Source organism: Erpetoichthys calabaricus, chromosome 4, assembly GCF_900747795.2.
Source record: "Erpetoichthys calabaricus chromosome 4, fErpCal1.3, whole genome shotgun sequence".
Taxonomy (NCBI): domain Eukaryota; kingdom Metazoa; phylum Chordata; class Cladistia; order Polypteriformes; family Polypteridae; genus Erpetoichthys; species Erpetoichthys calabaricus.
In genome coordinates, this window is record NC_041397.2 from 40,633,827 (window position 1) to 40,749,189 (window position 115,363).

The 115,363-nt window shown below is 39.1% G+C and overlaps 3 protein-coding genes across 4 annotated transcripts; 2 read left to right on the top strand and 1 right to left on the bottom strand.

The window, feature by feature from the left end:
* The first annotated feature begins 18,363 nt into the window (after positions 1-18,363).
* Positions 18,364-40,673, top strand: lrrc51 (leucine rich repeat containing 51). 2 transcript variants are annotated; one of them, XM_028799364.2, is made up of 6 exons: positions 18,364-18,472; positions 20,674-20,762; positions 23,010-23,071; positions 23,156-23,215; positions 34,892-35,040; positions 39,159-40,673. In XM_028799364.2, exons 2-6 carry the CDS (start codon positions 20,684-20,686, stop codon positions 39,289-39,291), a joined length of 483 nt encoding a protein of 160 aa, XP_028655197.1. In that variant the 5' UTR covers positions 18,364-18,472; positions 20,674-20,683; the 3' UTR covers positions 39,292-40,673. The 2 variants fall into 2 exon arrangements, with proteins under 2 accessions (XP_028655197.1, XP_028655196.1); XM_028799363.2 differs by having other exon boundaries at positions 23,010-23,215.
* Positions 40,674-55,276: 14,603 nt separating this feature from the next.
* Positions 55,277-78,633, bottom strand: lamtor1 (late endosomal/lysosomal adaptor, MAPK and MTOR activator 1). Its single transcript, XM_028799365.2, has 5 exons — positions 78,376-78,633; positions 68,050-68,198; positions 60,354-60,431; positions 57,047-57,170; positions 55,277-56,906 (listed from the first exon to the last, which is right to left on the bottom strand). Exons 1-5 carry the CDS (start codon positions 78,415-78,417, stop codon positions 56,814-56,816), a joined length of 486 nt encoding a protein of 161 aa, XP_028655198.1. The 5' UTR covers positions 78,418-78,633; the 3' UTR covers positions 55,277-56,813.
* A 23,293-nt stretch (positions 78,634-101,926) lies between these two features.
* LOC114649966 (secreted frizzled-related protein 2-like) lies at positions 101,927-112,367 on the top strand. The gene is made up of 2 exons (XM_051926154.1): positions 101,927-102,302; positions 112,060-112,367. The coding sequence occupies exons 1-2, from the start codon at positions 101,927-101,929 to the stop codon at positions 112,365-112,367; spliced, it is 684 nt and encodes a 227-aa protein (XP_051782114.1).
* Positions 112,368-115,363: the final 2,996 nt, after the last annotated feature.

The window sequence follows — 115,363 nt, forward strand, 5'->3', positions numbered from 1 at the left end:
GGTGTTATGAGTGGATAATTAATTGTGTTCTGAACTAGTGCTTGATGATGCAGAAAAGATGAGCACCTCGGGGAATTCGTATTTATACTTAGGATTCTGAAATTTGTATTACCTTTTTGTCTCGGATGTAAACGCAAATCAGATTTCAGTTGTAACACAGACTATTTTAAGGTTATACGGAGTACGGCAATCTTCAAAACGGGGCAGAATGTTGTTTGACAAGCGGTTTACCCCCCGTTTGGGTTTTTTCCGACGGTCTGTATAACAAACCGTAGTTGGCATTAACAAGCAGGTTTAGGCTATGTCAAATGTTTGGTTTGCGTTAAGGTGGTGTCTCATCTTTACGAAACCTCCAAAGTAAATTCGGTTCTGGTCTCGGAACACTGTACTAAATGAAATGGGTTCTATAACAGGGGTGGGTGAATATAATCCACCACTAACCATAAGAAAGTCGCCTCTTTTACAAAGCGAATCTGTGGAAACAGGTTAGATAATTCAGCAAGTTCGCTACATCTATCCATTCGACTACACAATGGGATTTATAAAGGCAGCAACGATTAAAAGATTACAGGATCCACATCCATAGTCGCATATAATGTCACATATCTAAGGGGAGATGATCTGGGGCCTCATGTATAAGCGGTGCGTCCGGACGTTTCAACGCTCAAATCACGATGTATAAAACCTAAACGTGGCGTAAAGCCACGCACATTTCCACGGTACCTCATACCCTGGCGTATGCAATTTCTCCGCTCGGTTTTGCAGACTGGCGGCACCCAGCTTCAAAGCAGTGCTACTGTTCCTGTGTGCTTACCCTTTCTTTCTTAGATCCACATTCCTGACGTGGCTTTATAAATACACTGAAACTAACTGCATATTGTTTATTAGTCACTAATTAGTGACAATAATTAGTGTAATGCATCCGATTGTAATTAACCTGCAGCAATATAATGGCCCAGGCAATAGCCATAGCATTCCAAATACCATAACTGCTTTAGCGTTGTTACTCACACTGCATCTTCTTCTTCTTCTTCTTCTTCTTCTTCTTCTTCTTCTTTCAACTGCTACCGTTAAGGGTTGCCACAGCAGATCATCCTTTTCCATATTACTCTCACTGCGCCACTCCAAGTATTTATATCACTGTATCTGAGTGGGGAATCACAGCAGCAGCTGATTGGAAAGAGAATTATCGGTATACAGCATGAAGCAGACACTGCCTCAGCCATGGCAAAACGCTTCAAAGCCTTTCCTGTGCGGACTTCACGGTTTAGAAAAATCATCCCAAGAACTGTAAACGCACTCAATCAGTCCATCAAGTGCTCCTTGTAGAACTGTTTGTACTTATAAGTACAATTACCCCACTGTAGACTTGCACTACAGTTATAATATTGCACAACCTGCGCCACTTTATAAAGCGTGTATGATGACGATATCATTTTTAAGATGAAATGCAGCAAAATAGGGTTATTATATTATACAGATAAAACTTTAACTTCATTTAAATAATCTGCATTGTTAATAATTAAACATGTGAGGACACGGTGCCGCAGCGCTAGCTAGTTCACGGATAGCTCCTGCCTTGCGTTGTATTCTTGCTGGTGCTGACGCGACACTGGAAGGATAGACGGATAGAATAATTAAACATGTACTACGAAGATATTTCAATGTTCCTTAAAAGTTTTGAAGAATCGGCGTTCTAAGCTTACAAATGGCTTCACGTCTATTACAGAGCTGATTGTGTGGCGATTGGGTATTTGGAGAATGAAAAGTAAAGACAGGAATTGGAGGTTAGTATGTTTGAAAGAGACAGTACTTCTATAATAAATGATTTCATCGAAGGTCACACATGGCGCAGCAAGCCTCTTGCATGAGACACGACCAATCACTGTGCCACCATGTTCCCATGTTTAATAACTTTCATGCTTTCATTCCTATCATCATGAAAAAGATATCACGTATACATATCAGTATTTTAATTATTCAGAGAGCTGTAATATCACGAATGTAATGGATTATGTGTTCTGTCGGAGAAAGAAAAAGCCCGTTTAAAAAGCAGGTAGTGATTCACACACATACAGCACATAGAAGATCAAATAGAAAACAAAGGATTTAACGTGCTACTTTAGTTCTAATGGGATTTGAGAAACTAGTAAATTAAACGATTTTAAGATGAAGTTTATGATGTTCTACTTTAATGGCAAAATAAACTATGTGATTAAAGTGAAAATTTCGGATTAAAGTTGACATTTTGTGCTTTTTTCCCCACTGCCTATTTTTTTGTTTGTACCCTAATATGCTTTCATATGACACTCAGACGGTGGGCTACGACTCGCCTTTTCACGGCGACTTTGATATGTGATTTCTTTTTTATTTCAGGCACTGTGCGACTTTGTGAACTTGAGCTTTCGAGTTTCTCCAACACTCTGTTACTCGATCAACTTCCTTTTGTTGATTATACCACTGTTTAAACCAACAAATAGTACGTTTTTCCTTTGCCTCCACTTGGTATTCGCTGAAATTCTTATATTTTCCCCTGTGCTTTTCCCATTGTCTTTTCACAGAAGGCTATTTATATTGATTTGCATATTCAAAGAGGCATAATTCTGGGAGGAGTTGGGGCGGGACAGAAGGCGCGTGCACGTGCGTTACTTTTCACGCTGATTGGGATTTATGTAGCGGAAGAACGTGGAAGTTTGCGTACGTACAGATTCCTGCATCTGGATTTTTCTGTGCGTACGCACATTCCTGCTTTTGTGCTTACGCCATGTTATAGTGTGAGTTCTAAGCACGGCATTATACACGAGGACCCTGGAGAAACGGATATGTTGCTAAAAATCGGAGAACGTGGGGTTTTGGAACACACACGCACTGTTTCAAGCCCAGCAACCGGACAGGTGCTCTGCTATTCACCGACGCAGACAAGCCTAATACCTCCAACAGAGTGTAATTGCAGACTGCAGTACCTGTGAGGTCAGTCATGTAATGCCCCGATATCACCAATCGCACTCAACGTCAGTCACGTAGCACCCATCACATTAAACTATGATTAACATTAGGGCCCTATTACACTATGGTTAAGATTAGGATTGTAGGAGGGTTATCTGACTCAAAGGGCGTTTCATGACTGACGTGGTGGGCATTACCTGATCTATATCATAGGTATTGCAAGCTGCAGCTAGACCCTTCTCGTACCTGTGAGGTCAGTCATGTAACACCCCAACATCACGAAACACCCATCACATTAGACTATGATTAACATTAGGGCCCCGTTACACTATGGTTAAGATGGGGGTTATCTGACTCAAAGGGCTTTGCGTGACTGACGTTGTGGCCATTACCTGACCGATGTCATAGGTATTGCAGGCTGTAGTTAGACCCTTCTCAATACTTCCAGGAATCGTGAAATACAAATCAATTAGAAATCAACTATTAGTTTAAATGGGTAAAAGCAAATGACTGAAAATATGACAATTTTAATTAACATATTGAGGCCTGCTTTCTACCAAAACTAAGAGGAGGAGTAATAGAGGTGTTGTATATCTTAGAGTAGTGTTTCTAACCCTTTCTCGTGTCACAACCTACCAGTACTCCCTGAGTTGAGACCCACAGCGCCACCCACCACCATTCTAAACATTAGTGACCCACCGGAGGCAGCCCACAACACATAAGTGGGCTAGGTTCAAGTGTTTGGCAAATAGTGGCGTAGAGTGAACCTCTTTGCCAGTTTCACTGCAATAAAGGACGCAAGGTTTGATCATCTAGTGTGTATTTTAATATTTGTAGAGATGTGTGTGTGTGTATAAAGTGTATTAATAAACTGTTCCCTGTATACAAATGCTTACAGTATCAGTATGTATTACCAAATAGTGTGGTGCAGAGAAGGACCTTCAAATCTGGACTTGAACTTACTTTGGACAATCTCTGTGAATATGACAGGTGAGCTTGTTGGATGTAATGCTGTCACCATCATCACATTTCTAATGTACTGCACAATGCATTGGTCAGTAGATAAATATATTTTGAAATGGCATTTTTGTGAATTTTAATAACAGAACAAGATACAGAGGACAGAAAGATATGGAAGAAGATGATCCACTGTGGCATTCCCTAACAGGAGTGGCCGAAAGAAGAAGAAGATTTTCGTGAATTTAAATCTGAGCAATTCTAACAAGAAATGGCTAAAATTATAGTAGCTTATCTTTGCAGAATCAAGGGCATGGCAGGAACCAACGTCCAGCAAACTAATATACACACCCTCGTTCAGTGATACTTGGATAAGTTATAATACATCAGTGTCATGATCAGTTTAACAGCAATTTTCAATGTGTGCATAGCTGGTTGCCCTCCAGAACTTCTTCCTTCACTTTCCATGGCTCTGCGCTCTTAAAATTAAAGGTGGCAAAGTGGATGCAGTGCTGTAGGAGAACCATTTTTGGTCCCCAAAAGAACTATCCACATGAAGGTTCCAGAAAGGGCCTTTATTTATTTTGAGCCATAACAGGTTCCATAAATAACTGTGAACAAAAAGGTTGCTCATTTTAAAAGGACTCTTGTTGCATATGGTAACACAGGCTTGATTTCTTAGTAACCTGCTTGGTTGGCTACTATAAATTAAATATTTCTGGCTTTTTTCCACATATTGGGAACACTTTTCAAAGTGTTAGAATCTGTTTTGATATGGAAAGAAGCTTTTATGGAATGAAATGTCTCTTTGTCAAGCAATGGTTCTACAAGGAACAATATAACTCACTAAAGTGCTGTTAAAGAACAGCTATTTTTAAGACTGTGGACATTCTTTTGCCCATGCTCTTCATTTATTCTTTCCAGAATGACTTCCAACCAGAGCTTCTCTCGTCCTTCTTCTTGGTCTCATCCTTTCCACCTCCATCTGGGTACACCTCGTCACCCAATCATCCTTTGCCTGTTGCTCCACATGCCCAAACCACCTTCGTCTGTTTCTCTTCAGCACAACACTGTCGCCTTCATACTAAGACTTTCTCATAACTTGACCTCCATCTTCATCACACTCCATGACATTCCACACATTCATCTGATCGTTCGCATCACTGTTCTTTCTAGCTTAGTTTCATGTCTCGCCTGCATTGGCTCCCACAGAGCATGTTACTCCTACTCCTCACACAGCTTTTATAAACTACCCAGGCAGCTAAACAAGGCCACAGTTAAGAAGGGCATCCAGCATTAAAAGATACAAAGTTAGCTAGTCAGTCAGTCATCTTCCAACCCGCTATATCCTAACACAGGGTCATGGGGGTCTGCTGGAGCCAATCCCAGCCAGCACAAGGCAGGAACAAATCCCGGGCAGGGCGACAGCCCACCGCAGGACACACCAAGCACATACTAGGGAAAATTTAGGATCGCCAATGCACTTAACCTGCATGTCTTTGGACTGTGGGAGGAAACCCATGCAGACACGGGGAGAACATGCAAACTGTTGCCACCATACTGCCTGTTAGTCATTCACTTCTCTAAAATTTGAGAAAACGTTCATGGGAACCCTTGGCTGATAAGGTTTAAACAGGTGAGGCATTGATCCCAGTTAGCTCTCCCCATGGGCTGATATAGCGCATCAAATTTGCATAAAGCACATGGAATTGTGGGTATACCATTAAACACATATATTTGGTATGATTTTTTGTTTTTGTCCAGCAAATGTAATTATTTTTGATGTCTGTCCATTTCTCTTATCATATAAATATCCTTTACATTGAAGTAACTGGAGAAGATGCTGGACACCACATTAACCTTGGTACTTGACAAATGTCAGGATGTTGAAAAACAAGTGAATGGGTGTGGGCCTAGTACTAGAAACTTGAAGCAAAATGTCAACAGAAGAACAGAGCTTGGTAAGGTTGTTTAATATTGATAAATCACTAATCCATTTGAATTGTTCATAGTTATTGTAATGAAGCATTCACATTTAAAATACAGTATGGCCAGAAAAGATCATTTACATCACTTTTAAAGGGAGTATACTAAAACAAAAAGAAAAAATGAGTTATCTGTGTTCACACTCGAGTACAAATCCCAAGCATTGATAATAGATGTGTCTCTATAATCATGGTAGCTGTTTGCAGGTATCATTATAAAATACCATGTTGAGCTTCATGCACCCACAGCCCTATTTTACCTACTTGAGTCAATTACTCGTTCCATTTATGCCTAATGTATCTGATTATTTTGATTGATAAAATTTTGATCGTCAGGGGTGTGTTTTTGCTCCTACTCTGTTCAATGCTTGTATGGACTGGGTGTTGGACAAGGTCATGAGGTCCAGCGGGCTTGGGGCATCAGTTGGTGAAGAAAGATTCACTGATCTTGACTTTGCTGACGATGCTGTGACCTGAGCAAAGTCAATGGAGGCTCTGATCGGGGCGCTCGAGAGACTGAGCGAGGAGACTGAGTGTCTGGGCTTGCCAGTGTCCTGGATAAAAACCAAGATCCAGGCCTTTAATGACCTTTTGGGCACAGCCATCAGCAGTGTGTCTGTCTGCGGAGATTGTGTCGACCTCGTCGAGAGGTTTACTTACCATGGCAGTGACATTCATGATTCTGGTGACTCTTCCTATGAAGTCAGTAGACGGATTGGGAGAGCATGGGGGGTCATGAGGTCACTGGAAAGGGGTGTGTGGCTCTCCCGATATCTAAGTAAAAGGACAAAGGTCCAAGTCTTTAGAGTCCTGGTGATTCCTGTCTTGATATATGGTTGCGAGACATGGTGCTATCCAGTGACCTGAGACGAAGACTGGACTCCTTTGGTACTGTGTCTCTCCAGGAAATCCTTGGGTACCATTGGTTTGACTTTGTGTCGAATGAGCGGTTGCTCATGGAGTCCCGAATGAGGCACATTACCTGCATTGTGAGGGGGCGTCAGTTACGGCACTACGGCAATGTGGCAATGTTTCCCAGAGGGTGAACCAGCTTGTAAGATCCTCATTGTTGGGGACCTGAGTGGCTGGACCAGGCCAAGGGGTTGCCCACATAACACCTGGCTGCGGCAGATAGACGGTCATTTCCGGAGGGTGGAACTGGACCGCGTGTCTGCCTGCGGGGATGCGAACCAGGATCCCAAGTTGTTTCATCATGTAGTGGGTGTGGCAACACACAGTACCAGTGCATGCTCCCCAACTTGACTTGACTTGAGATATATATATAATCATACATATACATAAGTACAGTAATCCCATCCTCCACCGCGGGGGTTGCGTTCCAGAGCCACCTGCGAAATAAGAAAATCCGCGAAGTAGAAATCATATGTTTATATGGTTATTTTTATATTGTCATGCTTGGGTCACAGATTTGCGCAGAAACACAGGAGGTTGTAGAGAGACAGGAACGTTATTCAAACACTGCAAACAAACATTTGTCTCTTTTTCAAAAGTTTAAACTGTGCTCCATGACAAGACAGAGATGACAGTTCTGTCTCACAATTAAAAGAATGCAAACATATCTTCCTCTTCAAAGGAGTGCGTGTCAGGAGCACAGAATGTCACATAGATAGAGAAAACAATCTCTAGCAAACAAATCAATGGTGCTGTTTGGCTTTTAAGTATGCGAAGCACCGCGGCACAAAGCTGTTGAAGGCGGCAGCTCACACCCCCTCCGTCAGGAGCAGGGAGACAGAGAGAGAGAGAGAGAGAGAGAGAGACAGAGTTTGTTTTTCAGTCAAAAATCAATACGTGCCCTTCGAGCTTTTAAGTATGCGAAGCACCATGCAGCATGTCGTTTCAGGAAGCAGCTACACAAAAGATAGCAACGTGAAGATAATCTTTCAGCATTTTTAGACGAGCGTCCGTATCGTCTAGGTGTGCGAACAGCCCCCCTGCTCAATCCCCATACGTCAGGATCAGAGAAAGTCAGCGCAAGAGAGAGAGAAAAGTAAGCAATCTAGCTTCTCAGCCATCTGCCAATAGCGTCCCTTGTATGAAATCAACTGGGCAAACCAACTGAGGAAGCATGTACCAGAAAATAAAGACCCATTGTCCGCAGAAATCCGCGAACCAGCAAAAAATCCGCGATATATATTTAAATATGCTTACATATAAAATCCGCGATGGAGTGAAGCCACGAAAGGCGAAGCGCGATATAGCGAGGGATCACTGTATTTGGACAGTGACACAATTTTCATAATATTGGCTCTGTACACCACCACAATGGATTTGAAACAAAACATTCAAGATGTGATTGAAGTCTAAACGTTCAGCTTTAATTCAAGGCGTTTAACAAAAATTTTGTTTGAGCTATTTAGAGAAGACATTTTTATACAATATCCCCCTGTTTTGAGGGGCTCAAAAATATTTGAACAAACTAACATAATCATAAATATAATGATCATTTTCAATAATTGTTTGAAAATCTTTTACAGCCAATGACTGCCTGAAGTCTTGAACCCATAGCCATCTCCAAGTGCTGGGTTTCCACTCTAGTGATATTTTGCTAGGCCTTTACTACAGCTGTCTTCAGTTGCTGCTTGTTTGTTGGACTTTCTGCCATCAGTTATGTCTTCAGCAAGTGAAATGCATGTACAGTTGGGTTGAGGTCAGTTGATTGATTTGGCCTTTGAAGAATATTCTACTACTTTGCCTTGAAAAGCACTTGGTTTGCTTTCCCAGTATGTTTTGTCTTATTGTCCATCTGTACTGTGAAGTGTCATCCTATCAGTTTTGTAGCATTTGGCTGATTCTGATAGTATAGCCCTTTAAACTTCAGAATTCATCGTGCTACTTCTGCCTCTAGTCCTATCATCAGTAAACACCAGAGGCTAACTTCCATTTGCAGCCATGCATGATCATGCATGATCATTGAATCATAAGACATCTCTTCTCCATACTCCTCTCTTTCCAACATTCTAGTATTTATTGATCTTTGTCTCCTTTGTCCAAAGAAAACTGTTACAGAACTGGACAGGCTTTTAAAAAATGTTTTCTGGCAAAGTCTAATCTGTCCTTCCTATGCTTGAGGATTATCAGTGGTTTGTGTCTTCTAGTAAATCATCTGTATTTACTTTCTTCAAGTCTTCTCTTGATTGTAAACCTTTGTAATGACAGTGTTCTTGGTTTAGCAATAAATGTTGTGAGGTGGTTCGTCTTCACCAAGTCCAGAATTCTGCACTCATTCAACACAGTTGTCTTCTGTGGATTTCCAGACCTGCTGGTGTTGCTGAGTTCAACTGGAACAGCTTGTCAGTCAAATGTCTGAGCTATGCAGAAAAGTGTCTGTCATTCCTAAACAGCTCATATGATATTTTTTGTAAACCCTTTCAATTAAACTTGAAGGTCTACAGTTCAATCATATAATGATTGCTTAATTTCAAATCTATATCTAATTTTCAATATATATACAGTCATACGAAAAAGTTTTGGGAACCCCTCTTAATTCTTTGGATTTTTGTTTATCATTGGCTGAGCTTTCAAAGTAGCAACTTCCTTTTAATATACACTGCATCCGGAAAGTATTCACAGTCTGAGATTTCGCAATTTTTTTCATTTTTAATAAATTTGCAAAAATCTCAAGTAAACTTTTTTCAGGTTGTCATTATGGGGTGTTGTGTGTAGAATTCTGAGGAAAAAACTGAATTTAATTCATTTTGGAATAAGGCTGTAACATAACAAAATGTGGAAAAAGTGATGCGCTGTGAATACTTTCCGGATGCACATGCCTTATGGAAACAGTAGTATTTCAGCAGTGACATTAAGTTTATTGGATTAACAGAAAATATGCAATATGCATCATAAGAAAATTAGACAGGTGCATAAATCTGGGCACCCCAACAGAGATATTACATCAATACTTAGCTGAGCCTCCTTTTGCAAATATAACAGCCTCTAGACGCCTCCTATAGCCTTTGATGAGTGTCTGGATTCTGCATGGAGGCATTTTTGACCATTCTTCCGAGCTGCCAAGCATGGACAGCCTTTTTCAAATCATCCCATAGATTTTCGATGATATTCAAGTCAGGAGACTGAGACGACCATTCCAGAACATTGTACTTCTCCCTCTGCATGAATGCCTTTGTAGATTTCGAACTGTGTTCTGGGTCATTGTCTTGTTGGAATATCCAACCCCTGCGTAACTTCAACTTTGTGACTGATGCTTGAACATTATCCTGAAGAATTTGTTGATATTGGGTTGAATTCATCAGACCCACAACTTTAACAAGGGCCCCAGTCCCTGAACTAGCCACACAACCCCACAGCATGATGGAACCTCCACCAAATTTGACAGTAGGTAGCAGGTGTTTTTCTTGGAATGCGGTGTTCTTCTTCCGACATGCAAAGTGCTTTTTGTTATGACCAAATAACTCCATCTTTGTCTCATCAGTCCAAAGCACTTTGTTCCAAAATGAATCTGGCTTGTCTAAATGAGCATTTGCATACAACAAGCGACTCTGTTGGTGGCGTGAGTGCAGAAAGGGCTTCTTTCTCATCACCCTGCCATACAGATGTTCTTTGTGCAAATTGCGCTGAATTGTTGAACGATGTACAGATACATCGTCTGCAGCAAGATGTTCTTGCAGGTCTTTGGAGGTGATCTGTGGGTTGTCTGTCACCATTCTCACAATCCTGCGCATATGTCGCTCCTGTATTTTTCTTGGCCTGCCAGACCTGGGTTTAACAGCAACTGTGCCTGTGGCCTTCCATTTCCTGATTACATTCCTTACAGTTGAAATTGACAGTTTAAATCTCTGAGATAGCTTTTTGTAGCCTTCTCCTAAACCATGATACTGAACAATCTTTGTTTTCAGATCTTTGGAGAGTTGCTTTGAGGATCCCATGCTGTCACTCTTCAGAGGAGAGTCAAAGCAAAGCACAACTTGCAATTGACCACCTTAAATACCTTTTCTCATGATTGGACACACCTGTCTATGAAGTTCAAGGCTTAACGAGCTAATCCAACCAATTTGGTGTTGCAAGTAATCAGTATTGAGCAGTTACATGCATTCAAATCAGCAAAATTACAAGGGGACCCACATTTTTGCACAGCCAGTTTTTCACATTTGATTTAATTTCATACAACTAAATACTGCTTCACTAAAAATCTTTGTTCGGAAAACACCCCAGTACTCAAATATTCCTAGGAAATGAAAGACATACCACTGTTATCTTTTTTGTTGAAGGTAGAGTAAATTATTATGCAGGCTGAGAGGGGTTCTCAAACTTTTGCATATGACTGTATATATTGAAAGCATCCACTCTGTCTCTTCATTGATTTTCTTCATTCATGTTTTGCATATGCATTGCATTAGTTCAAAACATTTCACTTTTTTATTACAGACTTTTATAGTGTACACCATCCTGAAGTGCTTTTCTACTGCAGTACAAAACAAAATGATTTTGCATTTTATAGACTTGAATATTAAATGAGTTATTAAGGATTAAATGTTGACTAAGCAGGACAGTTTGAATTTTATAGTTTACAGCCCAACACTTTGGCCACTTGATCACATTGCCTTGCCATTTATCTACTTATTAATACAATTATAGAGAGTTGGTGAGCTCCTTATACAGTCCTTTGACCATAATGGTGCGTTGCAGTTTGCACATCAGTGCCATCTGCTGACTCAGAGCAAGTAAAACATCCAAACAGACTGAAACCACAAAGGAGAGTCAAAGGGTTGTTGTTTAATTCCAGCTTTCTTGGCTTTTCTTCATAATTTAAGCACTACAAACTGTCCCCATGAACTACAAGGATAAGTCAGACATGACAGCATTCACTGTTATAACCCAGCAATGAGTTACAGCAATTCTGGACTAAATCAAATATGCCCAACAAGAAATGAGCACTCGCACATGTTTTGTCTTGGTAGAGTAATATATTGCTGTACTTTCCCCTTTTGTATTATTAATAAGTAGCCTTTGTCAGAATGCCTCAAATCTCCCAGACTTATCACTGTTTATAAGGTATTGCACCATATAACTTCTCCCCACCTTCCCTCCTACATCTGTAACCTCAGGCAATTAGGTATAGTAAAAGACAAGCAGGAGTAAAGTTACAATTTAAACAATGTATTATTGATAATATTCATAAATAATAACAATATGCAAAGTACATTTGAATATTGGCAACCATACAACCTGATTAAATGCTGATGTGTAGTTTCAGGCGGCACACAGACTTGTTAGTTACTTAAAATGTCTCTAGTTAAGGCATCATTTGTGGTCAGCTTTCTTTAGAACAGGCCGCATGCCTGTCTCAATATGGCTGCCGAGCTGTGCTCTTCATTGTGTTGTCTTTTTCAGTTCATGGTGTGAGATGCTCCTTCATCAGATGTTAGTAAGAGAGAGAGTGAGGTAAGCAAGCAGATTTATAGATTCTCTGTCCAACCCCTAGAGCCAATAGGGCGTCATGGTACTTAAAGGCTTCTGAAACAAACCAGTCCCAAACAGCCATACTTCAGATCAATGGGGGAATAGAACACCTTCACACCTGCCATCCCCCAAAACCATATGTTAAGGTAAAACTTGGCAGTTAGGCAGCCTGGCTTTGTGTGGGAGTTGAGAGACTTCAGAGATACATTAGCCAAACTTGTTTCAGGAACTTCCCCCTGACTCTGTCATAAAATTCAAAGAGACTCAGTCCTGATGGTGGTGTGTGGGGGGGGGGGGGGTCTTAAACCATCAAACCATTGCTGTTATTATCTATAATGTAACACTAATATTGCATCGCTTTGCCTAAGTTACAAATAAAGACATACAAAATATTTATCAAGTTATATGCAAAATCTCACATCACAACAGCGCAGAAATATAATGCACATAATTTAGTGATGAGGAATAAGGGACAGAGGTGTTTTGGACCTCAAAAACAGAAGAGAGGCTCGTTTGTCTGATGTCTCATATTTTACTTAGCATCCATCCATTTTCCAACCCGCTGAATCCGAACACAGGGTCACGGGGGTCTGCTGGAGCCAATCCCAGCCAACACAGGGCACAATCCTGGGCAGGGTGCCAACCCACCGCAGTTTACTTAGCATCACAGAATAAAAAAAAGAAAAATCGGGCCGGAATTGTGGATGAACTCACCAGACCCTCATACGGCGCTGGCTCTGAGGGACAGCGTGTTACTGGCTGTCAGCAACTGCACTTGACAATGTGTGACATACCCAATGACAAGAAGACATGTGAGGTGCCATTGGCTTCAGAGAAAAACGAGCCTCCTCTTCCCTTCCTCATTAGTTCCTCTGTCATACGAGACCAGTCCAGCCTGTCATGGACTCCCAAATAGCTGAAGCAGTGCCCCCACCTCCACGTTCACTCCTTGAATAAATGACCAGTCGCAGAGTTTCTTTGGTGTGGTGAAAGTCAATAACAAGTTCCTTGGTTCTGCTAATGTTACATGCTCTCCTCCTGACTCCTCTACTGACTCCTGTTCTTACAATATATTTATATGGCGACTTGCACCGCATGAAGACACCTTGTGGTGCTCCAGTGTTGCTTACATCCACATCATTGAGCCTCACAAACTGTGGTCTGCCCACAACACCATCTTATTAAGTTCTGAAAACCCACAGGAATAAATTGGCAAACAAATGCAGACTGTCATCTCTTTAAAAGATTAGCTAAAAAGGTGACTCTAAGGCACAGGGACTTTGTAGCTGGAGAATTCCTGACTTAAGGACATGCATACTTTAAATCATCCATCCATTATCCAACCCGCTATATCCTAACTACAGGGTCAAAGGGGTCTGCTGGAGCCAATCCCAGCCAACACAGTTTGTTATTATTTAAAGCAAGTGGTAAAACAGGACAGAACAAAAGTTGCAATCCAACAAAATCTTGCTGAATATTGGCAGAAAAATCAAAGAACAAATCGATTCTCAGCATTTGCACAGAATTCATTCTGGTGTGAGTTTGGAAGTGATAAGGCAGTTGTTAAAGAATTCCTCTGTCAAATATAAGCACAAATTCATTCACACAAAGCCAATTTAGGATTACTAATTAATCTAACGTGCATTTCTTTTGGGAGAAGATGTGGCAGAAACCCACACTTGCATGAGAACATATTGAAAAACCACAGAGTCATAAAATGAACACAAGTCCCTGAAGCCATAAGGTAACAACATTAACGGCTGTGCCATCATGACACTCTTTAAAATCCAAGTTTTGTTTGAAGCACATAAAGTATTCACATCTAATGTTAATATTTAGTTAAAGGCTTCTCTGTCAATCCTGGGTTGGTCCTAAAATCAGTTCTGGGCTGGGATGTTTTTTTTTTACTGAAGTCTACCTCAGTGAACCAGCAATCCATTATTTTTTTAATTTTATACAGTGCCTCCTGTAACTTCTTCTCTCGGTTGCTCACGTTAGGGGTCGCCACAGCAGATCATCATCTTGCTCCGTTACACCCACCACCTTCATATCCTCTCTCACCAAGGGTACCAAATAATCTGACAAATAAATATAAAACAAACTCACATACAAGGAGGCCATTTTGCAGTCTTGACAGCAGAATATAAGAACACTAGACAAAGAGCCCGTTTTGACAACGTAAGATGAAACGGGCACGAGTTTGTGTCAGCAGTGTATGAAGAACAAATGATAAGTAACGAAGAAGTTGTTTTGTAATGATTGTAGTTCGCTTTACTCATTACTGTACAGGCTTGTACTGTTAGTTGATGAATTTTCCAGGCCTATAGTATAATATGATGAATGTTCCAGTACAATATAGAATAGTAATAAGTATAAAGACCACAAACCTGATATAGGTGTATTGAATGAATGCGTAATTGAATCACAATGCATAATTAGGCCTCGAGCTGTAGTCGAAATCGCCTTTCGGGCCTCTAGAGCTTTAATCGAAGTCGCCTTTCTCTTTGAATTTCTGCGGCCGTAAATCCGCCGCCTGCCGCGATGTTGGGGTTGGATGTCGGTCTCATAAGGTTTTTCGGGCAGCTGCGCAGAAGGCGACTGCGCATTCGGCGTCGGACGGACATGAGTGAGTGAGTGAGTGAGGAGGCAGGTGAATTATGTATTAAGATAAGGAATCTGACAAACGAGAGCAGACCATTCAGTCCATCAGGCTTGTTTTTTTAGCTAAGAGTTAAGCTGTCCTAAGGGCTTCTTAAAGGTTCTCATTGTTTCTACTTAAACTACATGTCTTAGTAGTTTGTTCCAGATTTCCATAAATCTTTGCATAAAGAAGTACTTCCTGGCTTCAGTCCTAAATGCACTTTCCCTTAATTTCCACTGACATCCTCAAGTATATGATTCATTGTCAAGCTGAAAGAATTATGATGGACCTACTTTATCAACGCCTTTTGAGGATTTTAAAAAACTGAATTAGAATGTGGGCCCAGATACAGGATGCCTTTGATGTGGAATTTGCAGGCTCGTTCTGTGTTTGCGTGAGACCCAAAGACCTGCCCTTCTGTAGATTGTCAAGTGTAAATTATCACAGTGCTGTGTGTGTGTGTGTGACTGCTCCTCGTAATGCCATCCAGTTCTGAGGTAACCCCTTCCTTACAGGTACTTCATGCATACACATTTAAAACCTCTCAACATATAAAAGGCAAAGCCCTCACTGACACATCACTAATTCTCCCACTGTCCATATAGGTGGGAAGCTGAAATTTCACGTGCTCATTCCTTGCCAGTGTACTTACAAAAATTAGGTATGTTTCATGTCCTATTGCAACACCCAAGGGGGGGAAACTGGTGTACCCCTTAAACTGTATATATAGATAGGGGAAACCCCACCTCACTATTTCAGCGACTTCCAATATATGTAGGAAGCCCAAATTTCCCATGCTCATCCTTTATACTGTACTTACAAATGTTAAGTATGTTTCATTTCACGTCCCATAATGAACTTTTGAAAATAATGTCTTCTTTTTGGCAGTTCACACCATTATGCCGTAAGGAACTTTCAGAACTGACCTCTCCTTTTGGTAGTTTCATTCGTTATTTCCGGTAACAGACAATTTATTTCATGGCAGAGACGCACAAGGGCTGCCCCCGGTCGCCATTCCTTTTTTTGCCACACCCGCTGTCTGCACACCTACCATGTGGTTGGCTACCTGCCTAAAAATGTGCATTTCTCATACACAATATTTACAATCATAAATTAAACTCTTTACAATCATCAAATTCAGTCTCAATACTAAAATAAGCCAACGACAATTACATTGACGTTACATGTTACGTTATTTTTAAAATGTTTCCTTTTCTTTTTCATTACTTCTTTAACACACTACTTCTCCGCTGCGATGCTCGGGTATTTTACTAGTTAGTGATATCAGGCAGTGTGGTGTAGTGGTTAAGGCTTTGGACTTTAACTCCTGAGGCTGTGGGTTCAAATCCTGCAATTGACAATGAGCAAGTCACCTCATCAGCCTGTGCTCTATTTAGAAAACCTACAGAAGTCGTATCATAAATGTAAGTCGCCTTGGATAAAGGTGTCAGCCAAATAAGTAAATGTATTAATTCTGATCAATGTGATAGCCTCTCTATTATAATAAAAAAATCTTGGGACGAGACGTGACTTTTTCAGAGAGATACTTTCACATCCTGCGAGACGAGACTTTGTGCCAAGAGGTTTAACCACACCTGGGGCTGGAAATAAAACACAAAGAGTAGATGACAAAGTAGAACGTTGTAAAGAATTAAAAAATGTTGGAGTGATACACATGCAGAGCAGGTTAGAGATAATGAAAGTACTAAAATTCGTCTCAAAAAAATGATAGTAAAGATCGCATTAACGTAAACAAACAGAAATTATTACTCGATGAAATAACGGAACAACAAAAAGAGATTGAATATATTGTTCGGGTTTAAACTTTAAGTCAGAGACTTGTAGATCGTCTAATTTGTGTTGCCATCAGGGAAAAGTACTGTTTATTCCTGATGAAGAGGCGTATCCACAAGAATTAAAAGATTTGTTGTTTTGTGAAAGTGAAATCCACATATGCGAGTGGCAGAGACACAAAGTGGCGGGGATAAGGGGCTGGCAGTAGAGATGGGGTTTAGCGAGCAAAGTGAGCAGGGGGCAAAGCCCCCTAGTATAAACAAAAATATGATGTCATCCTGTGACCATTACTGTTTACATCATGTCAGTCCCCTCTTGTACTAATTCTATAAACACCAGACAGATGAATGAAAACAATGACATTTAAATGAACGACTGGTTTCCTTCAATATTGTGCCTGCATTTGAACATTGTTACTATGTCTGCTTAGGTTTTCCTGGTTATTCTGATTTTCCTGCTAGGTCCCCAGAGACCTACAGATTAAGTTAACTGCTAATTTCGGACGGTGTGAGTGTGGATGTGTGTCAGTGGGTTGTTTCCACCCTTGTGCCCAATGCTGACAGGACAGCCCAAGAGGGTACATTTTGTTGATGTTCCTCTCATGTCTATTATATTTAAACAGCTGTAATAAACATGCTACTAGCTAGAAGGCACCATGTATTAAAACAGAGCGGAGTAAAAAGGCCTTAATACCGCTTCTAAAAATTTCTCATCATTGACAACTAAAGCCAATTACTCACCTCTGTGTTTATGAAAATGCTGAATAATGGCACAAAGTGTACATTCCATTTGTACGGTGACAATTATCCCGTTAGCACTTGTCATACGGATAGGGTTCCCACATTAGAAAATTAGAAATACAGGACACTCTTAAAATCTCTCTCTATATTACTATATGATTCACTGGCATATTTATCACGAAATTTACACTTACGTTTTGGCATCTTGGGATGGATGAATGGATTAGTTTTTAAGTTAAGAAAAAAAGTGGGCCGTGGCAAGTAGTAACAACACACTGTATGCTGCAGTGCTGATACAGAACTGCACAGCAGCGCGGCTGGAGAGCAAAACGGTAAGAGTGTCGCTGTCCTCAGCTAACCACTGCAACTGAACAAGTTACAAACAGGCAGCAAACACTAGTGTCCTCGTTACATTTGGGTTATTTTCATCAAGAGAATCTGAGAAAAGAAAGTATAATTACTTATAAAGTTACAAGTAAGTACCGTAAAAAGGTAGTAAAATATATTTTATTACGAAATGTTGATATACGAATATTTTGATTACACCTTGCCTGAAGAAGGGGCCTGAGTTGCCTCGAAAGCTTGCATATTGTAATCTTTTTAGTTAGCCAATAAAAGGTGTAATTTTGCTTGGCTTTTCTCTATTACGAAATACGAAAATGAAATAAATACGGGACATTTGGGTGTCCCTGAAAGGTCAGTACGGGCCAGGGGGCAAAATTATCCAATATGGGACATATATAAGGGACGCCTCGCAACCCTACATAAGGACGGTTTTAAATCAAAACGTCTCTTCTTTTACCCCTCCCGATTCTTTCAGATAATGCAAGAAACGGCAAATCCCGGCATGCTCAGCAAACAGAGACTCCATTCCCCATAAGGCCATTCTTTCCCTCCTGTTGCTACGGACTACGAACTTTGTTGGGGATTCCGCGAAGCACTGCTAAGCGTGAACATCAACGTCAGCAATGGTAAGTTAATAACTCTGAAACAACAATAAATGTAATGCACAGAAGGGATGACGATGACGATGTAATTAACCGTGTGTCGATAAGAGAATCGGTCGGGCAAGACGCGCGGGTGAACAACTTCAATCACGGACTTCTTACGCGGCTGTTTGAACTCCTGTTATAACATAGGAACATTGATGCAGGCAGGCAATTTTTAAAGAGAGAAACTTTTAAAACCATGCCACAGTTTCGTGTTACCTTTATCATAACTGGCAAGAGAAACAGGATTAAACGGTACCACAAAAAGAAAAGAGCGACACAAAGCGTCAATTAAATTATCAGTCGTGAACATACTGCATTCCATTGCTTCATCATTTTTATCAAAATGAAATTTGCAGTTTAACTGACGACCTTAGAAATGTAAGATCTGTGGAATGTTTGGCGTATTGTCATTATATGCGCATTTCGACCAGTTTTCAATATCAAGGTCTCCGGTACACTAACATTTGACTTCTTTATAGCTCGGGCACCCATAGTTCAGGGTCTGCTATGAAATGCACATCCAAAATCCAGTTTATCTTAAAATCAAATCCAATCAGCCAGTCAACTAAAGGTGGATGTAAGTGCAAGTGGATGCATACAGTATACTCGTTGTACATTCACACAGTGGTAGACTGCAGGAGGCAAGGCCCTAAAAATCTGCAGAAGTGTGACATGGGAGGAAGTGGGCAATAAGACACTACAGGACTCTGCAATGGACAGCTGTAGTGTGCTTAGCGTGGTATTCCTGGGTTAAAATATTAGTCCACAATGCCTACTGTTATCTTTAAAAATAAAGTTAAACAGAGGACAGTTGCAGTTGTGAACTGTGCACCAGACAACTACATGGATATTAACAGCCTCAATTTTATATTACAAATTTTCTACAACAAATGCCGTCCTGAGACACCTTACAAGCACTTATGCAGGCACATACTACAATTATTTAGATTTGTTTTCTGCAGCTGGAGGATGTGCAGATTAAGAGACTAAACTCAGGGTCACACTAGGACAAAAGTCCAACTTGTCAGTCTCTAAACCACACTACCTTGTGAAAGATATGTGTGGTTTCTCATGCACAAAGGCCATGTATGTAGGCATTATTTTTATATCCCCTGTCAAAAACACTCACAAAAGTACAGTATGTGCATATACAGTATATTGTGGCTACTAGGGAGTATCACAGAGCCTCAAACCTCAGACACAATTACTTCAGCACAAGTCCCTTGTGCAAATAAAGAATGTTGTTACTTAACAAATTACTTCCAGACAGGCATCATCCAAATTAACGGTTGAAGGACAATTCTTTTCCTTCCACTCCTCCCTTTCCTCCTCTCCCGACTCTTGACTCCCCAAACTGGGGATTGAACTATGGGACAGGAGGCTAGGTCATTTCCCCTTGGGCAAATTATACAAACTCAATCATTGGTTTTGGGTGAAAATATGGATAATCTGGATATATCTAATGTAAAACCCGAAAAATTGATCATAAAATCAAACCCCGATTTATATGCCCGTTCAAAAATACAACTCTTATTGACAATTGAACCAGTAAGTCATTTTTCTAGTTTTCACATCAGTTTCTCAGACACATCGAGTTTTGTTGCAGCAGCACAGTTACCAGTTTCTTTCGCCAATTCAAAGACTTTTAATTTAAAACCAGCTTCATATTTTCTTCTGATCGAATGCTCCATCGTAAATAAGGGATGCTCTTATGATAAAGGTCTATGAGGGTGTGAGATACAAAAAACACAAAACTCTGCAAGCGTCTCTTCAGAATAGTTTGGGTATTACCGTGTGGTCACGTAGGCACAATAGTGTGCTCCATGGTTTCTCTCTCAGGTAGGCGTTAGCATATCATAATCTCTTGGACCAATAGCGTGAGTTTTCCACATTCGACTTATATGACCGACATTATAAAATACTGGAAATTATATACAGTAAAATCAAATCCCAACTTATCCATGGGAGAACTTAACTTATAATACAAGTTTTAAATCCTCTATACAATGCAGAGTATTTCTTCTTAAATAGAGAATCTCAGTAATAATTGTTTCTCCAGGAATTACAACAAAAAACTTCCACAGATTGGGGAGAAGATTCTTTCTCTCAAATCACTTTACTCTAATTTTTATTTTGTTATTTTTACTAGTTATATAAAAAAAATGCATTTACTTTTTCAGGTGATTTGCAATGGCTGAAAAATCCAAAAATGACCCGCTGTACGGCCCACCCCTGGATCTGTCATTCAAGTGCCTCAATTCGGTGGAAGGTACACTCACATTTTGAACTTACAATGCTGTCTTTAAACTTGATAAATTTGTGAAAGCATGTGCGACCGCTGCACGTTTAAATGTTTAAGGGTTGTTGAAAAACCATTAAATCTTGGAGGGAAAAACTCTCCGTCTTATTTAAGCTTTACTGCAATTGACAAGACTGGAATGTCGAATAGTCAGTGAGAGGAAGGCCGTTATGTGAAGGAAACTCTTGGAAGGGCTTGTTTTTTTGATTTGCTGTCCATGCTAGCATAGATTTATAAATTTGTAAGCATCGCCTTTGACTGCACTGTAGTACACCAGCTAATGCTGCTGCCTCCCAGCTCCCCGGTCAAACTGCAGTCCAGTGTGGAGAGCTCCACGTTGTCTCTGGGTAATTCACTTCACTCCATCTCTGTAAGCTTTGATTGTATGGTGATTCTGAGTAACTGTTGTCAGGACTGGTACTCCATCTGGAGCTCATTTCTGTCTTGTGCCAAATGCTGCCAGGGCAAGGATTGGACCACAGCAGTCGTTTCTGAGAATACGTGTTTTTAAAATAAAGCAATGACAGATGAGTGACCAGTGTTTTACCTTGGAGTGATCTTCATTTTTTAAATCACCTATAGGGAATGATTACTTACAAAGAGGCAGGTCACTTTATTTGGTCAATCACAGCACTTCACTTGTCTGTTAGACAAACTGCAGTCTTCTATAAAGATATAAAATGTGCTTGTTTTTCTTTCTAGTCACAATTAGACCATTTATGTATCATATTTAGGCTTTGAAGTCAGTGCCATGCGGTGACTGCACAACAATTCATTTATATACCACACCCTGACATGACAACTTTTTAATAAAAGAAAGTCAACTTGACAGGAATGAACCCACTGGCCCTGTTTTGGAAAAATAAGGGCGCAACATTGTTTTTATTTGATGTTGCTATGAAAAACCTCAACATTTTTGTTGTGTACGATTTCAACGTGTTCTCCTCTCTTGCCCAGCCATTAATTCCCTGCAGGAACAGTTGATCTTGCAGAATTTCACTTTGAAAAGTTGACTTGTTTTTTTTTTTCTTCCAAGATCCCCAGCATGTTAGGACAGTGTCTGATTTATAATGACAAAAAAATCAAATTTAAGACCATGTGTACGATAATTACAGTGACGGTGGGGATGTTTAAAGGGCTACACATCACATCAGACAGTTCCTTCACAGACATCTTCCAGGAAATGGTTGACCCTGACTGGCTTCTTTTTTGTTTTAATCACCACTGCTTATACATTTAGTCAGTTGTCATCTGCTTGTTGACTTGTGCTAACAAAGAAAAGAAATAAGTTGGTAAACATACATGTTATTTTTCTTTATGAACTGAAATATGTATGAGATTATAAAAAAGAGCGGAATCAGGGGTCCCCAAACGTCACAGAACCCAATTTTTCAAACTTACACTACACCTCAAATGCATCCCTCATATTTTACATTTACTTGTTTGGCTGACATCTTCGTCCAATGCGACTTACAACATTTCAGATACAATTAGTTACATTTCTTTTGTTTTTCCAAACAGAGCACAGGCAGGAAAAGTGACCTGCTCGTGGTCACACGGTGTCAATAAAGGATTTGAACCCACAGCCTCAGTGTTTGATGTCCAAGGCCTTAACCACTACGCCACACTGCAGACAATATGCTAAACCAGTGGGCCTTAAATGTGATTTGAGTTCTACATGTTTATCTCATGCTATTCTGGATGTGTTGGAAACATAAACTGAAATAATAATAATAATAATATATACAGTAAGTGTCTAGTGTCTATCCAGTTGCAATGTCTCTGTTCTTTCATCAGATGGCTCATCACAAATATTTATAGTAATTAAATTTATCGCATTTGTCATTCCAACAGATGGTGCATAACAAATATCTGTAGTAATGCATTTTATTACTGCAAATGTTTGTGATGCGCCATCTGTTGGAATGACAAATGCAGTGTTATTTTATTATTACACACATTGGAAAATACATTGGAATGGATGATGCACTGCAAACATTAACACTCAGGTCTACAGATCCCTACAGAGAGACTGAAAGTAACCGTGTGTGATTTGAGGTCTAAATAAATGTATTTTGATATGTGTTACTGTATTGTACTATGTTAGCTTGAAAGAAAACGAATAAACATTATCCTAATAGTACAAGTAGTTTTATTGTGCATCATTTGTTCTTAATGAAAGTTAGATTGTTTTGTACTTCTTTCTGTGTTTTTCAGAAGCCATGTCTGAGGAACCCCGTGCTGGTCTGCGTCCACTACTACGCTCCCCAGAAGGAAAGGTCTGCAGTAGAGCTGTAAAACTTAATAATAATATCTTGTCAGATCTGAGGAACTTCACACAGGTCATGGATTTCTTTCTACAGGACATCAAGTTGCTCTCTTGGATTGACCTTTCTTTTAACGATCTCAGCACAATTGAACCAGTAAGTCATTTTTCTAGTTTTACGTTTAAACAATAAACATGGATTTCCATACAATACAAAGAACAAACACCGGCCTCACACTCAGTGACTTCAGAGCTTGTCATTCTTAAGGATTGCAGTTGCTCAAAGATATCAAATAAATAGGAATTGCAAGGGGATGATGGATTACACAACTCTCTCATAACTTCACAACAGTTTCAAATTTCGTATTTTCCACCAAACGTACTCCAGGGTCAACATATTTCTGCAGCCCATCCACAGAGCACACAGTAGAAGTTTTAAATAGATATTTGTGCTGGCTCCTTTTAATGACATGGTCCGGAATACCGGCTTTCTTAAGTCTTTTTGAGGTCACCATTGTTCTTCCCTGCACTTCTTCACCTTGCAGATTTCATTGGGTTCACCTGTATTTGTGTCTACAGTATACATCGTATTTCTGGCTGAGCCCTGATTGGTTGTCAACCCTTGCGCACGGGAGCCCACTTCGACACCTTATGCAAATATCAGATCTTGTTTAGTTGATCATTGTCTAGTTGCCGAGCACCGGCAGTTGCGATCAAGGACGTAACTAATGAATAGGTTATCCTATGCTGTAGGCTAGGGAGCAGTGGGGTCCTGCCTTGGGGGGGAAAAAGTTATTGGATTCATTTAATTAAAAGCAGTTCAGTAACTTCTTAGGAGGACAACACTATCATTACTTTACGGAGGCACTTTGCACAAGAATTGACGAGTCATTGAAGCTAACGAGAAAAAGACTGACGCTCTCTCTCTCTCTCTCTCTCTCTGCTGTCGAGCTTCAAGCGGTAAGACGGGCAGAGAATAGCAGCGAGCGAGCGAGAGAGAGAGAGGCGCGACGTGACTGGTCCACACCAAGCTGCACCCTCAATACATCTGTCCAATCACGCGATAGCATTGACGCTCAGCCCCGCCTAACCGATGCAAAAGAGAAAATGCTTGAGCGGAGAGAAGAGACCGGGACAGTTTTGTAATTTTTTAATTAAATAACCGTTTTATGTGCAAAGGACTGCAGCGGGATCAGCGTGGAGAAATGACCAGCACAATGGCATTCGTTCTTGGTTGTCTTTTCGGAAGGACTACCCAAAATTCAATGTCATTGTTTAACCTTATACAAGTGTATACATACATACAATATAGAATTGATTAATCAGTGACCGCAGTGGTGAAACGTAAGTTGAAAGATTAGGTGTTTATAATAGAAAATTTCTCATTGATTTTATTTCCTTTCCTGTATCTGAACACTTTACAAGGATGCGAACTTTCAAACGGGTTTAGTTTTTTTTGATGTTCTGGTTATTTAAGCCAGAGTGTATTAAGGAAACTAGTGAATAACTTGCTATACTTTGCCATACATTGTTGCTCGCCCTGGGGTCTGATGTGCTTATCACCCGTTCTCAGTATATGGATAACAATTAAGAGAGCCAACCCACAGTGTTAAAAAGAAAATGACAATATAAACTTAAACGTTTAAAGATGCAGCAAAAATACAGCCGTTTCTTAATAGATGTAACTATGCCATTGCTACACTTTTCTTAATGCAAAGAGAAGGAATAAAGGTTCAGTAATTAAACAATGAGATCACTAAAAGGTAAAACATGATTCATTGGCTGGGAGTCCGGACTGAACCAGAGCACCAGTGCAGTACCCTACTTTACTTACAGTGCATCCGGAAAGTATTCACAGCGCATCACTTTTTCCACATTTTGTTATGTTACAGCCTTATTCCAAAATGGATTAAATTCATTTTTTTCCTCAGAATTCTACACACAACACCCCATAATGACAACATGAAAAAAGTTTACTTGAGGTTTTTGCAAATTTATTAAAAATAAAAAAACTGAGAAATCACATGTCCATAAGTATTCACAGCCTTTGCTCAATACTTTGTCGATGCACTTTACAGCCTCAAGTCTTTTTGAATATGATGCCACAAGCTTGGCACACCTATCTTTGGCCAGTTTCGCCCATTCCTCTTTGCAGCACCTCTCAAGCTCCATCAGGTTGGATGGGAGGCGTCAGTGCACATCCATTTTAAGATCTCTCCAGAGATGTTCAATCGGATTCAAGTCTGGGCTCTGGCTGGGCCACTCAAGGACATTCACAGAGTTGTCCTGAAGCCACTCCTTTGATATCTTGGTTGTGTGCTTAGGGTCGTTGTCCTGCTGAAAGATGAACCGTTGCCCGAGTCTGAGGTCAAGAGCACTCTGGAGCAGGTTTTCATCCAGGATGTCTCTGTACATTGCTGCAATCATCTTTCCCTTTATCCTGACTAGTCTCCCAGTCCCTGCCACTGAAAAACAACCCCACAGCATGATGCTGCCATCACCATGCTTCACTGTAGGGATGGTATTGGCCTGGTGATGAGCGGTGCCTGGTTTCCTCCAAACGTGACGCCTGGCATTCACTCCAAAGAGTTCAATCTTTGTCTCATCAGACCAGAGAATTTTCTTTCTCAAAGTCTGAGAGTCCTTCAGGTGCCTTTTGACAAACTCCAGGCGGGCTGCCATGTGCCTTTTACTAAGGAGTGGCTTCCGTCTGACCACTCTATCATGCAGGCCTGATTGGTGGATTGCTGCAGAGATGGTTGTCCTTCTGGAAGGTTCTCCTCTCTCCACAGAGGACCTCTGGAGCTGTGACAGAGTGACCATTGGGTTCTTGGTCACCTCCCTGACTAAGGCCTTTCTCCCCCGATCACTCAGTTTAGATGGCCGGCCAGCTCTAGGAAGAGTCCTGGTGGTTTTGAACTTCTTTCACTTTCGGATGATGGAGGCCACTGTGCTCATTGGGACCTTCAAAGCAGCAGAAATGTTTCTGTAACCTTCCCCAGATATGTGCCTCGAGACAATCCTGTCTCGGAGGTCTACAGACAATTCCTTTGACTTCATGCTTGGTTTGTGCTCTGACATGAACTGTCAACTGTAGGACCTTATATAGACAGGTGTGTGCCTTTCCAAATCATGTCCAGTCAACTGAATTTACCACAGGTGGACTCCAATTAAGCTGCAGAAACATCTCAAGGATGATCAGGGGATACAGGATGCACCTGAGCTCAATTTTGAGCTTCATGGCTAAGGCTGTGAATACTTATGTACATGTGCTTTCTCAATTTTTTTATTTTTAATAAATTTGCAAAAACCTCAAGTAAACTTTTTTCACATTGTCATTATGGGGTGTTGTGTGTAGAATTCTGAGGAAAAAAATGAATTTAATCAATTTTGGAATAAGGCTGTAACATAACAAAATGTGGAAAAAGTGATGCGCTGTGAATACTTTCCGGATGCACTGTATAAACCAGAAGGGAGTGATATGTTTGAAGGCATTTAAAGAGGGCCGGGAGAACTGGTGTGCGGCCGATTGTGCTGTGCCAGTCTGGACAAAAGCCACAGGTCACATTATAATTCAAGTTCACCTCGAAGTTCCTGTCACTAATGCCAATAAGGAGTGCTCTTTATTGACTGGGGTCGATAATGGAATAGGAAAAACGTGATACTGATGCCCCTTGAAGGTGATACCCTTCAACAACTGGATTTCACAGGAATCATAAAGCATTTTGCTGCAAATAACGGCAGAGTAAAACTTTTATGAAGGCAGGGATGTACATTATGCAATTGTGTGTTGTGCATTCACGTGAGGTCTTTGTTTATGTTGTAGGTTGACTAGCCAGACAGCACAAGGCTCCCTCTGTATGGTGAAAGTAACCTTGTTGCCCCTGCTGTGGTGTTTGTAACTGATTGGCACTGCCTATTCCTTCAGTCACAGCTGCTGATACCTTATGGTTTGTCTAAAAACCAAACTGGCAGTTTATAGAGCACGTGTCTATGTCCCATAATATGCAGTATTATAGAAGCAACATTGTGTGTATCGAATGACACAGAGTTTATTTGCATTTTATGAATGCTATGGGTTACTACCTGAAGGTATGGTGCAGAGAGGTGGGGTGTTTGTATTAAAATGAGGGGCCTGAGGCTGGCCTCAGCCTAGGGACCCCCAAGTTTGTTAACTTGCCCCCGGTCATGGGCATCCACCATGACTGACTACGACTCACTAAGATTATGAAAGTGAAAGCCCTGAGTGGAAATCGTTGGAAAAAGTTGTATAGAGTGGCAGGGGAATAGAAATGTCTTCATCTCAATACTTTAGGACTACACTACCACAGTGCATCCAAACAGGTCACCCTTCTTTATAGAGTTATTATTTTATAACACTTTGCTCTGCTTTAACTTTTTGAAGTATTATACCATCTTAATTGAAATTGTCATTTGGTATTTCATTTGCAAAATATACCTGGAGGTTGTTTGTTATTTCTACAGTATTAAGCTGTAATTGTGGTGCAAATTTTACTGGAATAGATTAGGGGACTAATAAGAGTAGTCAATCAGGAATCTCACTGCTCTGTTTGCTAAGCTCTGTCTTACTAGTGTCAAGGTCTACGAAACACAGTCTTAGTGATGGTTATAAACTGGCACGGGCTGAAGCAGTTTTGAGTTCCCAAGTCTGGACCTATCTGTTCTCTTTGTGCTTTCCACTTTTCTAAACACCTTCTGTTCGCATAATGACAGTTATGGCGTCCTGAATCACATATGTGCCCTAATATTCTACTCACTCTAGTACTAGTCCATTAACTCATCAGTCTTTATTTTATGTAAGGCCATTCAAGGACCCTCCACAGAACACACAATCACCAGCTGCTTTATAAAGCAGTAAATAAGTAAATCCTAGTAATTCGTAGAATTTCTTATCCACTATTACAAAAACCCACGGTCACCTCCTGCTTATTCAGTTTTTCTCAGCAGAACAAAAAATTCAGAGAGACCTGCAGTATCACACAGCAGAGAAACGGGAGCTCAACCATCAACCACTAAGTGGTGCCATTAGATGTCCAGGCAGCACACGCTATAAACTGAATGGATCGATTTGTGTCTAATCAGCCATTGAGCCTCATTCGTGATGGGGACTGGGGCTTTCGATTGCTCCCTGTGAATGATGATTTCCCAGTAATGTGCGAAAGTGATTTTTACTCAGACAAAGTGTAGTGCAGTTTCTTCTTTCAATAAATAAGTTAATAAATAGTCTGAAAAAACAGTGTCCCCAGTGAAGGATAAATCTTCAAAAAAGAAATAATCTAAAAACAGTTAAAGTTGAGCAGAGTCTTCCTTTTAAAACCAATTACGAGCCTCTGTGCTTCTTTCTAAACCATGACCCTGCTGCTCACCCCTCCCACCTGCTCTACAGTAGTAGATGCTTTCCATCAACCGCAGCCATCCATGAAATCTGGCTTGTGTTTCCACCACCATGCTGTGGCCTTTTGCGGGTAATCCCGTGAGCCCTGCTCCTTTCTCCTACTGCCATCCCTCGACTTTCAGCAGGAGCCCATTCCAAGGTTTTGGTCACTTCGGCTCCTTGGGCGCTCATTAGGAGCAGCCGGGGTCTGTTTGCTCCTTTTGGGGCCGCATTCCTGATCAGCTGCCTCCTCTCTGTAGCGGCACCAGCCCAGCCACGACTGACCTCCCTATTACACACCTCAGAGCGCTGATGAAGAAATCGGCTGAACTGCACACAACTGCATGTGCACACGGGCTCCGCCAGTTCCCGCATCAACACATTACCTACGCACACCCGGAGCTTTTTTAAACTTGTGCACTGCCACGGACCCCTAACTGCCATCAGCACAAGAATATAATTTTGAATGGTGCAGAGAAGTGCAGTTGATGTCAGAGGTCTGCTTATTCACTTTAGCTCTTCTGGACGAGCTCTTCGTTACTGCCTCGGAGACCTCAGACTTCAGTGTCCCACTGTGTGAAACGGAGAGGGCTGAGGCCCTGAGTGATTCCTTGACGGCGACAAATGGAGACTTAGATAAGTTTTATTATGGACTGCTACTACCATTTACTCTGGTGAAATCTACTCTATATACATAAAATCCTAAGCCTAAAACTGCAACGATTTTGTGCAACAATTTTATGTGATGTTTTTGTCACTCTTTATTTTAAAACCTACATATTTATGTTTGGTATCATTCTTTTCAGAATTTATCAAAACTTTTAATGTGATGTTGTTAGATTTTCATATTCTTAATTCCGCTTTTAAATTATAAACTAGAAAATATCAAGAACTCGCGTCCCACGAGAGGAGACTTTGTGCCAAGACATTTAACCACGCCCAGGACCGGAAATAAAAGACAAAGAGTAGATGACAAAGACAGCTGCTGTACAGACTTTTAAATGTTCGAAGTGCCACACGATATGCAGATCAGGTGGCAATCCAGCAGCTGATCGAGCAAAGAGGAGATAAAAGAAAAACTGTGTTTGTTTTCCATTGTATCACCGTTTAAGAGGGGGTTTCAGAGGAGTGACCACATCTCCTTGGGGTGCGTTCAGCCCCACTCTTCACAACACGAGTGGCAGAGATGTGAGGTGGCTGTAACAAGGAAGCGTGGTGGTGGTGGGGGAGGGGCGGTTGACAAGTAAAGCAAGCAGGGGGCAAACCCCCAAGTAGTATATAAAACCAGTAGTCAACTGTGGAATAAGAACCTCATATTCATTGTCAGATATGATGGTAATAGTAACTGCTTTGTGGAAAATTGCTGCTGTCTATTAAGTCTTGGATGAATGGCCATAACTGAACGAAAAATGACATGCTAAAATGTACAGAGTGATGGTCAGACCAGTTATTTACAGAGCTGTTGCATCTTGTACCAGTAAAATGAAGACAAAGTGACAGGCAAGTCAAGTGAGGAAAAAGTTGTCATTCCGTGTTCTGGAATAAGCAGGTTGTTATTCTGTACATGCAAACTCCACATGGGCTGTGAACAACTCCCCCATTTCTTCACTAGCGCTTGGGGTTTTTTGCTTTGCACCCTCCCCCTCCATAAACTATCGTCTAGGGGTGAGGAGCGAAAGCTTTAGATTTATCAAAAATTTCAATCTTGGGTTTTTGACAGATTTCGACGTTTTAGGGTCCCCTGATACCGAAAATATCGATATCTCAATGATAGGTGAGTATCTCTGTGTGTCGTAGTTTCTTGAGGAAGTTCTAGAGCTAAAATGGCAGGACGGAAAATTACAAACTCGAAACTTTAGCCTGTTATGAGATGACGAAGTGCTGATTAGTTTTTGAGCCAAATTGTGCAAGAGGAAGAAGCACTCTAAAGGAACCCTCAAATACCATTATTCTGCAATTGATTATGAATTCTTCTTGTCAGTTGCTATCATAATGACCTGTTTTATAATCAGAAATATCAGCATCAGAGCCGTAAATAATTACTGAAATGTTATTGAATAGTTCGGGTAACTTGGTTCCTAGGGCACAAAGCCTACTGACGCTCACGTCCAAATTTTTCGTCACTGGGACAGCAGTGTACAGTCCCATCCAAAAGTATTAGAACAGCAAGGCCAATGAATTTGTTTTTGCTGTACACTGAAAACATTGATGTGTGAGATCAAAAGATGAATATAAGAAGAGAGATTAGTGTCAGCTTTTATTCCCTAATATTTACCTCTCGATATGTTAAACAACACAGAATGCAGCACATTTTGTATCAAACCACCCAGTTTTTCATGCGAGCAAAAGTATTGAAGCAGAATGTCTTCAACTAAATTAAAGTCAAAAATACTTACTATTTGGTTGTGTATCCCTTGCTCACAATAACTGCATCAAGCCCACAACTCACAGACCCCACCAGATTTCTTCTTTCTTCATTGGTTGTGCCTTTCCAGGCTTTTACCACAGAATCTTTTAGTTGTTGTCAGTTTTGAGGGTTTGTTTTCTTTCAATCGTCTCTTCAGGAGGTAAAATGCGTGTTCAATTGGGTTAAGATCTGGGGCCTCATGTATAACGCCGTGCGTAGAATTCACACTATAACATGGCGTACGGACAAAAGTGGAAATGTGCGTACACACAAAAAAATCCAGATGCATAAAACTGTGCGAACGCCAACTACCACGTTCTTCCGCTACATAAATCCCGGTCAGAGTGAAAAATAATGCACGTTCACGCGCCTGCTGTCCCGCCACAACTCCTCCCAGAATTACTGTAAGCCTCTTTGAATATGCAAATCAATATAAATAGCCCTTAAGCTCAGCCTTCTGTGAAAAGACAATGGCAAAAGCACGGGGGAAATTAGAAGAATTTCAGCGAATACCAAGTGGAGGCAAAGAAAAACTTACTATTTGTTGGTTTAAGCAGTGATATAAACAACAAAAGGAAGTTGAATGAGTGACATAGTGTGTCGGAGAAACTCGAAAGCTCAAGTTCACAAAGTTGCACAGTGCCCGAAATAAAAAAGAAGCGGTCAGATATTAAAGTCACCGTGAAAAGGCGAGTCATAGCTCACCATCTGAGTGTCATATGAAAGCTTATTAGGGTACAGAGAAAAAAAAAATATGCACACAGTGGGGAAAAAAAGCAAGAAAAGTCAACTTTAATCTCAAAATTTCCACTTTAATCACGTAGTTTATTTTGTCATTAAAGTAGAACATCACGTTAAATGCTTTGTTTTGTATTTGATCTTCTATGTGCTCTATGTGTGTGAATCACTACATGCTTCCGTTCTTTCTCTTCCTCCGACAGGACACAGAATCCATTACATTCGTAATATTACAGCTCTCTGAATAATTAAAATACTGAGATGTATATGTCATATCATTTTCATGATGATAGGAGTTAAAGCATGTTATTAAACATGGGAACACAGTGGTGCAGTGATAGTGATGAGCAGGCACCTCGTCCAGATTGTTCCTGCCTCACGCAAGATTTTTGCTGTTCCATGCGCGACCTTCAATTAAATAATTTATTGCAGCAGTACTGTCTCTTTTCCTGTCCTTCCTTTTCTTTCTCCAAATAACCAATTGCCACACAATCAGCTCTGTAATAGATGTTAAGCCATCTGTAAGCTTAGAATGGCGATTCCTCAGAACTTTTAAGGAACATTGAAATATCTTCATAGTATGTGTTTAATTATTCTATCCACCTGTCTTTCCGCAGTGTCGTGCCAGCCCCAGCAAGAATACAGCACAAGGCAGGAACAATCGGGATGCCAGCTCCTCGCTAGCACTGCGACACCGTGTCCTCACATGTTTGATTATTAACAATATAGATTATTTAAATGACGTTAACATTTTATCTGTATAATGTAATAAACATATCTTAAAAATGATATCGTCATCATATGTAAATACGCGCTTTATAAAGTGGCTCAGGTTGTGCAATATTATAACTGTAGTGCAAGTTTACAGTGGGGTAATTGTACTTATAAGTACAAGGAGCACTTGATGGACTGATTGAGTGTATTTATAGTTCTTGGGATGAAACTGTTTCTGAACCATGTGGTCCGAACAGGAAAGGCTCTGAAGCGTTTGTCGGATGAGAGCAGTTCAATAGGCAGCATGGCTGAGGCAGCATGTGCTTGATTCTGTATACCGATAATTCTCTTTCCGATCAGCTGCTGTGAGTGGTGCATTGAGAGTAACAACACTAAAGCAGCTATATGGTATTTGGAATTGTTTGGCCATTCTGTGGACCATTATATTGTTACAAGTTAATTACAATCAGATGCCTTAAACTAATAAACAATATGCGGTTCATTTCAGTGTATTTATAAAGCTGCGTCAGGGATGTGGATCTGAAAAAGAAAGGGAAACCACACTGGAACAGTAGCACTGCATTGACGCTGAGTGCTGCCAGTTTGCAAAACCGAGTGGAGAACTTGCATACGCCAGGGTTGGAGCTACCGTGAAAATGTGCGTGGCTTTACGCCAAGTTTAGGTTTTATACATCGCGATTTGAGCGTGGAAATGGGCTTATGCAACATTTTTGTGAGTACGCACCGTTTATACATGAGGCCCCTGGTGATTGTCTTGGCCAGTCCAAAACTTTCCATTTTTCCCCCCTGATGAAGTCCATTGTTGAGGTGGCTGTGTGTTTTGGGTTATTGTTTTGATGCATAATAAAGTTCCTTCTGATTAGTTTGGATGCATTTCTCCATAAATTGGCAGACAATATATTTCTGTAGACTTGTGAGTTCATTCTGCTACTACCATTATGACTTACATCATCAATAAATATGATTGAGCCTGTTCCAGAAGCAGACATGCAAGCCCAACCCATGACCCATCCTCCACCGTGCTTCTCAGATGAGCTTGTATGTTTAGGATCATGAGCAGATCCCTACTTTCTCCATACTTTGGCCTTTCCATCACTTTGGTTAATCTTTGTCTCATCAGTCCATAACACTTTGTTCCAGAACTGTCGTGGCTCATCTCTGTACTTTTTTTGCAAATTTAAATGTAGCTTTCTGATTTTTACTGCTGTTGAGTGCTTTGCATCTTGTACTTTGTCCTCTACTATATATTGTTGTTCTCCAAGTCTCCTTCGAACAGTGGGCTGTGATATTTCCACCCCTGCTCTTTGGTGGTTGTTTATGATGGGGTTTTTCTTCTATGCTCTCACCATTTGTCTGTCATCAGTTGTTGTTTTCCAAGGACCACCGGTTCGATGCCTGTTGCTCAGTACACCAGTGGCTTCCTTCTTTTTCAGGAAATTCCAAATTGTAGTTCTGGCTATGCCCAATATTTTTGGAATACCTCTGATGGATTTTCCCCTTATCTCAGCTTCAGAATGGTACGCTTTTCTCCCACAGACAGCTCTCTGGTCTTCATGTTGGTCTGACCTTCTTAACTACAAATGGAGTCTTGACAGGTGAAAGTCAAAGCATAAACGGAGAGCAGATAGCCGGGGTGACTTAATGGTACACAATTGGTCTGACGTGACTCGCCTGCGTAACAAGAAACACCTGCCACTTGTCATGCCAATACTTTTGCTCACTTGAAAAATTGGGTGGTTTGATACAAAATGTCTGATGTTCTATGTTGTTTAACATATTGAGATGTAACACCAGGGAATAAAAGCTGAAACTCTGATCTCTCTTCTCATATTCATCTTTTGATCTCGTACACAAGTGTCTTCAGTGCACAGCAAAAGCAAATTAATCGGCCTTGCTGTTGTAATAATTTTTGAGTGGGGGGCTATACATAGTGGCTTAAATGTTCCTAAATGTAAAAATAAGACCACTATGTTCTGACTAGAGGTGTTGCTATCTTCGGGCCCAGGGGTCCCCCTTGGAGTTTTTGCACTGTCAACGGCCATTTATAAGATCACTAAACAGTAGAAACCAGGGCTGGCCTCTAAAGATTAGGGGCTAAAGGCAAATGTGCACTGAACAGGTTTGCTCTCAAAGCTCATAGGGTACATGCCTGAGATCAGCGGCTAAAGCCCCAGAAACTGCCCCTAACGATGCCACTGGTTCTTCCATGTTTTGTGTAATAAAGTGAAGCAGCAATATCATATGGTAAAATATACATAGAAGGAAAGAAAAAGCAGTTTATATATTGAAGGATTAATCTGCAGAAGTCGTCAAGAAATGCTACTGTGGCTCCTTCATACTTAAGCCAATACGCCTTTATATTGGCTCAATGTGACTGTGACAGCGTTCTTATCAATAACCAAGTTGGACATTTTCTCCTTTTTTTGTGTGTTTTAGAGGTTTGTTCTTATTTGATGTAATATTTACTGAGCTTATGTAAAAAGCAGAATGCCCCCTGGGACAAACAAAGTAGTACAGCGTCAATCTATCTGTCTGTCCTTCTTGTTTCTGGTCCTCAGGTTCTGACTTCTTTTAAAGACTTGAAGGTGCTGTACCTCCATGGCAATGGCATTCCCAAAATGTCTGAAGTGGACAAACTTGCAGTGCTGCCCCACCTGCAGAACTTAACTTTGCACGGAAATCCCATCGAAGGAGAGAAGGGATACAGGTAAGATCGGACACTCTTCGTGCCAGTCATCTTCTCTGTGGTAAAAAAAGTGCAGAGATGTGAAGGTGTGCCAGTGGTAGATGGGCCCCTACTTTGCACTTGATGCTGCTGGACTGGCCTCCTACTGCCTTGAACCTGTAATGGGGAAGCAACATTTGGAAAAATGAAAAAAGTGAAAATGTACAAATGTAAATCTTCACTTTTAGATATTCATTCATCCATTTACATGTTGTTAATCCAGTTTGAGGCTTTATCTTTGGTGCTTGTGCCAAAGTTAAAATGTGTACTAAAAATTAGAATTATTGTATTGTTGTATATAAATCTGTCTTTTTATATTATTAATCTGGCCAATGTTCTACTTGAGTGCAAACAATTTAAAATAGTGGCGTGCAGGATTGCTTTAGTGGAACACTTAAGAGTATTTACATGCACACACAAAACCCGGGTAAGGTGAGTAACCTGGTTAAGGCAGAAACTTGGTTTCTTAAAAACCCACATTTACATGCGCATGTCCACTTATGGAGTCCTTCATTGGCAAAACACTCCAGCATCATTAAAGTGCACACAACAAAGTTAAATGTCCTCATCGGCCACCGTGAATCCAAAAATAACCATGAAGCAAGTGGGTCACTTGCAACGTACCTGAGATAACATCACACAAGCAGTGGCTCAAGACCGGACTATGTAGTACCAAGACGAGATGATCCTCAAGTCTATGTCCTGTCTCACTGAACAGCGCAACAAGATCAGTCCCAAGGTTAACTGCTCTGCAGCTAGTCTTGTTTTAGTTTTGCACTGTTCCTTGGTTTGCTCAGCTGCCTGTCGGATTTCCTGCTAATGGCGGCGCACCAGCAATTAACTTCTCATCCTCTCTCCATTAACAATGTGCCGCTACACATATATCTTGATTTAAAGGGCCAGAGAACAGGGGAAAAAGTATATCCTCATGTAAACTTGATGAAAAATAATTACAATTGCAAAAAAAATTATTGCAAATGTTATGTTATTGCAAACGTTATTCACTTCGAGGGTATGAAAAGGCCCTAAAATCCAAATACAGTAAATAATAGCAACAAGACGTACATATTAGTATAATCGTATCGGAAGCATAACTGTCTCTCTGTGTAACTCATTTCCCAATTATGTAGATGACACAGATGAGTTGATACGTGTCCGTCATTATGCAAAAAACTTTTCCTAGTAACCAAATTAATTCAACAGTAATCGAAGTGTATAAAATACCTAGTCAGAGCCTAGACAGAATTCGTAAATAATGTCTCACTGCAGCACAGGTTCTATAAAATACATAATGCATCATATAGAGATACTGTATTATATTGTACATATTTTAAGATATATTTGATTTGATTTACTATATCAATCCCTGAGGAAAAATGAGTGCATGACCTTTGGGGGGGTCAGAGAGCAGGGTCAGCCATCGGCATCGTCCGCTCCCCCCCCCCCCACCCCATGGAAAATACTGGCAGCGTCTTTCAATGCACACTTTCAGCCAACCAGGATAAAACACAATCTATGCATTGGTTGTCTTTTTCTGTGGCATTAAGTCAAATATATTTGATTCGATATCACACTATACTTCAGTTCAAATATAAATATATAATATGGTTTCAATATTTTTTTTAAATGGCATAGAAGTGCTCGTTTATGTCTGTAACTGTATGTCTGATATGTGCGGAGCTCATATAACATGTTAATTAATATATTAATATTTTAATATATTTATTAATACATATCTCTCTATTATAAAAAAAAGTCTTGGTGGAAAGGAGACCAGGGAGACGAGATGTGATCTTCTCGGAAGACACTTAAAAGACCCGCGAGATAAAAGAAATTGGCCACGGAGCGTCTCGCAGGGACAACATAATTGCAATTTTTATGTCATGCGAGAGAAGGCAGTGAGACAACATTTAAAACAAGTTCACGGACGTCTAACCAAGTAGTTGTTGAAATGCTTTTGGCACACAGACATCATGCGCTCCCAGCTCTTAAAACAACGACAAGCAGAACACGCAGCTTGCCAGCAGCAGCAGTTGGAAGCCAGCAGATGATCCGACCGCTTCTCCTTAGTGTGCGTTCAGCCCGCCACCCCTTTCACAACGCGAGGGGCAGAGACGCGAAGTGGCAAAAGGACAGCTGCTGTACAGGCTTTGAAATGATTGACGCGCAGCGCAAACAAACATAACAGACAGCTCGCCAGCAGCAGCAGTAAGACAACATGATCCGACTGCATCTCCTTAGCATGCGTTCAGCTGCCCCCCCTTCACAACACGAGCAGCGTTATACGTCCTGCAAGAAAGAGATTTAACCATTCCCGTGGCTGGAAATAAAGGACAAGTATTGTTTTTACAAAAGTTTTAAAGTAAAAGTGAAAATAATGCATATGTAACAATTCCCATGAAAATAACAATCTCTTTAAATTGTATATCCGGTAAACTAAACCCGGGGGTGGGCGAGTGAAGCCCCCTAATTATTAATATAATAATATATTAATGACATGTTAAGTGTTAATTACATAACATGTAACATAACCCACCGTTAATAAATCCTGCAGACAAGCTCACAAGGTGGTCTACGTTTGTACACAACTTTGATCTCCTTCACCAGCTCCATGATGCACATTGCACCTGCACTTAGTTTTGGTCTTGATCGGCTGCTGGGCACATTGCAATGGCACTAAACCTGAACGTTAGTCTTGTTCCCATAAATACGGACCAAGAGCAGATCACCACAGGATCATCCCGCTCTGACAGCACGCTGCAACTGACCCTGTGTCTCACGAGATTGTGCTTAGCACTCTACGTTCAGCTCAATCAATATACATTTAACGATTTCTGAAATATTGAAACAGATTAATTCAACCAGGAGAAACAATATTTTGATGGCCTGAGCATTTACAGTACCAAAGGAAATTGATCTTTTTGGATGTTTCCTCTGTGTTTGTACCTGTAGCTGCTGGATATGTGTGTGAAGGAAAAACTTGAGACAGAGAGTTGTTTTGAAAGATTATATTAACATGCAGAGGCTAACAGAGTGTAGCAGACATGCATGGACTACGAAATTCTTAACTGCCACCCGGTTAAGGGTTTAAACAGCCACATAACCGGATTGTCAGTGGAGAAATCTTTGTGTGTTAACCTGGTTTCTCAGAGACCAATATCCCAGTTCCTCTAGACTTTTATGTCAGGCCTACACCATGGCTATGCGCAGAAGCTCGCCATCGAAAATGGTTCATACTTGTGCAGCACGTCGCAGGCACATACCTGAACGCTAGTTGGCGGTGTTTTAGCACGCAAAAAAAGTGAATGATCCATTAAATGCAAGCAGTTTTGCCCTCCAGGATCACCGCTCCTCTTGCTATACATTTTCTCCCTCATAATTTTCTATTTTTTCATACATTCGCCAAGCTCCAAACCAGAAAATGAATAGAAATGCATCTCAGGAAGTGCACAGCTACCAAACTGCCCAATCAGAGACTTAGGGGTCTGTGTAGGGTTTGCATCAACACATAATCACATTTTGAGGAGGTGCATGTCAGGCTATGCCGTCACTATGGCCATAAGCTATGTGGGCAATTGTGTACATACTCTGTTGGTTCGACACAGAAGTATAAATCAGCTTTCAGGATAAACTTGGCATTTTTTAAAACCGGGCTTCTGTGAATAACTGGGTTACTAAGGCACAAGTGAACGTGCTCATTGTCACCTCCTCACAGGTTTGCTCCTGGTTTCATGCCCTCTCTTTGGAGTATTCATGTGGTGAATGCCCACCTTAAACAAACCTTCTGTTGGGTTGATTCTGTAACTCTAACCTGGCCCACTGTGACTGAGTGCAGGACATTTCATCTCAGGTTGGCTCTTGTCTTAAGCCTCATGCTTCCATGATGGATCCTGGCTATCTTTGAAAAGCCAGTTCAGAAAGTGGATGGATGGATGGATAGAGGGGTCCTTTGACTCCATCAATGTACTCCTGAAGAGGATAAATGTGACCAAAATTGAAGTAATTGTAGGCTTACAGACTTACCTGCTAATTTCTCTTTGGGTTAAAAAAGACAATGGAAAGTAGAAAAACACACAATAATTTTAGATTATGTTTTTTAGGAACTATGTGATTACAGTCCTACCTCATTTAAAAAACCTAGACTTCAGCGGAGTGACGAAACAGGAACGAGGAATGGCAAAGCTGTGGAAACGGACCTTAAGCCGACATGGCAAGCGGACGGCGGATGATTAACTTACCTTACAGACCACTGTAGTCATCTGTCCTTCACAGTAGAATTTGACCCTAAATGTTAAAGTATGTGAGCCCAGTTTTTTGGGGGGGGGGGGGGGGGGCACGGTGACAGTTTAGACAAAGCCAAACTGCTCTCTTTATTATTGTCTCACTAAATAATGAATATTGTATTAATTAAGAAAGCAGATACAATTTAACATGAAAATTCTGTATATGGAACTAGAAAAGGTGCTAAATGCAAGTCCTGCATTGTCTGGGATTTGTTCAAATCAATGTGTAGATTATATGTAACATTTTAACTTTTTCCTAAAGTTTTGAAGATTTTACTTAATGGAATTATGGTTTATTTTTGAGAAAATAGAAGCATATTGGATATGTGCATCTGAAATCTGCTATGTAATCGTGTAAAGAGTTTCATGGTTCAAGAACTGTGGACACTCTTGGACAGTCATTAGGGAACCGGAAGGGTTTTGAGCTCGAGAGTGTTAGGTGCGAAAGTGTTATTGAGTTTCTGAGGAATTGAGAGCCAGGATAGGAACTGAGAAACTCCACTGGAGACCACGTGGAGTAGGAGAGCCAGAAATATGCAGGCAAGTAAAAAGGGGGCTCACTGGGTTAGAGACTGCACTTCTGGGGGCTGTCCTTGTTCTTGAACCACTCTTTAAATTAACTCTTAAAACAAAGCCTAAATAAACAAGACAAGATTTGGAAACATTCATCTCACAACTGGTCCGGGGAAGCCATTGTGGCTCCTTGAATTCAATCCAGTACCAGTTTTTAATCTGATGTCAGTTCCCAATTACCTGAATTAACTTTCTTTTCATACAATATGCAACAAGAAACAATTCCAGAATAAAACAGAATTATTCAGATAGAGCATCTTTCCGCCATTGCATGTTGCATCAGAAATATAAAATACGCTCTCTTTAGTTATCTACATGCACGTTGTGGTGTCAGTACATGGGAGTCCATCCGCTTTCATAATCTTAGGTTTCTTCATTTGATTCAAATTTACTTTCTTCTCTGTAACCAATCAACCCTGACTGACAGCAAGCTGCTCAAGTTAATGTCAGAATTCTGCAAAACAGAAAGGAAAAAAACACACAGCAACCACCGAGTCCTTTAAGCCCTGAAAAGAAAAAGCAGAAGAAGAACCCGTGAGCTGCTAGTTACAAAATCATTATTTGGTTAGGGACTTCCTGTTTGGTTAAGTTTCTTGTGCTTACACGAGATTTTTTTTGTTGTCATGCTTTGTGCTGATCACACCAGAATGACAACCGCCGGTCTCTCTTAATTAATATTTGGAAAGGGTCACCTAAAATTTGTTCTTGGGAAATTTCATTGGTCTGTTTCACATCGTCCACATTAAAAAGCCAATTCGACTCTATGCTCCTTTGTGTTGTCTTTTGTAAAGCAGATATGAATATGGCTGCAACTGTTCAGCTTATTACACTGCATGCAGTATTTTACTTTATTGTACAGGTTTTCTCATCACATAATCATTCATTACAGTAAGCAGTGGCTGGATGGATGAACTTTTACTGCTGTCATTATCATCATCATTTTCTGTGTCTTTCATGTTGACAGTCACAGTGTGGCATTATTCTGAGCTGGGCTGACCAGGTCACCCTTTTTTTATTATCCATCCATTTTCCAACCTGCTGAATCCAAACACAGGGTCACGGGGGTCTGCTGGTGCCAACTCCAGCCAACACAGGGCACAAGGCAGGAACCAATCCCGGGCAGGGTGCCAACCCAGCGAAGGACACACACACAAACACACCAAGCACACACTAGGGCCAATTTAGAATCGCCAATCCACCTAACCTGCATGTCTTTGGGCTGTGGGAGGAAACAGGAGCACCCGGAGGAAACCCACGCAGACACGGGGAGAACATGTTTTTTATTATTATTATAATAATATTTGTTTATCACAGTAGTTTTCAAGAGGCCGTTGTGGTGTCCGTCTCCTAACCAGAGATCAAAATCCAGTACATTACACAGAATGGAAGCTGTTCCCATCAGTGCAGTCTTCAGTACTCCTTGGGTTATATGGTGTCCTGGCAGCTCCTGCAGATTCTTTTAAGATCCTTTCTTGATGGTGCCCAGAGTCTCGCACCGCCACAGGCACAACTCTCACTCCACATCCTGCTGATCACCATCTCCAGATCTTTACTTGTGCTTTGCATTGAATAAGGAGATGTTATCCTGTGGGACTGCTAAGCCGATCTGCAGCCATTGCTTCTCCTCTTTGTGATTGACCACTAGTTCACTAGATCAGCAATGCCATGTCCCACATGATGGTAGTGTCTCATGTGCTACCAGTGTCTCAATGGTGGTACCATTTCTCGGGCATTTTTTCATCTAGTGCACCGCTGGTTGACCAGTGCAGGTAGCTGGCAGCCTATTCAGTAGAAGCCAGCATTGTACATCCTATGATGATACGGCCGATCATCTCCTCTGCCTTGCTGCACATTCTACACTTGCTCTCAATCTGCTGCTTCAAGATGTTCTGCTGGTGGTACCTGTAGTTGAGTGCCTTGTCCTGAGCTTCAATGAATAGACTGTCAGTCTCTCCCTTGAGCCCGGTGTTCTTCAGCCTTGCCACACTTGCGTTTCTCTGCACAAATGGTCTGTCAAGGCTATGGTAGTATTGATCATGCAGAGGCTTTTTTTTTTCAGCAGCTCCATCTTCTCATTTCAGTGAAGGTCTCGAGTCTCAGCTGGTTAACAAGAACTTCTTCTTGATTTACTTTGCCGCTGCTATGAGGGCACTACTGGCCACATGGCTCTTCAGAAGTCTGGTGAACGTCTCTCTGTCAAATTCAGTGTAATCACTCAGCCCAGTCATGGTACTGTTGTATGCAGACAAGTCCACGGCTGCCATTCTCTCTCTTGATATAGAGTCCATCAGCTTCTGCTTTGGGGTGGTGAAATCCATGCATGATCAAGAGCTTCCAGTTCTTGGTGTCCATCTTCTTCATTTTAGATCTCTTCCAATGAATAATCCCAAAGATGTACATGGGGACTGCAATCTCCAGGCTGTTGATGTCTGATATGTTGCTCTTTGAGATGAGCTGTCATTGTATTAGTATTGTTGTTGTTGTGGTCTGGTCCTGTGTGACTTCTGAATTGGATTGTGTTTTAAAAATGGATACATACATTATGAGGGCTGATCAAAAAGTCCTGAGTCTGATCTATTAGGAAAAACACCAGTTAAACCAAACAAATCTGATCTTTCACCGCGGTGTCCATGAACACTACTACTTGTGTGTCGTACGCTCACACAGCTTTGCTGTGCCACTCAAATGGAACGTTTTTCTAGTCTTTGCATTGACTCTTCGGAGCTGACTGGATGTCTTTATGTCCATCTGGGGTCTGACTGCTACTTTTTTCTATTAATTTGTACTGATAACATAGATAGATAGATAGATAGATAGATAGATAGATAGATAGATAGATACTTTATTAATCCCAAGGGGAAACTCACATACTCCAGTAGTTGGTACTCTTGTGAAATTTACAGATGATACAAAAACTGGAAGATACTGAGGAGGCAGCAAAAGAATTCAAACAGACTTGGACAATCTTCAGTGCGGTGGGAACGCTTCATCTCAGCAATTTCCACCTCCCCAAAATAAAGCCTTGTTATTTAAAAAAAAATAAAGGCAGGACTGTCACCAAAACCTGACAAATAACTTCTCAAATGTGACAGAATGGGTGTCTGCATCACATTTAAAGATTCATTGATTTAGAAACAGCTGTTAAAATAAGAAAAAAACCAGGTGCTCAGAGTCCATGTTTACGAACCACTGTTTTGGGATGCAGTATACTTCATGCACCAGTAATGGCAGGTCAGTTATTTCACTTCTGAGGTATTCTCAGACATGTCGGCTGTACCTGGTGTGGGGGAACGCCCTGATTATGGAAGGACCTGGGGAGAGAAGACTTCCAGGACAGTTTCTCCCCCAGACCGACAGAGGGCATCCCCCTTGGTTTCCAGCAGGATCACGGGTCATGAGCATAAAAGCTCAACTCTACTGGGGCCCATGGCCCCTGCCAGGGGGGTGCATGGACATTTAGAGGGCTCTATTTGAAGAAGCTCGCCCAGGTGCCCTATAAAAAGCAGCTGGTCATCAGAAGTCAACGGCCAGAGTTGGGAGGAAGAGGACAAAGCCGGTCTGGAGGACTGGAGATGGCAGCAAAGGGTCTGTGTTGGTGTTTTACCTTTGGTGCTGGACAGTGCACTTGTAAATTAACCGTGTGCTGTGTGGACTGAAGCCTCTGTTCTGCCTGTCTGTGTCGGGGTTAGGCCGGCCATATGCACCCGGGCTTCAAACTGGATAAGGTGTTGAAGTGTCCTCTCCATAATGTTTGAACGAAGACATTTTTGCTTGCTTTCCCCCTCCACTCCACAGTTTAAACACATCTGAATTGTTTGATTTGTATTTTTAAAGTGCACATTGCAGATTTTCATTTAAGGAGATTTGTAAACATTTTGGTCACACCGTGTACAAATGACAGCACATGTTTTACATGGTCCCCCCATTTCAGGCCACTATAATGTTTTCAGCCATCATCATGAAAAGGTATAAAGCTGCTGATGTTTTCAAACAACGAGACTTGTTGTTTTGTTGCTAATGATAACTGAGAGGGTGTGGAACCTGTAGGCTCTGGTACTGATGCGGATCGCTGTCCCAAAGGCATTTCTTCATCATCTGAGTTGTCACGACTGTAAGGGCAGCACTACATGGACATCACGCCACTCACTTAGCACAAACGGTCACCGACTACTAAATGTGTTGTGTGAAACAAGCGTGGACAGCACAAAGAAACGGGTTTCTATTTGAGGCCCTTGTGCTTCTCAGCCTGCACTCTGCGTGGTGTTAGGCTTCAAGTGGAGGCTTGCCGGTGAAAATAAAGTAATTAGCAGTTTCATTACATTTTGACAGTTACTGTAGATAACAAAACTATAGCTTTCTAATATATTTCTTTTCATTTTTTACAAGTTTTGATTGAGTTCCTTCTTTACCATAAATGTATAGACGCACACTATACTGCAGTGTCCTGGTAATAAATGGTCCAGCAATCAATGTGTTAATGCCCCTGTTTCTTCTGTGGAGTTTTTTCTACATTTTTTTTTAGTATTTCCCAAACCAAGGTTTATGGTTTCTCCTTCTCTTGGAAAACAATGGGATATTTTGGGACATTTAAGTTATTTTGTGGCTTAAATCTCTTTTGGGCCTGCAAAACCTAAAGCAGACCTGTGGGGTTAGGAGCTTAACCCATTTGTGGTGAGGCCCGGCCTGGCTTGTGAAGGCTCTTCAAGGCCTCGCACCCGTTCTGCTTTCATGGAGGCTTCATTTCATGACAACGGGAAACCAACTCCGATAAAGGACTTTGGGCAGGGGTCGCCAACTCCGGTCCTGGAGGACCACCGTGTCTGCAGGTTTTCATTCTAACCCTTTTCTTAATGAGTGACCTGTTTTTGCTGCTAATTCATTTCTTTTGAATTCATTTTAATTGACTTGCTCTTGAAGACTCAGACCCTTCCTTAATTAGCAGCCAAACAATAATGAGATACAAAACGAGCCAAAACAACTGGTGTCCATCACACAATATCTGAAAATAAAGAAAGATGAAGGTCTCAGGAATGTCGATCTGCTCAGGTCCCCAAAACATTTTAACAGTGTGCTCTTAGAAAAGAGAAAATCAACAATTTCAGAAATGTCTGCTAATGCACCACAAGAACAGCAACAAGCCACGAAATTAAAGAACGAGTTTAATTAATGACAAGACTCCGCACCTCATTAAACAGCTGCTTGGAGTTTGAGGCCCTGACTTAGTTGGTCTTCTGTTGGCTCCCTCACTTCACATTTCATTTCTGTTTGGGTGCCATTTAAGGAAAAAAATGAAGCAAATCTTAAAGTCAACTACAAAATAATTCAAAAGAACTTAATTAGCAGCACAAACAGGGCACTCATTAAAAAAAGGGTTATAATAAAAACCTGCAGCCACGGTGGTCCTCCAGGACCAGACTTGGTGACACCTGATTTAGGGGGTTATGTTGACACAACATTCTCTTTGTCTAAGAAATGTACAAAAGCTGTAAAAAGGCAAATATTAAATTATATTGTAAAAATTGTTGAATATAAAATGTTAGATGTTATACTATACAATGCACTAGTAAGACCACATCTGGAGTATTGTGTGTAGTTCTGGTCACCACAGTACAAGAAAGACACAGCAGCACTTGAAGGTGTGCAGAGGAGAGCAACCAGGACCTCAGGACGTGTCGTACTGTGGCAGACTCAAAGGATTAAACCTGTTTAGCCCCAAGCAGAGGAGACTGCGTGGGGACCTCATCCAGGTCTTCAGAAGGCACTGATAAAGCAGATCCAGAAGAACGCCTTCAACAAAACAGTGTATCACATACTCAAGGACATCAGTGGACATTAAGGGTAAGTGCATTTAAAACTCAAGCCAGGAAGCCCTGCTTTACACAAAGAGTTGTGGGACTCTGAAACAAACTCTCGAGACATGGAGGTGAAGCAGAAACCTTGACAACCTTTAGGAAGAATCTGGATGGGATGTTGGGACGGCTTGGCTATTAGCTAAACCAGGGGTGGGCAATGTCAGTCCTGAAGAGGTGCAGTGGCTGCAGGTTTTTGTTCCAGCCCAGTTTCCTAATGAGGAGTCAATTATTGCTGATGAAGCCCTTATTGCTTAAGTGACGCTTTGATGCTTCATTTTAGTGGTCTCGCTTGTTAAGGTTCTCCACCCTTAATTGCTTATTTCAATCTTAAACAGTTTTTTTTCCCAGTGTTTTTAATGGCTCCTTATTTAGTAATAAGATGTAAAAGACAAGCAGATCTTCATCCAGCTTGTTTCCATTTACATATGTGTGTGTTCATCATGCAAGATTTGATTTAATAAAACACTTAATAGAAAAATGTGACAAACTGAAAATTATCTGTTTTAGGCTTCAAATCATTTGGATGATATCCTTAGAAAGGAAGAAAAATCTTTGATATAAGAACCTTACATTGCAGACTGAGATTGGAAAGTATGGGTTTCTAATTAAGCAATTGGGTTGGAATGAAAACCTGCAGCCACTGCGGCTCTCCAGGACCGACATTGCTCACCCCGAGCTAAACCAATGAGCCTGGTGGAATGAATGGTGTGATGAGGATGAAATCTGAGTGGCGGCTCTGTGGCTAAAGATCTGCACTGGTACCTGGAAGGCTGCCGCTTCAAATCCCGTTACTGCCAGACGGGATCCTGTTCTGTTGGGCCCTTGAGCAAGGAAGGCCTTTAACCTGAAAATTACTCCAGGCGTCCTGTGCAACGGCTGACCCTGCTCTCTGACCTGCAAAGATCATGAGAAAAGACCATTTCTCTTCGGGGATCAATAAAATATATATAAGAAAGTTTTTTTTTTCAGTTCAGTAAATACAACTTCTGATATTTTAACTTGTGTGTTTCATTTTGGGATTATCTAGCTACGCTGTAGGTTTAAAGTTACTAAAGTGTGTAAGTAAAGCTGTTTCTATAGCACAGAGCTCTCAACAATATTTATTTCTATAGCACATTTTCATACAAATGATGTAGCTCAAAGTGCTTTACATGATGAAGAAAGAGAAAAAAGACAATATAAAAAATAAAATTAGGCAATACTAATTAACATAGAAAAAAAATACAGTCCAATGGCCAGGAAAACTCCAGACGGCTGGTGAAAAAAAATAAATCTGCAAGGGTTCCAAGGCCATGAGACCACCCAGCCCCCTCTAGGCATTCTACTCTATAAATGACCTCAATCAGTCCTCAAAGGAAAAGCAGCATTACTGTACGGATAGCTGTGTGCATTTAAAAGGAGAAAGCAAACGCAGACACATGACATCTTAGTCACTGACATTGACATCGTACTGTCAGGGACAGCGGGGGGGATGCAGGGTGGACCAGGTGCAGAGGCTGACTGTGAATAAAGGCAAGCAAGAAAGGTAAACGTTTTAGAAGACATTGTGGGCCACGTTTAGAAAAGGGGAGCGCTAGATTTGTTCTTCTTTTGAACCATCAGCTAAACAAATGAACAGCGGTAACAGTGTGTTTGAACCGAGTGTTGGATTCTGGAAATGCATATTATTCTGCCTGAGAGCTGGAAGAGGACCGGGAGATGAAACACTCAAAACTAGAAACAAGTCAAAACCGAGAAGGCGAAAGCTTCTAGATCAAAGCCTAACTGCTAAACAGTAATCAAAGTCAGAGAGCAAATAGGGAGTTCAGGAACAAGAAATTTGCTCTGTTTTGGGTTTTTTTTTTTTTTTTTTTTTTTAAATCCAAATCACAGAATGGCAAATGGGAACATCGTGCCGGTAATAGGAATAATGCCATGGCGATGCCCTTCTGCAAAACAAAATAACATTGTGGTACCATGCAATAAATAATCACTATGACCAGGAAACATCATAATGCATAAGCAATGGCACAGAAATGTTCTAGAAAAAAAAATATTCACATGTATATTTTTGCACCAAAAAAGTATTGTAAGAAAAGGTTTAAAGTAATCATATCATAACACAAATGAGACGAGAATTCTGGCCAGGATATGTAAATGTAACACAAACGTTAAGAAGAAGGGTTATTATCTATTCAAACTTTCATGTTTAAGCACAGAGAAACTAACCAGTGTGTATATGCGTGTAAGAAGATGTGAAATAGCAACTTTTAAGGACTGTGTTGTTTGCAGTTCTCTTGTATGAAGCAGAAACGTGAATTGTGCTGTAATTTGATTTGAACAAGCTGAAGGTCTTCCAAATGCTATGCTTGAGACAAATACTGGGTGTGTCCCTCCATGATTGCTGCCAAAATGCAACCATTCGGACCCAGTGTGATAACCAACCTCCACTTGAAGAACTGACCATAAAGCGCAGACTGAAATGGTTTGGCCACGTCTGCAGGATGAACATCACTAGGCTGCTGTATACAACCTTTTATGGCGAGAGCGATCTGCATCCTGGAAAGTTCAGTGAACGGCACCAAAGAAAACATGGCTCAAACATATCGAACTGACCAGAATCATCACTGATCGGCAAAGATGAAAGCATATCATGAGTGAGGCACAGGATCCAGTGGCACCTACAGCAGCGTATTGGTTGAGAGGACATCCCGCTCCCCCAGGTGCCAGCTAAAGTTCCCTAAGAGTTCCCTAAGACGACTAAGTGTTGTTTAACTTGTGACAGGTGGCAAAAACTCTGCCGTCAAGCCTCTGTATGAGAGAAAGCACAGCTATGGAGAGAGGCAGATGCTGTACAACTTTTGTGAGGGAGATGAAAAGGGGGAATGACATTTTATGACATAAATCTCTATTATAATAAAAAAATCCTGGGACGAGACGTGACTTTTTCAGAGAGATACTTTCATGTCCCATTAGATGAGACTTTGTGCCAGAGGTTCCAAAACATTGGCGCAATACACATGCAGAGCAGGTTACAGATAATGAAAGTACGAAAATTCAAAAGTCTCATAAAAATGATAGTAAAGATCGCATTTGCGCAAACAAACAGAAATTATTACTTGGTGAAATAACGGAACAGCGAAAAGAGATCGAATATGTTGTTTGGATTTAAACTTTACGTTGGAGACTTGTAGATCATCTAATTTATGTTGCCATCAGGGAAAAGTAGTGTTTCTTCCCAATGAAGAGACAAATCCGCGAGAATTCAAAGATTTGTTGTTTGGTGAACATGAAATCCACATACGCGAGTGGCAGAGTTGTGAAGTGGCTGGCGCGTAGCGCAGGACGAGGGGGTTGGTGAGCAAAGTAAGTAGGGGGTGAGTCTGACCAAAAAAAAACAAGTTGTTCAAGACAGTAGATATTAGATTTAGATAAACGCCATCGACCTCAATAAAAGGATAAGTGCGAGTTTGGTTGTTATTCCATTTCAACAGATGGTGCATCTCGAATATGTGTAGTAATAAAATGCACTGCATTTGTCATTTCACCAGATGGTGCATCAGAAACATTAACACTGCTTTCATACCAAATAGCACATAACAGAGTTTTGCATTGCTTTTATCATTCCAACAGATGGGGGTGCATCAAAAATATTAATAGTAATAAAATGCATTGCACTTGTCATTCCACCAGATGGTGCAATACAAACACTAACACTGTATTTTTAAAAAGGCATTTTATTACCACACATGCTTGTGATGCACCATCTGTTGGAATAATAGATACAAAAATACAGAATACATTTCTAATAGACAGTGCACTGCAAATGTTAATGTTGAGGTCTACACCGATTACTTCAATTTCAACCCATCTTTGAGTGGTGGCTCTGAGGCTAGGGGTCTGTATTGGCAATCAGAAGGTTGCCGGTTTGAATCCCATAAATGCCAGAAGTGATTCCACTCTGCTGGGCCCCTGAGCAAAGCCCTAAACCTGCAACTGCTCTGTCCTGGGTATGACGTTAATCTGCATTCAGCCCAGCAAGCAGGTCCTCCAACTTACAGGGAAGACTCAGGGGCTGGCGTCAGGTTAGTGGCACTCTAGCCACCATAAAAAAACTCACAGTGTTCAACTTGAGCTAATGTGGTTCTGGGGTGTCACCCGTGGCACGACTGCACTTGCATCCTAATTTGGGATCCTGAGATGCTTTGTCATGTGGTGGGTGTGCTGTTTCAGTGCCAGCCTTGGGCAGACAGCCCAGCTAGCCCGGTAATAACGCTGTAGGCCACAATGCCAGCTTTTGATAACCCCGTCAGCTAACATCCTGTAAATTGCGTTTTCATTAACAGGAAAGTTCCAGCTCTGTAGCTTTAAACCATCTTGACATACTGTAGTAGACCAGAGTGTAAGCAGAAAGAGAAGAGAAATAAAATAAGAGAAGGGCAGTCAGTCATATCAACAGCCAATGGTCTCCTAAATTAACACTTCCAACACATACTTAGACAAGATACGGCCTGTCAACATTGTTTGTATTTTTATTTTTTTGAATTGCTACCAAGAAAATGTTTTTTTTTTTTCCAAGAAAAGTTTTGGTTCATGCAGAAAACAGTATTAAGGGTTTCATGTTAAGTGTATTGTAAATGACGGTTTGTGGTTTATGAAACGAAACACAAAGACTTCTGACGCGATTGTTCGCTTACAGCATATGCCTTGAAAGCCTCTAGGGGGGAAAAAAAAAAAAAAATTCCAATGTGTTTGAGTAATTTCTGAGTAAACAAACCGCAACATTAGAAAAAAGTGCTGCCTGTTATTGTAATGGAGGATCAGAAATGCATTCCCGTATGTCAGGACAGATCAGTTTGGTCGTTTCCCCTCCGCCCAGCGCTTTACTAAAGGTGTCCACTTAGCACATTTACTGAGCTGGTGGACTCGCAGCAGTCGTTCTCATGCAAGTTGACCTCCACTTCTTTCAACAACATCATAAAGGAAAAAGCTAACACAAAGGGGAAGGAAATTAACTTTGAAGAAATACCAAAATATGCCAGCTTAAACAACAATGAATGGCTTGGTCACCTACTGTGCATTTAGCCCTCGTTTGCCATCGGTGTTTTTGAAATTACACTTTACCTACAAGCTGCTACCTTGAAGACCAGGCCACTGAAGTCCTCGATTCCTCTCAGTGTAAACTCTGTGGAAGAAAACCCACCTATGAAGACAGGACAAGTTCAATCACTTAGATTTTTATTCAGTCACAGATGAGTACCTGGATTCTACGTTGCAAGGCAGAAGAGCAAAGTTTCATTTTTCGATTGGCTTTTTAGAATTTCTTCTTCCTCCCCTTTCCCCTTACTTAACCAAAAAGCATAATATTGTTTACTTAGCCATTTTATTATGCTAATGGGCCATCTGTTCTTATTTTTTTCACTTGTCAGATATGACCTTTCCTCCTTTAGGGTCTCTTTCCTTTGTCAAATAGACACATTCCTAAAGAAACCAGAACTTGTCTTCGGTCAGCTTATGACAGATGCCTGTATGAATAACCTGCTGTTACAGCAAAATGACTTTGTCAGCTATTAACCCCGAGTAGCTTGCCAGCAGTTAATTTTTCTTCCACAACTCTTTGACAAGCTATGACATTACTGGACTGACCACACCTGCAGTTTTGTGTCGTTTACTCAATCACATAACAGACATTTACATTGCATTTATCATTCCAACAGACGGGGCATCAAAAATGTTTAAGAGCCTAAGAGTGGGAAATAGGAGAGCATCCTGAAAGGTAAGGAGCAGGTGTGCGATGTCACTAGTTTGGTCTAAAGGGTCAAAGTGCTTTCAGTTTCAGGTCTTCACACAGATATACGGGCTGCGAACCCTGGGCCTCCAAGTCAGCAGCGGCAACTCATGAGAGACCCTCTGTCACCCCAAACCGATTAAGCAGACCTTTGACTTCTGCCACAAGGGAGAGCGTACCGTATGTCGCAGTGGCAGGCAGGCAGTCTTTCTTTCTCAGCTCTCACCCCCCACTGAGCGGATCTTGAACAGATGATAAATGTCAGTCATTTCAGGGTCCCATTGCTCTCCAGGGGTCTTAATTATACAAATTTAAGTACATTAGAGTATAAAACTATGTGAACACCAGAAAAAAAAAAAATGTATTTGTAAAACATGGTATACGCACATTTCTGTGTAATTTACCTTTATAAATCACAATCATTTTGTAAATGTGCATACATGACTACACCTCGAAGCCACCATACATGGACAATGCTAGCCAACCTCATAAATATGCACTCACCATGCTGTGGAACTTCATTGGCCTGTAGAGGAGCCTCCTCTCCTGACGCATCGAGACCCCACCACCTGCATTCACGAATATCTGGTTGTGCTCCACATCTGATCGCACAAGATCATCTGCTGCATTATGGCGCCTTTCCCCATTGTTCTGTGGGTCCAGGAAAGGAGTACAAAGCACCATCTAATGACAGGATTGCTATTACAGGGGGAAAAAAAAGAGGGTTTATCCAGTAACCTCATCAAAAAGCTAACATCACATCTGTCAAAGCCTCAAAATAAATAAATCGCGGGTTGACCGAGGTCACCTCTTTTTGTGCGTATACAAGTTTTATAGCTCAGACCACAGGTCAGTATGCCAGAGCTTACTTGAATGGCTGTTGCTCACGTGGATCAGCTCTGGCTTACCTTCTAGTCAGAGGACTTGGGTTGTGGCCATCTCTCCATGTGGGAGTGTGAAAAGAAGACACATCGAACCCAAGTGATTTCTCACCAGTGGTAAGTACAGTGGATTCAGAAAGTATTCTGACCCCTTCACTAATTTTAAACTAGTAACTTTGCCATTTTTTCCTATCAATCTACTTTCAATAACACAATTACAAAGTGAAAATATGTTTTCAGAAAGATTTGCAAATGTATTAAAAATATGAAGGCCGAAAAAAGAACGTTGTCATACTGAGCACCAAAAGAATGACAATTGTATTTTTGCAAACTGACGGACTTGTTAATGAAAGACTGTTGAACAGATCAGCCAACATTACCTTGAACAGAAGCACCATGACGGCACACTCACCGCACTGTCAGAGTTTGACTGAAACCAATGTGCTTATTGCTCTTCACTCCCCAGATTTGCCACATCTTGATCCCTGTGACTTCTTTTTATTCCTAAGGCTTAAATTAAGATTGAAGGGAAGACTATTTGCTACCATGGAAGAAATCGAGGAGAATCAATCAATCAATCACAGGAGGCTCTAGACACAGTAAGAAAAGAGGAGCAGGAAATGATTTAAGGGATAGGAGAAGCACTTGGACAAGTGTACCGCATCTCAAGTGAAGTGTTTTGATGGTGACTAAAAGGGAACTGCTGTAAGTTGTATAATAAAGTTAAGTGCCAAAGAGGGTACCAGATACAAAGAATTTGAAACAACACATGACAAACATCTCACTAACACTCAATGGATCCAAGCTGCCAGATAGCGGAGATGTAATGATGTGATGTGACTTTTTTTTTTCCAATGGCACACCCTGGGTTCTTTGATTTCAGTAGTGAAGTATTTAAAAGAAATGGTGAGACAGCCTTTTGATGTTATGCACCCAAAATCTGAAATATTTTATCAGTAGAAATTTGCCAGGCTAAAACTGTGGATCAGTGCTTCCCAAACTCGGTCCTGGGGACCCATTGTGACTGCAGGCTTTTGTTCCAATCAGATTCCTAATCAATGACAACACCTGATAGCACTGATCTCATTTAATTAGCTGGTATTTCATTTTCTTTGATTCTATATGCAGAAAAGCACAGCAGCATGCTTTTTACATTTATAAGACATTTAGAAATATTTCTGCTTTTGCTATATATCTAACTGCTTAACTCTCTTTAGTTTATTTCATTATATTTTGCTCTTTCCCTGTGCAGTTTTTCCCCTTCGTTGCATCTTATTAATGACAATTAAAAACAAGCAGAGCAGACACGCTGGCAAACAACACTGATTAATCAAAGGTCCACTAATTAGTAAATAATTGATTAAACAATTAGAACACCTGGAAAGGTAGAATGAAAATCAACATGAAAATATTGTTAAAAAGCTTGGTACATTTTAATATTATACATATATATTTTTTAACCTTAGTTTTCTGATTTCTATATTGTTCCCAAAACACAGAACAGTTCACTTAATGAGCCCAGGAGTCCAATTAAAAACAGAAGCTGGTTGGAACAAAAACCTGCAGCCACAGGGGGTCCCCAGGACCGAGTTTGGGAAGCACTGGTGTGGGTCATTGTATATAAAAAAAAAAAAAAAAAAAAAAAAAAAAAAACACGTCTAAAAACCCATTCTTTGAATATGGCTTTTTTGTAGCTACATTTTAGTTGTATTCCTGACAGATTAAATGGGCACAGTATTATCATATTCTTCAGGGATCTCTACTTTCCTCTGCTGCCTTTTCTGGTTCTTCTGTGGTGTCAATCAGCTCCACCACCACCTGATCAATGGACTGAAGGCGGGTGTCCCAGCTGTCTACATGAATAACTTCATCAAGTCCTATCATGTGAAGCCTGAATACAAAGAGGACTGATTTAGGAACATTTATGTTAGGTAGAAGTGGGGACTGAGTGGTCTTTCTGGCCTTGGTACCCCTGCAGATTTTTTTTTTTTTTTGCAGCCTAACTATTGTGGGTTTTTTTTCCTGTCCACTCGGCCATCTGACCTTACCTTTTTCTTTGTTACTTACTCTTTAATATTATCACTTAATCTTATTTGCTTTTCGCTTCATATAACTTTCTGTCATCTTGTAAAGCACTTTGAGCTACACTATTGCATGAAAATGTGCTATATAAAAATAAATATTGTTTAAATTCCATTGGTTATCTACACTCCCAAGTGCATTCCTTCTTGACACAAGTATAACGCTTTATGGCGTAAGGTTTATACTGTACTGGAAAAGGTTTTAGGAATATGACAATGAAAACAATGCAGTGGTCTCCTCAGTCCCCAGATCTCACTCCATATAAAATAAGCATCCATTGGACAAGAATAGAAAAGCTACTTGTAAAACAGATCCAGCACTAGCTGATTTATAACATGGGTCCAAATCCATTACTGATGTTTAGATGGCTTGCCAAGATACTTGGCAGCTTTAATGGTTGCTGTCTGTATGATGTTCCTAATAAAATGGCCACTTGGCAAATTTTGAAAAAAATTTGAAATTTGAGTAAATATTACTTGGCCTTCCAAAGTTCTGAAGAATTAAAGAGCAAGCACGCTCATAAACACTGATTTGAAAATGTCCTTCTATAAATATAAAATTAAAGGAGGCCACTGTTTGGACACACTCACTCACGGCACAATAACCTGCAACAAAATCATTAAGTCTGCTTGAACTTAGAAGTTTTAAAACTAAACAATAAAACAGACTCTACAACATGTGAAATTCATTGAGATTTATTTTAAAAGTCATACATCCACGTATGTAATTCATGTACGAGTTTTAATTTTTAGCCACCCCCAAGAAAACACAAAAAAATGGTTATCAACAGAATTCTTTATTAATAGATATTTTTGGTTATGACCTAACAAAAGTTGCAACTTAATTCAGATTTTATTTTACAATAAAGTTAAAAAATATTTGCAAACACATCAATCCTAACAGCACACAGCAGACAGCTGAATAAAAATAGGTGCAGTAATCTTACAGTCCTAAGCTTCATCCCTTTAAAAACCAATGAAAAAGTGCCTGGCTTTGCTTTGCTTTGCTGGAGATCTGCTCGTACCGTACAGTCAAGCAGTGAGGGGGACCAACAACAAAAATTCAACAGGTAATCGGGATTATGTTTAGAGGTTTCATTTCAAAGTTGGATTACTTCTTTTACTTTTCCGTTTATCATCATTTGATAACCAAATCAAGCAGAAACATTTATTTTGTCTGAAAGAACATGTTAAAAAATGCAGTAGTGTTTAAAAATGCATCTAAAAAATGTTATTCATTGCCCTAAATAATTTTAATGAGATGTTCTGTTATTAACCGCACTGTCCCTTTCCACCACCTCAGTAATTACACGTCTTTTTAGGTCCAATACATGACTTTACAGGTACATAACTGCCCGTTGCAGATGTATATCCACCATTAAGTGTAAAATTAAATTACATAGCAGAAAACAGAAGGTTACTTTAATATTAAAGACCATATTAATATTTATTAATACTATTCCCAATATGATGTAAAGTCTGTTCATTTTTTTGCAGATTTTGTGAGATTATTTTTAATTTATATGAAGTAAAAAATGCAGAAAATAAGCACTTAAAAAAAAAAAAAAAACTGGGGCTATTGACACAATCATGTATACATCTATCTAAATTTTCTTAATTCACATTATTTGTGCTTATGAAAATTTAGTGTTAATTAAATGTGTGAAACAAAACAAATATTTCCAGTTCAATTAAATATGATTTTTTTTCAAATATAATGTATGTCTCTAAAAAAGCTTTGATAATGCACATTTTTAAGTTATTATTGACTGAGAAAGCCATATTAATATCAAAGCGTCATACTGCAGTCAATCAAACATACAATCTACTGCTCTAAAATAATTGGCACCCAATGTGCATTTCATATGGGACAACCTGTTAACCTGTGAGAACATACTTGTGGGTCCATATCCATTTGTTTTTGATTCAAAACCTTTTTCTATATTCTTCAGAAAAAAAAAACTAAAAGAGGAAGCAAATTTGCTACAGTACAGTATATAGGTTTGGCAATATTACAATTTAATTAACACAAAACTTGTTAGATTTCAGCCTGCAACGTCTTGTCTTAACTCTATCAAAGTTAAAAATGTTTATGCAAGTGCCTATTCAGTGTATGTTTCCAGAGCTGGCAGATTTACATGATCCTGTTTGGTACGAGAAGACATCTAGTTCACAATGTATTGGTGTCTGTCTTACTTCTCCAACAGTAGTGCAGGAATAACAAAATGTAAAGGAAAAAAACAACATAAGGAAGAAGGAAAATACACTGGTGAGAGAAATAAGGATAAGGTGAGACAAACAGAAATTTCTTCAGTGAATCAGGGTATCGCAAACTGTACAACTAGCTCTTCTTTTGCATCGACTTTTATTTGTGAAAGTGCACTGTACGCATAAGCTGCTATCTTGAAAACCTGAAAAAAAAAAAAAAAAATACATCAATCTTAGCATAAACAAATTTCACTGCCTCCACGAGCACTTGAAAATATGTTCTGAGGATTTAGGAAGCTTGCACGATATCAAAAAGTCAGGAAAATTACTCTTAACAAAATACCTGTTGTACATCTGAATACGACACTGGATCACTTGCAAGTACTTGATGTGGCTGGTTAGTTAAGGAAGGCAGAAGAGAAGGTTTCTTTAATGACAAGGTGTTGCTTAACATGGCCAGCTTTGAACTGCAATAATATACAAAAAATGAAATTGGTCATGTTTTAATACTTAAACTTGTAATAATCAATAAATACTGAAATTCATCAAACTTCAATTAACATTAAAATCAAACAATAATTAAGGATAACTGACTCAAGATGTACCTAGTATCAATTTATTCATTCTTTTCATTATTTAGTTTAATCCCTTTTTAAGGGGTATTTGCATAAAAAGCAGCTACTGTCTTTATCAAGCACAGGATGTCTATCTGTCAGCATGTAACAACTTGGATCCAAAGGACCAGTTTTGCTGAAATCTGGTACACTTTTTCTTCACGGAAATTTGTCAAGAAATGTCATTAAGATTATCACAAATAAAACACACTGTACATATTTGGAAATTTCAAAAACTCCCATTTAAACAACACTGACAAATTCTCAAAATTGAATGACTTAAAATAGAGACACACTCAGGTCCACTTCAATTACTGAAAAGATTACCGTTTCAAATCTACAATGAAGAAAGGTTAACATAACTTGAATATATTGTTATTGAAACAGCAGGGGTTGGGTGTAAACACAGAATCAACTCATACAAATCTCTGCCACACCAACTTGTTTTTCCTGCTGCTTGAAGGCATGTCTGGTAAGTTAAATTATCTTCATAACCATAAAATTAATAAAAGGTCAGCAAGTAAAGCAAACAGTTTGTTACTTCTGACTCATAAAGAGACAAGGACGGCTGTCAAATTAAGTTCAAATTCACAAATGTATCGTATTATTTTAGTATGGTAGTACAGTGCAAAAAATATTTCTGCTTAAGCAGAAAAAATTTACTTCAAAACAAAAAAAGCAATTGATTAACAGAGACAAAATGTTTTGAATTCAACTTTTACCAATACAATGACAAGAGAGTATATTATGTAATGATGGAAATGATAAATTATTGGAATATAAAAAAACAAAACCATAAGGACTGATTGAGATCATTTATGTTAGGTAGAATACCTAGTGAGGGCTGGGCGGTCTCGAGGCCTTGGCACCCCTGCTGATTTTGTGTTTTCCTCCAGCCCTCTGGAATTTTTTTTTTTTCTTCCTTCTGTCCTCCTCCTGGCCACCGGACCTTACTTTATTCTTTGTTAATTAGTATTACCTAATTTTTATATTTTTTCTTTCTTCATCTTGTAAAGTACTTTGAGCTACATCATTTGTATGAAAATGTACTACACAAATAAATGTAGTTGTTGTCATTGGCCAATTAGATATGATTGAGGGACGTTTCTGGTTAGCTTTACAGATGTGGGAGTAGAAACCAGACAGATATTTGTATATAGGAGAGATGGTTGACTAGAAAGAATTAATTGGAAGAGAAGGAAAGAGTGAGTGTGTAGAGTTTCTCTCTCTCTTAGTACAGAGCTCTGCTGCAAAATGAAAAAGCAGGAGGCAAGAATGAAACATTTCCAAACTGACTCATTAAAAATGTCTCTCAGCATAGAGGTATCTGACCAGTGTTGGATTGGTACTAAGATTTTGACCTTCTTATCGATATCAGCTTGTGGATTTCAGCACCAGTATCAAACCTCTGTAAAAATCTCCCCACCCCCACACCTTGTCTTCACAGCAGCCTCCCAGCTTTGTCGCTCTCTATATAAGAGGTGGCAGGGGGTACCCCTTGGAGTCTCCATTACAGTTATATTAATCTATACCTTCAAAGAGAGAGTGCTATGTCCCACATGATGAACCAAGTTACATGTAATACATATGGGAAAGGGGTTGTGATTGCGTAAATAAATGTCAGAGTGCAATCCATTTGAAAACTATCATTTACTCCTGGTACAGAACTGAAAGACAATAGTTAAAACAGGGCTAACAAACAGAGAGGGACTTTATATTATTACAAAGAAATATGAATGAGGCCTGGCAAGAGAGGAGCAGATACTTGGTTTCTTTGGGAAGCAAGAACAGAGCAGGATTTGGAGGGCTGACCCACTTCCAGATTGGACTAAAGATAAAGGCATGTTTGTACAATATAAGCCAATGCAGGAGACTCCATCCAACTAATCACATATCAGAGTGAAAAATTTGACAAATGTTTTTTTTAATTCTTTCGATACTAATAATATATTCACATGCTTGCGTATTTGAAGCTCCAAGTTGTGATTTTTCACCCTCCCACTTCAGTGTTTTCAACTGAATTTCCAGTCAAACTATTCAGAGAAATACTAGGTTGCTGATGATTTGTTACTTGGTTTATAAAAAAGCAATTAAACATAATCTTTATATGTTTCATGAAAATAAAAACAATACTAAACATTAAATGTGTATCACTTCTCTCCCAATACAATTTAACCACAAAAATGGTATTTCTGACTGGTAGGGTTATATATATTTTATATACAATTGACTAAGGGAATAGGTCAAGGTTACATCACAACTTGTCAAATTGGGGTAGCTACTCTTTCTCTGAATTCTCTTACTTGTAATGCATAAAGCATTCTTGTGGAATTTCTGACTTCCAGAAATCTGAATTCCTGTTTACTGTTTGTCCAATAGCGCTTGAACTCAGCATAAGAGACTTAACAGTGAGCTAGATGGGGGAGTAAGACAGAACACAAAGAACTTTGGTACTAGTGCTAGAAAGGAGGCATGCATGCTATAGCAATGGAAGTTCACAATTTATAGACTTGGATGGAGCACACATTGAAAAGACTTGGTTTATTATAACAAGTGGGATTTCCACACAATTATAAAAGTGGATGTTAACAGTACTTTAAATAATGTATTAATCATTTCAGAAAATACTAAATGGTGTCTTAATTGATCTAAGTGCTTTGAGAATGGTAAAGAGGGTATATATTTAAATAAAATGCAGTATAATTACTATCATCATCATCTTGAATTTGCTCCACAACAATAACTTATAATCATTCATCTCTTCTGGAATGACAGAGGGAGTGAGGAACAAGTACAAATGGAATAAAACTTAGATTAGATTACTTCAAACCAAAAATTGCTGGCTAATGTGAACAAAAGTATAGCTAAGAGTGAGAATATTGTTACATTTATTAATGGGTATGTTAAGTCTTTCATAAAGAAAAGAAAAATCAAAATGACCTATATCCCTTTCCATGCAAGCATATTTCTTTTTTAATTAAGCAACAAACTACTACAACATTCAAAATATTATTCTATAAATAAAAATGTCTATACCTGTACTGTCTCGCTTTGTCCATGTATTCATGCTGTTCCATTCCCTGTGAATCAGCTGCAGCAACATCAATTATGTTCCTGGAAAGAAACACAGGGTGTTTGAATGTAGGGAAAAGTGCATTTCTGATAGTCTAACTCATACTTTATGCTAAATACATATTTTTAAATGTATATTAAACCTTTTGGTGATATATCTCTCATTAAATCTTACATCGAAATCATTTTAATTTCATCTTCAGACACTTGTGACAAAATCTTTAAATGGTTTTGTTGTCAGCCATTTTCCTTTTCATTTAAAAAAAAAAGTAAACATAGCATTGTTCAGATTTAATAAACATAAATTACGTAGCAAGGACTACTTGGTCCAACCTGTGCTCCACATATGGTTAGACAGCTTTAAATATATAGGCCTTAATTTTCTTTTACTATTGGAACTATAACACCCATCACAAAAAACACCTGACAATGACTACTGCGCAAAATTGGTTACATACTGTACATGACAATGGCATTGAATCAAATATATGCCAAAAACAAGGAACACACAATTACTTTAATATATATATATATAATATTGTAAAAAGTGTCACTATTCATCCTAATAGAAGTCATTTTTATCAGTTACTTTTATTCTTTATTTTATCTAAGCCTTTCATGAAAAAGAGTAACAATAAATGCACAGTCAAGCAAAAATCTTCACATACTTTTTAAAATTTGTGTTATGGGTTTTCTATATACGTTTCAAAGTAGTTAACTAGTCTTGCCTTTTGAACCACAAAAAGTACTAAACAATAAAACAATTGAGCATACAGTAAAAAAAATATGACAGTTCAGTATGCTGGCAGAAGGTGTTTTTAGAAAACAGCATTTAACAAAAAAATCATTCATGTCAGCAATGAATAAATATTTAAATTGTTCACATTGTTACTGTTAATCAAAAACTTTAAAACATTTTATGTCCAGTGGAATATTTATACTGAACTGAACTCTCACCAGTTAGTGCCTCCTGAGTGTAGCATGTGTGGAAAACATCAATCATCAAATTCTGGGGAAAATATTGAATTTTTAAAAAGGAATGCTTTTACAGAATTGCAGATTGCAAATACCTTCAAATTAGTCCAGGGATGCAACACAGCAATTTCTCAAGAATTCTTAAATTAAAAGTGGAGCTTTTGTATTGTAATACAACAAAGACTGTATGGTGGGTTACAAGTGATCTGTTAGATTAGATCCAACTTTAAAAAATAGTCCCACACACAGCATACATACACCAGATAAACACCATCAAGGTCCTGACAATGCCAGATTATTGATGTTTTACAGCTGTTCAGAGTTAACAGTAAGTAATTTGAAGAATAATACTTATGGTAACAAATTTATTTAAACCATACATTATGACAAAAAATGTGCATTTAGTGGTTCATTCGTAGATTAATATGGTATGTTGATATGAATCTCCATTTTAAACTCTATTTCAAGGTAAACAAGCCAAACTAAGTAGAAGAATAACAGGTCATTAACGGAAAAAAAGGAAACATGCACTCTTGAATCAGAGTTTATCTAGGTTATTCTGTTCATTTCTTCCTAAAGTGACTGATGAATCACTTTTATCAAAATATTTTTGGGAATAAGGCATTAAGGCAATCTCACATCACCACCAGTAGACAGCTGAACAAGACAGTAGCCAAGTCCCACATAAAGACTAGACAATAAATCTGCAAGAGGAATGCAATCTGTTTCACCGTTTTTTTTTTACATATTGATACACAATAATGATACTGGAAGCTAAATCCAATTAAATAGTCCTACATATTTTATTACTTTAGGTTCTTGGGCTCAAAAAGAGGCAAACAGAAACACTTGTAAAAGATAAATAGTGAGTATACTAAAGTGCAAGTAATTTACAATGAATATACTTTGGAGCAAATTACAAGGAAAACATGGCTCCTCAACTTATTACTTAGTTTGCCACAGTGCAAAAGCACTTTATATGGAAGGCATTCAGGCTAGCATTTGCTTAAGATGTGCGACTGTCAGAACTCAGAAAAGTCTTCATTTTACATTTCCACAAAGTTGATTTTACATTATATGTGGTAGTGAGACCAGCTATATTATATGGGATGGAGGCGGTGGCACGGACCAAAAAACGGGAGACCGAGCTGGAGGTGGGAGAGTTAAAGATGTTAAGATTTGCATTGGGTGTGACCAGGATGGTTAGGATTTGAAATGAGTACATTAGAGGGTCAGCTCAGGTTGAATGGTTTGGAGACAAAGTCAGAGAGGCAAGATTGTGTTGGTTTTAACATGTGCAGAGGAGAGATACTGGGTATATTGGGAGAAGGATGCTAAGGATAGAGCTGCCAGGCAAGAGGAAGGCCTAGGAGAAGGTTTATGGATGTGGTGAGAGAGGACATGCAGGTGGAGGGTGCAACAGAGCAAGATGAAGAGGACAGGAGGATGTGGAAAAAGATTATCTGCTGTGGCAACCACTAATGGGAGCAGCCAGAAGAAGGAGAGACCAATCAAAATAATTTCTGCAATTAGAAAAATACAGTAGAAACAGCTCCAGCTCTATTGTAACAGCTTTCAGTCTTGATTTAAATGCTAAGACCTGGAGGAATGTCTCTTATAATAACAATAAAAATATTTCAGAGTTTGCTGGCACTTCAGGTTGAAGTTCAGCTCCCTACAGTAGTATTATCTCTAGAATTGTAACTATGTCTGCACTGTACAGTATTTTCCAAAGTAGCACTGTCATAAATCCAATACGAAAGTATCACACTTGTGTTGATAGTGCACACACTAATAATATATTTCTTGAACATGTTTAGTCTAATCTAACTCTGGAGTCTATCCTACTAGAAACCAATGACTGATGGGTACTAAATCTACTGCACGGCACTCATCTTTTATTCAAAATACAAACAATGGATATTAGAACTTACTAGCAAGTTTGAATATGAAATCCAACAAACAAAAAAAAAATCTCCAAAAAGCTGGGATGTTTAATATTACAAATATTGCAATTATGGATGATGACCGATTTAAATAATCAGCTATTGGCTTTATTTATTATTGATAAACACTGACAACTTTTCTTGAATACAGGCTAAATTACATGAATTTCAAGCTACACAAACTAATTTTTATTTCAGTTTCCTTACGTGTGCATAGCGGAAATAAACAAAAAGTAAATGTTCACCTTTAGATCTATAAAGCACAATGTTTGATAAATTTACACATACCGTGTTTCCCTGAAAGACCTACTCCGAAAATAAGCCCTAGCACGATTTTCAGGCTGCTCTGTATATAAGCCCTACCACAAAAATAAGCCCTAGTCAAGATCGCCAGCAGAAAAGTAAGGCGCCTAAGTCCAGATTTATACTTCACGCGATGCGACACATGTGCCCAAAACATCTATTGAATTCTGAGGACACCTTGCCACAATATCTCTGAAAACGATGTTTAATGATTACATCCATGTCCTCACAGGTGGCGCAGTGGTAGTGCTGCTGCTTTGCAGTAAGGAGACTGTGGAAGATTGTGGGTTCGCTTCCCGGTTCCTCCCTGTGTGGATAGCGCTTTGAGTACTGAGAAAAGCGCTATATAAATGTAATGAATTATTATTATTATTATCCATCAATTCGGGGATGTGCCCATTCCAGCAGCATCAGCGCAAGACAGAAACATATTCTCTGGATGGGGCATCAGCTCGTGGCAAGGTGAACACAAACATACACTAACGTCATTGTAGCTTCACCAAATCTCCAAACCTTCAGGTCTTGGATGGAAAACTGAGCACACTATGGAAACGCATCAGGAAAACATGCAAACTCCAGGCAGAGATCACAAGGGACGTGACTCCCTGCGAGACAGCAGTGCTACCACTCTGCCACCGTGCCACCCTCATATGTGTAACTATTAACAGTGTTCATTATTTAAACAAAGTTAACGATTTATCTGTAAAATGTAATATGCATATGTTAATGCATTTCATCATGAAAGTGATATCAAGTGTAAATCTGAGAATTCTAAATGTGCAGAGCGCTGGAATATTATAAATTTAATGTGTTCTGTGCGACGATCTATTGCTGCTTAACGCTGTGGTCTGGTCAGGAGGAAGCCCCAGCGATTTAACAACTGGGTCGGTTTTAAGATGATGTTTACGACGGTCAACTTTAATGATAAAGTAAACTACAAGATTAAAGTGGAAATTTCGAGTTTAAAGCCGAAATTTCCACTTTAAATCACAATAGACATTTTCATTATGTCCTTATTTTTTTTCTCTGTGACTCAAATACGCCGACATACAATCTGATGCTGTGGTGAAGGTGCAAAATAAAAAAAGATGGCACAGAAGATGGTATGTGAGACTTTTAGAATATATTGTGTCATTACTTTGGGGAATATGAAACGTTTGAATATAAAAGCAACATAAATACATTTGTATGTCGGCATTTTGCTTCACCACATTGAACCATTCCTCAAACATCAAAGCACACACGTCAATCCTGGAGGATCCTAAAAGCAGCTGGAGTAGCAAGAAATTCAGGGTTTGAATGTGGAGAGTTATGACGATATTACAGAAGATGACATGACTGTATTTGGATAAATGTATATTGTTGTACATGAGTACTGGGGTGTTGTACCGTGTTAGCCATTATGAATGTAGAGAAAAGCCAAGCAAAATGACACCTTTTACTGGCTAACTAAAAAGATTATAATATGCTAGCTTTCTAGGCAACTCAGTCCCCTTCTTCAGGCAAGATGTAATCATTACATCATATAATTACATCTTGCCTGAAGAAGGGGCCTGAGTTGCCTCGAAAGCTTGCATATTGTAATCTTTATAGTTAGCCAATAAAAGGTGTTTTGCTTGGCTTTTCTCTTGTTGTACATGAATAAGATATCCCCTGAAAATAAGCCCTAGTGCATCTTTTGGAGCAAAAATTATTATAAGACCCGGTGTTGTTTTCGGGGAAACACGGTAGCTTAGCTTTCTGAGAGACTTAAAATTTAGAACACAGATTCTTCTCATCTTAAATCAGGTTTCAGATTCAGCGTTGATGGCTGGAGGAGGGCAGAGCGAGTGGTTGTGAAATCTCATAACATATTTTGATCATTAGTCATATTTTTCTGCATTCAGGTATTATCGGACAGGCAGCAAATACAAGTTTCCAAGTTGGAAATGCCATGTGAATGCACTATGAACTTGGGGCTACAAGTCAGACAATTAGGAGAAAACAAAGCTACCCAAAATTTCTCAGCTAGGTCATAATGCTGACCTTCATCTCAGTCAAATGTTCTACAATAAAACACAAAACCTGGTCAGCCAGAAAGGCTATTATTTAGTCAAATTGCTTTAGAGTGAAGTAATACACATTTTATAAACATATTTTGCACTTTATTTTTACAAAATATGCTGTTTATCTTTAATTGTAATTTTTTTTTTGCAGAACAAACAATTTAGGTGAAACGTCACAACTCTGAGCTCCAAAATCTCCAAGAGCACATGAACACAGCATTTAGTATAAACACAAAAAGTTTTCCCCACTTTAAAATTTACAGCAATGTTTGGAAATAAGGTAAACAGAACTACAGTTTAAAAAAAAAAAAAAAAAAAAAAAAAAAACTGTAGACGATTAAGAAATCCAGGTTTGACTCTCACACATTACATTTACCGGTAACTGTTTTCTTTACTCAAGCATTTTTCTCACTTTTCATAAGCTTCTCTGGGTGCAGCCATATTTTCTCTGAAGTTATGTTTTGGATTTTTGGGTTCTTTGAACAAGAGGCAAAAAAAAAGCTTTTTAATATTAATTATGGTCTAAGTGTAATAAAATGTAATATTATTTTGTATGTTTTTTTTTCACTTGCCAATTTCTTACCAGGCAACACTTAGTAACTGTGATAAGAATTACTTATATTAAAATACTCTGTTTCATTTATCACCACAGATTAATTCTTTGTGATCTTAAACCTCATCTGGCCAATTTTGTGTGCAAGCTTCTAGTAAATTATTTATGCTAGTCCAAGCTGCATATTTCCAGTCAAATTTTCTTGCATGCAGGTTTATTTATTATTAGATTGTTTTTACTCTTAACACTATAAATAAAAAAATACTGTAAAATACTGTAAAAATGCAGTGTGCTGTTTCCTTACACACAACCAAATCAGAAGAGTCACTTAAAACAGCGATTTTGAAATGTTTCTGTCCCGCACCTACTATTAAGATGAATTTCATAAATGCACCTCCAAATAAAAGTTATTTGCTTTTAACAAATATTTGACTTGAAAATTATTAAAGCAGTATCTAAAAAATAGAAGTAGCTTACCAGTCAACTTATATCAGATTATTCATCTAACTGGCAGACAAAGTTTTCACTTTGAAAGACTTGGATCTTTCAACTGACATCCTGTGCCAGGGAACTTTTTTTTCTTCTTTCTAGTCTGGTGACCAAACTTACCACTGTGCAAGATTTAATGCAACAACACTTGAGATGAAGGAGTCTTTTGTCAGGTGTATAGGGCTTTTTATACTTTACTATTAAGCATGTAATTTATGCTTGATCAGAAATTTTCCTTTCTTTATTTTATATTTCCTGCTAACCAAAATTCACTTTTTTTTAGTGTGTATGAAATGCTTTTTCTAAATGTCCTTAAGTTAAACGGTTTTCAGCTGCCCTGGGCAAGGAATTCTGAGCACAAAACACACAGGGCATAGGGCACACCTTCGATAAACAAGCATGGAAATCCATAATTTTTCGCTTTTTTTTTTTTTTTTTTTATATAAAAAAAGAGCTTGCGCTTTGCCTTTTTTTTTTTAATTACCATCTTCTTGTGCAAACCATTCCAATTGATCTACTAGACTGGCCACTTAAAGATGAGGTAATCCTTCCCTTGAGTTTTTTTTTGGGCTGTTTGATTTACATAGGCCACTTTTTCATCTTGATGACTGAGTACATATTAAAGGATTGTAGTGAGAATAAGCAAAAAAAAAAAAACAAATGGAACACTACTATCTACAAGGTGGAAAATAAAACTTTTAAAGTGACAAGGTGCTACTGCACTCACTTTGTGTCGTTACACCCTTCTATTCCAAGTGTAAAGAACTGTGTCACATCAGCTAAGGAACCCACTAGCATTTCCCCTATGATACCCCCACTTTGAGAAACACTACCTTAAGGAAATAACAGATTGTACAATCTCCCTTTCGTTTCATATTCTAAATATATGTAAAGATTTTAATATCAAAAATTTCCAAATACCAGACTTCTCATTAAATTTTTCAAAATAAAAAAAAATGGGAACATTTCAATTAAAAAATGCAAGATTAACAAATTCGTACACATCTGCTAGTTATATTGGTTGGTGAAGAGATTAAAAAAAATAAAATTTGAAAGAGCAACTATAAACTCCTAACTTCCATACATAATGCTCAAAAATAAAATATTTTCTACATAAAAACAGGATTCTAATTGATACAACTAGATTTAAAACAAAGCATAAAAAGACACAAATATAGGAATGCAAATACTCCTGTAAATTTGGTAAATGTTAAGTGGGAAAAATTAACAAGCAGGGCATTAACCTCTAGATTACTATATGTAGATATTTTTCCAATGCATGTACAGGATGAGGAATAGATGTATGAAGACAATTTTGATAAAAATTCCAAAATGCTCAAAAAGCATACAGTGCTGTCCTTGTGAGGATGGATGTAAGGGCTGCCTGTTCATCTGTCTTGGTTGAAGGAAGGTTGGTAGAAATCCTCTCTGTCCCATTGCTTGCTTTATTTGGTAGGTTTGTGACTGGGTTCAACAATGGCTTTCTATCTCCTGAATCCTAAAAGAAATCAAAATATATAGTTGTCAGAATTATATTAAATAGAAGTTTATTATTACACATTGTAGAGCTGTAAAGGCCTTTACATCAATAACCACAGTTTTCAAATCACAACAAATATGCCTGAGAGTGTATGGGCAACAAACTACAGCAAACATAACTTCATTCTACACTCATTCATTCATTCTGCATTGTTGTTCAACAAGCTCAAAGCCTAGAACAGTTCACTGTGACAGATGATTATAAAATAAAACCAAATTTAAAAAAAAAAAAACTATAGGTATAAACACTCAAATGTTACTCTTCTGTAGTTTTTGTCCAACAGCAAACAGTACTACCAAAACAGCCCCTTTATGCACTATTAATTTAACATTTAGCTAACAAAACTTCACCAAGGCTGCTGTCTGGCCTAGCTAGGTTAAAACACTCAGATACAAAGGCGGCTATGAAACCACTGAGCTCACCCCTGAAAGAGTTGAAATTGACAAGTCTAATTTGACAAAGCAGTCGTGTAATTAACACTGCAATGCTTTGCTGCTCAGGAAACATGTCACATGTGTTTGCAAAATTATCGTTTTTATTCTGTTAAGCTTTAGGACGTGCAGCAACTCCTTTACATGATGGTAAAACAGCAGAAGACCCCGGCAAATGTGAAAATTCATGAAATCCATAAACCATATGATTAGGTAAGTGGTCCTGTTTGAAACAATTCAATCTTTACCATTATTTCACATTATTGTACTGGAAAAACAGTCACAATTCTTAATATCATCATGGCACAAATGAGCTGAATCAGCCCCATACGAGTCAGACATTGTATGAGCTGGTATTCCATCCACAGCAGAAAGGGCTCCTATAAAAGAAGTAAGTCTACAACAGTGACTGGTCCTTTTAAGGATAGTGAGCCACCTAAATAAGCCATGTAAAGAGCAAGAGAATCCATTTTGGCATTCAGCGCCAGTGCTACATTGGTGTCAGTAGCAGGTCAAAAAAGACAGACTTATTAAATCACAGAGTACCATGAAGCCCTACAACAGACTAATGTGGCTCTTTAGAGGAGTTGAAGGTGAGTGCTAAAGTGGAGGTCCACAGCTTTTAGTGATGTTTGCAGTATTAGTATGGGTGAGTTATCGATGACTGGTGCTGGAGACAGCCAACAGAGCTGGGAAAAGTGTGGAAGATCGAGTTGCCACACACTTCGGTTGAGCCACTGAAGCAGGGCTGATGGTAAAACTGTGCAGGCAAAGGATGATGCAGATTGCAGGGGTGTTATAGGGCATTTAAGGAGGGAGAGTCTCAAAGCGGAGATTCACACCTTCACTGAAGTTTTCCTTCACTGAAGTGATGCTGCAAACAGCCGAGAGATCACTACATCTGGTGTTCCAGACAAGGAACTTTGCCTGCTCACTTAAAATTGACAGATCACCGGACAGGCATGCAGTGTTTATCACCTCTATGCTGCACTGCCTTACAATTATTATTATTATTTTTTTTTTTAAACAAGTGAGAAGTCAAGCAAAATGACACCTTTTATTGACTAACTAAAAAGATTTTAACCAAAAATAAAAATAAAAATATAATATGCACTTGCACTACCAACTATAAAATAAAACAAATATTTATCTAATCCATATCAGTTTATGTGATACATAAGCAATGCTGAAATGATTTGTATTTTTGGCATACTAGTCATTTGACAGTTTCTCTGATCTTTCTGCAAGCTCCAAAAACATTTCCATTTAACTATTCATGGACAAATCATGAACAATCAAAATCAACTTCAAGTTGACAAATTTGGATTACTGCACATTTTTACTGTACTGACACAGCATTAGAAAGAAACAACGGAAGGTTGATTATCCCAAACAGTTAGGTTCAATGTTAGTTTAGTTAAGAATTTAGATAAACAAACATGACAATATTCAGTTTATATGAAAAAAATGTAATTAGGAAAACAATTATATTACTGTATGCAAGGTTAATAATACTGTATTTTGCAACATGAAGTGTTATGGAAAAAATAATGAACCGATTTAGAAAACTGTAAATAAGATATTTTGATGTATCAATGTATACAATATTATATTTATTTTGAATTTACCAAATTGTTTACCACAGTTTCCACTACAAACAGAAATAAACACAAGTATCTGCACACAAAAAAAGAATACAATGAATCTTGGAAAAGTTTATTTTTAAAATACAGTTTGCAATTTTGAATTTTTTACTTTATTTGTTTAAACATGCCAGATTTCTTTCGCACCAAGGTCTTTCACACTCTTTAATGGCAGCATCTCTGTAAAACTGCATTGTCTGTCACTCAAACAATGCAACTGCAGTTTCCAACCATTTCTAAATGCATTTTTCATTTCATCCACATAATTTTTCTCCATGTGCAAAAACACTGGAAATATTTATTCTTGTGCAGAATGTAGAAAGTGGCCTGGATCAGAGCTTATGAGTCGGGGAAAGTGAGCACAGATGGTGCTACTTCTGATCCGAAATAAGTGTTATGAATGGAACCTGTAATGTGAATGTGCAGGCAGGCAGATAGAATATGAGGCAGATGAGAGTACATGGAGCTGTATGGAAGAAGCTACTGAAGGTGAGGTGGAGTTAGAGGGACAAGCAGAAGAATACTCCTTAGGAAACAATATTCTGTTTTTTATCCCATAGAACTTTTAAAAAAAAAATAAAAAAAAAATAAAAAAAAAATATATATATTATATATATACTAGAATTTTTTTTGGAGATGGCGGTTCTACAGTGCATTTAAAAATATACTTTTAAAGAATTTACGTTGGTGGTCTGGTCCCTGCATGTGCTTTATTGACATATTAATAGTTTAAACACTTTTCTGTAAAATAAGTAATAAAGCATTTGGCAGTTTTAACAATTTTCAACTAACAGGAATTTTTCAGTATAAATTTCAACTTTAATACAAATTCATGTTATGAATGTCTACAGGAGCAGAACTAGTTCGTAATCCGAGATCTGCTAGTATCTCTGTCTTAATGGATCTGTATAACTGTATTTAATAAAAAAAAAATAAAAAAAATAGAAGATGAACATAACTTTTCCTTATCCAAGATGCTTAATCCTCTACGACAGGCTATGTGTGTGTATACCAAGCTGTTTAATAAACACTAAAAGCCTTTTTTATTCATATATCAAAGGACGTTTGCGTTCTTACAGTATACTTGAAAGTTATAAATCCAAATATTTTGCCAACTGCATTCTTTACCTTAACAACAGATGGCTAATTTTGGTCTATTCAAAGATTCACATGATCAGCAGAATATGAAAGTTGTATTTTCAGGTAAAAAGTACAAAAGTCTCATGTTTTAGCTTCATAGACATTAAAATGCATTACTTAACTTTTGCATAATGGTGTGTGCAAGACTTTTTTGGATACATTTTGCAAGTAGTACTGCATTACACAACATTAGATAGTCTGGAAAGAGAAAGATTGATTAAAGAGGGAATCAATTCCCTGATACTAAAGTCTCAGCACTCCAAACTAGATCTTCTAGCTCTTCCAGTGGACGGACCAGAGCTTAATTCAACAGACACGAGACAAGCAACAACATAAGCAAGATATGCTGCTTAATCATAGCAAATAGAGTGAAGGAACAGTTCACAAATAATTGTGTACTCCTTTGGAGACAACTGAGCTTGTTCATAACCTGCTTGTGCTTACATACTCTACAACAGCTTTAGCATGGATGTTTACAAAGCCACCTCATAAAATCTAAGGCGGGCCATGAAAGCTGCTAAGTGACAATATGGGCAGAAAGTAAAAGGGCAATTTGAACAGTGGCAAGGTCTGTGGACAATAATTTACTATATAGCAACTACTCTCAGTGTGGGGGAGTGCTGACACTTCTCTAGCAGACAAGCTTAAGTATTTCTACACATGCTATGATTTCAATGCCAGTGGTCCAAAACATCTGCAGAGGTAGACGAGGAAAAAGTGCTCACTTTGTCAGAACACAATGTGAGAAGAGCTTTCATGAAAGTAAACACAAATTAGGCAGCAGGTCCAGCCAGGATTCGTGGACACATTTTAAAGATCTGTATTAATTAGCTTGCTTAAGTGTTCACAGTACTATTTAATCTCTCCTTAACCCAGTCTACCATACAAACGTGCTTTACAAGGTCCACCATTGTTCCTGTCCCTCACAAATCTTATCCAGCCTGTCTGAATGACTATCGCCCTGTAACACTATTGCCAAAAGCAATGAAGTCCTTCGAGAGGCTAGTCAAAGATCACAATGCTCTTCTCTGTCAAAAGATCTGGATCCATCACAGTTTGCTTATCACTCCAGTTGATCTTCAGAGGATGGTATCACCTTGATCCTTCATACAGTACTGGGCAACCTGGCTAGTAAGACAGTACAAGTACTGTGCAAGTACTATTTATAGACTATAGCTCTGCATTTAACAAAATAAACCCCTCTAAGCTCATCACCAAACCCAGGGACTTGAGGCTGAGCACTTCATTTTCAGATAGATTTTTAACTTCCTGACAGGTAGACCCCATGTGGTTCGAGTGCATGGCCACACCGTGTTAGCTCTCACTCTTAACACAGGTGCTCCACAGGGTTGTGTCCTGAACACACTGTTGTACTCCCTCTATTCAAATGCCTGCATAGCTGAACATGACTCTAACATCATTGTCAAGTTTGTTGATGACACAGCTAAGGCAGGCCAGATATCTAACAACAATGATCAGGCTTACCTGAATGAAGTGGAGAATCTGTCACACTGGTGTCCGGCCAAAAGTATTCTACTGCATGTCAACAAGACAAAGGAGCCGATTGTGGACTTTGGGAGGAAACAGCAGAGCCACTACCACTCCCGCAGTATTACCAGCAGTCAGGTAGAGAGGGTGGAAGATCTGGCCTGGCCCACGCACATCGGCACCTTTGTGAAGAAGGCACGCCAACATCTATACCACCTCGGACACCTCTGGGATTTCAGGCTGCCCTCCCAGATACTAAAGAACTTCTGTACATCCACCATTGAAAGTATTCTGACAGGAAGCATCACTGCCTGGTTTGGGAACAGCATGCAGCAGGCCTCTGCAGAATGGTGCGGTTAGGTGAACACTAACTAGCACTCACTAAACTCCAGGACATCTATACCAAGCGATATCCATCCAGGGCAAGGAAAATTATCCATCACACCAGCCATTCCAATAATAGCCTCTCTTTTCTGTGCTGTGGTCAGGTAATTGCTACCACTGCCATAAAGTTCAATTCAGAGAGACTGAGGAGGAGCTTTCTCCATAGTCCATCTGCATGTTAAATAAGTGACTAGAAATGCCCTATTGGTAACTCTCTTACATTAAGCTGTTAATTTAGTTATTAGTAGTATTACATATATAAAATTTTATTAGCAATTTTTGAATTTACAAGTTATGTACTGTTATTTTCCCTTTATATTGTCTCAAGGCACAGTCATGGGAGCAACTAAGCATTTAATTTCATATTGTAATGCATGTATAATTTGTATCTGACAAATAAAATATGATTTGAGTTATCTATGAGTGCTGACAAATTAGAAAGAACACACATGGTGCATGTTATGAATAGCATACCACAGAAGGCTGGTCTTGCATACAGCAATCAGGAGACCAAACAAGAAAATGGAGTTAAGTAACCACTCATCAATTCACTGGTTACTAATGTCTCAACAGCCAAAACAGCATCACAGTCCACCACTAACGGCGAAAGCTTTAATGCAACAGTTCTGAACATTTTCCCTCATTTCTCTCACCACATCTGGTGACTTTCGAGTCAACGGCATTTGTCCTGCATGCAAAACTCCATATTACTGCTTTGGACAATGACAAGTGGAGAAGTGGTTGGACCCCCTTGGGGATTTTCACAGGAACACACAGATTTATTGACACAGTGTTGGTAGTGTAGTACTGCCGGTTCCTCTTCAAAGAGCTTTACTGTGACATTTTCAAACACGTTAGGAATCACTGCTCTAATAAAAGTAAAGCAGCGGGTTACACAAGACAGCAAGTTCTGGTTTCACTTTTAGGGAACTATTCCACAAAACTTTTAACCAAACATTAAGCAAAGTCATTGTTCCTGCAAAAAACAGCCAAAACGAAAACAGTATGCATTTATATGGTAACAGTATTTCCCAGGATGCACATGTTTGTAACTCTAATGGAGCCATGTCTGTTTACTTTGCAGTCAACAAATACTGTTTAAGAATCTAGTTTCCTGTAATTAAGTGCTCGCCTTTCAATGCTCCCAACCTCTCTCTTTCAAATTTCAGAGAGTTTAGAAGTCAAACAAATTGACACCTTTTATTGGCTAACTAAAAAGATTACAATATGCAAGCTTTCAGGGCCTGAGTTGCCTTGAAAGCTTACATATTGTAATCTTTTTAGTTAGCCAATAAAAGGTGTCATTTTGCTTGACTTCTCATTTCATCCATATAGGCTAACATGGTACAACACCCTACTACTACTACTACTACTACTACAGAGTGTTTAGAAAATGTTTCAAACAAGGCAAAACAAAAAATGGCACAATAACAAAGAAAGATGCCATTCTATGTATTATTGTACTGTACAACCAGCTTCTGCAAATTCCGTTTCAGACTTGTGCAGTATGGTGACACAGCTGCCATCAGAGTTTGAAGTCTGCTTTCAGTTGCTATCTATGGAGAGTTTCACATGCTCTTATTGTGTACATTAGTTTTCTTCTAAGTACTTTGGTTCTCTTACCATATCCCCCATATTTGCCCCATGCAAATGCGATCAAACAAACTGCATGGCCGAGGAGAATTATGGGTCCCTGGATCTGTGATGCAGCCCACGCTAATAATGGCACCAGAGTGTTGTCCAAGTCATTTTCCAAGTCTTAAAAGTTTAGTATAACTAACCTTACTCAGACAAGCCATAATTCTGTTCACTTATACTGCTTTTAGAAGAAAAAGTTAATACTGTTCTATTTCATAAAATGTACACTGAGCAAGATGTATACAGGGGAAAGTCACTTGTATCTGACAAACACATATACACTGTTCCTGTGTGTCTGCTTTTTATGGTCACGTTACTTGGACTATTTTGCGCATTTGTATATTTAAATGAAAACCAGTTTAATGTGATATTTTCCTAATGAGGGGAACATGGAGAGCTGGTTTCCTCTGCAACAACAAACTGTGAGTTGCCTTTCCAGTACAGCTTTCATATTCTGTGTTCACATTTTTATTGGATGCATCAGTTTCTTTCTATAGCCTGAAATGAATCAAAATGAATCACAAATTAAATGTAATTTGCTTTTGAAATGGCTCTCATAAATTACTGAGGCAAGGTCCAAGTATTGAGCAAAATAATACAGATGTTGCAACAACAACCATTTTTTCATTTTAAATTCTCTAGAAGAGACAAGTTAACTTCGGCTAAGCATTTTCTGATACTGTAGGGCAGGGGTGTCAAACTCTAGGCCTGGAGAACCGCAGTGGCTGCAGGTTTTCATTCTAACCCTTTTCCTAATCAGTGACCAGTTTTCACTACTAATTAACTCCTTTTCCCTTCATTTTAATAGCCCTGTTTTTAAGGATTCAATCCTCTGAATTGATTCGTTTCTTCATGAAATGGCAGCCAAATAGAAATGAGACATGAAACGAGCCAACAGATGAGCAGCTAAACCGGATTTCAAACTCCAACCAATTTCACTCCAATCAATCAATCTATTAATGAGAAGCTGATTCTTGCTGTTAAGCCCATAATTTAATTTTGTGGCCTGTTGCTGCTCTCATTCTGCCACAGCAGACATTTCCAAAACTGTTGATTTTCTGTTCGTCAAAATGTTTTGGTGAAATGAGAGATCAACCTTACCGAGACCTTCACTTGTCTTTATTTTCAGATATTGTGTGAACGGGCACAAGTGAGCTGGTCATGTGGCGGCTCATTGTGTCTCATTATTGTTTGGCTGCTAATTAAAAAAAGAGACAACTAAGGGGCCTAGTCAAGTTAATTAAAACTACAGTAAAAGAAGTTAATTAGCATTAAAAACTGGTCACTAATGAAGAAGATGGTTAGAATGAAAGCCTGCAGCCACTGCGGCCCTCCAGGCCTGGAGTACAACACCCATGCTGTAGGGTACTGGCTGCTAGAACACTAGGAATGTTACATCCTGTTTACACAGAAGGGAGCAAAAAAACTAAGCATTTTAAAAAACAACATGAAAGATTCTGAAAGTAAGTGTGCACAATTCATCTTAACGAATGCCAGGTTCAGCAAACAAACAGTGCAGAAAAACAAGCAGTTAACAACTTGACTGTTTACTTGGGAAATAACAGCCTCATCAACACTGAAGGAATGTAAAAATGGTTATATATGGTGGCTCCAAAAACAGGACTAAGACTATTGTCAAATATATGGTAAGCTTTTCTGTGCAAAGATATTTAAAAGATTTCCAAACATTTGTGTAGCCTCCTAACATTGTATGCTGTTTCAAGGTCGCTAATCATGAACATCGTTTTAGACTATTTCAAGGTCAGCCATTATGAATACAATGTGATATTTGATTTTTTTTAATAATGGCTGAGTCCTGTATTGACCTCTGTTACAGGATAAAAATGAAAACATTTCTTTTACAATAGACACATGTATATCACACATTTTAATATTTCAACTATTTGGCAGAATTATTGTTATTATGTACATCTGTCCTAAATTGTCCCTAGTGTGTGCTTGGGGTGTGTGTGCCCTGTGGTGGGCTGGTGCCCTGCTCGGGGTCTGTTACTGCCTTGCACCCTGTGCTGGCTAGGATTGGCTCTGGCAGACCCCCGTGACCCTGTGTTAGGATATAGCGGGTTGGACAATGACTGACTGACTGACTGACTTCATCAATTAAATCATCACATTTCTTAGGAGCACCCTGAATTAGGGGCAACTTACATTGCTTTTATTGTCATTTTATTAACTTTTGATTTGTTTTATTTATACAGTATGTCTGAATTATTTCCACTCATTGATTATTCTTACGGTGTTCACTTTATATACATTCATTGCAAAATAAGATTTTATCTATTCCCTATTTTTGTAGTATTTTGTTTAAATATATTAAACTTGACTTATTCACTACAGTATATTGAATCCTGCTTAAGGTCTTATAAGCGGGCCTTTGACTACCTTAACAGTTTGGAAGAGAATATGGAAGAGCGGCGCCTTCCATATGCGCCTTCGAGTGTACATGAGTGACCGCGATGTAGTTTTGTTTCTGCCTCGTGCTGGCACAATACACTACAGCCTTCTGTAACACTATTATAGATAGATAGATCCCAAGGGGAAATTCACATACTCCTGCAGCATACTGATAAAAACAAAATTAATTAAAGAGTGATAAAAACGCAGTGCAAGTTAAAAAAATAAAAAATGGAAGGTGAAGAGTACGACGCAGGTATAATAGACAATCTTGCATAGTTTTAAGGTTTCCCCCCTAATTTCGCTGACAAATTAGTATATAATGTATCAGTAAAACAGTGCAATTATTTTTCCGTGTGTACATGCTGCATTTCACTATATTGCCTTGTGTGTGTGTATATATATATATATATATATATATATATATATATATATATATATTCGACAAATAAAAAACAATTTCTATAAGAATAGCAAAAGAAAGCCGTAAACTGGTTTACCCTTCATAATAGCGCACAAGTCGGAAAAACAGAACACTCAAGAAATGATATTTTCTTTATGAATGGCGAGGAGTGGTTAAAAATATACCTGCCAAAATGCAAAAAGTAAAAAAGCTAGTTCAGATGCTCCTAGCAGAGTTGTTCTCTGCTCCTCACAACTCGGAACTCAGCGTTGAGTTTTGCTACACAGCATACAGTCCCCTTGCACTGCTGGCCTTGCGCTTTGCTGGCTGACAGACACTGAAGGCGAAAGCAGGCGACAGGTGCCAATCTCCTTACTACGGTTTTGTGATTTTTCCATTCCTTCTCAATTGCATCTTATTTTCCTAAGGCCTTGAGCTGCGTTTCCTTTCGTAATACCTCTTCCCCAACTTGCAAGACTCTACCCTCTCGACGTCAAAACGAGTTATTTTCTAGCTGCCCAAAACAATCTGGCTTCCTTCATGCTGTTATACGTCTCGCAAACACCATCCCCACAACGGTAACCCCGGTTATGTACCTCGCCCGAAGGGTCGTTTTCGCTGCTGAAACAGCAACCCATGGTCTCCGGTAAGGGCCTTCAGCTGTGTACCAAGTTAACCGCCAGCTTTCCTGTTGCAGGTTGGGGGTAAGAAGCACCCTGGTTTTCCTCGACGAAAGATTATCGCGTATATTTTCGGTAGCCTTCACAAGTCCTTTTCACTTGCAACGGAGGAATCCAATCACATGACAACATCTACACGGTGACAAGAATCTCACTTCCGTTCGGAGCGAAGCGTGGTTGGAGAAGGCGCACCCATGTCACGTGACCAGCTGTAACTTCTCACGTGAGCGGAGTTTGACAGAAGGATTGAAGAGGGCGGTCACATTGGAGTTACCATTTATGGATGGAAGGTTCATTTAAGGTTAGATGTTACCATTTCTGAATCACAGCAATAATAATTGTAAATAATCGTTTGGACACCGGCAACTAACGTTTTTTTAAGTTCAAGTAAACAGGTTATTCATCCAAATGACCCTCGAGGTTTTAAAAAGTGTTACGAAACACTTCATTCCTTTTTTGTCCTCTGCGTAAATATTTTCCTCAGAAACTATGTTTTGTGTATTACTGCTTGGAAAAAATAAGATTTAAAGTTAATCCACACAAACTGATACCTGCTGCACTTTACTGATCCGATTCTTTCCATTCTGCCCGTTTAGGTGAATCAATTCTTTTGCTTCATTTGATTCGTTGGATTTATTTACAGGGTTGGAGACTAGTGCATATGTGAAGTCCGGGTCTGGGTCTGCCTGTTATCGCATCACAAATATATAATTAAGTAGTAATTCGTACATTATTGTGGGTGTGTATATATACAGTATTATAAGTGCGTCTATATATATATATATATATATAGAGAGAGAGAGAGAGAGAGAGAGAGAGAGGTCCATAACAAGCTGTTAGTAAGCCCCTTAAATCAAAGCTGAAAGTCACTTCAGTCACATGATTGCTTAATGATTGCTTAATTTCAATTCCATTGTGGAGGCGCACAGTGCCAAAATTATGAAAATTGTGTCACTGTCCAAATACTTACGCACCTAACTGTATATTATACTAAATATGACATTGCTCTCTTTTAGTACACAAAGCATGATAACACATTTAAGATACATAATTTATTACTTCACGTTACTTATTATTTGAAGAAGATGACCAAAATAAAAGTGGATGGGCTGTATGAAGGGGGATCTACGGGAGAAAGGGATGTGAGGCAAGGAAGTGTACAACAGCCCCACATGAAAATGGAAAAGAATTTACAACAGAGCACATTCAAGCCCACACTCACTCTTCTTTCCTAAGCCAGTTTAGAGTTATCTATTAACCTGATATACTGTACATTTAAAATGTGAATTTCCCCTTGGGATTAATGAAGTATCTATCTATCTATCTATCTATCTATCTATCTATCTATCTATCTATCTATCTATCTATCTATCTATCTATCTATCTATCTATCTATCTGTCTACATACATGGTTTGGGAATGTGCAATAAAAACAATTTTTAAATATTTTATAAAATCAGGGTTCCCAGCCAGACAATTGTTTTACAACAGATTAAGTTCATTGGGTATCTGTAATATATTTTACTCAAAAAGGGCTGACTGGTTGACAAGCCATTAATTACCAAACGGAGAAGGGGCAGTTTAGAGAAAGGAACCCATCGTGTTTATTGAAGAGTTCCTGTGAATTCTGATTGTATGATGTAGACAGTTTGGGGACCCCTGTAGCTACAGAGACCTGCAAACACACCCTTTGAGGGCACCGGATCAAAGGAGTTTTTACTGTGGGCATAGGGGTAAGTGGTAAGCAGGGAGCTGGCTGGAGTGGCACATGTAACATTTGGAATCGTATGGAATTGTACAGAAGGGAAATGGTTGAAAATTACCTAAGGGCACATATTCTTTCAAGTGAAGTAAAGCTCGTAGGAGGGCAGACATCCCAGGGTCCATTATAAAGTACTCTGATCTGGTGGCTTTTAGGTTGTATGTGACATTCTTCTTTATGGACAACCCCCCCCAACATGGCTCCAAGCATTAACAGCAACCATTACATGTTGGTGCATGTGTCTTGGTTTTGTGAGGTCATCTGGGACAAAGGTTGAAAGACTTGGGGAGTCAGTGAAGATAGGGAGTGTGAACTCAGAGTACAAAGTAATCAGCAAATGGGATACTAAGTGGCATTAAAAGAATTTTATTGTACTTCCATTTTTAAACCAGCTTGATCCAGTTCAGATTTGCAGAAAGCCAAAGCTTAAGGGTTTATTTCTGAATCTTTGTTTTGATATTTTGTGTTCTGCAACACAAGAAACACTGCTGAGGCTTCTTTATAACTGTAGCAATATGCCATTATAATACCACACTGTGACTGCTCTTTTATGTTTACCCAGGTCAGAAGTTTATCCTTCTGTTTTGTAACCCTTGCATGTGTTTGAAGGGGTTGCTTTTGTTTGTTGTAATAGTTGTGTATTTCCTGACCTTCTGTTCTATCTATCTATATTATCTCCACATACTAATTTAGTATATACTCTAAGAAAACCAAAATATCTGTATATTTGGAGTTATTTTTTTGGATTATTATTTGACATAGAGATGTTTCCCTTTCAATGCTGCCCCTAGAAGTGTGTGCAGTCCCCCTATTATGGTCCTACAATGAAGCAGTGGGTTTCAGCCCCATCAACAAATAAGTGATGGTTTGAAATTTTCTTTTACCATGGAATAAAGAAAAGCTACAGTTTCTCCTTTATATTATATAGATATAATTAAAGATGAAAACCTTATTAATGTTTAAAAAAGAGGAGTAAGGTGCAAAGCCATGCCGAACACTCTCAAGTATCGGACCCAGGGTGGCCACCTTAGATGCATCCCTCAAGGGACAAGCTCTGACCCCATTACAATGTATTGCACATTGAAAGAATTAAACCTAAAGATCACAAAATTTGCCACATTTTTAATAGGTAAATAAAACAAGATTAAAAAAATAAATTGCAGATTTCATTCAGACTTTTTAGAAAAGATGTTTTCAGCTTCTTCAGATTCCAGATATATTTTTAAAATGTGCCACAAATCGCACTTTTAAAAATGTTTTTTGGAGGTCTTATGACACTAAAAAAATCTACATAACAGAGACACAAAATGTAATTGGTCAAATACTAAAAAGAAGCCATTTAGCTGGTTCTGCCCTCAGGGGCAATGATGTAAACAACCCAGGCCAAAACAATTTTGATTTACATGTGAACTTTACAAAGTGCTTAAAGAGGCACAAGGTGTTCCCAACTGCAGATGAAGTCCCTTCCAAGGGCTTATGTCACAGCCAGGTTTTCATTGCTCCTGTGGGGACCTATGGAATCCGTTTTTATTTTATCACCAATTTTTCTTTTTAGTGATTTTCAGTTTTTACCATTTTATTTTTTCTTGATTCGGATTTCTGGTTTTTTTTTTTTTTTTTTTACTGTAAGTAGCAACAGCTACAACTAAACAAACAATAATCAAATGGCACTTTACTTTCCTTTTAATGAAACAGCACACTAGCACAACTGAACCTTATTTTGCATATCCATTCATCAGATCCTCCACTATGCTGTATGCTGAGACTGCAGTAGGACACTGAGTGCCCTCCAGAATTGTAAGAGCTGTTACTAGTTTGATGCGTCCTTCTGAGATGAAGGTTAACTTCACTTTTAGGGTCTAACATATTTGTGACAGCCTGAGCTGATGTGTTCTCAGCCAGAAAGAACTTTTTGTAGAGGTGAATATGTTCAGCAATGTACCCTACTGATTCGAACCAGCTATTCCACCTGGTGTTTCGAAGAAGGCAGACTTCACCCACATCACTAGTGATGCAGCCTCACTAAAGTATTTATACTGCTGCCAGGTCTCTCCCACCAAACTGATGACTTGACACAAGCTGGTTGAATGTACACTGTTAGGCATAACCCCTTTTAAAACTTCCTGGTCTGCTTTTAGACAGTATGATGCATTGTCTGTATCCACTACTAAAATGTCAGTAAGATTCAGCTGGTTGCTGTGAAGGGACTGAAGTGCTGCCTGTGAAAAGGTGGAAAAGTTGCAGCTCTCCATAAAGATAACATCTGCCAGAAAATACTGGTCTTCAGTACCTGTAATTGTAAATATGTCAATTATTTCTAATGATTCTTAAACCTTAAATGTTTATAGATTGAAAACGTGCATCATTACATCTGTAGCTTCATCTACTGCATATCTTAAAATAATTAATTACAAAGCAAACGCGAACTAATCTGCAAGATGCTAAATCCGGGAATTAAACAGAAAAAAGAAAGAGAGACCTGCTTTTAAGGACTCGTTGCATCTGAGGAGAAGCCTGCTCTTCTGGCCAGGTTTTTAGGTGGCGACTTTATAATGGAAGTCAAATGTGGACCTTGCTTGCCTCGTCACCGCGAGGAAAAAACATTTATTAAATCCCGAAACATCATTGTTATTTTTTAAAAGGGTCCTATGGTATGCTGGCAAAACTTGCACAAAAGTTGTTGTCCAGATTTGTAAAAGTCGCCGGGATATTGTTGTGCCCTCAATTCTGCAGTTAAGTCTCGTGTTTCTTAGTTTTTTCTACGTAGTTAGGGTATCTGGTACTTTTCGCTTCGACATTTCTATCTTGAGCAGCTGGCTAATTTGCGTGCCTTTATTGAGAAAACATACAGAAACACGCGCACAAATAGAGGAGCCACGACTGGATTTCTACAAGAATTGCGTTCGCTTGAAAAACAACAAACTAGAAAACAGTATCTGAATGATACGGTAGAACTACAGATTATTCAATCGTTTAATTTATCGAGAAGTTTTGTAACAGTCACCCCTCCAGTCTCTAAATTCCGCACATTCCCGTTTTAAAATCTAAACTCCGTTTTTATGCGTCAATTCCGTGATTCCATCTGTGTTTTCTGCATCGTGGACATCATAGGGCCCTACTCTTGCCCTTCTGGTGAAAACCCGACAAAGCCAGCAAGTGACAGGAGCGACTCAGTTCAAAACCAAATGATCTTTCATTAAACAGGGATTTTCTAGCTAGAACCTCAACTCTTTATCTTTCTTTTTTGTCATTATTACAATTCAAGGATACACTCATGCAGCCCAACTCACTAATACCAGGTCAATTAAGAGCTGCCAGATAGCCTAACATCCACAGAAACATTCCTAGCTTGTATTTTATAGTATTTTCGACCTCAGTCTCTGCTAAGGAATTTGCTCAGTGTCACACCCCTTTCTCAGTCACTACATGTCCTCCTTAAGACATCTTTGGCAAAGGAGCTTAAACATGCTGCTTGAAACTTCAGCAACACAAGTGCTACTGCTCTGTCTTGACAGAGGCTGGTCTGGCTGATAGCAGTAATAGACCTCACTGTACAGTAATGAGCAGCACTCTGATAATTTTTGCATGTGGGCCACCAGTTACACTCACCCCTAATCCCTGAACAAATCTGGGTCACAGCACCATTTGTCCATGCTGATAAATTTGATCATATTTTCTCTCCCCTCTCTCTGCTGCTACACATCTTCCCTGAGACATCATCAGCAATGGAGATCAAACAGGAGCTCCTGAAATTACAACCACGACCAAGACTTCCATATAGCCCAGGGCCAATGTGTCTATCACCAGTGTTGGAGCCCCTTGCACAACAGCAAGCACGTCTCTCAGATCTGCTGTGCAAGTGCTGCCAGTCACAATAGCCAGTGTTTCCTTCTCATGAATTTACCTCTGTATGCCAGTTTTGGCATTCTGATCTGCTTCCTGTCTTCATCTCCATCTTCTTGCTGACCCAATTTAACTGCTTGATTTTTCCTGATCTGACTTTCAACACTTGCTCCAGTTTCTAAATATGATCTATCATCCAAAGATTGCTATAATCACTAAGTTAAATCCATTCCTCATTTCCTTTTGCCATCAGTCTTTAAAGAAATGCTCAATCCTTCTTCACACAAGGCCTCACTTCCAAAGACGGTTTAACTAAGAGTACTAAAGAGCAGCCAAAAAAGGACTGGTATTGAAACAGACCTGACGGGAATCCAATAACCAGCGTAGATATCTTTGTTGCTGGATGTTCACATTATACAGTATGTGCAAAGCTAGAAGAAAAAGGAACAGGTGATCAAGGTTTAAACATTTTTACAATGAGACTAGGAATTATAAAACTTTTATTAACTCATCAATTTTTCAAACCTGCTTCTTTAGATTACAGTTCTGGGGAGCATGTGTCAGTCCTAATAAAGCATCACTTTAGGCTAGGTTCTAAATAGGCCTGTTGGAGACATTTTATTTTAGTATAGGCAATGTTGTGATGCCACTTTGATAGAGTGGATTTTGGAATTTTTTCAAGGGAATGATCCTGCTTTTCTTTCAAATGTAAATAGGGCAAGGCCTGTAAAAGCTGGCTTTTCCTTTTAATTATGGCATTTCAGTAGGGACAATCTGTGAATAACCATCACTGACATATTTTACTGTTCGTAAATATAACATTGATAGAAAAGGAATATGAACCATTTTTTATGTTATGTTTCATCTGTTGGTTGTACTTATTGCTCATTTTTACTTTTCTCTCAATTTTAGTAGGGATTTCATCTCATTATAAATGTGTTCTAAAAATAATAAAGAAATGAGACTATAAAAACCCTCATGGACAAGATATGGCATGTGGGTTGAAGGCTGAACAGTCCTTCTGTAAATAAAATTCATGCTACTTTTTCCATTGAGATCATCAAATTAATGATTATACACATCATTAAGTATTTATTATAGTATAATTTCTGCATTTTTATATTACTTGCAAAATGATACGTCAAGACTAGACTGAAAATGTTTTTGAAGTTCAGCTGTCTTGCTTTTGTGGCCATAACTGATTTTATGGTCAATCTCTTTAATGTGATTTAACAGTACCTTATATAATCTGGTCTCTCAAACATAATAGACAGGCTGAAAATGTCATGGGTTTGATGAAAGGCTTGTCAAAGAGAAGAACAGAGTCAAGCAGTATTCAGTGAGTTGCCTGTTATAGACTAACCACTGAAGAAAAATATGCTGATTTTGAAAAGGTAAGTGGGAACTGCTAAAATACTTGATGACAACAACAAAAATTATCAAACAAGATACTTTTTAAGTTTTAAAGACTAAAGAGTCAAATATGAGATAACTCCTTTTAAAAACTTTTATTATAAATAATAGCAGGTTTTACTGTATGTTTAGACTCAATCGCTTGTTGTGAAATTTCTGAAGTGTTAGGCAAATGAAAGAAGAACTATAAATGTGCAATTTACTTTGTGTATTTTAGTGTAACAATAGTCAGTAGTGCTTCCAAAAGCCTGATTTGTTAAAATGTCAGAATTCAAGTAAAGTAGTATTGTTGGTTTTCTTATTCAAATAATTGGTATTTACCCTGTATTGATTGTGCTCCATTAGGTACTGCTGCTGCCTGGCAGTTTCAAGCACCTGGATTTAAATTCTACTCTGGCCTCTGTTCTGTGGGAGTATCCATGTTCACTCATATCTTCTTGCATTTTTTTCAGTGAAGGTTGGTTCCTGCCTTACACCGGACGCTACTGAGTTGACTCTAGCTCTTCAAAGCACTAAATTAGACTAATCAGGTTCAGAACAGGATTGGGTTGAAGCATGGTGAGTAAGAGTGGGATTGTGCATGGGTATATAGTACAGTGAAATTGGTATTTGCACGTCTCCTCAGAGACCTGGGGGTTCGCTTTCCGGGTCTTCCCTGCATGGAGTTTGCATGTTCTCCCTGTGTCTGTGTGGGTTTCCTCCGGGTGCTCCGGTTTCCTCCCACAGTCCAAAGACATGCAGGTTAGGTGCATTGGCAATCCTAAATTGTCCCTAGTGTGTGCTGGGTGTGTGTGTGTGTGCCCTGCGGTGGGCTGGCGCCCTGCCCAGGGTTTGTTCCTGCCTTGCACCCTGTGTTGGCTGGGATTGGCTCCAGCAGACCCCCGTGACCCTGTGTTAGGATATAGATAATGACTGATTGACTGACTGACGTCTCCTCAGAACAGCTGACAAAAATAAAATACAAATAATAACTAAATAGTATACAGTATTTAGTATGCCACATACACATACAATTTTATAACATATACACATTTTGTATTTACAAGTTTTGAAACTTGCCCTATGCCTGCTGCTTCCTGCCGCCATGAAGACTGTGTGACCAGTGGTAGGGAACCATATAAGAACAGGGAGAATCTTTTGGGTACCAACCTGATAATCCCCGTTTAATCATAACAAAAGAAAAACAAAAAAAAGGTGTGCAGTGTCACAACTAAAAAGATGCTGACCAGAAAGTCAGCCAGTACAGAGTTTTCTGTCAGTATTGTATTTCTAGGTTCTCGCTTGGGAGCTTGTTGAATCTCAAATCCTGGCTGTAAATGAGATGTCATTTTCCGTTGCCGTCCATTTTTATGGTGTTTTGAACAGAAGGAGTGTCATGGTCGGGGTTGGGTGCCCTCATTGGGTGTCTTCAAAGACAGCTGTGGGGGAAAAGAGAAGATACCATTAGTGACAGCGCCCTCTCAAATCCCACAATGATATTGCTTACCTCAGTCGAGCCTGAAAGAGGATCACTGGTCGCATGTGTGTGACAACAGGATTAAGTGGGTCCAGGCAATTGAACCAATCCACATGCATGCTATATGAGAAAACAAGTGTCTTTGGATGACTTGAACAGGCCGTGGGGACAAAACTCAGCAAGAAGGCTATGATCCTCATATTTTAAAAAGCAAATAGATGGGACAGGATACATTTTTTATACTTTAGGAAACATTCAGAAATCTAGTATGTAGTCTTGGAAATGGCAAATCCTCTAACATAATATTGCTCAGTATTCCAGTAAAAAGTGTAATTCTGTTACTTGGCTTGATGACTGGGAAAACACTAGATGGCAGTAGCTCAGTAATGCTCAACTTCAATAGAAGAAGGTTTAGCTAGAGATGTAAGAAAATGCTAGTAGATTGGATTAACGTTTGTGGGCGCACCTCCAGGAGACAAAGATGATTCAAAGTTCTCTATAATTAACAGACATAATAATAATAATATCATTGACCTCCAGAAAGGCAGACCCAAAATTGTTACAAGAAGCTGTTAAGAAATTAACATACTACTTTGGTTGTATTACGCCTTGCAGATGGCTTTGAATATTACCAGGACTTTTAATCTCACATATTTTTTTTTTGTTCTTTATTTTGCCTTATACAATTTCTTGTATTAGGAATTTGTTAGTTTTTTCATACCACTTGGGGTCAGAGTGCAGGGTCAGCCATTGTACAGTGCCCCTGGAGCAATTACAGGTTAAGGGCTGGCAGTGACGGGGATTTGAACCGGCAACCTTCTGGATACCTGCACAGATCCTTAGCCTCAGAGCCACCACTCCACCCCATCTTGTTTGTAATCAGAGCTTCCTGACATCTACAACACACAGCCAAAGTTCCAGTCCTAACACTATATTTCAGATGTTGGAGTTCATTACTGCCCTTTTGTTACATACTATTTGAACCACTGCATTTCTCTTTTTAATGGTCTTCTCACCAGGCTACTTAGTATTCTGTTTCTTTTATGAAAAACAGAGGCCCACAGATAGCTACAGAGTACCATAACCAGAACGTTTACACGATGTTGTACCTCAGCTCTTTTTGTCTGTACCTTATTCTCAGATCCTCATAGTCTGATAAGCCAGCATGAACACAATAACAGGTTTGCAACGCTGCTGCCGGAGTCTTGATTCTGACTAACACCCATAGATGACTTGTGTGAACTGGCTTCCTCCGACATCATTTAAAAAACTTTGTTGTGACCAACAACACTATACGCTCTTACCTTTTCTTGGTATTCTAGTTTTAATTTGAGCAGATGAGTTGTAATTCTTCATCAACGCATTCACTCATCCATTTTTAACAATTATGCTGCATTATGCACCTTTTGTAATCTTAGTATATTTGTGCAGTGATCATAGCGTAATCATATTTAAATGTGTACTAGCGGCAGTCAGTCAATTTTGCACTTTACATAGCCCTTCTAATTATCATGCTAGAGACAAGTACTTTAATGCAATCAAGATAAATCATTTTATCTAAGTGGCAAGCACGTTGGTGTAAAGGTGAAGATGTAAGAAATATGAGGCAATCAAAGTTTGACTAACTTATCTGTCTACACTAGCAAAATGACACCAGCCCAGACACGTGTGTGTAGCTTATAGTTTGCTCAATAAGTCTGCGATTTCTCAATTGAGCTGATTTAAGGCATACACAAGTCGAAGAGGTTAGTCATTAGGGCAGTGTGGACTAATGGTGAACTATAAAACTGTCAGTTCAGTCTTCACCATTTACTAGAGTCTCTGTTTTTTTCGTTTCTATTGTTAAATGTCCAAAATGAGTCTTAGGAAATTAAAGAACATTAAAAAGTCATGTATGACTAAATATATAGGAGGAAGAAGGGCACAGCAGTTAGTATTGCTGCTTTACAGTTTGAGAAATCTGTGTTCATTTTCCAGCTGGATCATTAACTGGGTGGTATTTGCATTTGGTTTCTCCTGGGATTCTACCCACATCTTTAAATGAGCTCAGACTTTTTGAATTGAAGACAGGAATCTTAATCAATGAAGAAAGAGGAGAGTTGGATCTTCAATTCAAAAACTCAGCTCTATCTGAACATGCTTCCTGTTTTGTGTACTGCTTTACGGTAGTTATTTAGTAATACTTTAGCAAACATGTACAAACTACAAGAAATCCATAACAGATAAAAATTTACTATTTTTGGTTGGAGCATCCCTTTAAATATAAATGTATATACAAGGTTGGTATCATGGGAGCCGTCCTCTGCAAAGGATTTAAGGGTTTTATGTTGACACAGCATATTCATTGTATGGGCAGTTTGCAGGAGCAATTACAATGCAAAAAAACTTGTTAAGCTATGTTGTAAAAAGTGACGAATACTGTATATATCAAAGGAATGTTATTTTCAGACTTTACAATATGCTAGTAAGAGCACTTTGTAGTTGTGGTCGCCATGCTAAATAAAGACACAGCAGCTCTAGTAGGTGTGTCGAAAGGAACAACCAAGTGCTTCTGGAACTAAAGGCCATGTCATACTTTGCTAGGATCAAGGAACTAATGAAACCCAATCTAGGTCTTCAAAATTGTCAAAGGCATCAATAAAGTTGATCCATCAGAATTCTTTCAATTACATATTGAATCATATGCTCAAGGATATTGGTGGAAGTTAAGAGGAAGGACATTTAACGTTGGAAGTAGGAACCACTCCTTCACATTCACATTGTGGGGATCTGAAACAAACTATGAACATTTTTATAAAAGGTATTTGGGTAAGATTTTGTGACAACTTAGATATTAGATAACAAAACCATTTTTATGGACTGAATGGTGTTCTCTTGTTTGTGAACCTTCTTATATCAACATGGTGCTTTGTCTCTTATTTATAATATATCACGTTGTTTACCTAAGAAAACTTATTACCTGCCATTGGTTGCTGTTTTCCTCTTAGAGAGATGGCACCAGTAAATAATTAGCAACAAACAAACAAATAGTGCAGCAAAAAAGGAATACATGCAAATTATATGTCGAATTACAATAAAAGCATACTCCTAAAAAGATGTACATGCAAATTTTAAATTAAATCACATTCACAAAAGCCATGCCCACAAAAATGGCGTACAAAAAGCTAATTGAACCACATTTTTGATCTTATTATAATAAGTAGGAGGTCAGAACACTGTTGTTTGAGTTGCATTATAAGTTATATTACTGAAAGAGCATGAGCATTGCAGGAATCCATTAGTTTTGGGGCATGGAGGGATTACATTATGGCCTAAAGGCAGTTGCAGATTTATGTCTCGAAACAACTCACAGAGTTTTACATGGAAGGCACATCATGTACAAGGATTGTAGCTGCTAAGCATCCATAAGTGAATTGCAGTGCATGACTATTATATTATACAAGTTTATCGCTGATTCCAATACACACATTGCATCATGCGTGATGTGAGTTATTTTTGTAGCAATTCAGCTTAAAAACGCCATAATATGAACAGGAATGCCATACTAAAGTAAACAGACAATCATCATAGAAAGTCATTGGCAATATTTCCCCTCTAAAATTAACTGTATTTGATAAATTATTTCATTTTGCTCCAAGATTGGATAGAACGGAAACCAATGGATTTTTGGGTGTTTAATCAATATTACTAGGCAGCCAAGTTTTCTGATTTCAGTGATAGAGGAAACACTGCTGTTAAGAGACGCTTAAGTCTCCAGGTATTATTGTGAGAAATAGTAAAAGGATCAGTAGATAACACACAGGCTTAATGGCAAGGGTTTAGGACCAAGAAAATGAGAATAACCAGGTAATCAGGAAGAGTGCAACTGAAAGACAGAGGCAAAGGGAATTTCAAAATTGAAAAAAAGCCTTCCTCGAGTCTACTTTGCTTTTAAATCAACTATCCTAGAGATTCTTTGAAGACTTTGTTTCTCCACTGAGGGATATCTTGCACTGTAACCGCTGTCATATTTATATTGTCACTTCTACAATGTCACTGACTTGATGATCACTCTCACGTGATGCATCCAAAATAATTAGTCAATATGTTTTTATTTTTTGTTAACTTTCGCAATCTAACAACTGCATTTGTTGTTAACACTTCAGAAACAGACCACTTGGTTTTAATGCACAAAGATGTTGTTAGATAATAAGTCTTCTTATCCTGCTAGTAGGCCTAGAAGAAACTCTATTGGTCAATGAGTAATAACGCTTATTCAGCAATTAACAAACTAACTGTGGCTCTGTGGGAGACAGGAAAAGTAATGAAATGAACAGAAGAAACAAGTGTAAGGTGCCTTTTTCCAAGCATTCATGTATTCTCAACATTTTTTCTCTGGCTGTATCCTCCTCCTTGGCAAAAATTTGGATAAAAATATATAATGACAAAGAGTATAAAAACATTACATATAATTAAACAAAGTAAATGTTCTATAGTTTTATTGTTCTTAACACATTTTCTTGTTTTATCCTCATATAATTACTACTTTAATTTTCCAGAATGCTTTTCAATGAGTGAAGTTTCCAAGGTATGCCGCAGGTTATGAGATTTAAACAAAAAGCATAATGGGATGTTATTGGAATTGATTATTATAATTCAATAAATGTTTAATTACTGTAATTCCTTAAAATGAGGTAAAAGGTACAAAATCCATCACTGAAATATATGTGATTTTTTTTAATTATTTGAATTGCTGACACACAGTAATCTAGTGTCATAATATTCATTTTTATGAAGAGGCTGTTGTGGCACAATGCCTTTTTGGAAGCATGAGAGGAATATGAATCATCAAGTTATTTCTGGCTAAACAGTCTGTTCATGTTGAAACGTTTTATGCAACACTTTCATTATTCATCTGAGCTTTAGGGCATTACAGATAGTCACAAACACATGAATCCGCATTATCACTTCCAAATCCAGCAGCATGGAGTATGGCTCCAGAGCCTAGACAACTGAAACAAGCCTGTGAAAGTAACTGCATGACAGCCTTTGTTTCAAAATGCTTATTTATTTATATTAAATGACCAGTGGAGTGAGACTTGTGCTGATTAGTGTGATTAGCAGGCTCCATTGACTGAAATGAAGACTGTGAAAGAAGTACAAAAGGGTAGATAGCAGTGAGGCTCTGAAAATCAAGGCCAACATGCTTAGAGATGAGAAGAGTGTCCAATCATGACTAATTCTCCAAATTTAAATGAAGCCTGAAGACACGCCACTCCTCTACTACATGTGAAAACATCATTTTTGATAAAGATGCACCACTATTTTAAGGTCGTGCAAAATATACATGGAATCTCAACAAAATGTACAATGTAAAAATTTTGAGGTTACAGGATGGCTAAACTGTATGGTATTAAAACTGCAACACCTGGAAAGGTAAGGCAAGCAAAAAAGTGTGTGCAGTCCCAGCAGACGCCTTTGGGGATAGGTCAAATCATAATTTGGCAGCCATTAAAAAGGATATTAGGGAAGCTAAAAGGCAGTTAGAGAAGGATATTTCTGATAAAGCAAAAGATGACCAAAAGACATTCTTTTACCATTTTAGTAGAGAAAAGACAGTCAAGGAGGAGGTAAAGTTCATCAGGAATAGTAAAGGGGAATTAAAATACATTGATAGTCAAATAGCAGATGCTCTAAATCAAGGATGTCAAACTCAGTGGCTGCAGGTTTTCATTCTAACCATCTTCTTCATTAGTGACCAGTTTTTGCTGCTAATTAACTTATTTTGCTTTAATGTTAATTAACTTGACTCGGGCCCCTTAGTTGTGTCTTTTTCCTTAATTAGCAGCCAAACAATAATGAGACACAAAACAAGCCACCATAAGACCAGCTCATCTGTGCCCATCACACAATATCTGAAAATAAAGAAAAGTGAAGGTCTTAGTAAGGTTGATCTCTCACGTCGCTAAAACATTTTGACGGTGGTCTTAGAAAACACAGAAAATCAACAGTTTTGGAAATGTCTGCTGTGGTAGAATGAGAGCAGCAAGAAGCCATGGAATTAAATAACGGCTTTAATTAACAGCAAGAATCATCTCATTAAGAAACTGGTTGGAGTTTGTAGCCCTAATTTAACTAGTCATCCGTTGGCTCATTTCATGTCTCATTTCTGGTTGGCTATCATTTAATGAAGAAAAGAATCAATTCAAAGGACTGAATCCTTAAAAACAGGGCTATTAAAATAAAAGGAAAATAAATTAATTAGCAATGAAAACTGGTCATTGATTAGGAAAAAGGGTTAGAATGAAAACCTGCAGCCACTGTGGCTCTCCAGGCCTGGAGTTTGACACCCCTGCTCTAAATTCACATTTTTCTGAGGTTTTCACATGTGAGGAAGTGAATAACCTCCCAGTGGTATCAGGGACTACTACAGGAGGTACTAAGAGATTTGGAAATTGTAGAGGGAGAAGTACTGCTTAGATTAAATAGGCTGAAATCAAACAAATCAAAGGAAGTTAGTAAGTACATGTATACATATATTATACAGTATATATATAAAAGCTGATTGAAAGGCAACAGTAACTCAAATAACCACTCGTTACAACCGAGGTATGCAGAAGAGCATCTGTCTCTTTTTTTTTTTTTTTTAATTTTATTGATTTTATTGAAATCACACAAAATTCCATATACTGTAAATAGATCAATTTTACAAGAATAGGATTGGAAACAAATCAACCCCCACCCCTAAGAAAGAGAGCATGGGCAGCAGATTAAAACTTTAAGCTAGTAAAAATAAGTAAATAGATTAATTAGTGAATATAGATAAATGGAGAAGAAAAAGAAAATGGGGAGAGAATCTGCTTCCTCTGTGCTTTAAAGGCTTATTCTAGAATGTTATTGATTAGATCCTGCCAGGTTTTGAAAAAGTTCTGCACAGATCCTCTAAGTGAGAATTTGATTTTTTCCAATTTTAAATAATATATAACATCAGTTACCCACTGACTTAAAAGGGGAGAGTTAGGATTCTTCCAGTTTAGCAAAATAAGTCTCTGTGCCAATAGTGTAGTAAATGCAATCACAGTTTGTTTGTTCTTCTCCACTTTAAGCCCATCTGGGTGTACACCAAACACAGCTGTTAATGGGTTAGGAAGGATTGTGACACCAAGGCTGTCTGATAGGCACTTAAAATTTTTTGTCTAGAATAATGCTAATTTGGTGCAGGCCCAAAACATGTGACCTAGTGAGGCTGGAACTTGATTGCAGCGTTCGCAGGTTGGATCTTGCCCTGGAAACATTTTGGACAATTTTAAGCGAGACAGATGTGCTCGATATATAATTTTGAGTTGAATAATTGCATATATGGAGCTCGAGTGAATTCTCTGAATTGCTACCTTCCACTCTTTTTCTGAGATGTTGAGTGAGAGATCCTTTTCCCACTTACCTCTTGGATCTTTGAAAGGGAGGGACTTTAAAATGGTTTTATATATTGCAGAGATGCTGTCTAAGTCCTTAAAACTGATTAATATTTTTTTCCAGCATAGAGGGGGGTGGGAGGGGGGCAGGTTCTGTTTAACAAAATTTCTAATTTGAAGATAGTGAAAGAAATGTGTTGCTGGAAAGTTAAATTTAGAATGTAAATGTTTGTAGGATGCAAAGACGTTGTCTATGTGCAGATCTCTAAGTGATTTAATCCCAGATGTTTTCCAGACATTAAAAACTGCATATGTTTGTGAGGGTTGAAAAAGGTGGTTCTCATGCAGAGGTGCCACCGATAAAAGATTCTCCATCTTAAAATGCTTCCTACATTGGTTCCATATTCTGAGTGAGTGAAGCACAATTGGGTTGTTAGTATATTGGCGATAACTTGCATTTATTGGAGCGCAAAGCAAGGAATATAAAGAAGTACTGCAGGATTTTATTTCTATTGCAGACCAAGCCTGTATATGTTCATCTATTTGTATCCTTGTCCAGGTTTTTATAGTTTGTATGTTTGCTGCCTAGTAGCAAAATTGAAAGAGCATCTCTGAATGCACAACATGTCGAACCTTGAAGCAGATGAGCTAATGCAGTAGGAGACCACATTAGTGCCACTCCGGTCAGATACGAACAGGTGACTGAGGCAACAATTCGCACAGGCTCACCAAAATTGGACAGTAGAAGATTGGAAAAATGTTGCCTAGTCTGACGAGTCTCAATTTCTGCTGCGACATTCAGACAGTAGGGTTAGAATTTGGCATCAACAACATTAAAACATGGATCTATCGTGCTTTGTATTAACGGCTCAGGCTGGTGGTGGTGGTTTAATGGTGTGAGAGATGTTTTTTGGCACACTTTGAGCCCCTAAGTACCAATTGAGCATGATTTAATTGCCACAGCCTACCTGAGTATTGTTGCTGATCATGTCCATCCTTTTATGATCGCATCGCACTCATCTTCTGATAGCTACTTCCAGAAGGATAATGTGCCATGTCACAAAGCTCAAATCATCTCAAACTGGTTTCTTGAACATGACAATGAGTTCACTTTACTCTCCACAATCGCCAGATCTCAATCCAACAGAGCACCATTGGGATGTGGTGGAACAGGAGATTTGCATCGTGGATGTGCATCCGATAAATTTGCAGCAACTGCGTGGTGCTATCATATGGACCAAAATCCTTAAAGAAAGTTTCCAGCATCTTGTTGACTATGCCACAAGAATTACAGCAATTCTGAAGGCAAAAGGAGGTTCAACCCGGTACTAGCAAGGTGTACCTAACAAAGTGGCCGGTGAGTGTGTGTTTGTGTGTGTGTGTATGTGTGTATATATATATATTATATATATATATATATATATATATATATATATATATATATATATATATATATATATATATATATACTAATTAATAAAAGGCAAAGCCCTCACTGAGTCACTGACTGACTGACTCACTCACTCACTCACTCATCACTAATTCTTCAACTTCCCGTGTAGGTGGAAGGCTGAAATTTGGCAGGCTCATTCCTTACAGCTTACTTACAAAAGTTAGGCAGGTTTCATTTCAAAATTCTACGCGTAATGGTCATAACTGGAACCTGTTTTTTTGTCCATATACTCTAATGGAGGAGGCGGAGTCACATATCGCATCATCACGTATTACGCCTCCTACGTAATCACGTGAACTGAAAACAAGGAAGAGATTTACAGCACGAATCAAACGCAGGAACGAAGGTAAATGACGTTAATTGTTGAGTGTCTTTTAATACTGTGTAATTGTTGAGTGTCTTTTAATACTGTGTAAGCATACATATTAACAGATGTGCAATTAAACGTGTGCATTTACGGGGTGATTTCTCAGGCTTACAGCTCGAAGTGATCACTCGAGTGAAGGCAGCTTCACAGAAAAACTGATCCTTAACAAACTGTTATTGGTATATTTTACCTCAATTTTAAAAGGTTTTCTTTTCTTCTTAATAAAAATTTAAAAGCAAAACTTCGCCGGTGCGAACCGCGGGGATTTGAGCGACTGACGCATACAGACATATTCATGAGTGCAGGTACTTCGGAAACAAAGCACCGTGTAAACCTAAAGTTTAAATTAAGTTCATAGACCTACAAAAGGTTGCCATTGATTTCAGGCAAGATTGCTTTTCTCCTGTACAACTATACGTTGCATTCTCAAGAGTGTGCTTGCACGGCTTGGTCATATTACAACCGGAGTGCTGAACTGACAAACTGGTATACAAACAGAACAATCATAAAAACAGGATTAAATAAAAAGGCTGCTTCCGTTGGTGAAGCAACGAAAAAGGAAGACCTTATATGACGTTCGTTTATAAAACAGAGGAGAGGCTGTGTGACGTCAGCTACACAAAAAAACAGATCCTTAACAAATTGTTAGTGGTATATCTTACCTCAATTTAAAAAGGTTTTCTTTTCTTCTTAATAAAAATTTAAAAGCAGTATTTCGCCGGTGCATATATCTGTATATACTGTATATATATATATATATATATATATATATATATATATATATATATATATATATATATATATATATATATAGACACAGAGCTCTGTGAACAGCCAGCCTCTTTAGCACTGACCTTTTGTGTCTTGCCCTCCTTGTGCACAACTGTCAAGTCAGCAGTCTTCCCCATGATTGTGTAGCCTACAGAACTAGACTGAGAGACCATTTAAAGGCTTTTGCAGGTGTTTTGAGTTAATTAGCTGATTAGAGTGTGGCACCAGGTGTCCTCAATATTGAACTTTTTCAGAATATTCTAATTTTCTGAGATACTGCATTTGGGACTTTCATTAGTTGTCAGTTATAATTATCAACATTAAAAGAAATAAACATTTGAAATACATCAGTCTGTGTGTAATGAATGAATCTAATATACAAGTTTCACTTTTTGAATGGAATTACTGAAATAAATCAACTTTGTCATGATATTCTAATTTTATGACCAGCACCTATATATATATATATATATATACACAGTATATGGTTAAACCTTGTTTATCCGTCATTTGATTAATCATCAAGGCAAAAAAAAAAAAAAAACGCCAGCCCCTAACTATTCCTACTGCTTTGCAGTATGCTGCATGCTCTGCACATTGGATCAACTCTCCCTTGTGCCAGCACGTAGTGTTCTTCGCCAGCACCATGTGTCATGCCGCATTTCGAAATCACAGTGTCAGTTATGTACCTTCAGTTTTAATAGCGTTTCGCAGCTTTTCTCTTTTTTGTTATAATTAACCTACTATATACATTGTTATGGCTGATAAACGTATGCATGTGGTGTTGGAATTGTCTCAAAAAATTGAAATTATTAAAATGTTTACGAAACGGCAAAAGTACTTCAAGTATTGCTTCAATTTACAAAGTAGGAAGAACAATAGCGAATAATATAAAGCATGATGCTGACAAAATTGAAAAACTTGTTGAACATGGAAACCACTGACTGTAATGTTATTTTGTATTAATGTCAATGTTCTTCTGCATTGCAATTTACACTTTAAGTTCAGTTATATTATGTTTTGTTAATATCGTTTTATGTGCAGGCAGCTTGTAATATGGCTCTGAGGCTAAGGATCTGCACTGGCAATCGGAAGGTTGTCAGTTCGAATCCCGTAAATGCCAATAGGGACTCTGCTCTGTTGGGCTCTTGAGCAAGGCCCTTAACCTGCAATTGCTGAGCGCTTTGAGTAGTAAGAAAAGCACTATATAAATGCAAAGAATTATTATTATTTATTAATAAGAAAGAGTTGAATGAATTCTGTGTAAGTGATGGGACTAGGTGAAGAGCTTCTGTTCTGAAAGGGACAGATAATAGATCTTTTACTGTATATCAATAAAATTGTAATACCCTCTGTCTGTCTTTTGAATGTTTCATCTTTCTATGATGTTATTTATCCTTTTTGTACACTAAGGATGTCATTTCAACCCTCAGATCAATGGCAAAACTGATTTTTGCAAAATTTCTATGTAGGCTTTAACGTCTTTCAAATGTTCCATCAAGAAATGGGGTTGTAATGGGAGGGAGATGTTCACAACCAACACTGCACCAAAATGGTTCAGCCAATGGTCATGAATTTGGCATATTCTTTAGATTTGGTCCTACTTACAGTGAAGGCTGGAGCCTGCATCACTGATTAAATGGGAATGAGAGAAGGGTGGGTGTTTGTGGTGTGACAGTAGACCAAAACACAAATACCTCTCATCACTTAAAAATAGCCGTGTCTACTCTCATTAAATTTTGCATTTACATTTTACATTTGTGTTCATGCAATTTAAAATGCAGGCTTCATGGAGTTGAAAGAATTTCATTAGGGATTCATAACAGTGTTTCAAATGTTTCATCATGTAAAGGGGGTTTAAATGCGGGAACAACACAGAAAACTGTAGTTTTGCCCATCTTAGATACCATATCAATGATTCAGTTATTTACTAAGCCATCCAGTTAATGTGGGATTAAACATTTATTTATGAAACCACAGTAAACCAGGGAATGCAAAGAAGTAGCATTCATGGTTCCCACCACTTACCACAATTATGGAATCCAATAAACAAAATGAACAAATTCTCAATTTACGAGAGAAAAGGTGTGAACATTTCAGGAGCAATGACAAAAGGGTTAACATGTAATAATCACATAAATATTTGCCATCATACCTTAACCAATTATACAAATATATTCAGGGAATCCACCTTAATAAAAGTACAAGTGTATCTGATGACTCTTCCTAAGTCAGTAGACACATTGGGAGAGCACTGGGGGGTCATGAGATTGCTGGAAATGGATGTGTGGCACCCCTGATATCTTTGCAAAAGGACAAAGGTCCAAGTCTTTAGAGTCCTGGTTCTTCCCGTCTTGCTATATGGTTGTGAGACATGGACGCTATCCAGTGACCTGAGACGAAGACTGGACCCCTTCGATACTGTATCTCTTTGGAGAATCTTTGGGTACCGCTGGTTTGACTTTGTGTCGATTGAGTGGTTGCTCATGGAGTCCTGAATGAGGCACATTACCTGCATTGGCATAATTTCCCAAGACTGGGCCAAGAGGGTCCCTCACTGTTGAGGACCTGAGCAGCTAGACCAGGCCAATGTAATGCCCACGTAACACCTGGCTGTGACAAATAGATGGTCATTGGAGGGTGGAACTGGACCATGTGTCTGCCTCGGGGGGTTTGCCAACCAGGATCCCAAGTTGGTTCATCATGTGGTGGGTGCAGCAACGCGCTGTACAAGTGCATGCTCCCCAACCTGACTTGACCTGTCTGTGTGTGTATCTGTGTCGTTCGGGTTTCAACAGATGGTGCATCACAAATATTAACACTTCATTTATGAATCCTACACCAAATGGCATATAACAGACATATGCATTGTATTTGTCATTCTAACAGGTGATGCACCACAAATATTTGCAGTAATGCATTTTATTACTACAGATGTGTATGATGTGCCATCTGTAGGAATGACAAATGCAATACATTTTATTACTGCATGCATTACAAAATACATTACAAAAAATGGTGCACTGCAAACATTAACACTAAGGTCTACATTGATTGCTGTGATTTCAGCCCATCAAGGGTAGCACAACTAGTATCCAAATAATTCTATATATCTTATTTATAAACCTAATAATACAAGCTGAAAATATGAGAGGCTTAGCTCAATAAATGCATTTTTCTATAAAGCTGCAGACTGCACAGCCATCATGTACGCCTGCACCAGACAGTTGCATTAATTAACTTTTTAAGGAAGTTTGCTACAAGACACATTTAATTTTGAACCCACTTAGTTCTGTCCCAGGTCACAGAAACTGGACACCAACATCACTACACCAGCCCCAAATTGAATTCCCTGTTCATCATAAGGGTCTCCGCCATTAATGTAAATACAAAAGCACATTAGGAACTTGTGAAGTCCATAAGGGAGTTGGTCTGTTACAAGACAGACTCCTGTAAAACCACTTTAGAGTCATCCATTAGCAAACATACAAGTCTTTGAGATGCAGAGGAAACCCACACTGATCATATGAGGAACATGCAAACGGGACCCAGTCCAGGATTTGAACTCATGTCTCTGAAGCTGTGAGACAAAAAATGCAATCTCAGCACTGCAGCTATTCAAAAAACATTTAATACTGCATCTTAAAACATCCATCCATCCATCCATTTTCCAACCCGCTGAATCCGAACACAGGGTCACATCTGACATGTAAAAAGCAATCCAGTATGAAAGGAGCGTTTGCAGTGCGTGTACATAATTTTATCTACAGTATGTTGTTTCACTGGTGGCCTTCCCTCAAAAGTTAAAATGCACGCCGATGTGGCACAATTACAGGTCCTATAATTTAAACAAACGGCAAGGATTGAATTCTGCGACTGATCAGGCAATCGTTTAGAATGAAAAATGTCAGCATAGACGTTAAGAAATCTGCAGATCATTTCGTTCGCAGCACAGGGTATCAGAAAGGAAAGACACATTAAAAGTGCGATTGTCCCGGCTTGGCTCTCAGTCTTGCCCAGGGTCCGCGACGGCGTGACGGCTGTCTCAACGTAAGGCGTAATGACAGGCTGTGCGCTTTACAACCCGTAATAGACGCGACTTCCCAGGACTAAATTATCGGTGGATTTGTTTTAAACCCGTTTCACAGGATACTGGATCCCGCTGCTCTCTAATTAACATCACAAACGCGCTCTTTTGAAAGCCGTTTTCTCCCAGGGACAGAGTGTGAGGAGTCCACTCACGGCTGCCCTTCTCGGCTGCACATTGATCCCTTGGCTCGTGTACCTTTAGCGTTCTGGATTATTTTATTTCATTTTCTGTACAATTTATTATTATTATTATTATTATTATTATTATTATTATTGGATATACGTTGCCAAATGCCTAATATCGCATTAAAAAGGTAATGTGACCGGGTAAACTTGAAGAACATGCTGGACGGGATACGAACGGATTCGAACTTCAGCATCAGCCTGACCGGGACAGTGGAGCTCCGACAATGTCCTTCTAGAGTCCGGGGCAGGGTACGTCTGATCGGTTCCGTCTTTTTATATGCTTTCTCTGCCAGTCTGCATCCCAATGCACCAACGATCCAAGGTCATTGCTACATAAACTTGGTCAAGACAGGACGTTAGCTTTTCAAATGCATACTTCTTTTAAAAAGTGAACAACAGCTCGCGTTCTCGGTGCTGAAAAAGTTTCAAGTTTTCACCCATTTTGTTGGAAGCCGATGTAATAATAAACAATTACGACACAATCACACCGGTTGCCGACGAGTTAAGTTCATCTCGCCTCAGGGACTTTTAATTCCTCATCTGCTTTAACTTGCGCTGGTGCGGGACTTGCAGCAGACTCAGCCGGACTGAACGATCAAGAAGATGGATCTTTCTGCCTCTTCGCGTTTCCCTTGTACTTCTACTTTGGACGCTTTCGGCTGTGGCTTCCACCTTCCCTTTTGCTGTGTCCTACTACAGTCCCAAAAGGCCTGCCTGCAGGGCCATTCCCAGCACCATGGCCCTCTGCCATGACGTGGGCTACACTGAAATGAGGCTGCCCAATCTACTAGGTCATGACACCCTGAAGGAAGCTCAACATCAGGCCAGCTCCTGGGTTCCACTGGTGTCCAAGCGGTGCCACAAGGATACCAAAAGGTTCCTGTGCTCTCTCTTCGCACCGGTGTGTTTGGTTGAATTTGTTGAGCCCCTTCCTCCTTGTAGGAGCCTCTGTGAAGTGGTGAGAGATGGCTGCGTCCCCGTCATGAGCGCCTTTGGCTTTCCATGGCCTGAGATGTTCAACTGCAGTCAATTTCCACCTGGAAATGAAATGTGCATTCCTGGAACGACAATGGGATCGAAAGGTATGGACGACAAGCTGGACGAACATGCTAGTAAGTAATGGAGATATTAAACTAGTGGGGTGGGCAGTCCTTGTGGGGGCACAGAAAGGTAAATAATGCATTGATGGGTTACATTATATACATTGCGAGTTTTATTATGGTGGCTGCTTTCTTCTCCATTGCCACGTCTCTTTGTAACCCCAAGAAAATCACTTAAAACCAACTGGTGCAGTTTAGTAAGCTACGAGTGATGGTGAGCAGTGAGTAATGGAGAAAGATTAGATAGGAAGGAGTGCCAGTTACAAAAGGGAACTTCTTTTGGTAATACAGCTTACTGCACTGAACATGCAGATAGATGTCTTACTATCGGCAGGAACGTCCATTTGTCTCTTATATAGTGCCGTTCACATCTGTCTGTCACGGTGCAACAAACGTTCAGCCTCTGGGGCTCAAAGTTGTTTTTTAACCAGTTTCATGCACAATCAGCGACTAATTTTTTAACTTGAATTGATTCCATTGTTTGCTGTCCAGTTTTTTTCGTATGTTGAAAAGAAAAGAACGTTATTGTTATAATTTATCTTTATACAAAATCAATGACTTTTTGCCGCTAAAGTTCGAGGGTGCATGGGTTCTGTACAAATGAGTGCAGTAATATATAATTTGTTATTAACCGTATTTGTTTCACTTGATGTTAAAAATTAAACGACGTTTTGTTGCGTTTGGTTTGCAGCGTTAACAAAATAAGCACTGATAATCTTCTAAAATTAAAAAGTAAGAGCAAAAGTAAAAATTATAAAATAACATGTTAGTAATGTTTACATTAGCCTTGAATTGTTACAGATTATGCGTTTATAATGTTCTGTCCTACGTCGTGAGGCTGAGGGCGGGCGCATTAGGACAGTTCTCCGCCGGGCTTTGGAGTGTGTAACGGTGATCTTGTCCACATAAAAAGTGAGTTAAAACGAAAAGGACAGCTTTAAGAATCTAAACACGTGGCAACAAAAATACAGCTAATTATTAAATAACGTTTCTAAATTTCACTTGATGCTCGAGCTCCATTCGCAAGACCATTTATATTCGTAGAGCACCTAACAGCGGTGGGTATTTACAGAAAAACTGCCACAGGGTCACGTGGAAAAACACGCAGTACGAATGAAGTGTCTGAGTAAATACTCACGCATGAAGCACCTCAAGAGGTGTCTGTTAAACTGACCCAGCAGATCTTCTTCAGGGGCTTCATTCGACATCAAAGGCGCCTGTGTAATCACCGGATATTGTTACTAAAGGCGCGTTTCAGAAACAATGAAGTTGTGAACCGACTGTTCTGTGCCGAGCAGTCACAGGGCCCCGTACAAGATTTCTCACCTCTGTATGTGGAGTTTGTTCTCTTAATTATCTCTGAATACTGACCGAAGATTTGTGAAGCACAGCACACACGGTGTTCTATCGAAACACGCAGCCTATTGAAATGTGCTCCAGAGCAGTTCTGCGCGCAGATATGTAACTTTACCCATTAGTAAGTAATGATATACATAAACAGAAAATTATGAAGAACGAAATACTGATAGGGAAAAGGTCATTCATAGACATTTAAATTCCAGCTTCATTCAGTAAAATGTAGGCATAACTCGTTTAATACAAAAAAGCACAAACTGAGAAATAACAGCCTGCTTAATTAATGTTGGAGTCCAACTATAAGACATTGGTGGAGATGGAAACATGCAGCACTTTTAATATCTGTTTATATACTGCATTTCACATCTGTCTATCTATCCATTATATAGTACCTTTCATATCTATCATATGATGTCTCACATGTCTATCTTAGAGTGCCTTTCACATCTATATATCTATCCAATAGTACATCTATCTATCTATCTATCTATATATCTATCTATCTATCTATCTATCTATCTACTTCTATCTATCTATCTATCTATCTATCTATCCTATCTATCTATCTATCTCATAGATGGTATACAATTTTAGATCATCGCATGAGTCCATTCACTGGCCAGTAGGAATGATCTTTTAATAATGCACATCTTTCTCCATTAACTTTACAGAATCTAATAAAAGGGCTTTATTCTCATGCTCTCCATTATTGATAGGTGACAAAAACACTGTGGAAATGATTAGGGAACCAGGATCCTTGAAAAATTCCTACATGTAACATGAAACTATAAACCTGCACATACATACTGTACACATGTATACGCAAACAGTATGATCCTGTCAGGGGCTTCCATACACACTCATGACGGTTTCATTTTTTTCGTAACCACTGCTCACTTTAGCTCTTACAGCTGATCATAAGTGAAATGGACATTTGAACTTTTTTCCAGTGACCAAACGTCTGATTTTTGCCATACAGTATGTTTCCTTTTAAATTAGATAAATACAATCTCAATGCACTTTCAGTTACAAAGATTTAGTACAGCTGTTTGGTTGTATGTACGTATGCATGTCTATATTTATTTATTTTTTGCGGCTGAAGTACAGGCAGGTTAAGTGACTTGCAGAGTGTCACACAATTTCAAGCTGTTTCCGTATATTTTTAAACCTAATAACATATCTGGTTATGTTACCTTCTCATATAAAGAAATGTAAATAAGTGCCCTGCTTGTTGTCATTTCAGCCTCATGAAGCATTCACAGAAGTTGAGCAGGTCAGGAGCTTACTTATGTTTTATTTGAGGCCTTTCATAATTTGTGTGTTAAGTTATGATCGCAAAAAGCCAATGGAAGACACAGCCCTTTTCAATCTGCAGAAGTGCATTTTACTTTGGCAAATGTTTTTATCCAAATCAAATCTCAGCTGTGTGAATAAACAAGTACAAAACATAAAACAAGGAACTAAATATAGTGAGGTGGAACAAGACCCTAAAGAACTGTGCCCAAGAACAATCTTCCAACCCATCCTATGCTCTACAGACTGATCTTGGGTACACATGCACTCAAAGCCACCAAAGAAGCCAGTTGCCTCATGTGCTTCTGGAAAGACACTCTTTGGGTCACCGGGAACCATGTTATACTAAAAAGAAAAAGAATGTCAATCCAGGACTGCCACTGGTACATCCACAGTCTGCTCAGAGACTCAACAGCTTGGAAGGAAGAGAAGAAATGGGAATCAGAACATAAATCAGTGAGAATGCATGCTGAAGGAAAGAGCCAGACCAAGCTGAGCCCAACTGGAAGTGGACCACTCTACCTTGGACATCAAGTTTAAAGAAGCTCCAGAAACTCATTCATCCATCAGTTTTTGGTACCACTAAGGCTACTGGGACTCCTCCCATGCATTTCCTTACATCAACTTTGTAAATCATTTTTATTTACTGTTTAGAAAATGCAACAATGGGCTTTTGGAATGTAGGATTCACTATGAGCCAAGTGATCAACCATGGGAAAGACTGGAATGATATTTTGGGCACAGAGGCACACCACAATGTATGCTATAACATAAACGTATCGTGGAGTCACACACTGCTGATGGAACACAGATGTGTTGTAGTGTTTAAGGCCCCTGACCTCAGGGCTTGACCATAAGAAACAGTACCAAGTTAGAGACTGTCCTGTGTTTGGTTTTCATATACTCTATATTATATTGTGTGCGCGTGCCCTGTAATGGGCTGGGATTGGCTCTAGCAGACCCCCATGACCCTGTAGTTAGGATATAGCGGGTTGGATAATGTATGGATGGATAAATAAAGTATACGTTTTAAAAAGACAGTGCAGATCAGGTGTGACTCTCTTGACAGTTGTAAGGTGTTGTCCAGTTTAATACCACCTTTCTCATTCATGCAGAGCAAGACAGCTGAGGAGCTGCTTAAAAACACAAACCCTATGAAACAGAACAAATACATTTTATTTATCATCAAAACACTTTAATTTTTACAGGTGTTTTGGAGCAGCACAGTGGTTGCTGTTTTGGTCACACAGCTGCAAAGTCATGGCTTCAAATCACATGTGTGGTTGCTGTTTGCGTGGAGTTTCCACATTCTTTTGTAGGGTAGACTGGCAATACCAACTTTGGTTTGCTTTGGCACACAAGTCCTTTCCTTAAGAAGCAGCTGCCAAGCCATCTATCATTAACACTGAAGTTCAGCTCAGGTTTTGGGGCTGCTATGGAATGTAGTTTCTGGGTCTCATCTGATAAGACCAATCAATTAATGGCAAAATGACATTCAGAGATGTCTCTATAATGCACCATTTAAATATTTGGTAGGTTAACAAATGATAGGCATCTTTGATGGACAGAACTTTGCATGAATTGTCAAACAAAAGACTGGGCTAATGTGTATCCCAAAAACCAATTGCAAACCATACAGTCCTTCCTTTATAACCCACTGCAACCACTAGATCTGAGCCCTCTGTGCTCTTGGGTTGGCTGTGACTTCTACTCCACAGCAGGACTCCTGTTGCCTAGGGTTTGGCTATAACACAGGCTGGAGCAATCCCTTTTTACTCTGCTGGACTATAAGAGTGGAAGACCATCTGTAATGAAGTTGTACGAGGCTGCCACAAGTCCATACCTTGCTATAGTAAAGTAAGGTGCATTAGCAAGAGAGACCACACCTAAAGTGACAGGTTCATTGTGCTAAAGATGAGAAACAAATGATCACTCACTGCCCAGCAGACATATATTCATGGTTGCAAACAACGACCACTGTATGTGAAACCTCAGAGAACACTGGAGTACTGCCTGCAATCAAGGAAGGAGAAGAGCTTCTTAACAAAGAAAGAAAAAGTACATTGAACATCCCTTTCAAATATGCCAGTGAAAACCAATCCAGAAAGATTGGGACAAAGCATCATCTAGACCAGTGGTCCTCAATCCCAGTCCTGGAGGGCCGCAGTGGCTGCAGGTTTTTGTTCTAACCTGGTTGCTTAATTAGAAAGCAATTCTTGCCAATAATTTCATTTCATGGCTTATTTTGTGCTTTAACTCTGCTATGTCAAGTAATTCTTATATCCTGGATTTTCTTTCCCTTTCTAAGGATATCATCCAAATGATTTGAAGGCTAAAACAGATGAGTAATTCTCAGTCCTTCACTTTTTCCTCTTCAATTTCCTTCCAAGTATTTAATTTAACCCAATAGTGCATGATAAATACACACAGGTGTAAATGGTAACAAGCTAAATGGAGAAATGCTGGTCTCTTTTGTCATTTGCATGTTATTGCTAATTAGGAGCAAATTAAAAGCCAAGAATACAGCTGTTTAAGACTAAAATAAGCAATAAGGGTTCAAAATCTTAACGAGCGAGACAACTAAAGTGAAACAGAAGTGCTACTTGCGCAATAAGGGCTTCTTATTAAGAAATTGGGTTGGAGCAAAAACCTGCTGCCACTGCGGCCCTCCAGGACTGGGATTGAGGACCCCTGATCTAGACCTTTGATTCCTTGAAACATAATAGTTATAATAAAAACCAGCTAATATTTCTGGTTTTAGTATTACTGTAACAGGAAAATAATAATCTTTTTTCCTAAATTCAGTAGAAAAGTTCATTGCAGCTTCACACACACACACAGTGGAACTATGGGGGTGGGGAGGGGTAAACCAGTTCCGACTAGCTGTGAGCAAAAATCAACACCATCATCATGGTGTAGACATTAGAAACCTAATAACTAGCTAAAGACCAGAACTTATCCATCTTGACCACATCAATTGAAAGATAAGGAATTCATAAGGTTATGTGCCTTTGTCTATAGGAGAGAAAAAGATCAAACTATGCTACTGTAGGTTTATGTTTTATGTTGTCCATTATCATCCTTCTGTTTATACTTCCATATGTCGATCTTCCATTATCCTTACTTTATGAAGAAATTGTATTACTTGGTTTACTGCAGCAAACTTGTTTGGGTATTTTGTTCAATAATCATCTATCACCATGTCCAAACCACAAAGAAAGTGAAAGTTATTTAATGTGGACTTTTTCCAATTTCATTCATAAATTGTAAAGATCTCTTCATAGCTCTGGTGTCCCAGCTGGAAGGTGAAAAAGAGATTCCACTTACACACACACACCACAATGTGTCTGCCAGCATTTTCATCCATTATTCTTCATAAAGTGTTAGTTAAGTAAATAAGAGACTGTAAATGAGCCCCACATGTAGGCCCTGCAGTGGACTGATGCTAAATCCTGGGCTGGATTAAGTGGATCTGAAATTGGAACCTTGGGGAATGTACGACTTGATTAGCATTTTGAGTCTTTACTATCACAAGACTTAAAAAATCAAATTTAATTTACAGCTTGCAGTGCTGAACTTTCCAAGCAGTGATATAACATTTATAACGTTTATATTTTTTAACAAGTTTGTCCTGTATGTTTTAACAGAGATGCCACGATGTGATGCCCTGCAGACCATTTGGAGATGTTGAGAAAGAAATGCAACAAAACTTTTGTCAACATGACTTCAGTAAGTACATTTTTAAAGTCAGGATCACTAATAATAGAGAAATATCAAAGTACCATGTCTATGTCTGCTTGCATCCTCACACATCAATTAAGTGATAAGCAGACAGTTGGTAGCAGCAGCATTTTTTGCCATGAAAATTCTTGTGGGGCCATACCAGAATTGTCCTATACGTGTGAAGACTTCTCTAATGCTAACTAATAATATTTCTACCACTTTTGCTAATCGCTTTTGAAACATGCAAGTTGATGCACCTTTCACATCGCAAAGAATCCATCAAAGAATGGGATGCTGGGCCTGGTGTGTCTCACTGTGTGGGCATCAGATCATTGTGATGCCCTCAGCCTAGGCAAGGCACAACAAAAACTGTCAAGAACTATGTCCACTTGGAGTTCTGTGTGTTGTGTATTTAGCTTACAGAGTGCTCATTGAGGTACAGTTTATAAATCTTGATGTGACCCAGAGTTGGATCCTGTGTTACACCTGATGCTGCCAATATAGGCTCTGGATTATTCAGGTTTGCAAATAGAGAGAAGGATTTAAAAACCTGAGCTCATATTTATCAAGCATCTCACAGTAGGAAAACATTCATAACTTGCTCAAAAATCTCGGAGTGAATAAATGCATTTTATTCATTTTCCTAATTTAGGAACCTACTCCTCCTAACTTCACCAGGATTTGGGAGAGTTCATGTCCTAACTCATTAGGAGCTGCCAGAAGGCAGTGTTCCGACATAAATTGGCACCCATATCTTGTGAAAGGCTTAAATGTGTTGAAAACACTCAACAACAACAAACTCTTTAAAAGATATTGATCTTCCAGAGATGGAACAATGTTCATAACAAATCATGATCCCTCCATCTACATAGAGAAGCCATGTGCTGTCAGACAAAATTAAAGTGTTAGTAATTTTATGTTATTTAACCACAAGGAAAATGCATCTTTGCAATTGAGATTATTTAGGTATGTCACAACCAAGCACTTCTTGAATTTTGCATCAAGCTTTGAATGCCCTTCCAACACATGAGGTAATACACAGATTTATACATTTTTTCACTGTCAGAAAATGAGTAAGGGATCTCTGTAGCTAGATTGTGTATGATGTAAGAAGAAGAACTGATTGACTGATGTTAATCATTTAGTTAATTAATGATCACTTTTGCATTTAGCAATGCCAGTCATTAATTAAATAATTATGTATGGCTACCACTTTATTTTCTTCATCTTTCTCTGTAGGAGGGATCCTCCAGCCTTTAGACTTATATCAAGATAACTGAAGCACACTCATTTTAAGAAACAGAATATTACAATTTACTGATAAATACAATGATTAAAGAAATATGATATCCACATATATATCAACATATAAAACAAAATACAACACAGACAAGATGGACAAACATAGAAAAGACTAGCTGTTTCCTGTCTATTTAGAGTTCTACAGTAATTTATCTTGATAAACGGTTTTACCATACCAAATCTTTAAGGATGGTGTCTGATCCTGTGTGGAGTTGCATGTGATTGCACCAAGTTCAAGTGAAGAAATGTTTCTTGCGTTGGAGTTCATTCTTAGCTTGACTTCATTGCCCTTTGTTCGTGGTGTCCTGTGATGCTGCCTTCCTAAATTTGCTGTTAGGCTCTTTGTTGTGTTCTATGCAACTTCATAGGAAGACGTGTTATTGTTTCTGGCAGAAGAGTGTAGGCGCTGAAGTTCTCTTCTTGAAGTAATGGCTGCTTTTTGGTCTTCTCAGACTGGGCTTAGTTACTGGCTCAGAGATTGGCTTGGCAGAATGCATCTTAGAGCTAGTTCAGGGCATCCATCTCCAAGGCTCTATGGAAAGTAGCTTCCAGGCCAAAGAAAGTTTGTGAGCTTTTTGCTCAGCAGAAAGTGGGTGGCTTCTCACACCAAAGCAAAACCTCATTAGCTTTCAGTTTCCCCCACAGAGACAAAAGAGATGAATGTAGCTAGTTTTGAATGAAGGTGTAAACTCTGGTGATTGGATCAAAGTTCCTTCCAGTTACAGATCCAATGCCTGGTTATAGGTGTGCTATTTTGTTCATCATGTTCAGCCAGAGTTCACTTTGTGGTCGCAATCACAAGCCTTAAATGAATGTCCATTTGGGCACCTTTTTGTCAGAAGGAGTTTCTGCAGAGGTGCTGGATCGACTCCTACCAAACTGCTGGTAGAGCAGCAATTTAGCCATTCACTCTGGAATGCAGGTAGGGGTGCATCCCTGTTAAATTTGCAGTCTCCAAAGACTCATGTGCTACTAAAAGCCTATCAGAAAGGGTAATGACCACTTTATCCCACATTACAACTCCACGTGAAGTAATATAAAAGCAATCTGCAGTCATGAAATTTAGCAGACACAAATCATTGCCTGTAGTGTGGATGAGTACACATACAGTATGTAAATCAAAAGTGATATCACAGTTATTAATACACAGGTGATCTTGGATGCAAATTGTACTGCAGTAGTCAACACATTACCCTGAACATACGGTAGATAGGGTTGGATGGGTAATTGACAGAAAAATGTCACACAGGTACACTAAATGCTACATTCCCTGAACCTCTGGAACATTGCCATGACAACTTACAAGCCTGGGAAGGTTCAAGAAGGGTGGGAGAAGACTCCTAGGGCATTGAATAAATACAGCCTCGCAGAAGATACGGGGGGGAAACACAGAGAAGGACAGGACATGTGATTCTGGAAGATGATCGGGTACACTGGGAGGAGTGAATGTGACTTTAGAAAGAGTGCAAGAATGGCTGGGAATTTCCCATGGCCATAACAGCAGGAAGGTGATTCATCTGAAAGTATGGCAGTGGATCATTCATTGTTAAATAAAAATGCCTGTTATCAGGCTTCACCCTTGTTTGGTGTGTGTATCTCTGGTCTTTCCATCTCAATGCTTGTTACATTAAAATTTATGATGTTGTGAAGTGGCCATAATTGCCGTGCCGTGCAGTGTAGTGCAGTATCTTACTTTATTATGTTTTTTATTCTTTTTCTTTGTCTTCTTCTTTTCCCTCTACTCTGATTGTTATTATAACTATTATATTTATGGTGATGCCTTAGTGCTAATATCAGAAAACAACAAAACATTATCATGAGTGACAATTTGTGGCAAGGGGTGCCATAAAATCATGACATCATTTATTCTCAAACGTGGCCTCCTACTCCTTGCTGGGAGTGGGTGTAGGACACTTCATAACTACTTCTCATGTTCTGTTTTGAGGTAAGACAAATTCTTATCCTAGTCTGACTTTTAGTGCAATTCCAAGGAGTAACTCTAAGATAATTGACAAATATGAGCACAGATCAGTAAACATAAAAAAATAATGAAGTTCTCGTAATTGTTATTGATTCTTGTCCCTTTGTTGTATAGTGGTGAAGTTAAAGGTGAAAGAGTCCCACATAAATGGAGGCAACCGAAAGGTGGTACCAGAGGGGCCAAGCCATGTCATTCTGAAGAGGTTAAACCGAGTAGAAGAGGAGGAGATCAACAGGAAGGCCTTCTTGTTGCCAAAGGGTGCCACATGCACCTGTGGGGAGCTCCTGGAACCATCTACTACACTATTGGCTCTTGGCAGAAGAGCAGGAAACAAGCTGCTGCTCAACAGGATCATGGGCTGGCACACAGGAGATGGAGAACTGAAGAGGATCTTACAAGGAGTCAGAAAGCTGCAGTGCTGAGCGTGGGGGTGAAAGGGCTGTGGAACTGAGGCAGGTTGTCATCTTTGATGGAACCAAAGAGGGAAGAATGGTTTAGTAACACTGGTGGAACTCGCTTCACAAATTTGTAAAAGTTGCTTTTGACTTAGTTTGCTCAGATCCATGCTCTGTACTATACTTGCTTCACCCCAGTCAAAAGGGGTAGAGAGCCGACCTGTAGCATAGACAATATATGTAGATGTAATTGAGGATGCAAACCCAGAATAAACAAACTCAGTGAAATATTGAAAGGGGTCCACTTAGGTGGATCCAGCCTTGGACAGCCACACAAAACCTGAGTGAAAAGCTACAGCAGCTGTAGTAATCAGTTTTATCAAATTAGACAGAACTGCCTTCCTTTTAACCCCACAGCTACCACTTACTGAACCATTTCTGTGAATATAGCATAATTCTTTTCTGCGTAATAGTATCAGTTTATTTTTGGTAAGTTTTGCTTTTGTAATAAATTTGGTTAATGTAAATCATATTTGAGAATTTTATTAAACTACGTAGAAGTGGTCTAAGTCACTGTTTCACAAATCCAAAGTCCTGGGTTCAAATCTTATCGTGATCATTGCTAGTAAGCAGTTGGAGTCTCCTTCTGCATTTCTTTATGAATTCATACAAACAAAGGCAAAGGCAAATGTTACACCACTGAACTTACCATTAGGACAGCTGAACTCATTGAGTCTGGGAACTGAATTTCCTCAAGACACACTCATTCCCGTCACAAATTCTGTCGGAAATTCTGGTATCTTACTCCAAAACATCAGTACACAATTGAAAGACAGGGAGAAATACACTAAACTAATTTGTCAGCCAAGGCACAGAGCCCAGAAAATCTGCAGATTGGCAACTCTAAAGCAGCACCATATGAATGTGTGGGTGTATCCCATGTGGTCAATTGGTGTCCCATAAGGGGGCCATTGCTGCTTTATATCTATTTATGTCCCAGAGATGGAAAAAGCAGGTTCAGAATAGGAAAGGGTAGATTTTCAGTTTTGCACCCCACTTTGACTCATGACTGGTATGCCATTTCTGCTGATCATCCAGGTTCTCTTGAGTTCCCTCCTACCAAGAATACTTTGGAGTCTAATGGAGGCTCCTCTCCTGGATTGTATGTGGTAGTGCCATTCACCTGGCTGACAACCCCTACCTATTGCTGTTGTTCTGATTGTTACTCTGATTGGCCCTAGATGTCATCATTCTGTTGTGTTTTGCTACATTTTTTAGAAAGAATATATTTTTCTATTATTATGTGTACTGGAATTAGTTTATTTGGTAGTTATTTAGATCAGTGTCCAAATTCAAATCCATCACTGATACAGTATAACCTTTGAAAGATATCTTTTGCTCATACAAAAGGTATTCAGTTTCACTGTTCCTTTATATCTCTTTCTCTTCCTGGCATATATAGTGTTTAAATCTTCTTCACTTCTTCTTCTTTAGAAATTTTTGCACATAGCCCTGAAGAAGAGGGCATTGCCCTTGAAATGTTGGCCCACCTTCTTTTTGATGACTGTCTATCCAGTGCTACCACATTTCTATCTGACACCTATGAAACTACAGGTCTGGAAGGGATATTTATATATTGTCACAGAAGACAAGGGTTGGCTGACATCCCTGCAGGGACATCTTTGTAAAAGAAGGGTGGAAGGAGATGGCCACCCAGTGCCATGTGCTACCCAGTATGATAGGTGGCAGCATCTCTCTGGGTGGTCTCCCATATACAAATCCACGGGGCTTAATGGGAACTGGAGTTTAAATGGGCAGGCCCACTTGGTCATGAGCAAGCCACCAGAGGAAGATATGGGGAGAAGTTTTCCTTATTTTAGGGAGGTTCTACCTGACCCAGAAATGCTTCCTGGATGCAACATGGTAGCCCCGGAAATACTCCTAGATCTGGTATGAAAGATGAAGCTCACAGAGGAGGATTGGAGTGAGAGAAGGAAACAAAGAGTGAGGAGAAGAATTTTCTATATGATGTTGGACAAAGGACATCCCTGTGTGGAGTTTGCATGTTCTCCCCCGTGTCTGCGTGGGTTTCCACCGGGTACTCTGGTTTCCTCCCACAGTCCAAAGACATGCAGGTTAGGTGCATTGGCTATTCTAAATTGTCTAATTGTCCCTAACCTTAACTCTAGTGTGTGCTTGGTGTGTGTGTGTCCTGCGGTGGGCTGGGCGCCCTGCCCAGGGTTTGTTTCCTGCCTTGCGCCCTGTGTTGGCTGGGATTGGCTCCAGCAGACCCCCGTGAACTTGTAGTTAGGATGTAGCGGGTTGGATAATGAATGGATGGATGGATGTTGGACAAAGAAGCCTGTATTGGAAAGGCATTCATGCAGTAAATCATTTGTTTACACCCAGGGCTTGTGTCTGTATTATTGCGTGTGAAGTTTGTGATTCTGGTATGCCCCCTATAATATATACTGTACATTGTTTTGAACATATATTTTGGTAATTATTTTGTTATTTAGAAAATTTTCTGTGTATATTTTTCCAGTTGTATGTATACAAGGACTTATTATATTTATTGGTTAACAATTTGTCATTGTTATATATTTTTTTCTATTTCTATTTCTTTCCACTGGATGTATACTGTAAGTGTCAGGCAAGATTTTCTGGCATCCCACCTGGGAGAAAAGGGGGACCTTGCTGAGAAGGGAAGCTAGAATGGAAAGACAGTGATGGGCTGGCAACCCATCAGGGCAGCATACAGGGACCTCAGTAATCATGTGAACACCTGAAGGGCATGATGGGAGTTGTAATACTGAGAGTCATCAATGTCATCAATGCCTTTACTATCCAGGAAATGCCTAAACAGTCTGGCCACATGAGACCAGGCACTGTCCTGCACCAGGAGGAACCCAGTGCCCACTGCACAAACATAAGGTCTGACAATGGGTCTGAGGATTTCATCCCAATACCTAACAACAGTCATGGTACTGTTGCCTAGCATGAGGAAGCCTGTGTGACCCCAC

What these genes read in the sequence shown, in the direction of transcription:
- LOC114649966 (XM_051926154.1), top strand. Translation starts at nt 101,927, where the DNA reads ATGGCCCTCTGCCATGACGTGGGCTACACTGAAATGAGGCTGCCCAAT. An exon ending in CAAGCTGGACGAACATGCTA is followed by an intron (nt 102,303 to 112,059) that starts GTAAGTAATGGA and finishes TTTGTTGTATAG; the next exon opens with TGGTGAAGTTAAAGGTGAAA.
- lamtor1 (XM_028799365.2), bottom strand. Translation starts at nt 78,417, where the DNA reads ATGGGTTGCTGTTTCAGCAGCGAAAACGACCCTTCGGGCGAG. An exon ending in AAAACGACCCTTCGGGCGAG is followed by an intron (nt 68,199 to 78,375) that starts GTACATAACCGG and finishes GATTTCTTTTAG; the next exon opens with GATTCAGGAGATAGAAAGCC. An exon ending in CGTATTCAGATGTACAACAG is followed by an intron (nt 56,907 to 57,046) that starts GTATTTTGTTAA and finishes TTTTTTTTTCAG; the next exon opens with GTTTTCAAGATAGCAGCTTA.
- lrrc51 (XM_028799363.2), top strand. Translation starts at nt 20,684, where the DNA reads ATGGCTGAAAAATCCAAAAATGACCCGCTGTACGGCCCACCCCTGGAT. An exon ending in ATCTCAGCACAATTGAACCA is followed by an intron (nt 23,216 to 34,891) that starts GTAAGTCATTTT and finishes TCTGGTCCTCAG; the next exon opens with GTTCTGACTTCTTTTAAAGA. An exon ending in GAAGGAGAGAAGGGATACAG is followed by an intron (nt 35,041 to 39,158) that starts GTAAGATCGGAC and finishes TATGTTTTTTAG; the next exon opens with GAACTATGTGATTACAGTCC.